Here is a 139,894-nt window from a genome sequence, read left to right as displayed (position 1 = left end):
GACCAAAGGACCATAGGCTCTCTGTGTGGGCCAGCATGCTGGTCCTGCTGGCAATAGGCCAGCCATGGTCTGCAGGCCATTAGCAGCTTTGACCCAGCCAGAAGCTTAATCTGGGAGGGGAAGAAGTGAGGGCAGCTGCCCTGAGCTAGCTGCAGGTGTGTCTCACACCATAAATCTCATGCTCAGGAGAAAGGGAGAGGTGTGGTGAGGACTGGGGCTTCTCCTGCTCTTGCCTTTCCCCATCACTGGAGGGGTTTGCACAGACCTCCTGCTCCTGAGGACTGCTCTCCTGCCGTGGCTGCTGCAGGCTCACCAGGCTGGGTATGGCTTTGCATGCTTTGTGTTGGCATTAGCCTCACTGGTGCTTCTGCTCTTTTATTCAGTCAGTTTTCATTTCAGCCCGAGGGTCTCCTCTCATTTTCCCCCTCTCAGCTGGGGGAGGGGTCACTGGGTGATGGAGCAACTGCTACAGTTTAGCCCCAAAGAGGTGGGGGACAGTCAGCTGTGCAGCATAAACCTGACTGTCTTGTTTGCCAAGCCCAGGACAGCCAGCCCAGGGGACACCAGGGCTGCTCTCTCCAATGCTGTCCTGAGCAGGCAGCACCCCAGGCACCCCCACACGGAGCCCTGGCTGCCCTCATGAGAGTCCCATGCAGGCTTGTGATGCAATCAGAGGGATCACCCTGACAATAGCTGTGTGGGTTGGCTTTTGCTGAAGCTGTGCACAACTGATTAAGCTGTGGCCCTGTTGTGATTCCTGGGCTTTGTGCTCTGTGCTGACTCTGGCTTCTGTGGGCCAAGCTCTGCCCACAGCCAAGCAGACATTGGAGCAGGGGAATCTGGGGCAAGAGGGTATCTGGACATTGTGAATTCCTGCTGCATTCAAGCAGCTCTTAACATCCACCCCTCAGACACTTACAGATGTTGATAAGATCCCCTCTCAGCCTTCTCTTCTCCAGAAGCCCCAGGTGTCCCAGATTTTCTTTATAGAGATGTTCATATCCCTTCATCACCCTTGTAGCTCTCCACTGGACTCTCTCCAGTCCCTCTTGAATGGAGGAGCCCCTAACTGGACACAGTATTCCAGGTGTGGTGTAGCTAGGGGAGAGCAGAGGGGAAGAAAAACCTCCCTAGACCTGCTGGACACACTTCTCTCAATGCACCCTAGGATAGCATTGGCTCTCTTGGCCACAAGGACACATTGCAGTCCCATGGAGAACTTGCTGGCCACTGGGACTCCAAGGCCTTTCTCCACAGGGATGGTCCTGCCCTGAGAATTTCAGACCACCTGGGAGCTATGGGGAAATCCAAACTGCTACAGCATCTCCCTGCAACCTGCTGGCCTGAACTGGTGAAGAGGAAACCTGAACCCATCTAGGCAGCACCCAGAAGTCTTTTGGGAGGTGCTCAGGAAAAGGCATGATGAACAGAAGGGCAATGGCAGGAAGGGCAGACTGAAGGCTCCTGCCTACACAGACCAGTGTCCTTTGTCCCTTCCAGGTGACCTGAGGCAAGTGACCAGAGCAGAAGGCACAGAGCAGATCCACTGCCCCCAGACCTTGCAGCATGCCCCATGTGTCCCACAGCCTCACTGGGGGAGCTCCTCACTCATCAGAACTGGCTCCCTACCTGCTCCCTGTTGCTGCCCCCAGATGCCAGTGCCTGCAGCAGCTGTGGGGTTGTGCTCAGCTCTCCAGGGCCCAGTAAATCAAACCTTAGTCCAAAAGGGGCTTGGGCTGTCTCTTGCAAACAGAGGCAGCACAAAAGCTGCCTTTCTCCCTCTCCTTTGACTTTGTTTTCCCTCCCTACCCATCTGCTTCTAGCCAAATGGTTGAATAGCTTCAGTATATACCACAGGAGGTGAAAGCCAAGGGCTGGAGCACCAGGGAAGGAGGCAGAACAGCAGTGCCCTGTGCCCACTGCCTTCCGGAGGGCTGGAAGCTGTTTGCTACCCTCCCTCTGTAACCCAGCCTCCATCACCTTGCTGAACCCTTGGAGAAAGCAGCTCAGAAAGAAAATATTTGTGCTCTGGCTAGCACACATGTGCACATTTCCTGCTCTTGAGGCCCTTAATTAAGCCTGCTTTTCTGTTGATTGATTTTGTGCCTTTCTGTTTGTGCTGCCACAGTCTGGGAGGGGGAGCCTGTCAGGTCCTCGTGTGTTTTGCTGCTTTGGAACTGTGGGATGCTGCCTGTGGTGGTCAGACAGGGAATCTGAGTGGATGCACAGGGCAGAGGGTAGCAGTGAGGGCCCCCAGCTCTGCTCTGGATGTCAGTGCAGCCAGCATCAGCACAGCTCGGTGCATCTCCCAGGACAGAGTGGCCTCAGCCCATCTGTGGACTCCCCACAAAGAAGGTTGGCTCTCTGTACACCTTACTGAAAAGATGCAAGATCAGCACATTTAGTTCAGATAGACCTCTCCAAGCTTTTCCCAGACAGTTTGGGAGCTCGAGCCCTTCCAAGGGACCACACAATCTGCCTGTTCCATCATGCTTGGCCTCCACTGCAGAGATGTGAGAGTACTCGGTGTCTGCACTCACAAGGATCACCCTAAGCCCAGTGCAACAGGTCCAGCTGCATGGCTCTAAACCAAATTGCAGCTGGTCAGGGCAATGTGGAGCCCAAAAGCACAGGGCTGTGATCCTGCCCACGAGAAAAGTACCACTCTTGGTGCTCATCCAGATCCCAGTTCAGCTACTGCAGTGCCTGAGCTGGGAGCAGGCAGACAAGCAAGCAAAGGTACAGACCCAAGGGGGATTGTTTCTCACAGCAAATGCTTAAAAGCAGAATAAGATTAGAAGGTCCAAAAGACAGGGATCTTCTGGTAATGGATCCCCTGGGTAACAATCTTTAACACTCAGACACCACAGCTGAGGGTTTCCTGAGACTGTTGCAGACTGAACCTTTCTTTCCCACCCTGAATTTTCACAGGAGTTTAGAATAGAATTAACCAGGTTGGAAGAGACCTTTGAGGTCATCAAGTCCAACCTATCACCCAGCACCATCTAACCAACTAAACCATAGCACCAAGTGCCTCATCCAGGCCCTTCCTAAACACCTCCAGTGATGGTGACTCCACCACCTCCCTGGGCAGCACATTCCAATGGCCAATCTCCCTTTCTGGGAAGAGCTTCTTCCTCACACCCAGCCTAAACCTCCCCTGGCACAGCTTGAGACTGTGTCCTCTTGTTCTGGTGCTGGTTGCCTGGGAGGAGAGACCAACCCCCACGTGGCTACAACCTCTCTTCAGGTAGTTGTAGACAGCAATAAGGTCTTCCCTGAGCCTCCTCTTCTGCAGGCTAAGCAACCCCAGCTCCCTCAGCCTCTCCTCACAGGGCTGTGCTCCAGACCCCTCCCCAGCTTTGTTGCCCTTCTCTGGACACCTTCCAGCAACTCAACATCTTTCCTAACCTGAGGGGCCCAGAACTGGAGTTTCCCTCTCCAAGCCATCAGGGATGACTGTTTGCAGTCACCAGGGAGGGTCTCCCATCCCTTGTCTGCTTCCTGCAGCCCTGTGGTGCTATTTTGGAAATCCTCTCCTTTGCTGGGTGGTTCAGCTGAGTGCCTTTGGCTGAAATCATTCCCTGCCTCTCCACTGCTAATTAGAAAGCACCAAAAAGCCAGTGGTGCTTAAGGCAGCTCTGGGCTATCCAAGGCAGCTTTTTCTTTTATGGCTGAAGGACTGGGCTCTGAAGGACTGGGCTCTGCAGGCTGTAGATTTATTTAGGCTTTTTATCTACTAAAATCAGATTTTGGTTAAAAAAAGCTGGGGAAGGTAAGACTGGGTGAAAAAAAAATGACCTCCCCAGAAACAGAGCAGCACTATAGGGGTGGCAGCACTGCAAACCCCTGCTGTTGGAAACAGCAGGGAGGGCAGGAAGCAAAGGTGATTTGGAGGCAGGGGAAACAAATGCATTTTTAAGGTCCATTCCTCTGGGTTTGCCCAGTTTACTGTGTCCAGGTCTGGGCCCCTCAGTTTAGGAAGGATGTTGAGCTGCTGGAACGAGTCCAGAGAAGGGCAGTGGGGCTGGTGGGGGGTTTGGAGCACAAGCCCTATGGGGGGAGGCTGGGGGAGCTGAGGTTGCTTAGTCTGGAGGGGAGAAGGCTCAGGGGAGACCTTATTGCTGGCTACAACTACCTGAAGGGAGGTTGTAGCCAGGTGGGGGTTGGTCTCTTCTCCTAGGCAACCAGCACCAGAACAAGAGGACACAGTCTCAAGCTGTGCCAGGGGAGGTTTAGGCTGGATGTTAGGAAGGAGTTCTTCATGGAAACAGAGATTGGCCATTGGAATGTGCTGCCCAGGGAGGTGGTGGAGTCACCATCACTGGAGGTGTTTAAGAGGAGCCTGGATGGGGTGCTTGGTGCCATGGCTTAGTTGATTAGGTGGTGTTGGAGGATAGGTTGGGCTTAATGATCTCGAAGCTCTTTTCCAAGCTGGTTAATTCTGTATTCAGTTCTTGTGGGTGCAGCAGTTGGAGACAATTCATGGACTGTCACTGTTCAGCTGGAGCTGGGCTGAGAACCTTGTGAAGAAAGCAGAAGCAAACTGCTGCTGCTGGCAGGACATCTTCATGGCCAGCAGTCGGCTGCTCTGCACCTCACCAGCTGCTCGTCCCGCGGCTGGCAGGGCTGACACGTTCCTCTTCCAGCGGGTCACTGGGCTGGCCTGCAGAGCCAGGGTGTCTGTGGTACAGGAAAGCTCCTTTTCCAAGGGCCACCCTTTCCTGTTTGCATTGCAAACTGAGCATTTCCTTGTCTGAAAGCAGCCTCACAGCCTCAGTGTCTGGCACATTGTTTCCTGTGGAAATTACTGTGACCATGTTACCTGTGTTGGGGTCCCTCTCCATGACATGCAGCCTGGGGGGCAGTTTCAGGCCAGTCTGATGAATGGAGGTTTTGAAGTTGGGCAGTGGTACAGCAAAGAGACTCTGCTTAGGCACTGGCTGTCTTACCCTTTTAGGCTCTCTGAAGGAGCTGGGTTTTCTCCAACAGCTTTTCCATAAGCCTCTTGGACAACCACCCTGCAGGTCTGCTCCTCTCTTCAGACTTGACCATCCTTCCTCAGCTTTCCTCGTGCAGCTGTGTCCAGCCCAAATGCAGCCCACATACCAAAGCTAGGACTGTCACAGGGTGTCATTACTGAGCTCTGGCTGCATGTTTGAGGGAGAGGTGGCCTTTTGGGAGGCACCCTGGGCTTCTGCAGAGTCACCACTTCAGGAGCGCTGGTGCAGAGCTTTGGGAGCAGAGCCTCCTGTGCTCCTTGTCCTGGAGGCAGGGCTAGCAGGTCATCCTTCCCAAACACCTTATCTTATCCAGAGCAAATGAAAGCAGGCAGAAAGAGAGTGTCCTGCAGATTGCCTGGCCTGGTTGAAACACTCTGTACTCCTGATAAGTCTGCAAGGTTGATGGGGGAGCAGAGACAATGGGGTCCTGATAGAGAAAACCAGGAGCAGCTTGGGCATCATCCAGCCCTGTTGTAGCAGGAGTTATCCTGGTTCTTTGGTGTTTTCCATGATGCTGGGCTTAGTGACCATCACAGCACTTCCCTCTTCTTGGCTGGAGAAGGAACCCTAGCAGCTCCCTTCCCTTCTCCTTCCCCATGGCTGGGGAAAGGAAGAGGGATGTGATGGGAGGGTCTGAGTACTGCAGCCACTGAATGAAGGCTGAAGCAGGGCTCACAGGAGCCCTTGGTGCTTTCCCAGCCACTCACTGCCATCAGCATCCTCAGGGTATGGCACAAGAGAGAGGTGGCCTGTGCAGACTGGTCACCCCTCTGCTCTGGAACAGTCACTGAGGAGTAGGGCATCAAATGCTACAGGCCATCAGCGTGCAAGCTCACAAGCCCTGCACACACACAGCCTCCATCACAAAGCAAGTGACAGGGACACATCAGGGAAGTGCCTGTGGGCAGCCCTTAACACAGCAGTAAATGGGGACCCCTGAAAAGGGTCTGCAAGTGACACTAATGGCCAGGGGGAGCAGAGCAGTGTAACAACTGCCTGCCCCAGGGGACAGTCAGAGCCATTTCTTAAAAGCCCAGGAGGTAAAGAGTCCCCAGCTCCAGGGGAAGGAGACAGGCTGGTGAAAGGTTGCTCCTCTCTCCCCTCTGGGCAGTGGTGCTGGTCTCTTCTCACAGGTAAGTAGTGATAGAACAAGAGGGAATGGCCTCAAGCTACTACTGGGAAGGGTTAGACTGGACACTAGGAAAAATTTTCCCAGCAAGAGTGGTCAGGCAGTGGAATGTGCTGCCCAGGGAAGGGGTTGAGTCCCCAACCCTGGATGTGTTTAAAGGTTGTTTGGATGTGGAGCTTGGAGGTATGGTTTAGGGTGAGCCTTGCAGAGTAGGGTCATAGGTTGGACTTGGTGATCCTGAGAGTCTTTTCCCACCTGAGTGTTTCAGTGATTCTGCATTCCCACCACACTCTGCAGCCAGCTTGGAGTGATCACAGCTGGTCAGTGCAGCTCATTTCCAGCCAAGGCTGTGTGGCATTTTTGCAGCAGGCAAACAATGCATTCCCTCCAGCCATGCTGAATGGTGCAGAGGAGGCTTGGGAGACTGCAGCCCTGCAGATGGGTGCTGAAACTTCAAGTAGCTGCAAGCACCTCCTTGCTGCCTGTGGGCAGATGTCTTCCCTTGTTTGGCTTGGAGATAAGCAAGCTTTAACCAAAATAGATGGTTCAGCAGACCAAGGAGAGGGGAGCAGGGCAGCTGGGGGAGTGTGGATAAGCATAAGCTGCAGCCCAGACATCAAGGCCGGGCAGCCTGGTCTACAGCAAGACATAGTGAGAGTTATCCTCAGCAGGCACAACAGTGCCAGTGTGGCAGACAGCAAGAGCCACAAGGATTGCTGGGTCCAAGGCTACCATGTGCCATCCAGCTCCATGCCAAACCAACAGCACACATCCTCCCCAAGCCAGCCCACTGCCACCAGAGCAGAGCCACCGGGCAGCCGCCTGTTGGCAGACACCCTGGCCAAGCCTGGGATGAAGCTGCAAGCAGTAAGTAGCAACTAACATAGGCAAACACTAGACCACAAGGGCCAGGGGGCTAGGGAAGGGATCAAATTCGCTCACACAGGACCCCCAGAGGTGTCTTTAGATCAGTGGTACAGAAGGACTTTGAAGTCCTAAACCTCAATAGGAAAGAGTAAATTGTAACTTGTGTCAAGAGTCACCTCGGTGTCCAGGTGTGGAAAGAGCACTTGAATCACCTGCTTCTTCAGGCCTTCATTGCTTTTCCTTCCTGTGGGACTGGTAGGCATGGGGGACATCCCCCAGATGAAACAGGAGCCAGCAGCCTGGGACAGGCACAGGACTGCTCTCCTGTTTGTTGTGACCGCTGCACATTCCCTAGGCTGAGCCTAACTTTGTGTATTTCTTTCATTTGCATTAGTACTGATATTAATTTTGCTGGGTTATCGAATCTGTTTTCATCTTAGCCCACAGGTCTCATTTTCCCAACCTCCCTTCTCAGCTGGGGAGGGGGTCACTGGGTGTTAGAACAATTGCTATAGTGTAGCCCCCCCCAGATATGGGCTACATTTAAGCATGCCCACTTCTGCCCCATGGCCTCATCTAGCTTAAAAGGTCACTTGGTTGCCCTTGATTTACAAGGGCTGCAAGAGTCCCTCCTTCCAGCACTTGCACCCCAAATGAAAAGTTTGTTCTGTGGCAGAAAGACATCTGCCAAGATACTGATTCCCTGAGCCTAAGTGACACTCAAGCTTTGTCCTCTTGAGGCATGCTCCTCAGCAGAGGCTGCAGTCTAAAGACAGCTGTAATTTCCTGGGAGACCTGTCTTGCACATAATGGGTAGTTTCCCACCCTGAAGAGCCATGTGTTCTACAGAAAGCAGTACAAAGACACACAAGACACACAGACATGCACTGGAAGATAGAAGCAGCACCTTGATTTACTGTGCAACTAGAAACAGCACATCACCACCTCCCCTAGACTTCTCTACTCGTGAAGCCCAAGCCACAGCTGCTGTCTCCTGCCCGCCCCTCTGCTTTCCGACATCTGGCAGGGCAGTAAGGGTCACATGAAAGAGCAAGTTGGAAGATATGTAAACAGTTAAGCCAGTTGTCTGTTTGTTTGTTTTTTTGCCGAAGTCCTGTTTTGGGTTCCTGCGAAATAAAGGAAGAGAGGAATGAATGGGGGAAGCGCCCAGGCGGCAGCGCTGTGCAAAGGCGCCCTCTGCTGGCCGCCGGCCGCACCAACGCAGCCGCCCCACCGCCCCAAGCGCTGCCAACTACCCTCCCGCCTTTCAGAGATAGAAGCCTAAACATATTCCCTAAGGATGGAAATGTGCTGTAAACCTTACATTTTGTGATTATTTTTTCCTTCCTCCTCTCCCATGACAGCTGAAGTGATCCAGCAGCAAGCTACTAGCCCTAGGAGGAGAGGCTGAGGGAGCTGGGGGTGCTTAGCCTAGAGGAGGCTCAGAGGAGGAGACCTTCTTGCTGTCTACAACTACCTGAAGGGAGGTCGTAGACAGGCAGGGGCTGGTCTCTTCTCTCAGGCAAGCAGCACCAGAACAAGAGGACACAGTCTCAAGCTGCACCAGGGGAGGTTTAGGCTGGATGTTAGGGAGAAGTTCTTCATAGAAAGAGAGATTGGCCATTGGAATGTGCTGGCCAGGGAGGTGGTAGAGTTGCCATCACTGGAGATTTTAGGAAGAGACTGGATGGGGTGCTTGGTGCCATGGTTTAGTTGATTAGATGGTGCTGGGTGATAGGTTGGACTCAATGATCTCAAAGGTCTTTTCCAGTCTGGTCTTGTCTATTCCATTCCACTCTACTTTTTTCTACTCTATTCCACTCTACTCTATTCCACTCTACTCTATTCCACTCTACTCTATTCCACTCTACTCTATTCCACTCTACTCTATTCCACTCTACTCTATTCCATTCTACTCCATTCTACTCTATTCCATTCTACTCTACTCTACTAGCTAGGGCAGTCCAGCTACCCCTCTTTTGTTTTGGATCCTGGAATTCCCAGGTAAGTTAAACAGCTTCAGTCAAAATACAACAGGAAAACAAAGAGGATGGAGAGAAATGCTCTGAACTGACTGCCCAGCTGCCCTGATGCGAGGGAAAGTGGTGAGAACACAGAGCCAGGGACATGTCCACAGGCCTCGAGATGAGCTTTGCTGTAATGGTTAACTTCTGCAGGGCATTTTGAGACATAGTCCACAAGCCCCTGCAGGTTGAAACCAGCTCCTGCAGTCAGTACTAGGAGGTGAAGAGCATTTGAGGCACAATCAATTCAGAGCATGTTTCTCCCTCTGTTTAAATAGCAATGCTACTTGATTAAGGCTGATTTGAAGCCATTTCTGAGTAGTACTGAGAGCTTGCTCAAAGGATACAAACTGCACATTTAAAAATCTCTTAAGTCAGTCTATTAAAATAAAAGCAGCTCTAGCACACACCTCAGCATCAGCTCAACTCTTTCTTGTATCTGTTTAATTCCTGCTGGTGTAAAGCTCTGATTTAATTTACTGACTGGGAATTAAATCAGCATGAACTGGTTTCAGTGCATCTGTGCTGGCTATTGGTGATGATGGAGCCAGGCAGTTGTAAAACAATGTCATTGGATTAGAAAGCACCACTGACAAGCTCTGAAGAGCTGCAGCACAGGAACAGAACATGCAGTGAGTGGGGAGCTTGATCCTTCCCCTTCATTCTTTTCCACTGAAACTGAACCCTGCCTACACAAAGATTTCAGTCAGGAAAGAGTTCTGCACACATCCTCATCGTGCTGGGATTCTAAAGAAAGCACCAGGCTGTCACAATCAGGTGCTCTGTGGGACAGATGTCCACCTGGCCAGGGGCTCTGTGTGCTGGGAGCTATTGTGAAACCCAGCACTTTCTGTCTGTGAGGGCAGCGGGGTGCTGCTCTTCTTGGATCCTCGAGTTTAGTGGAGAATTACCAGCAAGATAACAGAACCAGATGTTGGATGTTCTCAGGTAACACCCAACCCCCTGCCACCACGTACCCACAGGGGTCTTTGTGTCCCATCCCCCTCCCTGGTACTGCTGGGGGCCACCAGTCTCCTTGTGGTCAGCTGGCAAAGGTCTCTGTGATTTGTTCTCATGCATGATATGCTCTGGCAAGCTCTAGATTCACCTGGGAATGGCACAAAGGCTGTGCTCTACCTCTCCCCTACAACCATGGTTGGGATCACATGGGCTTTCCAGAGTAGCTGAGGGGTCCTATCCTGAAATGGTGCTGGCTGTAGGTGGTCCTGCTGCTCCTCTGACAGGAAGGGTTTGCTGAAGCTGGGCCTGCAGATCTTTTCCAACCTCCCAGAAAACAGCCTGCTTTACTGAGAGAATGGGGAAAAAAGCTCAGATCTCCTCATACACATGGCATACACCTGCTATATACCTAGCCTCCTCACACCAGCCAAGCCTACTGTGCAGACTTCTCCCCCAGGTAGGAAGCATTCTTTCCAGTCTTCTTTAGGGTTTCCAACAGGGTGTCAACGTTGTGCTCAGAGTCGATGCACACCTTCTTGTTGGGCAGGTCAATATCAAACTGGACACCTACAAGGAAATGAACAAGTTTTGCACAGCTGGAAGTAGCCAAAGGGTGTGAGCAAGGGAAGAGCTCACCCTCACACAACTGAGCTCCCAAATTCATGTTTACCTGTCCTAGGGTGAGCTAGGCAGCTATCCCACACCACTGCCACGAGTCAAAGGTATGTGTGCCTCCTGCCAGTAAACCCTGATGCCTCCACCAGCCAGCAAAACCAGACTGGTGTCCTGCCAGCAATGGTACACAGGAAGCCAGACCTCCTATAGATCTGCATCAGGCACCAGAGTTTCTCAGTTGCTTGAGTGTGCTCACCCCACCTTTGATAAACACAATCACTCATGCAATAATCAGAATGAGCCGAGTTTAAACCAACCACTATAATCTCCACCCAGCTCAGCCTGTGCTGTGGTTTAGCACAGACAGGAATAATGAAGGAGTTAGTGCAGGGTTAGGAGAGGGTCAGGACACAGGGTCAGTGGTGGTACCAGCTACCAGCAAGCCCTTCACATTGGTGCCTCACAGCTGCTCTCACTTGGGGAGGACAGGGGAGCAGGGTGACACATCCTCCCAATTGGCAAGCCTGGGTCAGATCCTCTTTCCTGGTACTTCCAGCACAAAGGAGGTATGGGTTATAATTTTCCAGATGGTATTAAAAACAGGCTGTGCAGGCAACCACCAAATGCTCTGCTCAGCAGCTCTGCACTGTGATGGCTCTGCATGTTGACGCTGATGACACACCTAGGGAAGCACCACAGATACCCCAAGCCTCCCCGGGAACAAAGCCTGGCAGGACATCCACCTCCCTTCCTTCTGGCAGCCTGAGCAAGGGTCTACCAGCGTGGTTCCCAGAAGGCTTGGGATGAAACCCTGGTGATTCAGGGCCACCTGCAGCCATGGCAGCTCCACCCTGCCTTGACAGCTCTTCAAGAGGTCACCCAAGTCCTGCGGACAATCAGCGACTCATCGCTGACTAAGCGGCAGGCCCAGGGCAGAGCAGGGAGCAGAGGTTTGCAACCAGCCACTTTCAGCTTTCACCCACAGCGCTGCCCTCGCAGGATGGAGGACCCCAGGGCACCGACATCCTGCCTCAGGGCTGGTGCTGCCCCGACGAGCTGGCTGCCCCTCACCCAGCGCTGACTTACCTCCCAGCCTGTGCAGGACGCGGGTGACTGCGTTGGAGCAGCCTTCGCAGGTCATGTCCACAAAGAACTCGTGTTTCTGAGAAGAGGCAGAGGAGGCATCAGGGAGGGTGCAGCTGGCAACACACCACAAGCACTCTTCCTCCACGCTTCACCTTTTTCCTTTGGGAGGTGGGTTCAACTCCTTCCCGACCAAAAGCTCCACATAGGTCACTAAGGGATCCTCAGCAGAACTGAGAGCTCTTGGTACTCCTCACAGTGTCACCCTGAGGTGCCTTTGGAGACTGTCTGGTCCCTGCACACAGCAGGGCCACCTTTAGGGCCAGCACAGGTTGCCATCACTGCAGGCTTCTGCTGGACCCACTCTACTTGCCCTGAGGAGCCCACGAGATTCAAGTTTCCCACCCTCAGCCACCCACTGTCCTGACTCGGTCTGCAAAGCTCTTGGTGCTTGCCCATCCTATTCTTCTGGTGCCTAACCAAGGCCTCTGGTCCCCAGCACAATAAACTCACAAAAATACCAACAAAACTAAAATTCAGGGAATGTCAGTGATGGTTTTCCATCCCTTCACTTCTTGTGAGAAACACTGGGTCACCATAAGCATGCTCCCCTGTAACACTAACCACCCTGCTCAAGCTTCGGTACCAGACAGATCCTGATTTCATTTTCTTGCATATTTCTTACTTTCCTTTGCAAAACCCAAACCCAACCCCAAACCCCAAATCCACCAACCAACAAACCTATTATTTGTTACCCACATGCATACTTCCTTCTATTCGAAACCCCTCTTTGCACCCCGACACCAAGAGATTAAAACCCGGGCGGGCACCATTCACCCGGGAAAGGAGATGGCGAGCAGGGGTTCCCACCAGGGTTTCCCGGCGTAAACAGCATCTGCTTGGTTTCCATTTCACAAACGCCCAGCCTGCTCCGGGCTGCTGGGCTGCAGGCAGAGAGGTCGGGATGGCGCAGAAGGGATCGGGACGGAGCAGCAGGGCTCCTGCCACAGGAGTGCCACCCCGGGCCGCTCTGTACGCCCAAGCCCCGGTTCCCGGGGGGGACTCCGCCGACTCCCCGTACCGGGCAGCGCCCCCCCCCCCCCCCACCGCCTCCGCTGGCGCCGGGCCCAGCCCCACCACGTCCCCCGGCCCCACGCAGGCCCCTCTCGGTCCCCAGCCTGCTCCGATGCCCTCCTCAGCGTTGCCCAGGCCCAGACCCACCGGCATGGCGGAGCGCGGCGGCAGCTCCCGGCTGTCGGCAGGGCGCGGAGGAAGGGGCGGGACGCGAACGGCTCCTGCGGGCCGAGGCCGGGCCCTGAGCGCCAGCCACGCACAGCGCCCCCGGGGCAGCAGGGAGCCGGCGGGGAGCCCCAGCCACGCACAGCGACCCCGGGGCAGCGGGGAGCCTGACCTGGGCAGCTGGCCCGGGGAGCCCCAGCCACGCACAGCGCCCCCGGGGCAGCGGGGAGCCGGTGGGGAGCCCCAGCCACGCACAGCGTCCCCGGGGCAGCGGGGAGCCTGACCTGGGCAGCTGGCCCGGGGAGCCCCAGCCACGCACAGCGCCCCCGGGGCAGTGGGGAGCCGGTGGGGAGCCCCAGCCACGCACAGCGCCCCCGGGGCAGTGGGGAGCCGGTGGGGAGCCCCAGCCACGCACAGCGCCCCCGGGGCAGCGGGGAGCCGGCGGGGAGCCCCAGCCACGCACAGCGCCCCCGGGGCAGCAGGGAGCCGGCGGGGAGCCCCAGCCACGCACAGCGCCCCCGGGGCAGCGGGGAGCCTGACCTGGGCAGCTGGCCCGGGGAGCCCCAGCCACGCACAGCGCCCCCGGGGCAGCGGGGAGCCTGACCTGGGCAGCTGGCCCGGGGAGCCCCAGCCACGCACAGCGCCCCCGGGGCAGCGGGGAGCCTGACCTGGGCAGCTGGCCCGGGGAGCCCCAGCCACGCACAGCGCCCCCGGGGTAGCGGGGAGCCGGCGGGGAGCCCCAGCCACGCACAGCGCCCCCGGGGCAGCGGGGAGCTCCAGCCACGCACAGCGCCCCCCGGGTAGCGGGGAGCCTGACCTGGGCAGCTGGCCCGGGGAGCCCCAGCCACGCACAGCGCCCCCGGGGCAGCGGGGAGCGTGACCTGGGCAGCTGGCCCGAGGAGCCCCAGCCACGCACAGCGCCCCCGGGGCAGTGGGGAAGACCCCGGCCCCTTGCTGACTAGAAGCATTGTGGCCACCTTCGTCTCTGACCCCACAGCCCCACCAAGGACGGAGTTTCAGAAGGGTCTCCAAAGCCACGCGTGGGCCCGGCCCCGGTGCCAGCTGCAGAAAAGCCCAGGGAGGGCAGGAGCTTGGGGCTGGTGGTTTTTCTCAGCGCTGACATGATCCGGGATGCAGGCATTCAGAGGCTTTATCCGTCCTGCTCCTCGTGCTGACCAAATGGCTTTTGGGAGCCCTTTGGGGACAGCGAATTTAATTCTCAGGAGTACTGGTTTCTGAAGCACAGCCCCACTTCTCACGGGTATGTTTCTCTTCCTGTTTTCCTGACAATAAAACGCTGCCCTTCATGAGTAGATGGAACCAGGGCTGTGGCTGGACCCATGCCACCTGGGTTAGGGTGAAGCCTGAGGGGGGAATAAGGCTGAGGCCATCGGGAAAGCAGGAGATGCCGAAAAGGGTTAATGAGAAAGTGGTGGAGAAAGTTGTGGTGTGGATCCCTAACAGCTGCCTGGTGCTCAGCCTGCTTTACAGGCTGAAGAGCGGCAGAGACACAGCAGCTCTGGGAAGTATCACAAAGATGGGGCAGGAGGGGTGAGGCTTGGCCAGGCTGCTTCAGAAAGCTTATTCCTCTCTGCCTTTTGAGGTTTTGGTATTTACTTGGCTTAGAAGAGCTCTGGTAGACTGGATTGTTGGACAAGGGAGGTTTGGGGGGCATCTCTACTTCAGAGTAAGTTGGGAGAAAGGATGCTGGTCCTTGTAAATGTTTGTGTGCCTGCTTTGGGGTGGTTTGCTGTTTCTCTTCCCCTGGCTGTTCTTTGAAGGAGAATGGGCCTTTTTCTGAAGAACTCAAGCCAAGGTGGAGGAGGCAGTGGTGGGGGCTGGGAGCAGCTCAGGGCTGTGGGTAACCAGAAAAGGAGACAGTGCGGTACGTCAGGGCTGAGAAGAGCTGCGTGGGGAGCGACACTTCCTGGCCACGTGGTGGGCTTCAGCATCTCGCTGTTAAGGAGCCCAGCCCGTAGCAGCAAAAATAACTGGGGTGTTTTTGGTTACTTGCTACCCCACCAGCTGGAGCTGCATCCTGGGATGTTGGCTGGCCCTGGCTAACCCTTCCCGTCACATTGAGTTGATATGGAACAGGCAAAGCCCCGGCCAGAAAGGCTGAGCTGGAGATGATGTGAATGCTTTTCCTAGCCGGCTGCTGGGGTGAGGGCGCTCGTTTTAACGTGCATTACCTGAACCTCTTTTGCTGTGGGGAGAGATGCCAGGGGGGCACCTCCTGGCAGGGTTTATTTTGGACGGCTGTTGTGCCGGGTCACTGGGCTCATGTTAAACTTTGCAAAAGGCCTTGCTACTGATTTATGAACTGGCAGTCTGCAAATGTGGCTTAGATTATAAATAGCTGGGCTGTGTGGGGGGATGGATATTAATGCTGAGCGTGGCCTCGTGCCAGTCCACTGACTGTATCTCTAGCTGCAAGGCGTAGCATGGAGGGATTTAGGCAAGCATTTAGGGATATGGGGATGGGGAGGAAATCACTTTTATAGAGTGAAATATATCTCTGACTGCTTCATGCCATAGCTATGTTTGGGATGAGATGTGAGACAAGCAAACTAAAAGGGATGGCCTTCTAGGAGCTGGCTTTTTGAGGCTGTTTCTCTTCCCTCTTGCTGTCCTTGGGATCCCTGAACCATCACTGCTGCTGTGAACTTGGGAGGCCTTTTTTCTCCTTTACAGGATTAATTGACCACAGAATCTCAGAATACATCCTTGCAAGGTGGGTTATAAAATGTCCTTCCTTGGCTTGTATTTCCTTTGGGGCACATCATCTGTTTGCTTTGCTCACTGTGAAGGAAAGGAGCTGCCCGAGTGTCCTAGCTTGGCCTGTGGCCTTCTAGGTGTGAGGAGGTGAAGGCAGTCTGTGTTGCTCCAGTAATGGTGATGGTGACCACTGCCTTCTGCCAGTGGCTGGGTCTCTTTCTGGTGGAGGTGGCCTCGGCTGCAGCTCAGCCCAAGTGCCTTTTCGTGTTAGAAGTTCCTTTTACCCACTGCCACTGCTACCTTCTCTCAGGTGTGTGGGTCGGTTGTGCCAAGTGAACATCAGGCTGTGGTGTGGATGAGGCTGTGGCAGCTGGAGGAGTCGCGGTCAGCAAGGAGGGAGCCCATGCCATGTTTACTGTTACGGGTCTGTGACTGTCTCCTGTGATGAGCCAGGGACTGGGCTCCCCTGTGCTGAGAAGGGCGGCAGCAGCGCCCATGCCCGCATCACATGCATAGCCCGCCAACCTCCCCCGCCGCCATGTTGGGCGCCGTCCTCTTCCCTCCAGCAGGGGGTGGTGCTGGGCGCGGAACGCTGCCCCTCGTGGCGGGCTCCTGTCCCTTTAAGAACGTCAGAGGTGGCCTGTCCGTCAGGGCCCGCTGCGCTCTCCCATTGGCCGCCGCGCTCCGTGCCGCACCGAGGGAGCCGCCCTGCTCTATAACGGGGTTTACCAGCACCTTCTCAAGGGCGCTGCTGTGCGGCTCAACCATACTACGGCATCAGGCCTGCCCCGCCTTCCGCGGCTCACCGCGCGGATACCGCCGTCCTATTGGTTCATGAGGAAATCTATCAGGCCTTGTTCCGCCTCAGCAGCGGGAGCGCCACTGCCCATTGGATTTACTAAGTGTCGGTCACTCTTACTGCTCCCGCGGAGCCGGGCTGCGTGGTTGGTAAACTGAAGTGCCTTTCAACTATGTGCCCACCACTTTTGGCGCTGTGGGCCAATTAGTATCCGAGTGAAGGCGACCGCCGTTCTTTGATTGGCTAAGGGGCCTCCAGTTGGGGTAGGCTGCGCGCCGGATATATCTAGCCGGCTGCAGAGCACGCCGTTGCGTGAGGTGCTTGTCGTCCGCCGGGCAGGCCTGTGGTGAAGCGACGCCTCCCGCTCCCGTCCCGCTCCGCCCGCAGGTGAGGGGGGAGGGTCAGCGGCCGTAGGGAGAGCGGCCCGCAGCCACCGGCAGGGCCGCGGTCTGTGGGGGAAACCTGGGGGCCTCACTACACGGTGCTTGGCCTGAGGCGCAGCTCCCCTCGCCCCCCCTTCCCCCCCCCCCTTCCCCCCCCTCCCTTCCCCCTCCCATTCCCGGTAGGCCGCGGTCCGTTGGTTGGGGGGGGAGGAGGGTGTACCCACTCGCGTCCCCGGCGCCGTGGTGGCTCCCGCTGTCCTGATCTCGGCGGCGCTTTGTGGCGAGCGCCCTCCCTCCTGACCCCGTTGTCGGGCTTTCGCAGCCCACTGTGGGACTCTGGAGCGGGGCCCTGAGGCGGGAGGAACCTCCTGGTTTCGCGGCGCCCTCTGAGGCTGCCGAGGCGGGAGCGGGACACTGTGGTGCGCTGCTGGGCCGGCAGTTACCTGGAAGAGAGCGTTATGTGCGGGGGGAGGAGATCGATGGGGGATGGGGATCGACGGGCCTTCATTGTGCGAGTAGAGATGCGGAGCTGCGAGCTTTGTTCTCGGCTTTACAGACTCCGATGTATTTCCATCCGCTGGCCTTGGTGGTTGTTTGTCGGTTGGGTGGTTTTTTTCTTTCCTTTTGTTTGGTTTTGGTGTTTGCTTGGTTTTTTTTTGAGAGGAGTGGAAGCTAGGTATGAGAGGGTCCAAAGCTTCGCGTGTAGCTGAGGTGGTTCCTTTACGTAGTTGTAGCTACAGATTAACGCAGTGATGTTGGGGTGCTCACCTAGCAAGTTCATGTGTACAGGTGTATCAGTTGGTAGGTGTCTTCCTTGCTCAAACTTTATAGCTGAAGAGACTCCCGATTCGACCAGGAAGAGAGCGTGTATCTTACTCTGACTTCCCGCATGACCTTGGTGGGATCCGAGATTAAGCCAAGATTGAAATGCGAAGTAGTGCTTGAATGAAGACTTTCCAGCCTTTTGTAAGGCCCTAGATATACTTGCTGGAGGAAAACCAGAGAGTAGGCTTCCATTATATCTTTGAGATCCATTTTACTCCTGCTCTTGGTGGCCTGATGGGTTAGTCATTCTCAGTGGCCTTACCTGGTGACCTTTTGTGTGGAGGGTTGCAGGCATCTGATAAGTACACCTTACAAAGAAAGGGATACTTTTTAATTCAGAATTGGTTGAAAGCAGCATTTGCAGCAAGCCGCCATCTTTCCAGTGTATGCTATTTTTGTCTAGCCTTGTGCTCTCACAGCCAGGAGTGACAGCTCTAGGAAATGTGGACCCTGCTACCAAGCTCTGAAAGCTAGTGCTTCCAGGTGTCATAAATCAAACGTGGTGTCTGTGTGTTGGATTGTTTTTATCTAACAAGACTTTTTAGGTTGGTGTCTTAAAGAAGTACCTAAGTTGACAGACAAAAAACTGCATTTCAAACCTTTTCTGATGTCTTAGGTCAAGTTTTCTCTTCTTTTATTCTCTCTCTCTCTGAAAAAGGTTACAGGTTGGACTTGATGATCTTTGAGGTCTTTTCCAACCTTACTGATTCTATGATTCTACTGTGTTGTCTGAAATAAGCCTAATAGTATTGTTAAATAGATACTTCCATGATACTGGTGGTAGTACCTCCACATCCTGTGAACTGAACTCGCCTTTTTCTGGGGTGTTTCACTCAAGATGCTTCTTGTGAAGTTGTGATTCTAGCCTTAAAAAACCCCAAACTGTACTGGACAGAATATACAGGTGCATTGAAGGCCAGCTCTAAGTATTTACATGCTTGAAGTCTTGTATCCTAATGCTCATGGAGCATCTATGTGATTAAGATCTCTCGACTTCTTTGATACAATCATGTTCTGGGAGCTAGTTTGCCTGAAAGGCAATGTTAAAACATGCTAGGAAGTGTAACTGCACAAAAGCTATCAGGAAAAGAACCAAATCAACACTGGAACCTTTATAAAAGTGTATCTTAGCTTTAAATATAAAATCTGCTATTTGAAAGGATCCTGTATGCATCAGACACTGAATAGTGGTCTCCACTTCTTGACTTGTATGAATTAGGCAGCTATGGTTTTTTGCTAGGTTGCATTCTTTCAAGTGTTAACTCCTTAAGTTGAAGGCTAGAAAACATAATTAAAGTTAAGGTAGAAGACTTGGTAGACAAGCTTTTCTTTGTCTCTGTGGGTCAGGTATAAACATCAGGATCTCCTGTGGAATCCTTTGCATTTGCAGTCTTAAACATCAAAACCATACCAAAAACCCCCTTGTTTGTACACTGATTGTAAGCCCACTGCTCTGCTGTGTGTTTTGCTGTTGGCACAAGAGCACCAATAGAGTTCAGCACAACTGATGATACTTTCCAAGTTTCAACATCCTAATTTTAAACATGAAATCTTCAGGTGCCTGGTGAAACAGCAAGTGCTTTATTGGTTCAGAAAGCTAGTGTTTGCATTTTAGCCTTGAAAATTGTAAGGTGAACATAATATAGAAGTGAAGATTGTTACTAATACATACATATGGATATTTCTTTTCATAACTACTGTCTATTGAGAGAGCACTCACAAGATTAACATAAATGGATTGTTTCTCGAGATGGAAAACATTTGAATCCATTATTGGAGTTGTTAATATTAGAACCTGGGCCTTTCTAAGTAATGTGATGGAGGAAGAATCAAAGAGGAAATCGAAGTAGAGCAGGGCTCTGGCAGGGTGGTGCTGGTGATTATGCTGAGTATAGTCTGTTGTGCTTGAACTAAATTGAAGGTTAAAATGGTAGTTTTGTCTAGAAAACTGGATACTTTTTAACAGGTACCTATATAAAGTCTCCAGAGCTGAAGTAATTGTTAACTTTTTGCTGAAACTGCCAATAGACTTGATTGATAATCTTTGGTACCTCATTGAGTGGTTAGAAAAATTACTACACTAATCTGAGGTCCAGATTTCACTGTATGAAGCCTGAACCTCTTCCAGAAAGACATAGCTGGTGGAGTACAGCTTTCAGAGCTATATTATTTTGAGCTCTCAGTTGTATACAAATAATCTCTAATGAACCTGAATCTCTGCTGAGGCAAACATGAAATTGTGTATTCTGGAATGCTGGTGGCCATCTTTCATTTTCCTCTGCACTGCTCTTTACTGTTTTCTCGTTTCACTCGGGAATATTAGGCTCACTTTCTTGTTTTGGAGTATCTAACCCAGTAACAATGCCATGATGGATCAGTCTTAAGTGTTAGTATCCAGTTCATACCTGAAATTCGCTAAGAGGGATAGAGGTGAGAGTTCACTCTTTACAGGTATCTGTTGCTTGGCATGCACAAAATATTTTGTGAAACTTTAATCCTGGTGACTTCAGCCCAAGTGGGAGTGAGCCTGAATTTCACTGTAATGTCTGTGTAGTTTGGGGTGTTCTGATCTTCCTCTTCTGCTTATGAGTAACTTTTGCTTTTGACTTAAAAAGCTGCAGTGGAGCCAAATGGAAAAATTGCAGACCTAAGAGAAGAGGACCAGACCTGCTGCCAACTTCATCGAGTTGTTGGAGCAGCTCTTGGATGTCAAAACAAAACCTGTTCTAATGGCAAAATCGTAGGGTCTGAGTAGCTACTTTTTTGTGAAGCAGTCTGGAGAGCCATATAGGCATAAAGCTGACTTAATTTTTCATTTTTAAAAAGTGAGTAAATAAACCATTCAGATTAGAACTATCCTACCACTCTTGAGGATGAAATAGGCGTGCTGAAAATGTAATTTTACAGAAAACTTACTTCAGATTGTAGGGTAAATGAAGTTGGAACAGGCCTAGTTAGAATTGAGAAAATCCTTCACCCAGGTTCAGGAGAAAGTTTGCTTAGGAGAATCTGAGGAGTGTTTTTAAAAAATTGTAGGAATGTCTCTGAATTCTCAAGGGTTTGAGAAAACTCAGTTAATTTTCTTTACGGACTTCTGTCAACTCACTTGCAAGGGCCAATTCTTTTTCTGTAATGCTAAATGCTGTGATGGTAGGAAGTGTTGCTAGTTAGGCTTAGTTAGCCTTAGCTTAATATTAGAGTAGTTCCTTTACAGCAGCCTTGCTTGACTTTCTGTTAGTGGTAAGATTATTTCCAGCTTTTCTCTATCAGGCTGAAGCAGGATATGAGCAGCTGCATGAACTGTTGCAGTACAAAAAGGAGAGGAGATGAGGCATATTCTGTTCATTTTGGAGCTGTTTGTCTGACATACCTAGTTACAGCTTCTCAACAGCTGATGAGTGGACTTCTGGAAATTGTTGAGTATGCAGACTTGAGGCTCTTTTGAGGGCAGGATGATCAAATTGTCTAAACCTGCTTTTATTGGCTGACCTACTGCAGGTGAAGTTCTCATGAAAAGTCCCCAAGTAGTGATTGAGCTTCAGGTTGTAATTCTAAGTGAAAGCCCGATTTTAATGGCAGAGTCCTGCCATGGGAGGAGTTTAGTAAAGTAGCTCTCATCCCATGGCTTGCTTTTTGCCTTTTTGGGCATCCAGAGGTACCAGAGATTGTCTAATTTGGTGCTTTGCCTTTTTGTTTGGTTTTAGGCAATGGGGATTAAGTAATAGGAGCTCTTATCTGTGTTTAGTTTAGAGCTTCCACCTCGTCTGCTTCATATTGTCGGTCATGACTAGGAAACTTCTAGTGGCTTGCTGAGAGATGCAAAGACTTACTGAGAAATCTAAGACAACATTTTCACTTCTCCTATCATAAATCTGTAGGGTACATCATTGAAACAAAGGCAATAAACTGCACGTGGAACTTGGTGTGCTGATCTGTGTGTAATGTCAGAAAGCTTTGGTATGTATGTATCTTCTAACCTTCAGTGTTTTTCTCCTGTGACACAGTGCAGCAGAACTTCGAAGAAATAATGCTAAATACCATAGCTGCAGTCGAAAGGGAAGCTCCAGGTAACTGGCTACTGAAAGGTGACACTTGCTGGGTTGTGGGCATAGGGCAGTTGTTACAAACAAACTTACAATAAAACCTGTTTCTTGCTGCTAATTCTCAGCAAGGATTCCAGTGCTCCTACTGCTTCTGCAGAAATGCTATCCTCCTCTTTGTATGGCTACTTTTTGTGTTGTTGAATAGAAGTGATGATCCTGTGGTACAAAGTAGAAACCTGGAAGCCAGTTGAGACAGCTTTAAAAAGGAAGAAAGGAAAAACCCCAAACATTAAAACTATTCCAATACTTGAGGCAGGTGAACTTGAGAGGAGAATGCAAAAAAACCAGCTCTGTGGGAAACTTATGATACCACTTACCTTTTAATGCCAAATTATGAAGATTATTCTTCTCTCCTTTTAAATATGACCTAATTTGCTTTGTGTCTGTGGACCTTTATGCTTCTAGCTACAGGAATATTACCTAGTATCTTTTTCCTTCCCCTGATAAATGTTCCTTACTGATCTCATCCACCTTAACATAGGTTTTAGGTATTCTTCTTTGTATTTTGTTTCTTTGCTTTTGAGCTTAAAGCTTGAGAAACCACATTTCTCTGAAATGATCACTGTTCTTTTAGAGTCTGAATGATAGTTCATCTCTCTTGCTTGGCAAAGCTGAACAATACAAGAAGCACTGAATTTTGTCTGCAAACTGGCAGACTCCGTCGTATCCATCAATTTATGGCTCACTTTTAGGTTTGTTAGCAAAAACACAGGCTGACTTCTAGAATGACAGCTCTTCTGCAGCAATTCATGGTTTGTTTATTTGTATTCTAGCAGTGTTTAAAGGGCTGTGCATTGCTCCTGAGTAAGGCTTCCCATCTGCCACTGGCAAGCAGAGGGTGTTTTCAGTACTAGCATGGGCACTGTTGAATCTAATTCTGAATTATTTTTTTTAATCCTGTAATGAAAATGTTTTTCTTGTGCTTAAGTTGGGATTGATTGCTTGGATACTTTGATTAGAAAATAGATAAGCTTCTAATTTGAATCTTCTCATCTGTATGTTGATGTAGTGTCTAGCTTTTCTATAGTGCCCTTTATCAGTGTATCTCAAAGAGCTTCAGCGTGGGGTTCAGGTGTTGCTCTGCCTTTCTGCAGCATCAGGATAATTAAGCACAGAGAAAGCTGTTTGCCCAAGGATACAGCCTGATTATTTTATTTAGGATCCAGCTCCTTGTAACACCTCAAGTACCCTTGAACTTGGACCCTGTCTTTGTAGACTGTGGCTGTCACACAATAGACACTAGTCACTGTAGCGGGTAGAGAAATGTCTGTTAAGTTTGAGGAGCCAGATCTGTGGCTCAATAGGTGTTGCTTTTGAAGACTGAAGGCTCTTGTGCCTGCATATGTCTAGCACTTCACACTGCTCTCATCTCAGCTGCTGCAGAGTGCCTGCTTCTGGATGTTCCTAGTAAATATGTATCTTACAGACCATCTTAATGTTTCCAGGAGATACTGGTGAGAGCTTCTTGCTGTGGTAACCTCAACTTGTTCCAGTCTTTCAAATATTTCATTATTCATTGGATAAGTTATCCCATCACTTACCTTTCAGGCTGTGGCTTCTAAATGTCTTGCCTCCTGTGGAAGGGTGCAACCTTTAGGATAACTTCTTTCAGACAGAGTACTTCTCCTCTGAACCTCTCAAGATACAGAAAGTTTAACTGGTTGTGAGCAGGCAACTTTCTGTAATGGCTTCTGTATAAAGCATGGGCTGCATGGCTGTGGCACTGTTGCCTGTGACATTGCCCACTTCTGCACCCAGTGGGAGGCAAGTAGAGATATATTTTTTTAAAGGAGGTTAGTGTTTTGAGACTAAGTTTGCCTACTTACTTGAAGTGCTTTTTCTATGCTTCATAATTTAGGCTCGAGGTCAGCAACTGAGCTTTCTTTTTTGTTGCCATTCAATAGTGAAAGTTGTATCATGCTGTGATGTGAGATACTCTTATCTGGTGCACTGTAGTGTATGTTACTCTTCCTACTTGAGCAAGCTGGTGTAAGAGCATTGATCCCCTGTTGAGATGGGCACTGGAATTTGCCTAGTGATGCATGTTTGTGTTTCGTTGTTGTCCGTATTTTCTACCTTAGTTCACACAGGTAGCAGCTTCTCTTTTTGCTTAGTCAGCAGCCCTAGCAAATGCTAGTTACTTGAATGGTGTGGAGAGTTGGAATTAACTGGGTTTGCTTTGCTTTTGTTGTTTAACTTTTAGTCTAGATCATGCCTGTTGGAGGAGTTTTGGGTTTTTTTTCTTTGTGATTTTATTTGTACTATTTGTCTTTTTATCTAATGCAGCATTAGTACCTGCTTCTAGTGCTGGTTACTCCATATAGATAAATGGTTTGTGCTTCGAATGTGCTCACCTGTTGCTAAGCAACCTGGAGAAATCCCAAATGACACTTAATTACACAATCCTATTAACTATTGACCAGACCTTTAATGTCCAATGAAATTGCTGGTTGCCAGCTTTGTAGTATGGTGTGCTTAAACACACACACCTCTTTTCCATGCAAGCTTTTCTGGGTGTTTTAAGTTTCCAAAAACCCCTTTTATGTTATGGAATTAATTGATACTAAAATGAGGGAGTAGTGTTGAATTAGAAGTTTGACATTCTGGCTTAAAGGGGAAATTTCTCTTCATCTCGATTATGCATCTGTGGCACCATCAGAGCTGCTCTTGTATCATTAAGAGGTACAGTTGTAGAAAGGAAAGATTTGAATTACATTTCAAAGAAGCTAAGGGGTGGTTGGAAAGCGTATCACAGCTCTCTGACAACATCTTGGTTGGTTAAACCTATAATTAAATGGACAGATGGACACATGGGGAGGGTGGGAGGGATGGGGGCAAGATGACTCTTCTGGTACCCTGTAAACTATAAATTTGTGGAGGTGGGTGGGGCTGTAGCATCAAACAAATCACCTGATAGCACACAAATAGCCCCTAGAGCAAGTGTGAACTGCTGTAGGCTCCTTCCCTTCATCTGCTGTGTAATGTTCCAGTCAAACAGGGCTGTAAAGCGGTGGTGTAATGTTGGATTTGAAACTTTCTTGTATTGAACTGCCAAGTCAAAAACACAAAAATGAAGATGTCAGAGAAAGGTGTAAGGACAATGTTAAAGACAAACCATGGTTCAGTGTTAGTTAACTTCTGTTACTACTGATGCTTTCCTTGACAGATGATGTTTAAAACTGCCACACGCTTTAGGAAGTGACTTATTTCAGCGGGGTCTTTTCCTCTGGCTTGTTGCATGAGGCTTAGTTCTGCATCCGCTGGTTGTCCTTAGAGCCTGAACATTGTGTAATGTACATTAGAGAGATATTTATTCTGTACCAAGTCTGTCAGAGGCAAGATCCAGACTAAACTCCTTGTCTGATAGTTTGTTTTTTTTCCTTTAATAATAAATAAAAATAAAATGGAGTTGAGACAGCAATGGTTTAGTTCACTGTAGCAATTGGATAGGAAAACACTAACGGATGCTAGCTGTTATGTATTCTTAGCCTGTGATTTTTCAGACTATTGAGATGCCATTGGGTTTTGTGGACCTAAATCTGAATTTATGTAAATGGCTCTAATTTACATAACTGTACTTTAGAAATTGAGTGCCTAGCATTGATTTTCTGCCAAGTAGGAGCATTATGACAGATGGCGGAATTTTCCACCAGCCAGGTGATAACCACTGCAAAGGAGATATTTGTCTTTCCGTAAATCTCTTGGCTTAAGGAAAGGGTTCAGTGATATTGCAGAACTGTTCCAGTGTATTTGTTGTAATTTGAGTTATCCAATTTGTTTTACATCCATGGAGTGATAGGAATGCATGTTTATGAATGAATCTTAAATCAGCTGATTTTCAGCGTTTCTTGTCAGTCCTCCCCCTTGCATCATTATCTCAATTGACATGGAAATGTGTGGGTAAGCTTCTATCAGGAGTAATGTAGTGACAGTTCAAGCCTTTGGTACTATTATGCTCTGGGCAGCACAAAAGGAGTATAAAATCTTTGCAGTTATTCTTAGGTCAAGGAATAGCAGAGTAAAATTGCTCGTGAGTAGTAGGGAGTAAGTATTCTCTCTGGAGATGCTTGGCTTCTATCATTCAGGTTGTGCTGGCTGGACAGCAGGAACAGATGGTAACTGGCAGCGTAGCAGCAGGTGCAGCAGGAGTGAAAACAGATTGTTGTCCTCTGATTAGGTCACGTAAAGGTTTTTCCCATTTCTTTTCAGATCTGCATAATGAGAACTGGGCACTCAGCTATTCCTCATTCCATGCTAAAGTTAGTTCTAATAGATTTTGCACCCCTAGCCGTAGGGAAGGTTTTTTGACTTGTTTTTTTTTAGCACACCAATATGACACACCTAATAAGCACAAGACACTTGACTGTCAGTGTCTTCAGTACAGCACTGGAACAGCTCAGAACAGCAGTGAAGTTGGTGTGCTAGTGGGTTAATGCAGGCAAGGACTCGCTGAATAGTAGCCTGAAAGCTTATGATGAATGAGCTGTTGAGGTTTGAGTGCTACAGGTAGCAGTTTACTGTTGTGTAGAAGTTAAGCTTTGTATATTCATACCCTGGAAGCAATAGAAAAGAATTCCCCAAACAGCCTGATTCAGCACTTAACAGAATTGAGTAGAAAACCTGCCTACTGACATCTGTAAAAATAAGATGATTTCCCTTGAATTCCAGGGGAAATTAGTCATTACAAAGACATAAAATGCAACCCCTGCACTTCCTCATCCTCACCTGAGACGGTGAACAAGCAACGTGTATGTTGTTCTGTGTAGGGCTCTTGTCCTGTTCCCACTGGTATCTTGGTGTGTATGGTAGGAGTGGCTTCTAACTGCAAACTCTCAGTGCAGAGGCAAGTTTTTTAACTGTTGTGGAGCAGTTCAGTCTTGCACTGTCAGTTAAGCTGAGTGGATCTAAAAGTGCAAATCTTGTCTGCCTGCCATTTTAATTCCCACTGCTTTAGGGTCATCCTGCCCTTTGTAATGACAGAATTTCACAAGTGCTTGACAGGAAACAAAGTTAAATGAGGAAATCAGTGGTACCCACAATTTATCCTTGCTTTACTTGTGGGTTTTATTTCCTTTACTGTCTGATGATACACCGTGGGGATCTAATTTAACATGCACTAGAAGGCAAACAAGTTGAGATCTCCGAGGTTTTTGTCCCTTCAGACTGCCTGGTCTCGGACATCTCTGTGTAACGTGACACTCGCAAGTCAAAGGCTTCTTCAAACCCACAGATACTTCCTAAAACGAAAGTAGTCTGCAGAATTTGAGCATTTCCTGCAGGCCAGTATCACTTTCTGCACAGTTAACTCTTGAAAGTAGCCTCAAAACAACCAAAAGCTTTGGGATGTATTGAAAAGCCTTGTTGAATTCTGGATCAGGTTTGGTCTTGTCCTTTCTGCATGTTGTCATGTAAGTAATACTTCCTCGTAAGGTGGTAATAATTCTAGTTATATCTTTTGGGTTGAATCTTAAACTGCACACCTGCCAGGGTAGGAATCTGTGTGCTGTATCTTCAGCTAAGCTGGATGCTATGCAGGTTGTCCATTATTGGGAGAGAAAGTCCTTTGAGCTGCATGTGGTCTTTTAATGCCCCTTTTGGTCAACAGCTGCTGGACTCACTGCAGAAAGCAGTTTTGCTAGCTCTTTTGTGTCCACAAGGCAGGGCCTGAAAGCAAACCATCATATACAGTCTGTGAAACATCAACAGCAAAACGATCTGTTAAGCACCCATCCTGCTGTCTGTTGGTATAATTGAATATGAAGCAGAAAACCTAGTATCAGTCTTTTTCCCCTTCCAGATTGAACCTGTTTTGTATGAGTATTTGAAAGCAAGGAAATACAGGAATGTGCTTTAGTTTTGACTGATCTGCACTGCCGGTACATGTGGTGTAATCTTCCTGCAAAGATTTCCCTTTTGTAACTTGCAGATCTGTGGAAATTAGGGAGAAGGTACCTAGATCCGTTTGTCCCCGCACCTGGATGGTGCTTTCCATTTGTCTGATCCCCTGGATTTAAGTAAGGTGACCTGCTGAGCTTTGTGGAATCAGGGGTAGAGCAAGATGGATTTGTTTCTAGCATAGTAATTTTAATATAATCTGATATTCCTCTACAGTATTTGTCACTTACAAGCAAGGACTGTGCTGCTAGATAAAAATAGATTGGACTTGTTCTGACCTTTTGAAAATGCCTCTAATACACTAGCACAGGCTTTGCCTTAGAACATCTGACTTTTAATTCTGATTGTGGAGTCAAGTGAGGTAAGTAGAACTGGGATCGACTGTAAATGACTGAGCTACTTAGTAAATCCTCTTGAAGAACCATACTTGCTTCCCACCTGCTTTTTACTGTAGGATGATTAAATGCTGGCATGTTATGAGGTAGTCTCCCTTACCCATGTGGCCTCTCCCACCCCTGGTTTGGTACCCAGCGGTCTTCTCCTCAGCACAAAAGACTAGTGACCGAAAATGCATTGGTGTTAAACTGCTTACTGTGGTAAAACAGCTGATGGGTTTTGGTGCTTGCTTTCCCCTGTGATGATGGGGTTTGTGCTATCAGTATGTGAACAGCAGCCTGAAACTCTTCTTTTATGGAGCTTTTTGAATTCTTTTTTCCATAGTTTTCAGTTGACCAAAGAAATGGTGATGGAGAAGCCAAGTCCCCTGCTGGTCGGGCGGGAATTTGTGAGGCAGTACTATACTCTGCTGAACCAAGCACCTGACTACTTGCACAGGTAACATTCCACTTGATCATCCCTCTTTCTGTGTGAATTTCTGAGTTTGTATGTTAAAATTGGTGCATAAGCTTATGTCTTGGCTAGCTGAATGTGGACACTTAAATCTGATTTACTCAAGGCAGACTCTAGGTGTAGTTTGCTTTAAGTTTTGCTCAGCTGTCTTGAAATGTGAATAATAAAACTTGGAGGCACTCTTTAAATCTGTATTCTGATTGTTACTGGAATGCTGCTGGATTTGCTCTAAGCAAGCAAAAACGAATAGTGTAAATCAGAAGTATGTTGTTTGCTGCTTCTATTTGTGATCAGTATAAATTAAAGTTGGAAAAATGTTACTTAGTTAAGCATTTTTGTAGTTTTGTGTTGACACAGTGCCCCCTAACCGGGGGAAAAACATTGAAAATGATTGTTTGCTTGTATATTGGTGTCTCAGTTGTACCAGCAGTGATTTGATAAAGTCAGAGGAATTTTGAATGTACAGAAAACTACAATCTGTTATCTAAACAAATTGGTTCTGTTTGATTTGACAAATATCCTGCATTGCTAGAACTAATCTCATTTCTGAAGACACACTATATTTTGCTGTGCTAGAAGTAGCTAGATAAATACTTGAAACCTTCCTTTTTCCAATCTTAGGAACACTGGACAGCTGACCTTGTCCACTGGGGAAGGAAAGTTTCCAGTGTCCTATGGAATTCAGTTTTAGTCCTTTTATCTTCTAGCAGAATGTGATCCCTTGATGTTCATGACTATTTAGCTTGTAATCCCTCAGTGAAAGTGGGAGCTATAGCTGCAGTGCTTCCCTATAGACAAAATAAAAAGTACCATTAGCTCCTTGCTCAAGCTTTTGAAGTAGAGCTTGAAGGGAAGCCTTCAGCAACCTGGGTATTGAAGGCACTGTGTTGCTTTAGGGACCTTGTACAGAAGGGGGAGGATGAACTGTCTGGCTCCTTTGAGACTCTGGGTGTCTGATATGCCTGAATGCTACAGTTTACACTGGAGAGCTTTGCATTCTCCTCTTTGATTAAAAGCCCTCAAGTCCCTGAGAGGTTAATAGAATTTGTTCTAATAATTCAGATAGAGTTTATTATTCTTAGTGCACTCTGATGTAGAAACTCAGTCTTCTTAGATAGTCATGCTCAGTGTTAAAAGTATTTCTTTCCAACAGGTTTTATGGAAAGAACTCTTCTTATGTCCATGGTGGCTTGGATTCTAATGGGAAACCAGCTGATGCAGTCTATGGGCAATCTGTAAGTGCTTAACAAGCCCTTTTTTTCTCACCTTTGTGGTTAAGAAACACATCCAGCTGTGGTTTATCCCCCTTTGTCCAAGTGCCTTCACTTAAAAAAAGGGGGAGACAAAGCTATGTAAACAGCAATAGTTAGACAAGTACTTCCTTTAAAGTTAATAATGCAAAATTGCTTATAAAGCAGACTTTGATGCTGATGAATTTTCTCTCTTGTTCCCTCACTCATGTTCTGAAACCACGTTTCATGGTTTTGCTTTCTTGGAAAGCCAGAATGTCTTCTGCAGTGCAACATCTGTACTGTTCTTCCACAGGATATCCACAAGAAGGTGCTGTCATTAAACTTCAAGGATTGCCACACAAAGATTCGCCACGTGGATGCCCATGCCACCCTCAACGATGGTGTTGTAGTCCAGGTGATGGGAGAGCTCTCCAACAACATGCAGCCCGTGCGCAGGTTCATGCAGACGTTCGTACTTGCACCTGAGGTATGCTGCAGTGAGGGCTGCTGTTGTACTGCTTGTAATGTGTCAGGGTGAGTGAGGCCTGTCTGATTCAGTGTTGGGATCTGAAGGGTTAGGCTGGAAAGTTTGCCACAAAATTCATCAGTGTTCTGCAGATTCTTAAGGAGATGGCACCACTTCTTTGTGGTGATATGTTCACCTTGGATAGCAGTTACAGTTGTAAATAGCCTGATATTGGCTACTAGGTATGTGCAATGTAATTTATCTTTTGTTCTTCAGCATTTTAAAGTTACCTTTGATTTGCCCCCCGCCCTGCAACTGATCCTCTTGCTGGGAAAAACTAGCAGAGGAACATGTTTCCTGTCATTTGGTGTGGCCAACAGGAGCAGGGAGGTTATTCTGCCCCTGTACTCAGCACTGGTTAGGCCACACCTTGAGTCCTGTGTCCACTTCTGGGCTCCTCAGTTTAGGAAAGATGTTGAGTTGCTGGAAGGTGTCCAGAGAAGGGCAACAAAGCTGGGGAGGGGTTTGGAGCACAGCCCTGTGAGGAGAGGCTGAGGGAGCTGGGGTTACTTAGCCTGGAGAAGAGGAGTCTTGGAAGAGACCTCCTTGCTGTCTACAACTCCCTGAAGGGAGGTTGTAGTCAGGTGGGAGTTGGTCTCTTCTCCCAGGCAACCAGCACCAAAACAAGAGGACACAGTCTCAAGCTGCGCCAGGGGCGGTTTAGACTGGATGTTAGGAAGAAATTCTTCCCAGAAAGAGATTGGCCATTGGAATGTGCTGCCCAGGGAGGTGGTGGAGTCACCATCAGTGGAGGTGTTCAGGAAGAGACTGGATGGGGCACTTGGTGCCATGGTTTAGTTGATTAGATGGCGTTGGATGATCGGTTGGACTCTATGATCTCGGAGATCTTTTCCAACCTGGTTAATTCTATTCTGTTCTATTTGAAGACAAAGTCAAGATGTTCTTGTATAAAGTGCTGACTTGGCATTTGAGGTAGCTTTTTGAATAGGCATCTTCTTTGAATAAACCAATTCCCATAACTGCAAAATTGCTAATAATTGATGGGATAAAAAAAGAAGACTATTACAAGATCACTTTATTTTCTTGTTTGGAGCTAAGGCTTGATACTTCAGACCCTAGAAAGTTCTTTTGTTTCCCAGTGTTACAAGCTATTAGAATTAAAAGCTCTAATAGGATTAACTTTTGTTCTCCTATTGTTCCCTGCATACTTGACCTGGTAGTATGATGCATATTTTGGGGGGTTCTTTGTTTGTGGTACTTGGTTTATTTTGTTTTCTTTTCTTGTTCCCCTGAATAACTTTGGTTTAATCTTACATGGGAAGGATGATTTGCTCAAGTGTTTTTTTTTTTCCCCCCCAGTTTTTACATGATGTAAGTTGAATCAGTTCCTCCCTTTGATTTGCTTCTAGGGTTCTGTTGCAAACAAGTTTTATGTCCACAATGATATCTTCCGCTACCAAGATGAGGTGTTTGGTGACTCTGACACTGAGCCTCCAGAGGGTAAGTAGCAGGAATTTTTGCATGGTTCCTCTGGTATTTGTTTTCAGTCTGTATCAACACTCCATTCCCAGACCAGAAGAAATCTTGCTGGAGAAAACACAGCAGCGTTAAGTTTCATGTTCTCCTAGGTTTTTTGCTTGCCTCTGGTTTCCTTGCACTCCAGTGAGCAGTTGTGACATGCAAATGATTATTTTTCTGGCATATTCTTTTCTATTAAAAGAACTGTGAGCCTTATTTTAGCAGTTGCAGTTAGATTTGTAGGCTATAAATCTGCTTCTCTGAAGTATTTGGAACATGTTTGACCTTGGTCAAAACTGAGTAAGCCAAGTAACAGCAGTATAAGTGAATGTTTGTTCCATCCTGTGTCTTGATAATGCTTCCCATGTGCAGAGACTTCACCTGTATGTTGTGGAAGATATCTTATGTTTGAACCATGTACTAAAGATGTGGGTGGTGTGTTTTTTCCTTTTCTGACTTGATGTAGAATCAGAGGAGGAAGGGGAGGAACCTGAGGAAAGACAGCAGACACCTGAGGCTGTTCCTGATGATACTGGTGCTTATTATGAGCAGACTGTCAGGTAATAACATCATATTGGGTGAAGTCAGATGTTGCATAATACAGACTGCTTGTAGGACAGGTCAAATGAGTGTGGTGCTGCTCATGACTTTTCCTTCCAGTCAAAAGATTTCTTTTTACTGGGCAGGTGAAACCTAAGTGCTGTCAGGCTAAGTGTAGAGACTGAATTTTCAGTAGATGTGATGCTTTTGCTGCCCTGTAATGTAAGTGAAATTCTCATCCCTGTGCAACGTGGCCTTTAAGGCAGATCAGCCTTGTTCTTCCTCTCAAAGGTGATATGTCTGACTTATGTCTTGCACAAGTAGCATTCCTTACCTCCCAATCATAGAATCACATCTAATAGCACCTTTTTTACTTTCTTTTTGTGGTGCTGTATAATAGCAATGACATTGAGGAACATCTGGAAGAGACAGCTGCAGAAGCAGAGCCTGAGCCAGAGCCAGAACCGGAACAAGAACCTGAACAGGAGGTGCAGGAGGAAAAATCTGAGCCTGTCTTAGAGGAGTCAGCTCCAGAAGAGACTGTGGAAAAGAGTCCTTCTCCAGCTCCTGCTGATCCAGCTCCTGCAGTGCAAGAGGACTCCAGGGTAATGATAGTGGATGGCTTTTCTTCCTAGACATGGTGGTTTCATCACTATGTTGGACTCTCCTGTTTTACAGAGTGTGGTCCTCTCTGGTAACAGATAAAATATTAGGAACTAAAAGTGTTTAAACACTAATTCCAGCCCTTCAAATTACTTTTGTGACCATTTGCCTCTTTCTCATTAGTTCTTGACAGCAACAGGTAGTCAGAATTCCACCTAGTAACTAGTGGGTTAAAATTCCAGGAGCTAAGGTGTATTTGGTAGGTACCCTGCATCTGTTAGCTGTACCAGAAATGTATTTTAGAAGGATGAAAGCATCTGAAACTGAGTTCCAAACTTTATTTTTTACTTCTCCTCTCAGACATTTTCCTGGGCATCAGTAACCAGTAAGAACCTCCCTCCCAGTGGAGCTGTTCCAGTTTCTGGAATACCACCTCATGTTGTGAAAGTACCGGTCTCACAGGTAGGAATTCAGCACCTAGAGAAGCTGTAAGTGCTAAACAGGCTGATGGTAGACTGAGGTGGGGAAAAGCAGTGTGAAATCTGCTTGTGCATGGTCTGAATGATCACATTCCAAAGACTTTGAAATCCTGTGTTTCCTGGTAGACTTCATTAATGTTATTCCTTGGCTTTTGGGTTGAGGAATTTTCTCATGGAGGGGGGGAAAAAAAAGGGAGTGCTCACATGAGAGGCTGAATGTACCTGCATCTAAAATGATTGCACCCTCCTGACAAGAGGCAGCTTTTCTTTTTCCATTGCCTGCTCATGAATGAGGTTTTGTGATGAGGGAGTTTGTGTAATAGTGACTGCCCCACTTGGGGCAGACACTTCACTGTGTATAACTGAGTGAGGTGATGTTGAAATTCTGACTTACTCAAGTGGCATTTTTGCTTTCAGCATATTGGCCAACATGAGCTAACAGGCATTTTAGTTATAAGTCAAAAAGAGCTTTACCTCCACTGTATTTTCCAGTTACTTTAGCAACAGCTTGATAGTGGACTCTCAAAAGCAGAACTCTGCTCTTATCTCTGATTCTTTCCTGTTATCTCTCTTTCTGAATCTCTACAGCCCCGCCCTGAGGCAAAGCCTGAATCTCAGACCCCACCTCAGAGACCTCAGAGGGATCAGCGAGTGAGGGAGCAGCGAACAAGCATCCCACCGCAGAGGGGTCCTAGACCAAGTAAGAGAAGCTACAAAGAACAAACTGTTCACTGCTATTTGATGGTTTGAGGGGAAGCAGTATGACAACTAAAGCTTTTAAAATCTGATTAGTTTTGTCAATAAATGAATTAGTTCTACTTTTTTAGCTATGATTGTTACAGATGATCTTGGTTTGAGTGTTTGTCAAGCTTCAGAGCTGAATTTTGCTAGCATACTGTTGAGGTCTGTAGGTTTCTACTCAGGTGTTTGGCTTCAGTCAGGTATTAAGCAAAGAGTTACAAACTGTTTGTAGAAAGCTTACCTTTTCTTATACAAATGGGTAAATAATAAGAATTCTGATTCTTTTATAAGGTGCTGATGTGGACCATGGCTTGATTGTTTAGTGTTTGTTGTGGGGATTGACTTTTCCTTAACCAAATCTTACTTCCTTGCTCAAGTTCGTGAGGGCGAACAAGGAGACGTGGAAACCCGTCGGATTGTGAGATACCCTGACAGTCATCAGCTGTTTGTTGGGAACCTCCCCCATGATGTGGATAAAACTGAACTTAAAGACTTCTTCCAAAGTAAGTTAATGCTTTGCTCAGCTTCTGGGGCTTGGGGGGTTGCAGCCATAGGTGTGGCCAACAGAGCATTCTAATGTATGACCCAAGAACTTGGCTTTTCTCTTGCAGGCTATGGCAATGTTGTTGAACTCCGCATCAACAGTGGTGGAAAGCTCCCCAATTTTGGGTTTGTGGTGTTTGATGATCCTGAGCCAGTTCAGAAGATCCTTAGCAGCAGGGTAAATAAATTTCTAGCCAGTGTGTTTTGGTCTGGTAATAACAGACAATGCTTTTTGCGATTACTCTGAGGAAAAAAATGTTTTACTTGGTCCCTTTGGCCTTTCTTGAGCATCTAAAAGGAGGTACGATGTTTTTTCCCCTCCTGTTGGTAGGACTTGTGCAGCACTTGTACAGATTGAGTCTTTTGTTATTGAAATAGCTTCTAACAAATTAGGAGAACATGAATTTATTCATTATAGAGCTTTTCACCCGATGGGGAGTTGCTGAGTTCCACACAGGAAGCAGGTAAATACCTTTCAGGAAGGCAAGGTAGAGTCTGACCCTACAGACAAGTAGAATCTTGTTTGTCAAACAGACTGAGAAGAGCTGGAAAGGGAGAAGCTGTACAAGTGTGCAGGTTGCGAAGGGTTTCTGCTGGCAAAGGCAGGGGGTACGTGCTCAGCTTGTCAGCAGCAGCTTGACTGCAGTGTGGTGGTAGGCAGTGAATCTGGATGCACCACAGATGCTTGACCTTGAAGAGTTACTGACGAGTCATTAATGAAAGGACCTTTTCTGCTCCTGTTTGCAGCCCATCATGTTCAGGGGAGACGTGCGCCTGAACGTGGAGGAGAAGAAAACGCGGGCCGCCAGGGAGGGCGACCGCAGGGATAACAGACCACGTGGACCCGGAGGCACTCGTGGGGGGCTGGGAGGTGGGATTCGAGGGCCTCCACGTGGAGGAATGTCCCAGAAGCCAGGCTTTGGAGCTGGAAGGGGGATCGGGCAACGCCAGTGAAGGCATCCCGGATGTTGACACGGTGGCGCAAACCCTCTCTTCCTGCCGATTTGTGAATTTCAGCCTTGGGTATCTTGGAATGTGGCCCTAGCCTGTTAGAGACTGCTACGTTTGATACTATTTTGGCCCTTTTTGGTTTTTTTGTTTGTGTTATGGTTTTGTGATTTTACTTTTTTTGTTTTGTTTTTTTCCCCCCCCCTCCCTCTAGTCCTTGTCCCAGATTCCAGCTTTGTGGAACAACGCTTTAGGAAAAGTGGATTTTCAAAAGAACTGAATCTTTTTGCTCTTGGTTCACCTCAAACTTAACGGACTGGATTCTCTTTTTGGTACCAGTGGTTGGTTGGTTTTGTTTTGGTTTTTTTTTTCCCTAAAGGAATGTGTCTTTAATTTTTCTTTACTTCTGGGTTTTTTTTTTTTCCTCCCTCTCCCCCCCCCCTCCGTTCTACTGAATTTGGGTGCATTTCAGTCAGCGGAATGCTATTTCACGTGCATGTGTTCAAGAAGCCTGTAGGAGAACATAGTACTTTGGCAAGTGTTTCAAGGGCAGGAAAGAACTCTTGGTGGTGATGCATTTTGGAGGCCATCCGAACATCCCTTCTGGGTCTGGAGACGTTGCCACTTGAAAGATTTGACCTTGACCTTTCTCTCTGTGGGCGCTGTAAAAGTGGAATAATGGCTATCTGTAGGATCTCTTCTTTTTGTCCTGTTGTTCTTTTGATACACGATCACGGAAAAGGAATTGGAACTGCTGTTTTACCACTTCAAAAGTTCTTGCTTTTATTTTGGGTTTGGATTGTGGGATAGGTTTTAAATGTCTAGAACTTGACTCTTTAAAAAACAAAAAAAAAAAAACAAACAACACTTTTCCTGAACTTGTGAAATTTATTCTTTTGTATTGAAATAGGGAGGTTTCGGTGGGTTTGGTTTTTGGTTTTGTTTTTCTTTTTGGGTTTTGTTTGATTGATTATTAATTTTTTTTTTGTTTTGGTTTTTTTTTTCCATGTTTAGTTTGTATTTGTATAAAAAAAAAAAAGAAAAAAAGAGGAAAAAAAAAAAGAAACAAACAAAAAAAAAAACAAAGCAAAATTGTTGTGCCTTCTATTTATCTCTCATTCCAGTCTTGGCAAATTGTTTTAAAAAAAAAAAAAAAAGAAATAAAACAAACAAACAAAAAAAAATTAAATAAAAAAAAAGGTCTAGATTTGCTTTATCAAGTCCAAGAGTATGTTGGGAGTTTTTTGCAAGGGGGAAAGGAGGTGCTTCCTTCAGTCACTAGGTTTATCAGGTTGGGGCTGAAGCTTTTTTTTTCAATGCCTTCTGTTCCCGAGTGCTGCGTCGAAACAATTGCAAACAGGTCCTTTGTGGAGGCAGAATTGAGTCACTTGGAGTTGAGGCTGGGCAGGCAAGCGTTCAACCAAAGTCTCTTAAGTACCTCGGCTGCATCCTTTACTGTGTGAAAGAAAAGTTACTTTTGCGGTTTAGGCGTGAATGTCGTCCCCTGCTTAGGCAGTAAGGTCATCCCCTGCTTCTGCCAGACCTGAAGGGGCAGCATGACTTTTGTTGCAAGTACAGAGGGCTGCCTTGCCTGTCCTGGTGTTGAACGCTCCCCACTGCCTCTGAATGAAGATGAAACTGAAAATAAAATACAAAACTGGGTGATTTCAGCCAAAGGTCTGGTGAGGCTGTGCAGCACAAAGCAGTGTTACTTCTGTGATATGTGATCTTAAGCATCTGGATGCAAAGGACAGTTCAGAGTCTACAACAGACCTTCGGATCGCTTGGTAATACAAAAGTGCTGCTCTTAGTGAGTTTGCTTGTCTGTGTCAGAGTCCATTGTTTCCATGTTTTGCTTGATTAAGTAATACTATCACTGTGCATATGCAGTTCCATGTTTTGCGTGATTAAGTAATACTATCACTGTGCATATGCAGTATGTCTCTCTTGAGCTTTGCTTGCTTTAAAGCTGGAGCAAAGCTGCCCTTGCCCAAAGGGCAGATGGGTATTGCCCGTTCAGAAGAGTAATTGTTTGCCTTCTACTTGCCAAACTCAGTAGCTGAACGTGGTTACACTAAATGGCAACAGAGTTTTGGTTTCAGTTTTGCTTCCTCTTCAGAGTTCTTGTGCTATGTCTCTCTTCATTCCATCCTTACAAATGTTTTCTCACATTGACTTGCTTAACAATCTGTTCCTGAAGACTTAAACATCTTGATGAATTGGAGGAGAGCAAAGTGTGCGAGAAGCAGTGGCTGTGGAATGCTCTCACAGCCATCCTACAGGGAATACAGACTGCTTCCTCTTGTGGTGGTTACTGGTACTTTTTTGTTCTTGTTTACAAGAAAAGCTTTCTGTATTTTTCATATGGGGGTGACTGTGAGGTGAAGGTATGCATGGAAATCTTCCACTGAGCTCTGTCCTTGTTGCTCATGATGTGGTTTTTATATTTGTTGAGGTTTTGATGTTCAATCAGACTGCAGTAACAGATTTCACTTCAGACTTATCAAAGTCCTATTAATAGAAGGTTTTCTAGCTCTCAGCCTAATCTGTAAGCACCTGTAAGCCTGAAACAGTTTTCTGCAGTGGGAGTTGGACAGCTCTGGCTCATTGTGTGGTTTGAAAGAGCTGAGGAATGCCAGTGAAGAATTCATAAGCCTGTAAGATGAAGTGTGTGCTTGTTTTTCATTTGATTCATACTCTGTGTTCACCCAGAAAGTGATGTTCTTGTCCAGGATGACAGGCAAAATAAAGTATTTACATAAAGTTTCGCTGGAATGTCTCGTAAAGAAATACCTTTCAAAAGCTGTTTGTGTTGACAGCATCTTGAACAAAATGTAGAGAGACTCAGTATTTGCATTTTGGTTGTTCTGTGACTAGGTAATACCAAAGTCTTCCTGAACAGCCCTGCTGTCAGGTGTCACGTTGACCATTTTGTTTAAACTGAAGGGTAACCTGCAGCCCTCCTGGTATCCCTTGCATGCATCAATGAAGGTGACTATGAAGTCGTGAGCTGGTTTAGCTCAGCTGATGTAGTGAGCTAGAATAGCTACAAGAAGGCTAACTTCTGATTGACTGAGGTAGTCTAAACTCCTGGAAAGAAAATGCTACAGGGAAGTCTTAAATAAGGCTCCTCCCTGGTGGTACCTCCTTCAGTTGAAACAATGAGGTGGTGGTTGCTGAAGTGCTTTTGATGGCCTAGTGCTCAGCAGGGAATAGGAGAAGGATTGGGCTAACCATAAGCTGCTTTTGTACCCACACAAGCCGTCTGGACAGCATCTGGAGCAAAATGAACCTTACAGCTTAGTGATCAGCCCTTCTAAGAGCACAGTGTTTCATGTATGAGCAGTCTGATCTGGCTATAAAGACAGGTAGAAGTCGGGCTGCTTCACTTCATACCACCTGAACCAGCATGGGAAGCCATGCTGGTACTTCCTCTGGTTCTTGGTGTACTGTTAAGGAGGCTTAGTTATCCCTTATGCAAGGAGAAGCTCCTCCTGGAGTGCTCTTCAGTACCAGCAGACTTGCATGGGGCTGTTGTTGTGAAGCTGAACTGAAGCTCTGTATTCTGGGCTGCAGGTGTTCGTTCTGCAGGTGAGGATTCAGGTAGGGATCACTTGTTCTGCAGGGCTGCCTTTACAGGTTCATTTTGGGGGTTTTTTGTTTGGTTTGGGTTTTTTTGGTCTGGCTTTCTTAAAAATTTGCTCAGAGGCAAAGCTCTGGTGGTCCTGGGTGCACACCAGCCACACACAGGCAAGTGTGGGGTGAGTGTACTACTGGAAGCAGGGCTTTGGAGAGAGGAGTTTCTCCTGGAGTAGGAGGCTGAACCTGTGTGGTGACAGCAAGCTCTGAATCTGAATGTGTAGCGTTCTTTACCAGTGGCTCATGGAGAGGATGTCCTTCAGACCTGGCAGTCTGCTTTCCTTGGTGAAAAGGAAGGGTGAGGGGTTTGGAGGGCAAGCACTATGAGGAGAGGCTGAGGGAGCTGGGGTTGCTTAGCCTGCAGAAGAGAAGGATCAGAGGAGACCACCTTGCTGTCTACAACTACCTGAAGGGAGGTTGTAGCCAGGTGGGCGCTGGTCTCTTCTCCCAGGCAACCAGCACCAGAACAAGAGGACACAGTCTCAAGCTGTGCCAGGGGAGGTTCAGGCTGGATGTTAGGAAGAAGTTCTTCACAGAGAGATTGCCCATTGGAATGTGTTGCCCAGGGAGGTGGTGGAGTCACCATCCCTGGAGGTGCTTAAGAAGAGACTGGATGAGGCACTTAGTGCCATGGTTTAATTGATCAGATGGTGTTGGGTGATAGGTTGGACTCGATGTTCTTCAAGGTCTTTTCCAACCTGGTTCATTCTATTCTAAAGTTTAAAATGAGAGTTGATCTCTGCATCTCTGAGAGTTGATCTCTGCATCTCTCAGAGAGCCATAATTGAGAACAAAACGTGGGTTGTGTTTTTAAATAGTTTCTCTTTCTTTACACCCTGCCTGGGGCCAGGAGCACATGACACAAAGCAGTTTCCCTAAGCCGTGCATGCCTTAGCAGGAAGTAATTACCTCGGTGATGATCTCATTTCCCAGCAGCGCTGCTCTTCCCCTGGCTGCTAACTTGAAAAAGTGCTCTCCAAAGATCTTGATAATCTGGTTGGGATGTTGTATGGTAGATGGGGCAAGGGAGTTTAACAGCTTATCTGGTTACCAGACATGAAACAATAGAGTAAAATGCTTTCCAAGTCTGCAATTCCTTGAAGATAGCAGACTTTAGAGCAAGGCTGAATTCTCAGAATGCATTTGAAGGGCAGGATGTTGCCCTTCTGGGGGAGTGTTTTTTGTTACCAAATGCCACTTGCCAAGCCAGGTGGGATCTGCTGTTCCACTGATGATATTTCAAACATGACAAAGCACCAGACTTTAGAAGGAAAAATACTTTTATCTTGTTGAGATTCAGCATGAGTAGCAGTCCTTTAACATTCTGAGATGTCATTTTGGGTGTCTGTACCAAGGTCACATCACCTACCAAAGAATTTGAGGGCTGTGTCCTAGCTTGCAAAATGCTACAATAAAACCTCCTCCTTTCCCCCTCCTCCCCCTTTATATGGACCCTAGACCCAAATGGTTAACTAAGCACCTTGCCAGACCTTGTTTCAACATGCATGAGAATTGAAGGCATAGTGTGGCTCTGTGGAGCAGTGCTTTTACTGCTGTGCATTTGTGTCTGACTTCAAAATCCAGGCTATTCTAAACCCAACACCAACAGACCTCTGAGTACCTGTCATTGCTATGTGAAAGACCCGAGCAGCTGAAGAGGTCTTTTATAGAGACTACAGAGAGGTGATAACATCCCTCCCGTGGAAAGCTTGCTTCTGCTGCCTGCGTTTTGATCTCGAGTCCTGGGAAAGGAAGGCTACCGGTGCGTTAGCAACTGCGTTAACCTCGCAGGAGTCTGAAACAAAAGAGCAGTGCAGGAGGCTGAACGCTGCGGCTGATCGGCTGCTGTTGGAGGAATTCCTTTGCGGGGTGGAGCTCAGGAGGTCACAGATGCGAGAGACTCGTTCTTCGGCATAAAAAGCTCAACGGTGAAACCCTTTGCGTTCCCGTGTTGCCATGAAGCGTTAGCTTGGCACTGAACACGCCTAGGAGCATGAGCTGCAGCGTGGAACCCCTGGCACTAAAACCAAACACATCCAGGGAGAGAGGCTCAGAAAAATCCTTTTATTTTTGTATTGGAATCAGCATGAATGTATGAGTCAATAAATAGATTTTATATACAGGTAACAGCAGAAACTTTACATTCCACCTTCAAACTGCCCAAATAGAATTTCTGGTTTAAAATGTCTTTTCTCTCTCTTTTTTTTTTCCTTTACAAGCCCCCCCCCCCAAAAAAAAAATAGTAATAATAATAATAACCTGCCACTGCTTTTCTGTGTGGGCATGCAAATCGTAGGAGTCACACTTTAATTCCATCGTGGTGGTAAAAATGCTGCTTGGAAGGAAAGCAGTTGCTTTGCACTCTGACCAATGGAGCAGAAATTATCCTTAAATGGAGTGTAAGGGCCATACCACCTTTATTGTTACATATGTGTGTGTGTGTGTGTAATGAAGTCATCTAGAAAAGACAGGGAGGCTCCTTGTTTTTCGGGTGGGTAAGGAGACATGAAGTGCTTCGTGATTGGACTGCTTTATTCTTCATGAAGAATTTAGTGGCCTCGATGTTTTAAGCACGGAAACGCTGTGTAGATTCTGTATTTCTCTAGTCCTTCCTCTGCTCTCGAGGAGAGGGAGAGAGCAGCATGAGAATTAACAAGCATTGCCGTTTTCCAGTTGCTTTTATTTCCAGATGTGTGTTAATGAGCCAGCAGGGGTACTCAGAGAGCACTTGAGTTGCCCACTTCTCTCTTCCCGCATACCTTAACTCCCGATGGTTAATTCTTGCTCTGTGAATACCTTTCTGATTATCTCCTGGGAGATACTGATATTTTAGCACCTACCTTGCGAGGAAGAATGTTTAAACGGCTGACTATGAACTGTTTTCGATGCCTGTGTTAAAGAAGCTCCTCTAGAGGTTAAAGGAAAGATGAGTTTTGTCCTCTTAGCAGCTGCCTCGCTTTCCTCTCCTTAAAAGAGTTGACTAAACTGGGGCAGTTTTAATGCCACTGCGTCCTCCTGAAGTCTCGGTTAAGACTGAAGAGTGACAATAAAAACTCCCAGGCTTTGCTGCCTGCCCTTTTCCTGCTTCTGAGCATGCTTGGGATAAATAACTGCATCCTGACTGCTTTAAGTTTTAACGAGCACACACACAAACCGCAGGAGTGGTTCACATTCGGGTTCAGTATTTACAAAGGAGCATCGACAAACGAGCTCAGGGATGGACGTGCAGAGTCCTCAGCGGTCTGTGCTGCCCCTTTGCAGGAGGGTCTGTGTTGGCAAGCCTCATGGCTTTTATGCTCTTGGCTCCACTGGAGAGTGGAGTGTGACTGGTATTGTCCTTTCTGGGGAGGGATGGGCAGCCAGAAACATCTTCCAGCCAAGCTTGCGTGTCAGAGCCCTTGGCTGTCCCTTGTGTCAACAGCATCAAGGCTCTGTTGTGTTGTGGAACAAATGAGCTTTAACTCGGGCTTTGGGAACAAACATTTGCCTCATAAATTGGCTTCCAGATGAGAGAGATAACAGAGCAGGGGATAAAACAATGCCACTAGATAGGCTTCTTTAAAAGGTTTTGGGAGGTATTCTTCCACAGATAACCAGATTTTTTCTTTATTAGGAGTTTTTTTTTGAGTTTGAACAGTGAGATGAATACTTGGGGGGGGGGGGGAACAGACAGGGTTTATCAAGGACACAAAGCAAACGCTCCAGGTGCTAAAGTGTTTCTGTTTCTATTCCCTTTGTGTGTTTCCAATCAAAGTGTTCCTGCTGTGTGTGTTTGTATCTCCTCTCCAAAGTAAACCTCAATGTGCAATGGTTGTCCTGAAGAAGCAAGAGCTTAAGTATCTTTTCTTTTTCCTCTGAAGAGAAGTTCATTTACAAAACAATGCAAAGGGGTGTGCGTTTAGAGGTGGCAGGGAGAACATCCAGGCTCTTCCCCTCCTGGTTTCCCCCCCCCCCCCCCTTTTAATACCGTTTAAGTCTTTCCTTACTTCTCAGCTTTAATATAAGCACGATATGTTGTACACCGTGGTGGAATGAGTAGGCAACACAGTCCCTAAGATGGCACTGCCCACAGTAATGTTCTGCCTGCTTATGGCTGTTGCTTGATCTTGGGTGGGTGGTTACAAACCAGCTGCTTGAGACAGGCACAGTTGTGCCTCTTCAGGAGCCAAAGCCTGCTTCCAGAGTGGCGATCACTGATGCTGCAGGGATGGTAAAGGCTGGTGAAATGCACTGTGACCTCTGCATGTCAGGCCATTTTTGGGTGAGTTCCTTGGTGTGTTGCTTCATCTTTACATCTCTCCATAGTTCTCTTAGTGCACTGAAGTTCTGCTGGATCACAGATGCTTGTGTGAATGTCTTTTAGCACAGCCACCTTCCGTTTCAGTTCTTTTGAAACCATCTCTTTCCTCCAGCTTGGGAAGTCCATGAAAGCAGAGGTGAGCTCTGGCCATGACTGATGTTGTCAGTATGTTATGGCCAGACTTGGGAACCACACCTACTCATTGTGTATGAATTCCATTTCATAGTAAGCTTGAGATGCTCCAGGCAGTACATTTTTTTCCTCAGGATAACTAAATCCAAGTGCCTGTGGTGAGTTAAGTCACTTGGCCTTTGTGCCTTCACTTCTGTCACCTTGTACACCTCTGGAGTTGGCCAGTGTCTCCTGACCTGCTGCACCAGTCACAGGGAGTGCAGCACTGCCTGTGCAGTGAGATGCTCTGACCTTGCAGTGAGCAGCAAGGTGGAGCTCACAGCCAGAGTTCAAGCACAACAGACTGCTCAGCCCCGTGAGGGGAAGGTGGATTCCAAACCTGTCCTCAGATGCTCACATAACATCACCTTAATGTGCATTCCCCAAAACTTCCAGTTTGGGCACTCCCAAAAGCTGGCAGATCCCCAGGTTAACCTGCTGTCTTGACCTGATTGAAGGAGGCATGGTTTTGAAACCCCCTGCCAAGTTTAGTAACCCTCCTTTGGTGCTGGAGGACTCTGAAGAAGACATCAGCCTGGGAGGGGAGGTGCTGTACTTAAGAGTTCTTCACTTTGAGTAGGTTAACTTAGGGGTTTGTCAGCTTGGTCTGTGCTGCTTCTGAGCTCATTTTCTCTGGTTATTTCTGATCTGACCCTGGAGTTGGAAGCATGCAAGTGCTCTGGACTGAAACAGCTTTGGGAAGAGGGGGCCAGGGAACAGTACAGATACAGTGCAGGCAAAGGCAGAGCAGAGTGTTTCAAAGCTTTTGTGCAGTTGTTTCCCCAGCTTAGGCAAGCATAAGGTAAAGGAACTTTGTGCTCCTTTCTGCTAAGATTGGGTTGGGCCAGCCTCTAGCTGATCATTTCTGAGCTCTACTGCTGTGACCAATAGCACTGACCACAGTTACTTAGAATGGGAAGGAGAGGATGTAACAATAGCCCAATTCATCTGTGGTGCAATTTTGTTGGTTAGTTTTAAGGGGTTTTTTTTATAGTAGTCTTGTTTGGTGGCAAGTTGAGGCATGCATTTGATCAAGGGCTTGCCAGACTTGTTTGCTGTACTCCTGCCTGTGAAGAATGTCCCAGGGTCCCCTACTTTAGCATGCAGTTGATCAGCAAGATGCCTTTCCAGCACTGTTCTTGTATGTTACAGAGGCTGCTCCTTCTCTGCTCCCTTTATTTGCTGGTTTCTTGTGCTTTGTTCTTAGAGATAACACTGCCCATGCTCTACCATGCATTCCTCTGCCTTCATGAGACAAGTCAAGCCTCATGAATTCTTTCCAACCTCTCAAAGAACAAACACAAGCTTCAACTCCCAGGATCACCATGTGGACTGGGATTACCATTCTGACTGCACTTACTGCAGTGAGAGGTACTACAAGCTCCTGTGTCCTACATGATGCTTCATCTGCTCATGTTCTGCTCCCTGCCCTCACTTGAGTAGTGAGCAGAAGTTTTAGGAGTCTTTCTTCTAACACTGCAGCCTTGGAGGAGCAGAGCTGGCTTAGAAGCTATGATCACAACATTTGTGTCCATCTGTGGCACATCACAAGCTGCCGAGCTGGCTCTGCTCCTTAGGGGTTCATGTGTTGGCTCTTTAGCACATCACAAGCAACTGTGAGGAGGGTACTTTAAACAACATGTAAGTGCATATCATCCAGGAGAGGTGGCTAAGGCACCACCTGTGGCACTGTATGTACAATATTGCATAGTTTTAGTTCAGTGAAGGTCAGTGTTTGGGGATTAGGTGCCAAGCAAGAAACACTGAAGTCCAAGCCCCAGCTCTGCTGTTGTTGGAAGCCATGGCCTGTTGATCTCTGCAGGGCCAGGATAGGGCAATGCTGATTTAAGCAACACTGCAATCAGGCCTCTGCTGTAGTTTTGACTGTGGGGTTGCCTTCCCATGAGATTGATTCAGGCTTGAACCTGGAGCTGTGGTTTAGTGCTCAAATTCTGTGGGGTGCTCAACCCAGGCCAGCTGGCTCAGCTGGTCTGCAGCCTAAAGCTTAATCCATGACTTTGTCACAGAAGTAACCCAGCAATGACCCACTCTCACCAGCAGGCCGAAGTAAGGCAGACACATCCTCCACAGACCCACTGGGGAAGGTGATTTCAGCTTGTTACAGGGTTAATAATCCTGGGACCAGCTTCCCAAAAGCTGCTTGTGAGCTCTGTGCCACTCAGACCTGGCAGCTCCAGGCCACTGCTACCTGTCCTTGCTTATGCTGAGCTCGACTCCTGTGCCATAGCAATGACATACTTGCAGCTCTAAGCCAGAGCATGTAGTTAATGATGGCACCTCATGACCCAACCAGGCTCAGCCAAGTTCCCTGGATAGTGAAGAGAGTGTCCTTGTTTGGCTTCAGCTACACTTCTGCAACTCAAATGGCAAATCTATAAACAAAAGATGATTTCAAACCACCCTGGTGGCTTGCTTATGGTGGTGTCATCCTGTGCCCAGGAAAAGATGGATGACTTTATACTGGAAGCACCAACACACTCGAACCTCAGGCTGGGAACAGGTAGTAGAGCTTAGTATCCTCTTTCCTTGTGAGGACTACTGCTGTTGGGAAGCTGCTGAGGTCCCTCTCCCTTGTGCTTTATTTTTTCTGGCTGGCTTCTTGCTGTTGGTTAAAGCAGTGGCTACGCCAAGCCCAGCATGCAAGCCCTAACAGTGATGCTTTGAGTGCCGATGGGATTAAGCCAAAAATGAAGCCATCCCTGCCTTGCCCCAAAGTGGCAACATCCCCTTGTGCTGAATCTGTTCCCAGTGCATGCACTGTCCCTGGGTCAAGCCCTGGTTAACCAGCCTCCATCACTGCTGGGAGCCAGACCCAGGAGCAGGAATGTCACTGACAGAGGACTCCCTTACAATTTCTACTCAGAAGCCTGGCAGTAGGGTGCATGAGGAGTGCACCTTAGGGTTGCTGGAGTTAACAGTCACCATTACATAATACAATCTCAATTCCTGCTGCCAGCTTTGACTCTTTGCATCCTCTCTGTTAGCAGCATCTGCCTTGAATGCCTGAAGACACCGAAGCGACATGCAAACAAACATCTCCTATTGCTTTCCCTTTGCTTTCCCCTTTCAGTCTGTGCCAGGGTCCTCATTTGGCAATTAACCAGCAATTGCCCCTGCTGGGTGCTGACACCACCCCTCTCTTCACAGACTGCCATGTGGTTTGTATCCTTTACTGTCTTACAGTACTTGGCCCTCTGCTGGCACCGTGATGCTTGGGGCAGCGTGACGGGGTGAGTGGAGGTGGAAATGAACCAGGCAAACTGCAGAGCCTGCAAATGAAAAAGTCAGGGCATCTGCTGCAGGGGAGATTAGAGCTTGGAATCCCTCAGCTACAGGCTCAGCCTGGGCTTCCCCTTACCAAACTGACTCCAGGATCTCCAGTGTGGACTCTGTACTTCAGTGTTACCTTGGTTTGGGGTCACTTGAGGGCATCATCCCCCAAGGGCTCTCTCTTCCCCCCCTCCCCCCCAACAATTCTCAGAGGAGATCAGTCACCTAGTACCAGTACCAGCATCTCCTCATCAGCTGTGGGCAGAGCCTGAAGCATCTCTAGGCAGATGCCCTGTGCAAACTGTGCAACATCTCCTTACGTGTTGCCTGGTTCACAACAGCTTATTTCCTCTCAACCTGTGCCAGGCCTTCTGCTACACACCACAGGAGGAGGAGACTTGGAATAGAAGAACCTGGTTTCCAATAAACAGCTGCTCTGCAACTGGATTGCTGCAAACCAGGGAGGGCTACAGAGGTAACAGCCAAAAATTCTGCCCTCTGAGCTAGGCTGCTTTGCTTTCACACACAGCACAATCAGAAAAGACCTTGCTGGCCACCCTTGCATTCCCCAGGAGTCCTCTCTGTGCATACTTTGCTGTGAGGCCAATCCCTTGGTAGCTCTGCTGGCCTGCCCACTTAGGAGGAATGGTTTTATTGCCATATTTTGTCCTTTATTTCCCAAGACACCTGTTGGTGCTAGGCCCTTCAAAGGCTGTAGGGCTGAGGAGATTTGCTCTGTAAGAAATGGAAGTTCAGGTGGTGAAAGGAGGGAGATGGACAGAGCAAGATGCAATGTACTTGAACAGAGTGAAGGAACTTGTGTGGGTTCATTTGAACAAGAGATGTGCAACTGTTCTTAAGAGATGCTAAGGAGAAGGAGATGAGGGGGTGGGAAGGCTTAAAGGACCTGAAGTAATTTTGCAGCTGCTAAAATTACTGAATATTAGCTTCTGCTCTGGTGCTTATCCTAGCACCCTGAAGAATAATCAAGTATCTCAGTTTTCTACTTTAAATAGTATACTGTCTCCATATGAAGGATGGCAATCTATTGAAGCAGCAGCAACAGAAGACACTCCTTGAATCTCCCTTTGAGAAGGCAGGGGAGTATCAAGCCCTTTCCAGCAGAGAAGGGAGCAGATATTTCACTGAACTGAGCTCTGTGGGATGCTCCAGCAGGGCAGGACCTGCTGCTTGCAGTTATGCAGACAGGAGATGCACAATATCTAGCTGGCAGGCAGAGCCCCCAGACCTGCAGCTGCACTGGTAGGATGGGTTTTGAGGGGCAAGGGGTCCGTGCTGCATTATCCACTGCTGCTGGTAGCAAGGTTTGGGAGTGAGAAATGAGCTGTTGAGAGAGGTTCTTTCTTTGGCACAGGGTTGAGAACTATGACTGATTAAGGAATGGTAGCACAGGGCAAAACCATCATTGTATAAAGCCTGTGAAAACTAAGGTGCCATTTAAGAGAGCCTTCTCTCCTCTTGTATGTGCCTTTCTCTTTATACATTAGAAATACTTTTAATTCATTCCCCCCCCAGCATTAAGAAATCAAGCAAGATCTTGAAATTACAGCCAGGGGAGTGTTACTTGAACTCTCTTGGGTTTGTTTGCCTCTAAATGAAACCTCTTCAGAGAAGGCAGAAGGAGGGAAACCTTCCAGACAAGCCTAGGGAAAGCAATCAGAACAGGTTTCTGTTCACAGGACATGAGACTACTCAGCATTTGAAATAGTTTGATGCTTCTGCAAGCAAAGCCCTTCAGCCCTGACCCACAAAGGCTTCCAGGACAGGAGGAATGAGGGCACTACCAGCCCCATGAAGTGAATGACCTTGCCTGTGTGTTTAAAGCCTTTGCCAGGGTCTAGGCTAAGCCTTGCAATCTGCAGCAGACCGTGTGCTTACTGCTCTGTTCTGGATGCTCTTCAGCACCTCTCTCAGATTTCCCTGGCACTGGGCTCCTAGATAGAAAGTCACTTTAATTAGGAATTGAAATGAGGAAAACCTCACCCACCTGACTGAAAAAAAATGTATTAGTGAATTTATCCTACTCCTTTTTTGCTCCAGCTGTATTTATGTATGTGGGAAAAGAATTCCTGCTCATGAAGGATACATTCCCAGCAACATCTGGAAATAATACTGTTTGGGATCAAGAAGCCAAGTGAATTAGGACCCTGTTTGCTCTTTGCTGCCAGAGCAGCTGCTGTCTCTCTTATTCTGAGGTTTTGCTTCTGAGCCCTGTTCTTAACAAGGCTGAGCAACGACTGAGTTAAATTCCATCAGCATGCCTGGAAGCCACCCTGCAATATCAAACCTTGTACATCCTGACTAATAAATATAATTGCTGGCACTCTGAAAGCAGCCTCCTTTGAAGATGAGATGGGCTATCAAAGCAAGCTCTGTTGCAACACAGGGACTGAACACAGCCTAGTACAGATGGAGAAAAATGTTTGGTTTTTGAACGCTGCACAGACTTGCCAGGGGCTCCCAGGACAGTCTAAAGTCTTGCTTACATGATGAAATGGGCTGGCAGGATGGCTGTGGGACAGCTAGCTCAGCACCGTCAGACCTTTGCCAAGACTCCAGCACGTCTCATGTTGGCATGGGAGGAGTGCTGCTCGTTGTCACTGTGCTGGCAAGCCTGGGAGTGGAAGATGGCCCAAGTGGAAACTGGCTGTTTAATGAAGAGAAAATAATGCTGCTTATGGTGAGCATCAACGTGCCTAGCAGTTGGCAGAGCCAAACTGGATGCAGAGACGGGTTGGTAAGCATGTCGTTCTTCTTTTAGACTCCAAAGTCCCGTGGTCTCCACTAGCTAAAGTCTTTCTGTGTAAGTAGGGAACACATCTTTCTGTTGATTTCTAGTCTTTAACTTGCCTTACTTGGTGCTAGGAAGTGGCACTGGGGCTCAAGTGAAGCAGTAACTGTGAGCTTCTCTAAGCAGTAGGATGAACACGGGATTCCCCTTTGATCTCAAGGCCCTTCTCTAAGCTGGAGAAGAGTGAAGTGAGCTGGGAATGTACTCCTCCTCCTTCCTCTAGTCTTTGCCCTTGGGATGCAGGATCAAAACCTCACTTGACTGGGGAGGGTGGTGCCCAGGATTTGTTAACAACCTACAGGCAACTCCTTTGAGCAGCTCCAGCTGGTAAGGAAACCCACAGCTGGCTGAGGGCCAGCAAAGCAACCCCAGGTAGCCTGGAGAGACCGAGAAGTTGTTTGAACCACAACCAAATTGCCTGACTGCGAAGTGCAAGGTCTGGGCATCGAGGCAGGACATTTTTCCCTCCCCCCGCTTTTGCCCAGACGACAGCGATTTGCAGTTGCTCCCCTGCGTGAGCAAGGCGCTGCGGCGTGCGGGCTGCCAAGCTCCGCCGCCGGGCAGGGAGGGGAATTCCCTGGATTTGCTCTTTCATCTCCGACGAGGACGCGCCGCTTAGAGCAATTGCACAACCCGCAGCTGGCACCGCCGGCCCCCGTGCGTGCGGGGAGGGTTCAATAATTCAGCAAGCAAAAACAGAGCCAGCAGCAGGCTTGGGCTCCAGCCAAGGCTCGGGAAGTTGTCCTAGCATCGAAAAACCAACCACAAAACCAAACCTGCCTCTGCTCCACAGCTTGAAAGCTGCCTGTTTGGGAAAGCACTGTCTGCCCGGAGAGGGAGGAAGCCTCAGCCCCCAGGTTTTCTGCTGCTCCGACGGAAGGAAGGGGAACGGGGGCTGATGCACTGCTTCACGCTGGCGCTGCATGACTGCGCCTTGCCTCAGCAGCGCCCAAGGGCTCCAAGCTAGGTGGCCTCTGCCAAAACATTAGGAAATATTGCTGTTTGCCCTAGTCCTCCCAGTGACCATCATGGCTTTTTTTGTCTTTTTCTCCCTTTCCCTTTTTGTTCTTCCCCTTGCTTTTTCCTTCTTTACTTTCCTTTTTTCTATTATTTTTCCTTCTCTATTGTGATTTCTTTTGTCTCCCTTTCCCTTTTTGTTCTTCTCCTTGCTTTTTCTTTACTTTCTTTTTTTCTTTCCTTTATTTTTTTTTTAAATTTCCCTGTATTGTGATTTTTTTTCCCTTTTCCTTTTTGTTCTTCTTGCTTTTTTTTTTAACTTTCCCTTTTTCTTTTTTTTTCTTATTTTTTTTCTCTATTGTGATTTCTTTCTCCCTTTTCCTCTTTGTTCTTCCCCTTGCTTTTTCTTTCTTTACTTTCCTTTTTTTCTTTCCTTTTTTCTACTATTTTTCCTTCTCTATTGTGATTTCTTTTTTCTCCCTTTTCCTCTTTGTTCTTCTCCTTGCTTTTTCTTTACTTTCCTTTTTTCTTTCCTTTATTTTTTTTAATTTCCCTGTATTGTGATTTTTTTTCCTCCCTTTTCCTTTTTGTTCTTCTTGCTTTTTCTTTTTTTACTTTCCCTTTTTTTTTCTTTTTTTTTCTCTATTGTGATTTTTTTTCTCCCTTTTCCTCTTTGTTCTTCCCCTTGCTTTTTCCTTCTTTACTTTCCTTTTTTTTCTTTCCTTTTTTTCTATTATTTTTCCTTCTCTATTGTGATTTCTTTTTTTCTCCCTTTCCCTTTTTGTTCTTCTCCTTGCTTTTTCTTTACTTTTCTTTTTTCTTTAACTTTTAAATTTCCCTCTATTGTGTTTTCTCCCTTTTCCTTTTTATTGTTCTTGCTTTTTCTTTTTTCTTTCCTTTTTTCCTGTATTTATTTTTGTCTATTGTGATTTCTTTTTCTCCCTTTCCCTTTTTGTTCTTCTCCTTGCTTTGCCTTTTTTACTTTCCTTTTTTTATTTCCTTTTTTCCTATTTTTTAAAAATTTCTCTCTGTTGTGATTTCCTTTTCTCCCTTTTCCTTCATGTTCTTATCCTTGCTTCTTTTTTCTTTCCTTTTTAATTTTTTTTTAATTATATTTTTTTCCCTTTCTTGTGAGTTGGTAGTGGTTTGGGTTTTTTCCCCCCCCCCCCCCCTATTTTTCTTTTTTCCTCTAAATAAAGTGTATTTAGTGCTGGTGAAAGGGGCTGAATAGCAGCCTTGGAGATGGTGTCCATCTACTTAGTCCTGGAGAGCCCTGATGTTTTCTCTGGGCTTTCTCCTCTTGGCACCAACCCTGTGCTGGGATAGCTCCCAGCTCTCTTTGCTCCTCCCAGAACTGTACTAGCTGGGGCACCCATGGCTCACCCTAGACTTCCACCTCCTGTCCCAGGCTTGAATGCTGCTGCACTGGACCCGATAGTGCTGGAGGTCATATTACTCTGAGCTGGGTCAGCTGCTGTAGAGGATGCAGCTTCTGCAAGCAGGAACCTGTCTGCTCCCAGAACAAGCATGTAATCTGCAGCCCAGGTCAGCTGTGGTTTGGTCTTGAGCAGGAAATGGGGAAGAAAAAGGGAAGTGGAAGCACCTCCTAGGTGCCACTTGTCTCTCTGCCTTCGTTTAGTGCCTAACCCAGACCAAACCCCAAGTGCTTCAGTGCAGGCTGATTGTCTCTTCCTTCATACTCCCTTTTACCCACCTTGCTAAAGTGCAAAATGAACATGACTAAATCACCAGGGTGCTGCAGCCTGCTTTGTGCCCAGAGTCCCAGAGAGGCAAGTTAGGTATCAAACCCTTGACTTGCCTGTACCAGGCTTTCAAACAACACCCTAGAGGTGTTTGGTGCATCCCTCCCCTCCCCTAACACCAACACCAACCTGTGCTATCTCTTGGCCAAAGGGAAACCCTTTTATTCACCCATTACCACGTCCCTCCCACCCTTCCCCACCATCCTCACCAAACTGTGCCAGCCTCCCCGAGGACTCTGCTGGGCAGCAGGGAGAGGCAAAGCAGCCCGTCCCATCTTCCTACCCATGTTAAAGCTAAATGCAGCACCAAAATAGATACAAAAATAGAGCTTTGGGCCCCTTGGCCCAGCTTCACTCTTACTATTACTGCTATGAAATGTCTGAAAATAGAAATGTCTGAAAATAAAAGCTGCTCTCTTTATACACACACCTTCCCCCCACCCCCTCCCCACCCCTCACCGACAATATTGCCACTTGCCCGGTCCTGTCGCAACGAGGCATCGACTCTGCCTCTCCTCTCTACATTCTAAAGAGAATCTCTGCCCTAACTCATCCAACTCTTCCATCTCCTCATTGTAAGCAAACAGAGGAGACAGGGGTTTGGGAAAGCAAACCAACCAACCCCCAAACCCTCTTACAAATCTTTCATCATTTCCAGTGTTCCGAACAGCTCTTCTGACTCCTGGAACTCGAATCCTGCCAGGTAATTTGGAAGGACAGAAGGTACCCGTGATTTCTGCTGAAGGCCCCTGCTGTCCTTCTTGGCTGCTCTCTGATGGGGATGAGAGAAGGGAATGTATTTGCTTTCCTCTCTCCAAAAGTCACAAAGCCTTTGATTGGCAAAGCCATGACTAAAAAAAGTAAATATATATATATATATGTGTATACAAAATAAGCAACACTCTCTAGCCTCTTTCTTCAGCTTCCCTGCCTACCCATTTTCAAAGTGCAAAAACCTAGAGAAGCATAGAATGATTTTTCTTGCCTTTTTGTTTGTGGTTTTTTTTTACCTTTTCTTAGGGCTTTTTCCCCCTTCCCCCTCCCCCCACCCCACGTGCTTGACTGGTATGGCCTTTCTCTAGCAAAAGTCAGATAAAAGCATAATTGCAGTCATTTCTGCACATGGAATCCATGAATCATTCCAGCGAGTTGAGAATCTAAGCTGCTTAATAAGCTTTAAAAAAAAAAGGATTTTTTTTGGGGGGGAGGGGGTTGGGGGTGATTCTTTTTGTTTGTTTGTTTTGTTGATTGCTTTCTTTTTGCATTATAATTAAGCATGACTAGCTATTAATATATTACACTGCTTGGATTGCAGCTGGGACAATCCAAACCTTCCTATGCTGTAAAACTACCCCCCCACCCCACCCCTCCACCCCTTGCTCTCCCCACCTCAAGAGCTGGTTGGGTTTTGGTTGGTGTTTTCTCCTCCCTGTGCCTCTTCCCCTCGGTTCACACAATTAAAAGTCCCTCCCAGCCCTCCCTCTCCCCCGTCCCACCCCCCCCTTTAGTTTGTTTGTTTTGTTTTTTTAGTAGGTATTGCCACATTCTTAAACTCATGCATAGCTGCATTGCTATTGCACATAGATAAAGGGCTGCTCCGCTCCCTCCCGGCTTGCTCCCCTCTTTTTTTTCCCCTCACTGGTTGTGCACGTCCTCTCTGCGGACGATCTTGTAGATGATCCAGTAGAAAATGTTGAAGATGAGGAAAGCCATGGGGAAGCCGATGCGGGAGATCTTGTCGATCTTCTTGGCCCGCTGGATGAAGAGCTTCCGCATCTCCTCGGGGGAGCGGGAGGGCGGGGGGACCGGGTTGGCCGTGTTGTTGTTGTTGGCTCCCTTGACGGAGAGGCCGTCCTTGGCTTGCAGGCAGGCCGGCCCCATCCCGTAGGCGGTGAAGTTGAACCTGCCTTCGCCGGCGTCGTCCTCCTGGAACAGATTCAGCATGGGGCTCTACTTAAAATGAGCTATGGACCGTGCACCCTCGCTATAAGGCTCTCCGCGGACAGCTGCCTGCTCTGCGAGGGGAGGACGCCTCCCTTGTGCCCCAGCCTCGGTGTCTGCCTGGGAACAATCTCTCTGCTCTGGGGAGAACAGCCTTATAGAAGGGTGCCAGCTGCGTGATGCACAGAGGCAAATCAGGGGATCAAGGCACCCCACGGAGAACAGGACTGGCTTCCATCCCCTCGGGGTCTTTGGCACACTCGAAGGGTTCATGGTACTGCCTCCTTTTTTTTCCCCCCCCCATTTGCATCCCCTGTTTTGCTTCTGCCTTCCCCTCCCCACCCCCTCCTGTCAGCACCTTCTTTGCTTTGCCTGTGCTGTGCCAGCTTGCCCAGAAGGAGTGGGCTCCATGTAACTCCCGCAGGCGAAGCTGCTGTGTGAGGCTTCCTGCGGAGTTCCATGGCTGAGCAGGCGCCGAGACCTGTCCAGGAAAAGACCTCTGCAGCAGTGTGCAACAAGCCCTCTGCTCACCTGCCCATGGGAGCCCCTGAGCCCCGCAGCTCTTCCCCACAAGCTGTCTTCCTGGTGAGGAGCAGAAGTGCCCTTCCACGAGTCAGTGGTAAGAGCTGACTGCTTGCACTGATTCTCGTTATTGAGGGAAACATCATTTGTTTTCCCATCTAAAGGCAGCTGCTCTGGCTGTGTTGGTGGAGGCTTTGCAGGGTTCTCTGATTAAATGACAGGATCAGAGATTGGTTTGGGGTGGAAGAAACCTTTGAACCTTTGGAAGTCATCCTGCATCCTGCACCCTGCAGCGAGCAGGAACATCTCCAACCACATCAGGCTGTTCAGAGCCCTGTCCAACCTGACCTGGGATGTTTCTAGAGATGGGGCTTCTGCCACCTCTCTGGACAGCCAGGGTCTCACCACCCTTAGTGTAAAAAAGTCTCTCTCTTCTATCCAGTCTTCCCCTTTTAGTTTAAAGCCATCACCCCTTGTCCTGTCACGACAGGCCCTGCTGAAAAGCCTGTGCCCATCTTTCTTATAGGCCCCTTTAAGAACTGAAAGACCACAATAAGGTCTCCCTGGAGCCTTCTCTTCTCCAATGTGCTATTGAGCATGGGGTGTAACCCCATGGAAGAGCAAGTCTGGCCAAAATAATACAACCAGTTGCAGAGGCAGGGTCAGAGCCCCAGGTCTCTTGATTAAAGGTTGCTGAGACCAATGGCACTGATTATCATAGAATCAATCAGGTTGGAAGAGACCTCAATGATCATCAAGTCCAACCTGTCACCAAATACCTCATGACTACTAAACCGTGGCTCCAAGTCCCCTCTTGAACACCTCCAGGGATGGGGACTCCACCACCTCCCTGGGCAGCACATTCCAACGGCTAACAACTCTTTCTGGGAAGAACTTTCTCCTCACCTCCAGCCTAAACCTCCCCTGGCACAGCTTGAGACTGTGTCCTCTTGTTCTGGTGCTGGGTGCCTGGGAGAAGAGACCAACCCCCACCTGCCTCCAACCTCCCTTCAGGTAGTTGTGGAGAGCAAGGAGGTCTCCCCTGAGCCTCCTTTTCTCCAGGCTAAGCAACCCCAGCTCCCTCAGCCTCTCCTCACAGGGCTGTGCTCCTGACCTCTCCCCAGCCTCATTGCCCTTCTCTGGACACGTTCAAGGGTCTCAAGGTCCTTCTTGAATTGAGGGGCCCAGAACTGGACACAATACTCAAGGTGTGTCCTAACCAGCATTGAGTACAGGGCAGAATGACTTCCCTGCTCCTGCTGGCCACACTATTCTCGATGCAGCCCAGGATGCCATTGGCTGCCTTGGCCACCTGGGCACACTGCTGGCTCACGTTCAGCATGCTATCAGCCAGTACCCCCAGGTTCCTTGTCATGGAGGCTCATCCATGTTGTGTCCCCCAACATGGACCTCCCAGCCCTCTCCCTTGTAACCTTCCTGCCTAACCTGCCCCTGCTGCCCCTTCCTCTCTCTTTTGCAGAGTGTCTTTTCTGGATGGCCCTGTGTTGAGCAGGTAGCTGCATGGGATGGAAGGTCTGTGCTGGGAAGCTGAGCTGGAGCAGCAGAAGGAAGAGCACGCTCTGAGCAAAGCAAAACAACCCAAATAAAACCAAACCCTCTTTGTTTTGGGGAGGGTGGCAAGCTGGTGAGTTGTGTGACCTGCCAGAAGCTTTATTCAGTTCTGGCTGAGACAATTTTGTAGGCTTTTGGATAATTCTTCCTTGCTCTGGTTGTGCCCCCTTTGGTGTATCTCTGGTCCTTGGTGTCTGACACCAGACGATCCTTAAATGTTTTTGGGCCCTAACTGCACCTCTGTGAGGGGGCAGTGAACTGGCTGAGGAAACTGAGGCCCTAGGATTTTTCTAGTCCAATCCTCTCCTTTCTTCCAGAGGGAAGGAAGTAAGAGATGGCTCAGAAATGGGAAGGGCCAATTGAAACCTAGCAACAGATGTGTATTGGTTTTATCTTTATTCCTTAAAGAGGAAGGCAGACTCTTAGTGATGAGCATGAACTCACACTTTGCATCTAGCTCTGAGGAAAGTAAGGAACAGCTTTGTCTGGATGCATTTCATGCCAGAGCATGGCACACTGCCTGGCACATTGAGCTGTAAAGAACAACTACTTGGTTTTGACAGGGACAGACCTAACAAACACGAGCATGAGCTAATCCTCTCCCCAGCTGCCTCCACCACTGCAACATCTCACTGGATTTTAGCCTAGCATGTCATACCTAAACCAGGCAGAGCTACCCAGACAAGTCAGGCCATTGGAATGGAGCAATTAGGCTCTTTGGCAGCTGCACTAATCCATTTGCATATTTGCAGTCAGCTCCTCGGGTTTCTGATGAGCCTGCAAACCTTGTTCATTTTGCTTTTGCAAGTGTTTTTGTTTATGCTTTGTTCCAATTAAACCCCTGTGAGATTGGGCAGGGATTGCAACAGCAGCCTGGTGTTCAGTGGAAGAGCTCTGGCAAAACCCTTTGGAACTCAGCTGTGTATTAGTTGCTTTTTTAATCCCTATTGTTTCGTGACACGGTGATCTGCCTGGGTCCGGAGATCGGATGCCTGAAACCAGATGATGAGCTAAAAGTGCTATGAGGCACTCATGTTGGGTGGTTTTAGCTTCACCTGCATCTTCTGGACCAAAACTGATTGGCTGAGTTGATTTTGGAGCTGGGAAGGTCTTGCTCTGGCCAGACAGAGTCGATGGGTGCTGGTGCTCTCATCTGTTGCTGCTTTTCCCTTGTATTTGTTCAGCACTTTTCATCTCAGTTATGAACAAATACCTGCTTTGCACACAGGACAACTGAAGCAGGGAGAGGCAAACCTACTAACAGACAGGGATTCCTGCTCCTTTTTTCCCCCACTGCCTCACAGAATTTCAAGGGCTGGAAGGGACCTCGAAAGCTCCTCCAGTCCAATCCCCCTGCCAGAGCAGGATCACCTACACCAGATCACACAGGAAGGCATCCAGGTGAGTTTTGAATAGCTCCAGAGAGGGAGACTCCACAACTCCCCTGGGCAGCCTGTTCCAGTGCTCTGTCACCCTCACAGGGAAAAAATTTTTGCCTCCTGGAATGGTGGCAGTTCTCCAGGCACATGCTGTGAACTGCTGTGGGACAGGTTAGACCCTGGGAAAGACTTACTGGCTGGGACAGTGAAGCAGTGGAATGGGAGGTCTATGGACAAGATAGATCATGGAGAGCTCTTTAAACTAGAGGACAGACAAATCCCTATGAGTAATATTTTAGAGAGGCCTTGGTCATCTCCTCTTTTGAGGTTCCTATCAGCAAAATTTCCCTTTTGTTTTTTTTTTCCTTAGGAGATTTATATTGGTTTGGTTTTTCTTTTCCTGCTGGCTGGAGAGTAGCCTCTCAGGCTTGGTGCTGAAGATTTGGTATCACCTACCTGACTCTACTTGTTTATTAAAGGCAATATTAAAGTGCCTTTGGTTTTGTGATCACAATCACCTTTAGGTTTCTTTCTAGTGCATCTTGTGAGGTGAAATTTTTGCTGTGATCTCAGGCTAGAAGCTGCTAGAGTCCAGGCTGCAGGAGATGCATGTCTGCGATGCATGCGTGCCCAGACTGGCAGCAGTGATGGCAAGTAAGCATGGAGTGAGGCTAAGGCTGAGCACGTTGCTCTTTCCTTCCAAGAGGAATTTGCAGCTGGTCTGAGAAGCAGATGCTTTTGAACAGGGAGATGACAGAGACAAAAGACTTGTCACTTACCTCCAGGCTAGTGAAGGCTGTCTTATTTGGGGGATGCTGTTCTCTGGGAGAAATCCCTCGCATCTCCCTGCCTGTCTTCCCCCCAGCCCTCACTGTGTCCTCTAAAGAGTGAGAACTCCAACCAGACAACTGCTGTGTGCAAATTGTTCTGTTGAGTACAACTCTTTTGGCCTAGACTGCTTGGTTAGCTAACAGACCCCAGCTTGCTAGACTCCTGGGGTCAGCAGACCGTTACAAGAGACACAATTCATCGAGGCAGCTCTGCTTTGTGATGTGTGACCCTGCTTAACATCTGACCGGCTACTGAGGACTTCCCTGGCTCGCTTCAGTTGCCAGTGTAGAGATGCTGTGCTGGGACGGGTTCCAGCTGTGTCCTTCATGCTTTATGTATTACCTTATGGTGCCTCCTCTTCCTTCTGAACCTGAGCAGCTCTTTGTGCTGCCGAGACACGAAGTTGACGGCAGCATACTCTAGAAGCGCAGAGAACACAAACAGCAAGCACACAGCCATCCAGATGTCTATGGCCTTCACATAGGACACCTAGGAGTCAGAGAGAGAGAGGCTTAGGTGGGGTGGCTCCTTCAGCTAAATGTCTTTTCACTAGTTCATGTGCAACTCCCAAGACCTTTGGAAGGAGTTGATTGAGTCATGACGTGGTTGATGCCTGCTCTTGGGTACTGAAATCTCTCATTTCACAGGAATGTATTATCAGGCCACTGAAACTGTTTCTAGGCTCTTCACTAGCAGCAATTTCACAGGTTCTAATTTTCCCAGGTCTTGATTGTGATGGTTTCTATACAAGGAAGGTAGTAATCCAGTCTGATGGTATTGGAAGCCCTTCCTAACAGGGAAATTTGGTACTGTTATAAAAGTATCAGGGTCAAGTGAGCAAAAATGTAGACCATACTGACCTGCAGGATCTTTGTAGGCTTAACACCCTTCATTTACTTTTCTCCTTTAAAACCCATGCATTTACTTTCTCCCTGTATGGCTGTTGCAGGAGGTTGCAAGGCACAGAGCTCCTGGCATCTGTGGTGGATCTTGAGGTGAGAGCTGAATCTTAGGGGAAGTTTTGCTACTAGTCACAGAAACGCTGCTAAAAGTCTTGCAGGAGGAAACCGAAGCTTGTTCTGTTTGCCCTTAAACTGGAGTAGGTTCATTGCAGCAGAGCACCCCTTGTGCAGAGCAGAAGTCTGTGTGATGACTTACCTGTGTGCTGTCCCCAGCCCATGCACATTTTGCCTCTGTGAGAAGATGTGCTCCCTACCTTGGGCAGCGATGCTCGGGAGCCAGAGCTCTGCGTGGTCATAGTGAGCACTGTGGTGATCCCCAGGCCAACGCGAGCAGGTGCAGCATCCATGTTGATCCAGAAGGAGATCCAGGACAGAATGACAATAAGGAGGCTGGGGATGTACATTTGGATCAAGTAATAGCCCATCTGCCTCTCCAGGTGGAAACGAGCTTCTATGCAGGTGAACTTGCCTGAGAGGGAGATATGTGGAAGATTATTGATAAGAGACAGTGAGCACCCTGCCTTCAGCTGTTGTCTGGGGACTTCCCTTGCATTGCTCAGAACCAAGTCTTGTCAGAGGATGAAGATGGCAACTGTTGCCCAGGTGTGAGATATGAATGTAAGAGAAGAAAGCTCTCAGCACTATGTCCTTTGTCACTTGAATTCCACCTGCTCCCTTGCATCAACGATAAAGTATGTTGGGAGAGAAGGTCTGGGCTAAACACCCTTGAACTTATGCAGGTGTTACAGGAGACAAGAGGGTGCCACACATTTGTGTCTATTAGCTTTTTTATTGGCTATATAATGTGTATATTTATTATTAACATATTCATGTGCATCTGTATCTAAGGTGTCCCTAGGCATGGAGGGCAAAGATTGTATCACCAGAGAGCCACCTGACATAACAGGAGCCACACTGCACAACCCTGAATTCCTCTTCAATCAACCCAGCAGCCAAAGGTAAGCAGCACTGACCTGTGTTGTAGTGTTTTGTGCAGTATCTCAGGTCTTTTTCTTCTTTGAGGATAAACTGAGGCAGTGTCAGCCCATCAGCAACTTGCACAGCTCCTTTCTCTTGCCACTCAAAGATGAGGTCATTCATTGTGTAGCCAACTGTGAGGAGAGGACAAATACCTCTGTTTAATAGAACATGTTAAAGGCTGACCTAGAAAGGGACAAATTTGGGGAAGAGAGCCGTGCTTGGAGGGAGGGATTTATCCTGGCCTTCCTTGGCAATGCTGTAATGAAGGGGATTTGGGTTGAGGCAGAACTGCCTGTGCATGTGGGGGAAGGGTAATGACCTGCTCTGGAGCTCTGATAGAGTGCAATGAGTTATCTGCAATAAATCACTTCCCCTCCTCCCCTCTTTGAGTTTGGCTTGTTGAGCTGCTTGCTATTTTCTCAAACATGACCTCTTGCTCTGAATCAAGTTGTTCATCATCTCTCCCTCCTTTGGGGTAAGCCACATGTACAAGGGGCAAATGTTCATCTGAAGAGGGAAAAAAACCCTATTTGCTGCTGAGAACACTTTCACCTTTCTCTGTCAGAGTGAAAGGCCAATGTAAATGCAAGCAAGCCAGAGCTCCTCTCATGGCATCTTTTAAGGTTTGGCTCCTGTAGGAAGTGTTCCATGTGCTCAATGAGTGGAAAACCCTGAGGAAGAGATTCTTGAGTGAGCCTCCATTGAAAGCTGAAGTGGAAGTGGGCTGCATTCAGGGAAGGAGATGACAGGGGAAGGGGGAAACGTGTAGCCTCCTCTCCAGAATGGAGATGGACACAGGACTCACAGCTTTCTAACTGCATGATGCACGTCTGTACATCCATGGGGAAGTTCTTCAGGTCCATGGGACAAGCCAGAGTCAGCGTGATCCTGAGGAGAGAAGACAGCACAGGGTAGTGCCAAGCAGTCTCAGTCATGCCAAGGTGGCAAACGGGCTGGTGCCCTGCCTGAGGCACACTGGTGTGCTGGGAGGAGTGACTGATCATTCCAGTCTTCCCTGCCTGGAAAGCATCAGAAGTGCTGAGCATTTGGGTCTGTGATAAACCTCCTGTCAGAGCTGCCTGCTGCAGATGGCATTTCATTGCAGTGCTGGTTTGGACTGTACAGAACAGAGAGTTCCCACACCAAACTGTTTTGCCGCTTCAGTCTTCGTTCCTTGCCTCAGGTTCACAACAGCCTGCGTGAGCAGCAAGCCCAAACTCATTCTCTGGAAGCCCCAGATGCATTTTTAGAGACTGGGACTGCTTGGAAATCTTTGAGCAGAACATTGCTGTGTCACAACAGAAAAATAGAGCTTGGTCAGGGTGGCATGGGAGGTAAAAAAAAGGCTCTGGGAGGATTTCCTGCAGGGAAAATGCCCTGTGATTAGTCACTGTGAACCTCTGTCTCTTCCTGAATTCCTGCTGTGCCTCTTGAAACCTCTGCTTTTGTCTCCTAAACTCTATTTTCCACTGGATGCAGGCTGCATTCTCTGTGATATATTGCTGTGCTGCCCTGGACCATGATCTACACTTAAAATGTGTGGCTGGTTCAAGAAGCTCACCTGAAATCATTTGATTGACAGGTAGGCTCGTGTTACTTGCTTTGATAATGCTGCTCCCTCAGGTGCTCAGGTTTTTCAGCTTTTTGCCTTGATGTAGAAGTAGTGGAATTTCCTGGGAGACAGGAATTCAATTCTTCTATCATCAGGAAACTTAGCAAGAGAGAGAGGCTGGAGAGAGGTCTGGAGCACAAGCCCCAGGAGGAGAGGCTGAGGGAGCTGGGGTTGTTTAGCCTGGAGAAGAGGAGGCTCAGGGGAGACCTTCTTGCTGTCTACAGCTACCTGAGGGGAGGTTGTAGCCAGGTGGGGGTTGGTCTCTTCTCCCAGGCAACCAGCACCAGAACAAGAGGACACAGTCTCAAGCTGCACCAGGGGAAGTTTAGGCTGGAGGTGAGGAGAAAGTTCTTCCCAGAAAGAGTTATTGGCCATTGGAATGTGCTGCCCAGGGAGGTGGTGGAGTCCCCATCCCTGGAGGTATTCAAGAGGGGATTGGATGTGGCACTTGGTGCCATGGTTTAGTTAGTCATGAGGTATTTGGTGACAGGTTGGACTTGATGATTTTTGAGGTCTTTTCCAACCTTATTGATTCTATGACTGAAACCCTTATGTGGGAAGAAATGATCTGCCTGAGTTTAGAGGCACAGTGGGAGAGAACATGTGGCAGTAGAGTGCTCTTTTTCATGAAAACACAACTGCATTTTTGGTGTTTAAACAAACACCTTAGGAGGAAAGAGTCACAAGTAGCCTTTTCCCACTTTGCTCATCACATCCCTGGCAGGGGACTCCAGCTCTGATCAACTGAGAGAAAAGCCTTCACTTACATCAGCAGACAAACCCCTGGAGAAGAATTCACTGTAAATGTCTGCCAGCTGTGAAACAGGGATGACTGTGGCTAGGTCATGAAATGCTGAACATATGCTAGATACTGAGACAGGATCAGAGTGAAACCCTCAAGGATTTTCATAGAGTCATAGTATGGTCCAGGCTGGAAGGGACCTCCAAAGGTCATCCAGTCCGACCCCCCTGCAGTCAGCAGGGACACCCCCAACTAGAGCAGGCTGCCCAGGGCCTCATTGAGCCTCAATCACCTCCTTGGGCAATCTGTTCCAGTGTTCCTCTACCCTCATAGTGAAGAACTTCTTCCTGATTTCCAATCTAAATCTGCTCTCCTCTAGTTTGAAGCCATTGCCCCTTGTCCTGTCACTGCAGGCCCTTGTAAACAGTCTCTTTCCATCCTTCAGGTATTGGAAGGTTGCTATCAGGTCTCCCCAGAGCCTCCTCTTCTCCAAGCTGAACAACCCCAGCTCCCTCAGCCTGTCCTTGTAGCAGAGCTCCTCCAGCCCCCTTATAATTTTCCTCTGGACCCTCTCCATCAGGTCCATGTCCTGCCTATATTGAGGGCTCCAGACCTGTACACAGTACTCCAGGTGAGGTCTCACCAGAGCAAAGTGGCAGAATCAGCTCTCTGGCTCTGCTGGCAGCCCATCTTTTGATGCAGCCCAGGAGGTGATTTGCCTTCTGGGCTGCAAGCTCATGCTGCCTGCTCACATCCAGCTTCTCATCCATCAGCACCCCCAAATCTTTTTCCACAGGGCTGCTTTGTATCACCTCATCCCTCAATGCTGAAGGTGCTGAGTCTTGGTTCTAGGGTACAGTCCACCTTCTTGTAAGTGCTTTGAACAGAGTTTGACTATTGGAAATAGCAGTAGAAAAGAAAGAGAATGGCAGAGCACTCCAGATGGAAAGCTTTTTAAGAGAGAGAGAGCTGATTTCTGCTTTGGGGAGTTCTTTGCCTTTACACTGTGCTCTTCCATCATGGATATCCTCTTTCTTTTTGGCTTTCTCAGGAGAAGGTACTTCAAATGAAAATACAGGTTTCTTTTTGAGATGAAAGAGAGGGGGAAAAAAAAGTTCTTTCCTTAAAACAAGAACTGAAGTGCTTTCAAGTTTTCAACCTGCAATCAGTGCTCAGCTCAGCTGCATCGCTCCATGGCCCCTGCTGAGTCATTGCTCTGTTTTGCAGAGCAACCCCAGGGCTGGGGTGACTCAGTATTCTCTCTCTGTGCTCCTGCAAACCCACCTGGAACAGGGCTCTGTGTCATGCTGGCTGCCAAGTTGCTGGTGGCAGTTTAAGTTCTGCCTGTCTTTAGAAATGAAGAGCACCATTGAGGTTTTTATGGAGTCCTGTGTCCAGTTCTGGGCCCCTCAGTTTAGGAAAGATGTTGAGTTGCTGGAAGGTGTCCAGAGAAGGGCAACAGAGCTGGGGAGGGGTTTGGAGCACAGCCCTGTGAGGAGAGGCTGAGGGAGCTGGGGTTGCTTAGCCTGGAGAAGAGGAGGCTCAGGGGAGACCTTCTTGCTGTCTACAACTACCTGAAGAGAGGTTGTAGCCAGCTGGGGGTTGGTCTCTTCTCCCAGGCAACCAGCACCAGCACAAGAGGACGCAGTCTCAAGCTGTGCCAGGGGAGGTTTAGACTGGATGTTAGGAAGAAATTCTTCATAGAGAGAGGATTTAGAATGATTCTTGTAGAGGTTGCTTGTTTGCTGAGGCTGGTGTGCTGCTATTTGACTTTTTATTATTCTTGAAGGATACTGGACTAGCTCCTGGGGCTAAGAACAGCTGAGAGAGTCTCATCACAGCTCTGCAGAAATGTTTGGGGTTTGTTTGGGGTTTTTTTCCCCTACATTAGCAAGTAGTGTAGAAAAAGTGTAGGAGGAGCCCAGGAGGAGCCCAGCTGTAGTCAGACAGCTATCGCTGAGGACTGGCTGTTCACACCCTGCAAGTTTCACAAGGCTTTACTTCAGACCAGCGTCAGTCTAGCTGTATGGTCTGTGAGCCAGCTGCAGCAGACCATCAACAGCAACCTGGATTTGAGCTAGAATGCTCATTTAGCCACACTAACTGTGGAATGGAGACAAGGCAAACATGAGTGGGTAGTTGTCGCCACGTGCTGTGACCAAAGGATTATTCATGGTTCAGTCTACAGCATTTACATACATAGAATAAACCAGGTTGGAAGAGACCTTCAAGATCATCGTGTCCAACCCATCAACCAATCCAACACCACCTAAACAACTAACCCATGGCACCAAGCACCCCATCAAGTCTTCTCCTGAAAAACCTCCAATGATGGTGACTCCACCACCTCCCCAGGCAGCCCATTCCAATGGGCAATCACTCTCTCTGTATAGAACTTCTTCCTAACATCTAGCCTGAACCTCCCCTGGTGCAGCCTGAGACTCTGTCCTCTTGTCCTGAGTGATTGTCCATTGGAATGTGCTGCTCAAGGAGGTGGTGGAATCACCATCACTGGAGGTGTTCAGGAGGAAACTTGATGGGGGGCTTGGTGCCATGGTTTAGTTGATTAGATGGTGTTGGATGATAGGTTGGCTGTGATGATCTTGAAGGTCTCTTCCAACCTGTTCTGTTCTGTTCTATTCTATTCTTCCCCCATGGCTGCCACTGGGAGCTGCAGTGTGACACAAGGTCTGTGCACCTTAGGCAAAGTTGCTTTTTATACAGGAGGTGAAAAAAGTCTTCAGGATGGAGTTAAACTTTCCCTTTTGAAATCCATGAAGCTTGATCTTCCTTTCAATTAGTTTAAAATAGAGAGTGGATTGGGTTGTCAGTGAAGTGAAGGTGGGGGATTGGATTGATATCCTTTGGGAAATTCAGTGCAATGAGTTCAGCTTCGCTGATGGCTTCTCAGATCAAGCAATAAAAGGATAGATGGGGGAAGGGTGATGCTGGGACAAAGCCATGGGGCTCTACCTAGCAGGAGAAATAAACACTGGCACAGACTGCCCACAGAAACACACCTCTGTTTCAGTGTGAGTAAACAAAGCCACAGCTGACCTGATCAGTTGTTGTCAATCCTCAGGAGGAGGCTGGATGGGAGACCTGCAGAGGTCCCTTCCCACCACATTGCTGTGACACTAACTGTATGACCTTCCCCTTAAAACCAACCCAACACCTGATTTTCTTCCCACTGGAAGAAATGAGAGCTCTTCCCACCGAGCCTCCTCACCTGATGCTGTAGAGGACATTGCCATTTCTGGAGATCCTCAGGAGCTTGTTGTCTGTGGTAATCTCATGGAAATGGGCCCCCTTCTCATTAGCAAAGAACAAGTCAGGCTTCCAGATGGAGTCCAGCATAGAGGGGTCCAGGTCCAAGGAGTCATCAGGGTACTCGTTGTAGGCCAGCCGTGGGTCATTCCACTGCTGTCTCAGGAAGATGTTCACCCTGTAGTCCTGCACAGGGAGAGCAGGGGGCAGGGGAATGCAGTTAGTGATCAAAGCAGGCTGCAAGTGCTGAGAGCTGGGGAGCAAGTATTAAAATCCTTCTCCAAAGCAAACCGTGTCTAAATGGCTACATAGGCCACATTCCCAAGCTACAGAGAGCCTCCTTGGTATTATTCCTCCAGGAGCTGCTGTTATTTTTAGCTCTGTAGCTCCCAGCTATCTCCTAGCATGAGCAGCTGTCTATCCTTTCATCCCTCCATCACTGCGATCCTCAGCGGCGTGTGAAGAGTCAAGACCTCCAGACTGCACCCCGGGGCTGGAGGAGAGATGTTCAGTTGCAGGAATCATGAGGGCTGGTGTCAGCCAGCTGACTGTTGCAAAGGATTTAAAGGGGAAAGGAGACTGAAGACAGCATCCTCTCAGTGCTGAACACATTGTGACTAGCTGTGGTCCTTCTAGGCTTGGGAAAAGACTCAGTGACACAGACCACGGAAGGGATCTTCTCTGTGCCCACAAATGTGAAGGTGAGTCAGACAAACTGATGGGACCAAATACCCTTGGTGAGAGCATGTGGGCATGGGAGGGATGTGTATGAAGTCTGCTCTCCTAACCCTAGGTGAACATCCTGGGTTCCCCTCCCTAATGTCAAAATGCCCTAAATGCTGCTATAGGATGGACATCACCTTTAACTCAGGCTGGTCCTTCAGCCTTATGCAGAGTGGTGTCTGCCTTGCAGCTCTGTGTCTTACAACTCCTCTGAGTTTCCCAGGCCAAGGCTGACTGCTGAGGTCAAGCTCAGACCCTCTCCTGGACAAACAAAGGCAGTTTCTGCACTGCATCTGTTACCAATAGCTTCCCAGGGTGACCTGTGCATCCCTTTTCTGCTGACTTTCACATAAGAAAGTGAGCCAGCAAGTTGAAATGTGGAGAGGATGTGCCAGCTGTTAGGAGAGGGATAAAAGCTCCATGTCCCTACATTAATTGATATTTTCCAATCACAGAGGCAGACTGTGTCTGAAGAGCAGTGTAGAGTAAACCAGTTTTGCTGCCCTGGCCCAAACTGGTGGCTCCTACCATGATTAAAGGTTTCTTTGGTGCCTTTCTAACACTAGTGTGCTTTGAAGACTTCTATTAAGAGACAGTTAATGAAGGGTGGCTGGCATGCTTGTCAGTATCTGATAGCTGCTGCAGACACAAGGATCTTTCTTTCAGTGAGACTATTTGAAGTTCTTCCCAGCAAGAGAGATTGGCCATTGGAATGTGCTGCCCAGGGAGGTGGTGGAGTCCCCATCACTGGAGGTGTTTAGGAAGAGACTGGATGGGCTGCTTGGTGCCATGGTTTAGTTGATTAGATGGTGTTGGGTGATAGGTTGGACTTGATGATCTCAAAGGTCTCTTCCACCCTGGTTAGTTCTGTTCTGTTCTATTCTGTTCTATTTGGCACCTTTGAGGGAATCTCCCTGGTTCTGCCATCAGGTCTGTCCTTTCCATTTGGAGAACTCTGAGCTCTGGAGTTGGAGAGTACACGTGAAGGAATCCTCCTTGTGTTGCTGCCTCAAGAGCTGACTTCATTATGAACAGACAAGCTCTGGGCCAGGAGGATATGACCCCTGTGAGGTCCAGTCACCCTGAGGAGTTGGGAGAGGACTGTGTCTTGGGTGCCTCATGTTTTGGATGGGGCAGTTCACAGCCAAGCCCATCTGTTTCGAGCCACTTAGTGCCATCTGCATCCTTGGAGCAGAGAAGCTGCTAATGACATAGTGATTACGACAACAGCAAACGGACCAAGGACTTGATGCTAAAAGAAGCAGACTTCTGAACATGAAAGAGAGTTACAACACTCTCTCCTTCTGTTGATATGCTGAATGTCACCTTCACAAGTCCTAGTGCATCCCTCTGACTTAATTACTCATCTCTGTTGGGCCTGGATAATGTGGCCTGAGAAAATGTGAATAGCTGCAGAGAGGGGGAGGCAGGGTCTTAGCTCAGGCCTGGCTCATCACACAAACCTGAGAAAGGAAAGCAGCCCTGGATCTGGGGTTGGAGTGGCTGGAGAGCAGCCAGACAGAAAGGGACCTGGGGGTACTGATTGACAGCTGGCTGAACATGAGCCAGCAGTGTGCCCAGGTGGCCAAGAAGGCCAATGGCATCCTGGGCTGCATCAAGAATAGTGTGGCCAGCAGGAGCAGGGAAGCCAGCACTGTAATCAGCACTGGTTAGGCCACACCTTGAGTATGGTGTGCAGTTCTGGGGTCCTCTATTTAAGAAGGACATTGAGACTCTTGAACGTGTCCAGAGAAGGGCAACGAGGCTGGGGAGAGGCCATGAGCACAGCCCTGTGAGGAGAGGCTGAGGGAGCTGGGGTTGCTTAGCCTGGAGAAGAGGAGGCTCAGGGGAGACCTTCTTGCTCTCTACAACTCCCTGAAGGGAGATTGTAGCCAGGTGGGGGTTGGTCTCTTCTCCCAGGCAGCCAGCACCAGAACAAGAGGACACAGTCTCATGCTGTGCCAGGGGAGGTTTAGGCTGGAGAAAGTGAGGAGAAAGTTCTTCCCAGAGAGAGTTATTTGCCATTGGAAAGTGCTGCCCAGGGAGGTGGTGGAGTCCCCATCCCTGGAGGTGTTCAAGAGGAGATGTGGCACTTGATGCCATGGTTTAGTTAATCATGAGGTGTTGGGTGACAGGTTGGACTTGATGACTTTTGAGGTCTTTTCCAACCTTATTGATTCTGTGATTCCTCTTGCCCTGGCATGCAGCAGCTCCCTGAACACCTTGTACGCTTTCAGCTCTCCCTTTTCTGTGTGCAAAGACCTGCAGCCATTGCAGTCAGGGGAAATCAATGTCACTGACCTAAAAGGGTAGAAAGCAAAAGGTTGTTTTGCTTATTCAGCTACAAATACACTGGATGCTAGCAGGTCAGCTCCAGTTAGGGGCTTATGTCATGTACAACACAAATTAAACTCATGTTTGGAGGAAACTTCAGTGGTAGCTGCTCAGAAGTGTTCTCAGCCTGCTGGAGTGTTGGAAGAGGGGGGAACTAGAGGCAATCTCTCTCCACAAGCCTGTGTTGCTGTGGATAAGCTTTCTTGCTGGAGTAAATTCACTGCCTCAGCCCTAAAACTTGCTAAAAAGAAAGGAAAGGCTGAGAAGAGAGGTTCAGTGTGGATTATTTTGCCACCACAGCAGGCATAAGAGGCCATAGGCAGAATGACTGCCATAGTCTTCATCACCATGATGGAGAATCTTAATCACATGCTTGTGGAACAAAGGAAAATGAATCTCTCAGGGTAGGTGGGTGTGAGAAGGCTCCTCCTAACCAACTCCAGAGGCCAAGCATCCTGTAGTCATGCCCTGTCTTAGGGGCATGTCATGGTTTTGTGGTATGAGAGGCTGTGTTCTATGAGATCTTAATCAGCATCCCCAAGAAGTCCATGGTTATTCCTAAGTGATGGACAGAATGGATTAATTTCTGATGTGGACTTCCAAGCAAAAGAGGGGGGAAAAAAGAGGCTTAACTGCTGCTGCAAACTCAGCAACAACAAAAATCTCTTTCTCCATAGCCTTATCACTTGAGCTCCTCATTTGTGTGCCATTCACATCCAGGCATTGATTATCTTGTGCAGGCTGCTCCTCTGTCTGGCTTGGGAGTGGAGAGCAGCAACTCTGTGTCGTGAAGGCATTGAGGAGCTTTGCAATTTGGCACAAAGGCCTTCTGCTCCCAAGGGGGAGATGGCACAGGGCAGGAATGAAATAACTGAGGTGATCAAAGCAGTTCAGTTTGATAATGCTGAAGTGAAATTCTGCTTAGTGACCTTGCAAGGAGACAAGGAAACAAAGATCACTTGAGGCTTTTCCTTCCCAGGATACCACAGGCTTGGCATCTGATGCTCAGTGAGCTGATGGAAGCTGTGGCAGAATGGGAGTTGGACTTGATGATCTCTGAGGTCTTTTCCAACCTTTTCTGTGATTCAATGATAGGATGGAGGCAGTGCTGGGGAGAAGGGATGGAGGCTGTCAGGGAACTCAGTGGGTTACAGCTCCTTACTCAGGGGTTCTGCACTGAACAGTTTTGGTCAGAGACCTTTGATTAATTTATGTTTTGCTGATGGCAGAGACAGAGTAGAGGTTGAACTGCCAGAGGAGGGGATGGTGTTACCCAACTTGGAGAGCAGAGCACAGGGTGCTGTGTTAGCACGGAGTTCATTCTCTAGAAAAGGATAAACAAAGGTTTTTGAGGCTATGTTTGCCCTGCAAAGGAGAACTACAGCTGACTGATGGCCAAAAAAACCCACCCAACCCAAAAACCTGCTTCCTTTTTGCCTTGTGTGATTTGTTCTGTGCTTGTCATCTCTGTGGGGACTGATGGTAGCTCTTAAGAATGAGCTCAATTTTTCTGCAGTCAGTCAAACCCTAGCTTTTACTCCAGGCTTTGTGTGCTGATACTTAGGTGTTCTGCTGACCTCAGGGGTGAAGAGGGCCTGGTGTTCAGTGTGTGCCCCATGTATTTTTGCCTGTCATATTTGCTGTCTGCTGCACTCTGGCTTGTGAGGTTGGAGTGAATTGCTTAGTCTGTTTTGCAGGGTGGTTTGTTATCTCACTGGAAATCTCATCTACAGATGGCTCCTAAACAAGTTCTTCTTCTCCCAGGCAAGCAGCACCAGAACAAGAGGGCACAGTCTCGAGCTGCACCAGGGGAGGTTTAGGCTGGATGTTAGGAAGAAGCTCTTCATAGAAAGAGAGATTGGCCATTGGAATGTGCTGCCCAGGGAGGTGATGGAGTCACCATCACTGGAGGTGTTTAGGAAGAGACTGGATGAGGCACTTGGTGCCTTGGTTTAGTTGATGGTGTTGGATGGTAGGTTGGACTCGATGATCTCAAAGGTCTCTCCCAACCTGGTTAACTCTCTTCTGTTGTATTCTGTTCTATACATTTGGACAGTTGCAGCCTCCAGCTCCTCCTGTCCTTAGGAGAAGGAATATTGCATCCAGCTCTGGGCTCCCCAGTTGAAGAGGGACAGGGATCTGCTGGAGAGTCCAATGGAGGGATGATTAAGGGACTGGAGCACTGCCTTATGAGGAGAGGCTAAGAGCCCTGGGGCTTTTTAGTCTGGAGAAGAGAAGACTGAGAGGTGGTTTAATAAATGTTTATAATTATCTGAGGGCTGGGGGTCAAGAGGGAGGGGACAGGCTGTGCTCACTTGCACCCTATAACAGGACAAGGGGTGATGGATATAAACTACAGCATAGGAGGGTCCACCTCAACATGGGGAGGAACTTCTTCACTGTGAGGGTCACAGAGCACTGGAATAGGCTGCCCAGAGGGGTTGTGGAGTCTCCTTCTCTGGAGCCTTTCAAGAGCCATCTGGATGTGTTCCTGTGTGACCTGTGGTCCTGCTCTGGCAGGGAGGTTGGACTTACAGAATAGAATACAGAATTAACCAGGTTGGAAAAGACCTTTGAGATCATCAAGTCCAAACCTACCACCCAACACCATCTGATCAACTAAACCATGGCACCAAGTGCCTCCTCCAGTCTCTTTTGAAACACTTGATGGTCTTCAGAGGTCTCTTCCAACCCCTAACATCCTGTGACCTGCTTGAACAGTGAGGAGAGGCTGGCTTCACTGCAGGGTAAAATCCCAAAGACTTCTTGAACTTGCTGGGCTCTCATTTCCAGATGCCTCAGTACCTGTGTTGCTTGTGTTCTCGGCAGCGTTTGCAAGCAGCAGCAGCACACTAGACTGACTTGTGTGCAGTGCTGTGTCAGCCTGACATCTGGACTAGCTTGTCAGAGCTGGCTTTGGGCATTTCTAGACAAAGCAACATGCCCACAGGGTATTCTTGGCTTCCCATGGGAATTCTTTTTTTCCCCTATGGAAGACAGACGATGAAACAAGTGGCATCTGGAGAGGATAGCAAGTCCCTGCAGCATGTCTTGGAGGGGATTGGCATCTCTCTCTCTCTCATGTTAGTCTCTGCTGATTTTATGGAGCATCCCAGTTACAGGGATCCTATGGTGTATCTGTTTGCTCCAATGCTTCTTGCAAGGTAGGGCAGAGATGCTGAGAAGCATCTCATTGCAATGTGCCCTGTGCATTGCACAGGGGTTGCTTAGCCTAGAGAAGAGGAGGCTCAGGGGAGTTCTTATTGCTCTCAACAACTACCTGAAGGGAGGTTGTAGCCACATGGGGGCTGTTCCCTTCTCCCAGGCAACCAGAACAAGAGGACACAGTCTCAAGCTGTGCCAGGGGAAGTTTAGGCTGGATGTTAGGAAGAAATTCTGCATAGAGAGAGTGATTGCCCATTGGATGTGCTGCCCAGGGAGGTGGTGGAGTCACCATCACTGGAGGTGTTCAGGGGGAGACTTGATGAAGCACTTGGTGGCATGGTTTATTTGATTAGATGGTGTTGGATGACAGGTTGGACATGATCTTGAAGGTCTCTTCCAACCTGGTCTGATCTATTCTATTCTTGGTAGGGCTGTCCCTCTCCCTTGCACTCTGCAGCATCTCTGCTAGATTGTGTCTGAACTGAGTATTTGCTGCCTGTAACACTGAAGGAGGTATCTAATAGAACAGTTAATTCAGAACAGATGTGTGCTCTAGTTCTTTTGCTTTATGCACACATGAACCCAGGAATATACTTCTCACCTACGAAATCTGACAAATTCAGCAGTCCAACTATCCAGCACTTTCTGTGCTGGAACAGAGAAAGAGTTTTGTCGTGGTGTTTGTTTTTTCCCTGCTGCCAGAACCAACCTGATCTCCTCCTATGCCCAGGTGACTGCCTGGTGGATGTGAGGCAGGCTGTGGATGTTGTCTACCTGGACTTCAGCAAGGTCTTTGACACTGTCCCCCACAGCAAACTCCTGGCCAAGCTGTCAGCCCCTGGCTTGGACAGCAGCACTCTGAGCTGGGTTAGGAACTGGCTGGAGGCTGAGCCCAGAGAGTGGTGGTGAATGGTGCCACAGCCAGCTGGCAGCCAGGCACCAGTGGTGTGCCCCAGGGATCAGTGCTGGGCCCCAGCCTGTTCAATATCTTTATTGATGATTTGAGCAAGGGTATTGAATCCATCATCAGTAAGTTTGCAGATGACACCAAGCTGGGGGCAGGAGTTGATCTGTTAGAGGGCAGGAGAGCTCTGCAGAGGGACCTTGACAGGCTGGATGGGTGGGCAGAGTCCAAGGGCATGAGATTAAACACATCCAAGTGCCAGGTTCTACGCATTGGCCACAACAACCCCATGCAGCACTACAGGCTGGGGGCAGAGTGGCTGGAAAGCAGACAGGCAGAAAGGGACCTGGGGGTATTGGTCAATAGCAGGCTGAACATGAGCCAGCAGTGTGCCTAGGTGGCCAAGAAGGCCAATGGCATCGTGGCCTGGATCAGGAATAGTGTGGCCAGCAGGAGCAGAGAGGTCATTGTGCCCTGTGCTCAGCACTGGTTAGGCCACACCTTGAGTCCTGTGTCCAGTTCTGGGCTCCTCAGTTCAGGAAAGATGTTGAGCTGCTGGAAGGTGTCCAGAGAAGGGCAGTGAGGCTGGGGAGGGGTCTGGAGCACAGCCCTGTGAGGAGAGGCTGAGGGAGCTGGGGTTGCTTAGTCTGGAGAAGAGGAGGCTCAGGGGAGACCACCTTGATGTCCACAACTACCTGAAGGGAGGTTGCAGCCAGGTGGGGGTTGGTCTCTCTTCCCAGGCAACCAGCACCAGAACAAGAGGACTCAGTCTCAAGCTGTGCCAGGGGAGGTTTAGGCTGGATGTTAGGAAGAAGTTCTTCATAGAAAGAGATTGGCCATTGGAATGTGCTGCCCAGGGAGGTGTTTACTGGAGGTGTTTAAGAGGAGGCTGGATGGGTGCTTGGTGCCATGGCTTAGTTGATAAGATGATGTTGGATAATAGGTTGGACTAGATTTCAGAGGTCTCTTCCAACCTGGTTTATTCTGTTCTGTTCACTTCCAGCTCCAAACATTCCCAGAAGAATGGTATAGGGGCCAGAAGGGATTTCTAACCCCAGATTTTTAGATCTCTCTCTATCTGTTGGTTTCTACCAGTGCTGTGCATGACAAGCAACTTGTTCAAGTCCAGGAGTATGATCTGTATGTAAAGCCTGTAACTGCAAAGCCTGTTCCTGCCTGACTGCACAGAACACCTGAAACTGGAGTCTTGCACTCCTCATTCAACACCCTGCTAGAGAAAGAACTACCAGGGAGAGAAAGAATTACCAGGGAGTAATTAAACACCACCTTTCTGGATTATCTTTAATTAGCACAGAGGTAAGGCTCTGTACCTCCAGAGTGTTCCTTTGCTGCTCACTGGTTATGTCCCAACCAATCTTCAGCAGTTTTCAGGTGGAGCAATTATCTCCTGTTCTCGAGATCCTCTGCTCCTGGTGTCTTGCCAGCTAGACACAGCCTGTAGCCATGCTCAGGAATTCTGGCTGCTGAGTCTTAACTTGCAAATATTGGCTGTGATGATTTTTGCTTAAAAACTAAGAAGAGCAGTGTCTAGCAGAAGTCTGTCCCCAGGAAAATAACCACCTAGGGATTCTCTTCAGCTTTGTGCATCTGAGATGCTGTGCGAGCTGAATTTTGGGGGGGCTGTTCTTTTCCCTTCACTAAACCCTTGATTCAAACTCCTGGGTTTCTATGCACTCAAAGCATTTGCAGCTGTCTCTGAGCTTGGAGCCCAAGGCAGGAACTCACAAAAGAAGATTTGCTTCCTTCTCTGCCCCTTCTGTTTAGCCTGGGCAGTGGTTCTGTAGGGATGCAGATAGAGGCTGGGTGAGCTTTGACTGCGCACCGCGTGAGCCTTGCGTGGTGACCACCGGTTTGCTCCTCTCTTAAGTGAACTTGGGAACGTGGGGACAATATTTCCCTCTGCTCACATTAAAGAGGAGAATGATGCTGCAATTTTTGGGGGGGGGGAATTGAGGGGGGAGTGCAATGAGGCTGAGCAGCTGTGCTGTGATTTTTACTTACCATAGTCGTTTCTGCAATCGAACCAAAGCTGTTGATGAAAATGTTGCAGCTGACATTCACTGGTGGGCCTGCATGACAAATACAGATGGGAACAGCAGTTCACTGTGTGCTTGTCAGACAAAGTATTACCACTCTATCCTGTTGAAACCTGGTGTGGGAGCAGGCTGACTGAGAGGCGAGCATGGGGATGGTGTCTGGGTGACCTGGCTTAGTGCAGTCTTGGTTCTAGCGCCAGTTTGATGTCAGACAGTGCTCTTACTTTGTCTTTGTTCCCCTGTTTGGGAGGGAAGCTGTTCTGTGAACTATGTTGATGAAGAGGACTAGCTCACAGCCAGGCAAGACAGCTTTCTAGATCTCTCAGGATTCCAGTATGAGTGGCAATGTATCCCAGAGAAGAGCTGAGAGACTATTGACAGTCCCTCCTTGTTTAGAGCTCTGTGCTTTGAAAATCCTTGTTTAAATCATCTCAGTGTTTCTGAATTGCAGAGCCAGGGCAGCAGAATGCTCTGTAGGGATCAGGCTGGGTAAAGGAGCAGGTACCCCATGGGGTAATGATGGTGTCTGCCAAGGCTCACAGCTGGGGAGGAGACTTTGAGGTCTCTGTCAGCAGAAATCCTTTGCCTGTTTTGGGAGAGGCTGCTCCCAGACTCTGGGCCATGCCTTCCCTGAGTTTTGTTTCCTTTCAGACTGAAGCTTTGCTTAGCTTGCTTGTGGTAGAAAAGTTAAAGTGCCACCAAAGGAGAGCTCTGAGGAATAAGGATGTGAGAAGATTGGTTAGAGTGCATGGGGGGCAGTCTGTTACTGCTGCCTTTGGGGACCAGTGCCATGCTATGACTGGAAGTGGGTTGCAAAACTGCATGGCAAATCTGAGGTGGAAATGTTGCATTTGCACCCCGAGAAATCCCAAGAGCTGCAGTTCAGCACAAGGCAACAAAACAGAGAGCATTTTGCAACCAGAGCCATATCTGGGGCCTGGCAAAACATACAACAAGAGGATTTCTGCAGAGCCTTAACAAAAGGTGGAGAGAAGCAAAGAGGATCTCTGCTTTAGGGGGTCCCAAAGCTCCCACTGCTGCCCAGTGCGTGGAGGGGAAAATCAGCCCAGACGGAACAGAGGACACTGCCCCAGGAGCCAAGGTCCTCCTTCAACGCTGGGGGAATTAATCTGCTCTCAGTGACAGATACTTGTGGGAAGATAAGATCTGTGGCACTGGCAAGTGGGGATTTTTAGTGGGTTTTTAAATGTTTTGTTGTTAATGGAGCCAAGGATGGTGTCTGCATTTCAATCACTGCCTGATGGCTCAGCCTTGCTGGGGGAGGGACGCTTGCCTGCTAAGGCCACATCTGCAGTCTGGCAGTTGCTGCAGGATGAAATACTGGGAGGGAGGAATGGCTTTAACAAGAGGCTTGTGCCTCTAATCAGTGCAAACTTCCTCCTGTGTGGAAATTAATGGAATTTCCTGATTACTAAGTAATATTTGGAGCTTGGTTTGCTCCTCTTCATTTCCCTTTATTTCTCTCCTGCTTTGGCCACTTCTGAAGCTTTGTGCCTGTGCTCTGCAGGAGCAGGATTGCAGCCATGGAACAGCAATGCTCCGTGGCTGGGATTTTCTTGGTGAGTGCCAGACAACCTGAACTGTGGCTCTGAGCAACCTGATCTAGTGTGAGGTGTCCTTGCCCAGGGCAGGGAGGTTGGAACTAGATGATCCTTGAGGGCCCTTCCAACCTCGACAATTCTGTGATTCTAATCTGAGCAGACTTCTGTCTGACCCACCTCACAGCCAGCCATTTGGGGTTGGTGTCTTCTCCCTAGTATCAAGCGATAGAATGAAAGGAAATGGTCTCAGGTTGCAAGCAGGGGAGGTTTAGTTTGGATATCAGGAAAAAAAATCCTTACTGAGAGAGTGGTGAAAAAATGTATAGGCATGGCACTTTGGGAACAAGGTTTAGTGGCCATGGTGGCCATGGCTGGACTTCATGATCTTAGAGAGCTTTTCCAACCAAAGTGGTTCTATGATTCCATGACTCTATAGCACAGTTTAGAAGAGAGGTTGCTTGTCCCATACTTGCCAGGCTCAGCTCTGTCCTTGCATGAGTCACTGGCTTCCCCTTCCCGCTCCTGCCCCAGCCCAGTCACTCACTGGCTTCCCCTTCCCGCTCCTGCCCCAGCCCAGTCACTGGCTTCCCCTTCCCGCTCCTGCCCCAGCCCAGTCACTCACTGGCTTCCCCTTCCCGCTCCTGCCCCAGCCCAGTCACTGGCTTCCCCTTCCCGCTCCTGCCCGAGCCCAAATGCTTCTTTCTTGCTCCCAGAATGTGAACCCCCAGTCAGACCCAGACTTCACAGCATTGATGGGAAAGCTGCAATCTTCATTTTTGCTAATCTTCCCCCTCCCCCAAAATCAATCAGATAGGGATCTTTAGGTATTATTTTCCTTTAGACCTAAGCCATTAAAATGCCCTCATGAGTTACTGCAGTTAATTTAACTGACATGCTCCGAGAGCTACAACCCCGAGCTCTGTAAAACACCTCCTATGCCTCCCCTATAAATTGGAGCCTGATTTATGTGTGGGAGGCTAAGCCAGCAAAACTGCCCTGTGGGGAAGGTGTAGTTCATTGAACTAAGGCTGAAATTAAATTATCTCCCATAAAAATGCAAGGCAGCTGCCTGCAGCAGGCAGATAATGTGTACATTTCATTAAATATTAAAGTTTAATTTCTTTTGTGCATGTGCATAATTTAGTGGGAGGCAGGTTTGCAAGGGGGGGGAAGGGGGGTGTTGCTTTTTGACTCTTTGTGGGGTTGGTTTGGTTTCTCTTTTTAACTCTCTGTGGTGTGGATAAATCCAGGAGTGTTATAGAATAGAATAGAATGGACCAGGTTGGAAGAGACCTTCAAGATCATCGTGTCCAACCCATCAACCAATCCAACTCAACTAATCCATGGCACCAAGCACCCCATCAAGTCTCCTCCTGAACACCTCCAATGATGGTGACTTCACCACCTCCCCAGGCAGCCCATTCCAATGGGCAATCACTCTCTCTGTAGAGAACTTCCTCCTAACATCCAGCCTCCATCCTGTTCTCTCTTGCCCAGCTGGTTACTAGGGCAGGAGCTTCCCACCTCTCTTTGGTTTAAAAGCCCAGTGTGGAGCTGATTCTTTGAAGCTGATGGCAGGTGCTGTCACCATGATTAATGGCACTGGGAGTCTTCTGTTGGCATTGCCTGCTGCTCTTGGGGAGGAGGAGGCCAAGAAGGCCAATGGCATCCTGGCTTGCATTAGGAATAGTGTGGCCAGCAGGAGCAGGGAGGTCATTGTGCCCCTGTACTCTGCATTGGTTAGGACACACCTTGAGTACTGTGTCCAGTTCTGGGCCCCTCAGTTTAAGAAGGACCTTGAGACTCTTGAACATGTCCAGAGAAGGGCAACGAGGCTGGGGAGGGGTCTGGAGCACAGCCCTGTGAGGAGAGGCTGAGGGAGCTGGGGTTGCTTAGCCTGGAGAAGAGGAGGCTCAGGGGAGACCTTCTTGCTCTCTACAACTACCTGAAAGGTGGTTGTATCCTGGAAGGGGTTGGTCTCTTCTCCCAGGCAACCAACACCAGAACAAGAGGACACAGTCTCAAGCTGTGCCAGGGGAAGTTTAGGCTGGAAGTGAGGAGAAAGTTCTTCACCAAGAGAGTAATTCGTCATTGGAATGGGCTGCCCAGGGAGGTGGTGGAGTCACCAAGAGGTCTTCAAGAGGAGATTGGACGTGGCACTTGGTGCCATGGTCTAGTTTTGGGTTTGTGGTGACAGGTTGGACTCGGTGATCCTCGAGGTCTCTTCCAACCTTGGTGATACTGTGAGACTGTGAATTGGGAGTAGGAAACAAAAGAAGTGAATAAAATGAGCGTTGAAGTGGACAGTGGCTGAGAGGGGGCAGGTTCTGTGTTGTCTCTGGGTGTGAATCAGGGGCACATAGCTCTTGGAAAGTGAGATCAGTTCACATGAAAAGATAATTGGAAAACAAAATCAGAGAGTCACAGAGTAAAAGAATCAGAGAGTCACAGAATGGGTTGGGTTGGAAGGGACCTTAAAGGTCACCTAGTTCTAATCTCCCTGCTGTGGGCTGGGACACCTTCCACCAGACCAAGTGGGAAAGCCACCAGAAAAACCTGACAAAACAACCCCAAAAAGCCCCCAAACCAAACCTCAGCCTTGTTAGAAGAGGCCTTCAGAGGAATAAAGAGCTTCTGCTGACTCTCCCAGGAGCACTGCTGCTTGGTGGCCAGCGAGTATTGGGGCGACTGGGGCAAATGAGGTCTGGAATGCAGCTTTGTGCTAGAGTTGTGCTGGGCACTGGCTTCAGAACCCCTTGGCTATGGGGACAGTGACAGGTCAGAGCTGTTTCTGGCATCTTGCTGAATTCCTCTTGAGCTGATGGGAGAGACTCTTCTTGGTATCAGTGGGTGTGAGAGGAGCACCAGAAGATGCTGTGGACACTGACTTGAGGGGAAAGGAAAGTTGAAGCTTTTCTTCTCTGTGTAAGATGTTCAGCTCCCTGCCAGTCACTGCTTGGTCTGGCAGGATCCCCAATCCCTCTATTGAAGTTTTTCCTGCATGTAAAGTTCTTGCAAGGCCATTTCCATTCTGAGTGGAAGTTGGATGCCTTTCCAGACATCTCCAAGTGATCCCTGTGCCAAACCTCTCATTGTCAGGCGTAGTTTGTATAAACATGAGGATTGCTCAGTTTGCCTCTACAGTCAGAGAGACATTCATGAGGACTGTGTGCAGCTTTCAGTCCCCACATCAAAGCAAGCCACAAAGCAAGGGGGGGGGGTTACCTTTAAAATTTGGTCTGATCCTGGCATCATATCCTGAAGTTCTCCCCATCAGCTTGTCCAAGAAATCAGAAGGAGACATTGGTTTGGGTGCAGACCGTGCAGCTGCTTCGGCTTCTTTGGAGGCTGCCAGGCTGTGTGGGGAGAAAGAAAGAGGAGGCTTTAGAGTACATCCCATACTGGGGAGGGTTTGGGTCCAGGAACAGAGCAGCCAGCCTCTCATTCCTGCTGTGAGGCAGGATGGCTACCTGTGTGAATTCCTGATGAGGTTGGTCTCTGCTAATTTGTTTGCCCAGCCCAAACATCTCTGAAGACAGAATCCCAGCTGCCACCGGAGTAAAAGAGAGATGCTGAGTGGAGAAAATCCTTTTGTGAGTTTAGGTAGAGCTCCTTGGCATGCCACTAAATTACAAATGTGAACTCTGGCACTGAGCTCCACAGGTAAAATACACTCTGAGATTAGCCTGGGGCAGCAATTATTGCTTAATTACATGGCAAATAGCAAGGAGCATATCTGGTACTCTGTCAGTCTGGCTTTGCAAAAGGCAGGTGGAACCAGCAATCTGCAATTCAAGGCTGAAATGAGTGCCATGTGATTGTAGAGCCCCTGCAGAGCCTTTGGGACTGTAGGGGATAGATGCCCTTTTTTTTGCTCCTCATTTGATGGCCAGTTGAGCATTTGCTACTGGTGCCTGCAATGAAGGGGCCTGAGTTCAATACAGCAACACAGGCTCTGGGTTGGAAGATGCCCGGAGTGTGACCCTGAAATGGTGCTTGAGTTGGGCATGAAAGGAAATGAAATCTTTTGAGGACTTCTATGGCCTGTGGGGCAGAAAGAGTGAAATTCCTGATTTCTCTGTAGAAGATGAAAATCTAAGGCTGGCAAAGTGCTTTCTGACCCTTTGGGAGTCTGCAAGGACTGCTGCAGGTTAATGGTTTGGACTCAGGAAGACTCTGCTGTTGCTATCTGCACAGGATCCCTGGTACTAGGTGCTCCTTCTCAGCTTTGCAGTGAGGTTTGGTGTCCAACACAGGAACAGACATTAGTTGAGTCCTTCTTTATGGCTGTGTGGCTTCTCTTCAAATCAGATCAGTTTCTAGTCAGAAAATGGGGCTAGATGAGCAAAAAAAACCCCTCAAACCCCACAAACCTGAAACCAACAAACCTCCCCAAAGCAACCCCAAATCCCAAAGGCATAGGTGACCTGGAATGAGCTTACGGAGAGGGCTGTCTCTGCCTGTGGGTTCAGATGCCTGAGGATAGTCAGAGCCCACAGGCTCTATGGCTCAGTGCAAATGTGTGATAACCCAAAGAAAGCTGCTCAGCAGGAAGTGAGGCTGCTTCTTTCACCTTTTGCAAAACTCCTGCATTTCATGACCTCCTAAGGGGTGTGGGAGCTGAAAGAAGCCACTGTAGCAGAGCAGCAGAGAGGTCCAGGTATGGTTATGACAGGCACAGGATATTCAGCTGCATGCCCTCACAAAATGATACCACAGAGTCGTCTTAGAGCAGGAGGATCTTGTCTTGGGAAGTTTTGCATCTCTTGTCTTGAGCCTCTGCAGTGGTCACAGCTGCTGTCTTTCAGAAGAGTGGTGCTAGGTGCTCTCATAAGATCTAGGACAAGGGGCACTGGCTGTGAGCTGCAGAGTAGAAAGTTCCAAGGGAACATAACCAAAAACCTTTTCACTGTGAGGCTGACAAAACACTGGAGCAGGCTGCCCAGAGAGGTGGTGGAGTCTCCTCCTCTGGTGACACTCAAAACCTCCCTGGATGTGTTCCTGTGTGACCTACTCTAGGTGATCCTGCCCTGGCAGGGGGAGTTGGACTGGATGAGCTTTCAAGGTCCCTTCCAACTCCTAATGTTCTGTGGCTCTGTGATCTGTCAAGAAGAATCTGGGGATGGTTACTATGTATGGCATTAATGTGACCCTGCTCTCAAAGGCCTGCTCATAAAACATGAGTCTGAGCTGAGACTCCAAAGACACAAACATCATCTACACAAAGCCTTGACAAGAGCATTTTGAGCTGAGCTCCCTGGGACATTAAAAATGGATGGGATTCAAAAGGGCTTAGCATGCTGTAATTCCAAGATCAGGAGCCTGCATTGTGTTGACTCTCCACTTGTGTGAGCAGTGATGGCTTGCCAAGCCTTGGTTTTCAGTCCTCCAACCTCGTAATTGCAGTCTGGCTTCTTTCTCAAGCTGCAGCTGTCTTGGGGTTCTCTGATGGCAAGACTTTTAACTGTTCAGAATTGTTTCAGTTCTACAATGAAGAGGGGAGGTAAAGTCTAAATCTCTTCCAGTGGGAGTCTGAAACTGGGGTTTCATTCATGCTTTATATACTCACAACCCACTCCCACGCTTCCCTGGGCTGCCTGGTGCATGCTAATGCTTGGAGGTGATCTCCCCAGGGGTGAATCCACCTTTCACTCCAGTCACATGCCATTTCTTGTCTCATCCCCATCTCTGCTCTAAGAAATTATGCCAAGCCAACATGTTTTGGGTTCAGAATACAGAACACAGACTCAGCCAGGTTGGAAAAGACCTTTGAGATCATCGAGTCCAACCTCAAACAGGTTGTTCCCAACAGAAAGGGACCTGGGGGTACTGGTTGACAGCCAGCTGAACATGAGCCAGCTGTGTGTCCAGGTGGCCAAGAAGGCCAATGGCATCCTGGCCTGGATCAGGAATAGTGTGGCCAGCAGGAGCAGGGAAGTCATTGTGTCCCTGTACTCAGCACTGGTTAAGCCACACCTTGAGTCCTGTGTCCAGTTCTGGGCTCCTCAGTTTAGGAAAGATGTTGAGTTGCTGGAAGGTGTCCAGAGAAGGGCAACAAAGCTGGGGAGGGGTTTGGAGCACAGCCCTGTGAGGAGAGGCTGAGGGAGCTGGGGTTGCTTAGCCTGGAGAAGAGGAGGCTCAGAGGAGACCTTATTGCTCTCCACAACTACCTGAAGGGAGGTTGTAGCCAGGAGGGGACTGGTCTCTTCTCCCAGCAACCAGAACAAGAAGACACAGTCTCAAGCTGCAGCAGGGGAGGTTTAGGCTGGATGTTAGGAAGAAATTCTTAACAGAGAGAGTGAGTGCCCATTGGGATGTGCTGCTTGGGGAGATGGTGGAGTCACCATCATTGGAGGTGTTTAGGAGGAGACTGGATGGGGTGCTTGGTTGCATGGTTTAGTTGATTAGATGGTGTTGAATGACAGGTTGGACTCGATCAAAGTATCACAGAATCACCAAGGTTGGAAGAGACCTCAAAGATCATCAAGTCCAACCTGTCACCACAGACCCCATGACTAAACCATGGCATGGTAAATGATGATCTTGAAGGTCTCTTCCAACCTGGTCTGGTCTGGTCTGGTCTATTCTATTCTATTCTATTCTACACAGCCCTGGAACATTCACTCTGATTGTGACAACCGAGCTTTGCCATGGCAATTTAGCTCACACAGTAACCCAAACCCACTATCACCTTCTGCTCTCTGCCAGGTCTGTCTTGACCGGTGCTGCCTTGGGAGCTTTCTGGGGTTTCCTCCACTCCTCAGATCTTACAGAAGCACCCTTGGAAGTCCCATAGAACTGTCAACCTCCTGGCTCAGCAGAGCCAGGGAGAGGGAATTTGCCAAGTGACTTGAGACTTGAGAGTGATGCTAGAAGAGAACTGGAAATTCAGGGTGGGTTTTTGTGGTGGTCAGAGATAAAAATCTATTCTCTGGATAAACAAAAAGGAGGTAGAAGATGTTAGAAAACCATGGTGGATGTAGTCTGCATTGGTGCAAGAGCACTGGCTGAGCAGAGAGCTGCTTGGTGCATTTTAATAGCAGCCAGACAGCAGCTTATCTTATTTACACTGGTGTAATCCCCAGTGAATCTGGCTGAGAAAGTGCCATCAGGCAATCATCACAGCAACAACAACAGAGAGGATCCCTTCAGAGGGTCGATGAACTAGCATAATCTTCTGTGATATTATTGCTGGTGTGTAAGCAGACACCAGCAAGCCCTTGGGAGCTCCAGCCCACTAGCAGGCACGTGAAGGTGAAAGCTGGTGGAGATGTTCAGCCCAGTTGCTCAGGATGGGGCAGTCAGGACACCTGTCACTGATTTCTCCCAGCCAACATGGGCTCTGTTTGCTGTCCCTGAATTATTTTGCTCACCTACACATATGCCCAGGTGGCCAAGAAGGCCAATGGCATCCTGGCCTGCATCAGGAATAGTGTGGCCAGCAGGACAAGGGAGGTTATTCTTCCCCTGTACTCAGCACTGGTCAGGCCACACCTTGAGCACTGTGTCCAGTTCTGGACCCCTTGATTCAAAAGAGATGTTGAGGTACTGGGATGTGTCCAGAGAAGGGCAATGAAACTGGTGAGGGGTCTGGAGCACAGCCCTGTGAGGAGATGCTGAGGGAGCTGGGGTTGCTTAGCCTGGAGAAGAGGAGGCTCAAGGGGGACCTCATTGCTGTCTACAACTACCTGAAGGGAGGTTGTAGCCAGGTGGGGGTTGATCTCTTCTCCCAGGCAGCCAGCACCAGAACAAAAGGACACAGTCTCAAGCTGTGCCAGGGGAAGTTCAGGCTGGAAGAAGTTCTTCCCAGAGAGAGAGACTGGCCCTTGGCATGTGCTGCCCAGGGAGGAGTTGCAGTCCCTGCAGATCTTCAAGAAAAGCCTGGATGAGGCACTTAGTGCCATGGCCTGGTTGATTGGATAGTGCTGGGTGATAGGTTGGACTGGGTGATCTTGGAGGTGTCTTCCAACCTGGTTGATTGGATAGTGCTGGGTGATAGGTTGGACTGGGTGATCTTGGAGGTCTCTTCCAACCTGGTTGATTGGATAGTGCTGGGTGATAGGTTGGACTGGATAACCTTGAAGGTCTCTTCCAACCTGGTGGATTCTGTGTTTCTATGATGATTCTGTGATACATTCTTCTAAAAAACCAGCTGCTTTGGGAAGCAGCTCTTCTGCAGCCTGCCTGTATCAGTTTGCCCCATTCCCAGCCCCCCAGCTGGCCATTTTCTCCTCCCCTTGGCCACTGTCACCTCCTCCCCACATTTGCATGGTCCTTGTGCAGTGTTTTCGTGCTTCATTCTCTTTTTCTTTTGCCTGTGCCCGTGGTTCTCCATTTAATTAAGTCCCACATCCCAGACTGCCCTCCCTGCTCTGGTCAAATGCTGAGCCTGAGAAATAGCCATTTAATTTTTCTTTTTCTTTTTCTTTGCAAAGAAGAGAGATGAAGGAATTTAATTAGCATGGGACCTCTATTCCCTTGTCAAACCATTTAATTGTTAATCATTAATTCTGAGAGGAAAAAAAAAAACCCACCCCAAACAAATAAATAGTGGCTGGCAGCAGAAACACAAACTGCTGCAAAACAAGTGTTTTGCAGAGGAAAACTCTCTCTGCAAAGTGTGGAAGGCTCAGCTCCCTCTCAAGATGAACTGGTGCAACCTCAGTGGCTCAAGAGAACAGCCCTGGGTCTGTTCCTCTGGCTGGGCTCCCTACAGGCTGGGGAAACAGAAGGTACCTGAACATTTCCCCTGGCTCAGTGCTGCTCAGCAAAGGGTTCTGAAGTGGTTGGTTTAGTTTAGAAACAATACAAGCCAGGAAGCTCTCTGCAACCACCTGCAAGGAGGTTGTAGCCAGGTGGGGGTTGGTCTCTTCTCCCAGGCACCCAGCACCAGAACAAGAGGACACAGTCTCAAGCTGCACCAGGGGAGGTTTAGGCTGGAGGTGAGGAGAAAGTTCTTCCCAGAAAGAGTAATTGGCCACTGGAATGTGCTGCCCAGGGAGGTAGTAGAGTCCCTGTCCCTGGAGGTGTTCAAAAAGGGATTGGATGTGACACTTGGAGCCGTGGTTCAGTTGTTATGAGGTGTTAGGTATTAGGTAATAGGTTGGACTTGATGATCTCTGAGGTCTTTTCCAAACTTATTGATTCCATGATGTGTTGGGAGCAGTGTTCAGGTGACATTTGTCCTTCAGTGTGATGTGTTCTGTAAGCAGGTATCCCAGGGGGGAGGAGTATCCATCAGGCCTCTGAGGTGACCACTATAACTGTTTTCCCTGTTACCTTTCAAAGCCAGTCTAGAGCAGTGTGGGGTCCTGGGGACACAGGACAATTCATCAGGTTAGTTTATGGATTCCAGCAGGCTGGAGGAGTCGTAGTCACAGAGACTGGTTGGGCACAGAAAGGCACTGTGCTGTCCATGGTTAACCAGTGTTGCCCAGGGTAACTCTCCCTCTGCTCTTCCTGAACCATCTCCTATGGTCTCTGAGTCGATGCTTTTGGGCACGGGGGCCCCTGAACAGAGACTAGAGCTCAGCAAAGCCCAGCCTGTATTCAGACTCTGCTGATGCTGGGGCTGCCTGGCTCCACGTTGTTGTCAGCAGCTGGGGAGAGGGAGGAAAGACCAAGGAAAAGGGGCAGCCCTAAACTCTGTACCCAGTCTGTGATTTCTGACTGCACATCAGCACGTTATCTGGAGGGAAATGCTGCCAGATGCTAGCCTGGGGAGGCTTGGCAGAGGATGCAAGCAGGCTTTTTTTTTTTGAATGATTAGATTTGCTATCAAAATGAATAGCACAATCAATATTGATATGCAATTCAATTAAGAAGGATGAAACTCATTGTCTACATGTTTTTCTTTGTCAAATGTCTGAATTCCTGGCCTGCAGCAGTAGAGGTGGACAGGATAAAAGCAGAAGGGGGATATGTGTGGGGAGAAGAGGTCCCCAACACTGTATGTTTGGCCTGGCATGGTGCAGGGGAAAAGGAGCTCTGGGATGTGCTGGTTGCACAGCACTGATTGCAATCCATGTGGTCACGCTCAGCTGCTGGCAATTGCAGTTCCTGCAGCGTGGATGTGGGGTGTGCTACAGGGGGGAATTTGCAAAGCTGGATGCTCAGAGGTGGGAAGGAAATTGGGAGCTGGCTGTTTTCCTTCACTCAGCTGCGAGCTTCTGCAGCAGAGACATGGAGCAGAGCTGGGTGTTGGGGTGGGACTGGAAACCAGGCATGTACAGCGAGAGGTGAAACAGGGAATTGGAGAACCTGGGAGAAGGAGACTTGACTGAGAAAGAAATGGGCAAGGAGCTGCCCTTCATGGCAGGAGGAGGGGGACAGGAAAGAAAAAGTAGGCTTGTTGAATGTTGCTGTCTGTCCTGGAGGCTTGTGCTCTGCTGCTGTGAGTTGTGTAAACCAGTTCTACCTTTTGCACCAGAAGCAGCTGCATTGCAGTAGTCACAGGATGTAATCAGTTAAAGTTTAAACCCAAAGGATCACAAACCGCTCTCAAAGGCCCCGCACAGCACAGCTTCCTCCTACTTCCTGTGGCTGTACAGGAGGAGAGGATCTGGGAGGCACTTTTCCACGGGCCTCAGAGAATTAACCCTCTGTTGTTATTCCCATCCAGGGAAAGCTGCAACTTTACTGGAGTGAGAAAAGCCTTCAGACTGCAGTATCCTGATGTCTCTGTGTTCCACTACCACGTTCCTGCAGCCCGTGGCTCCTACGCCATATGGCGAAACACCCTGTCCAGAGCTATAAAACATCCCAATTACACTGATTAACTCTATGGAAAGACACCAGCACTTGGAAAAATTGCTGACACGGCCTGGACAGAGCAATAAGGAAATAATAAATGGCTGGATCTTGAGCTGGGGAAGAAGGAGAGTTCTGCACACTGTGGGAAGAGCACAGGTAGAGCAACAAATTGCAGGGGACTAGTGCCCAGCTGCATGGAAGGTCCCTGCTCTTACAAGGACTGCTGTTCAAACCCTCCTGTGTCCTGTGGTCACTCCTGCTTGCTGCATATTAACAGAAAAATAATGGCTTCAACTCAGCTTTGAGCCACAGACGTTCTCCAGTGACAGTCTCCACTAGTGCCTCTTCCAGAAGCATCTGCAGCTCCTGGAGCACAAATCGTGGCTTCCTGGAGATGTTCTGATGCTAAGCCGCTGAGACAGGTTTGGAAACGTAACTCAAACAGCAGAGAAGCACAAGTCAACGATCAGGTTTTAATCACTTGTGAAAAGAACCCCCCCCCAGCAAACCCCAGCGCTGACTCTTGCAGCTGCAGATACCGAAGTTTGTTCTCTTTAAAAAGAAAAGCTATCATTGCTATCATTGTGTGTGGGGGGGGTTGTTGTTGTTGTTGAAAAACCAAACAAAGGGGAAGAAAAGAAACCCCTGCAAAGACAAAAGCTTCAGACACACTGAATATTCCCTTTAAAGTCAGGGGGGTTGCCAGTCAGGTGTTTAAAGTTAGGCATGAACGCAGTAAATAAAGGGGTAAAACATCTTTACAAGACAAAGGCTTTGCAGCGATCTCTTCACTGATGTGCTTCTGCCTTAGCGTTTGGACAGCGAGAGCTGTTGGTGGGAACCTCAATTGACGTCAGAAGGGGTTTTTAGATCACAGCCCAGACGAGTGTCAGAGCGTTACGAGCAATCACCGGCGCTCTGCTATCTATAGCTCTGCAGTCGCTCGCTCGGGCGCGGCGGCGGCAGCGGTTCAAATAGCTTCCCAGGGCAGCTTTCGGGGGGGGGGGGGGGGGGGGGGCGCAAATTAGCCTTAGTTTAAGGATTTATGCTGCTCATTAAGGTTGGCTAAGAAAATTCTAACTGCTTGCTTCTTTCTCCCTTCTTTATTTTAATTTCCCTCTTTATTTTTTCAGAGGTGGTATGAAGAGAGAGATCAAAAGAGATAAAACACCCAGGGGTGCAGAGCGGTGGAGGGGTTGTAGCTTCTGAAATGGTTTGCTTCTGATCCTTTGGGGGGGGGGGAGGGGGGGAGGGGAAAAAGCCTTCCTGAGCTAACAGCCATAACCTGCCCCCCAAAAATTGTGGGGCTCATATGGGGTTGCTTAGCCTGGAGAAGAGGAGGCGCAGAGGAGATCTTATTGCTCTCTACAACTACCAGAAGGGATTTTGTTGCCAGGTGGCAGTTGGTCTCTTCTCTCAGGCAAGCAGCACCAGAACAAGAGGACACAGACTCAAGCTGTGCCAGGGGAGGTTTGGGCTGGATGTTAGGAAGAAATTCTTCCCAGAAAGAGAGATTGGCCATTGGAATGTGCTGCTCAGGGAGGTGGTGGAGTCACCATCCCTGGAGGTGTTTAGGAAGAGACTGGATGGGGTGCTTGGTGCCATGGTTTAGTTGAGCAGATGGTGCTGGATGGTAGGTTGGGCTCAATAATCTGGAAGGTCTATTCTGTTCTGTTCTATTCTATTCTACACCTGGGGCTTGCTGACCTGAGTGTTTTCACAGAGTCACAGAATTTCAGAGGCTGGAAGGGACCTTGAAATTTCATCCAGTCCAACCCCACTGTCAGAGCAGGAACACCTACACCAGGTCACACAGGAACTCATCCAGGTGGGTTTTGAGTATCTCCAGTGAGGAAGACTCCACAGCCTCCCTGGGCAGCCTGTTCCAGTGCTCTGTCACCCTCACAGGGTAAAAATTTTTCCTCTTATTTAGGTGAAACTTCCTATGGCTCAACTTCCACCACTGCCCCTTGTGCTGCCACTGGGCACCACCGAGCAGAGCCTGGCTCCAGCCTCTCGGGACTCACCCTGCACATATGTCTGAACATTGATGAGGTCACCTCTCAGTCTCCTCCTCTCCAAGCTAAAGAGCCCTCAGCTCCCTCAGTCTCTCCTTGTATGGAAGATGTTCCATTCCCTTAATCATCCTTGTGGCTCTGTGCTGGACTCTTTCAAGTAGCTCACTGTCTTTCTTCAACTGAGGGCCCCAGAACTGGACAGTTCTGTGCTGTGTGAAATGAGTTCTGTGGCAAGAGAGCTCATTTTGATTTTTTTCTGGGCTAATTAGCTGTTGGCATTGCAACACAAATACCCTGCTGGAGATGAATGTCCCCTCTGTGCTGTCTGTGATTCCTGGTGTGATTTAGCAATTTATTCACCAACTCTAATGAAACAAATGGCTAAGCTCTGGGTCCCCTGCCCAGGCAAGCTCTTTGCCTCCCCACCCTGGCTGCCCTCTGAGTTTGGTTTCTTCAGCTCCCTGAAAAAGAAAACCCCAACAGCAACCCATCCTTTCAACCCTGGCAGTGCTGTGTTGGTGCAGGAGAACAGGTTGTGTTTGATGAGGCTTGTACTTTGTCAACTATGCTGCTGGGAGATGATTTCCAAGCCATAGCTCTGTGTCAGAGTGTGATGGATGGGGCTGGAAGATGCTTGCAGTTCTCAGGCACATGGCATGGCAGGAGGGGTGGGATGCAAAGGGCTTGCTTTGTAAGTCAGATTTTTGAGGGCTGTGGTGCAGGGAAAAAAAATTTGTCTGTGTGTGTGGATGTGCCAGGAACTATTGCCCTGCTTAGCAGCGCTCCCAGAGCACTGGGAGTGAACAAGAAGCAAGACTATAAAGCTACCCCATGAAAAGTCACTTGTTGTTGTTGTTGTTTGGTTTGGTTTTTTGGTCCATGGCCTGTCTTTGCAGCTCTTACAAGCTAAGAGAAGGCTGCCTCACCCAGGAGTTCATCTCCCTTCCCTGCTCCCATTTGTCATCTATGTAGTGCATATATGCTGTAAGTACAGCTCAACCCATCTTGCACAGGGGCTCTTGGCACCAGCAAGGACAGCTGGACCTAAGGATTTCTTTCTAAATGGTGCTGAGAAGAGCAGCCCCTTGTGTGCTTCAGGTTTTATGCCTCCTCCATAAGAGAGAGGAGGAGGGACCTTTGCTTGAGTCTTTATACAAAGCATCTACTTGCACCAGCTGAAATCATAGGCTCACAGGATGTTAGGGGTTGGAAGGAGCCTCCAAAGATCATCAAGTCCAACCCCCCTGCCAGAGCAGGACCATAGGATCCAGCATAGGTCTCACAGGAACACATCCAGGTGGGTCTTGAAAGTCTCCAGAGAAGGAGACTCCACAAGCCCTCTGGGGAGCCTGTTGCAGTGCTCTGTAAGCCTCACAGTGAAGAAGTTCCTCCTCCTGCTAAGGTGGAACCTCCTGTGCTGTAGTTTCCATCCATTGCCCCTTGTCCTGTCACAGGGTGCAAGTGAGCAGCGGCTGTCCCCTCCCTCTTGACCCCCCAGCCCTCAGCTATTGAGAAACACTTCAAACGAAAGAAAAGAAACGGCACAGCTGAGAAGCCATGAATTGAGTTGGGATTTTTTCCTGTATGATTCCTGGCTCAGCTGAACTTTGCTGCCGAGCCAGGCACACGATAGCAGGCTGCCCCACCATTGAGCCTAGCTCTGCTGCTATTGATTGATTGATCGCTGTGTCTGCAGGGGCTGGGGGGGGACAGGATCTGCGTTCTGGGCGAGTGGCTGTGGGGGCCGGGCATGGCTGGCGGGGCAGGCTCTTGGGGGGAGCTGCTGTCAGCAGCTTTCGTCTGCAGGCGGCGTGTGGGATGATTGATTGCACTGCAAGCTCTGCTGCTCCATGCATGCGACACTCCTGCTCTTGCCAACCTCTGGGCAGCTTTTTCCCCTCTTCACTCACCCGCTCTGTAAAGAGACACTGATGAAAACAAGAGAATTCCCTAGATGGCTGCTAAGGCAAAGGTTTTGCCTTCAGTTTTATTCACACCCCCCCCTCCCCCCATTTTTCCTCCTGGTGGGCTGTGAGCCACGAAGGAAGGATGGAGAGGGAGGAATCAAAAGGAAACCAGGTGCAAAAGTGTGTGTCTCAAAAACCCACACTTCATGGGGCTTGGTAAATGAAGATTTCTCTTGCTTTTCTTAGCTGGCACTTAGATCCAGCAGAGATGTATTTACAGGATGCCAACTGTGTCTATGTACCAGCCAGATGTGGTGCAGTCCCCAAATCAGCAGCTTACCATGGTGCATTATGTGGATGAAATAATTGTCTGCATAATGGGGAGTGCTCAGTGTGTGTCAGCGATGAGTGCATCTGTCTCTATCTATTTCTGTTCTCTGCAGGCCCCCTCTGTACTTTGGCCCTGCCAAGGGAGGACAAAAACTACAGCTCTGTTTTTCTCGGCTTCTGTGCATCAGCCTCTTGAAGTCTCGGGAGAGCTTTAGGAGCAGCTTGGAGGTGTGTTAGCTGATTTATGGCACCAGTGGGATCAAAGCCTGCAGCCCTCCAGGACCAGATCATCTAGAGCAAATCAGCAGTTTCCCAAGAGCTTAAGGGAACGACACCATTTCACACTAACCAATCATCTTGGCTAACAAATACCAATGCAAGCCACCTCCCTCCCCTCCAGGGAAATTCTTTCTGATCTCTGGTTTTGTAAACATAAATGTAAGCTGTTTGGATACTTTGGGGGAAGGGTGAGAGTGACAAGAGATTCATATGTTTGGTAATTATTGAGGGGACACACACACAATATTTTTTTGCCTCTCTAAGGGAAACTGACCTGCTGAATTAGCAGTATTTCATTATGCTGTGTGGGATGCAGAAGTTGCTCTTTTCTGGGCTGTGCAAAAGGGTCTAGAAGTCAGCAGCCACACAACTTAGTGTTGAGTTGTCTGGTCGTGGCTGCTAATGATCCTCCCAGTATCTTGCACTGGAGTATCAGGAGGAATTGCTTCTCTTTCTGTTTTCCCCTCCCTCTGTGTCTCTCTTCCACCTGCCTCCTTCCCTCCCTGCCTCCTTCCCTCCCTGCCTCCTTCCCTCCCTGCCTCCTTCCCTCCCTCCCTGCCTCCCTCCCTGCCTTCTGTCCTCCCTGCCTTCCTCCCTGCCTTCCTTCCCCATCATTTATCCCAAAGTTGTTGGTGGTTGGTTTTTTATTGACTCAAACCACGGCAGATTTAGATTGGCTATGAAAAGGAAAATACTTCCCCGTGAGGATGGTGAGACACTGGAGCAGGCTTCCCAAAGAGCTTGTGGGTGCTCCATCCCTGGAATTGTTCAAGCCAGGCTGAATAGAACCTTGAGCAACCTGGTCTAGTGGAAGATGTCCCTGCCCATGGTGATGGGGAATGGAACTAGATGATCTCTAAGGTCCTTTCCAACCTAAACTGTTCTATGAGGGTATGCTGGAATTAAAGTTTTAGCATGGGAAGGAATATGGTGAGCCTTTTTTTCTTGAAGGATCTGAGGTGCACATGTGTGCCTATGCTTCAGCAGACTAGAAATTGTTGTGCTCTTGCTGATGGGTAAAGGTCACTAGAAAGTATGCAAGGTAATGATAGCAAAAGGGTAATTTACTGGAAATAGTGAAAGCCTGATTTAATGTGCCACAACAGCAAGAGCTGATACAGGCAAATAACCCAGAGAGAAGTCAAAATGCATCATCAGCCTGTCTGCTGTCTTGATACCAGTCATTTTGGGATTCCCAGAGAAGCTCCAGGTTGTAGGAAAGGAGCAAGTGAAACACAGAGAATAGAATAGAATAGAATAGAATAGAATAGAATAGAATAGAATAGAATAGAATAGAATAGAATAGAATAGAATTAACCAGGTTGGAAAAGATCTTTGAGATCATCAAGTCCAACCTACCACCCAACACCATCTAATCAACTAAACCATGGCACCAAGAGCCCCATCCAGTCTCTTCCTAAACACCTCCAGTGATGGGGACTCCACCACCTCCCTGGGCAGCACATTCCCAATGGCCAATCTCTCCTTCTATGAAGAGCTTGTTCCTAGCATCCAGCCTAAACCAGATCATTGGAATGATCTGACACATTTAAATGCTGTGGGTTTGATTTGGATGCTGTGATTTTAAAGCACAATTTACTATTTCCTTTTTACCCCTCCCCTTGTCTTTCTTTGGTGCCTAAATAGGAATCATATTCACTAGGTGGTCTGACCACCTCTTCTTCTCAGTCCTGAAGTTTGGAGGAGCCCTTTTAACCTGCATGCTGGGATGAAATGAGAACAGATTTCTCTGCTGTGATGAATGATCACTGGCTGGGGCTGGGATAATAAGGTAATTTAATTTTGGACATTGATTAACACCTTAATTCAGATGTTGGGATCTTTTTCTCTCCAGGTCAGCTCCTGAGGATTGGGTGAAATTAAATTCACCAGCCAACAAAGAAAGGGTTTGCCTGAGACCAGGGGAACTGCTGTTGCTTACAAGCTATTTCCTTTTTGTTTTTGACTTGAATCACTTGATCAACAGCAGAATGAACTTCTTGGCCTTTAGTCTGGGCAATTAAATCTGAGACACTGGGAGTCAGAGGGCCCTTTGCTGCTGACTTACTTCATACATAGGGGAGGAGAGGAATAGGGGGTAGGAACAAATTAACATCCCTGAGCTCTTGTCCTTGAATTTTATGGGAGAAGAGGAATATGGGGGGGTAGGAGCAAATTAAGATGCCTAAATCCTTGTTCTTGAAGAAAGTCTCTGGAGGCAACTCATGTGATGTAACACAGCTGTGTAGAGAGGAAGGTTAAGAATAGACTGTGTTAGAAAATGTTTAGTGTACTTTATGTTGATTTGTCTTAATTGCCTAAAATGCAAGGGAATTGTCATGGATGGATGGATGGATGGAAGTGTGCTTCTACTGAGGTGACACCAGATTTAATCTCTCTCTGCTGAATGTTTATAAGGGTTTCTAGGGAGGATTGTCTACCTCACCACATATTTTTGAATACATAACCCCTTCAGCAGGGTCTCTAAAGGCATTATTACAGGTTGCAGGCTAAGAGTGTCCTTACAGCCCCCTAGTCCAAGCCTTTGCTAAATCATTTGTATTTCGTGGAGGAGCAGACAGACCCAGCTGAGACACAACAGGTCATAAGGCACAACTTCCAGTAGATTTTGGTTAGCATGAGGAAAATAACTGCTGAGAATAATCTGCCACGTTGCTTAGCTTGTGGCTCTGGAAGTGTCTGGTTGACAGTTTGCTCACAGGTACTGCTGTAATGCTGTCTAGCACCGCAGAGCTATAGCAGAAGGTTTGGAGATAACATGCACATTATTTTCCTTTTCCCTCCCCTGCCTTTTTCCCTTGTTCTATTTCCAAGGGGGCTGAAATCAGCAGCTCTCCAATCACTGGCTTGTCAAGGCTGTTTTGGGAAAGAGGTGTCTGTCTTTCCACAAAGTGAAGAGGCCTCATAGTCACATTGGCATCTTCTTATTGTTTCCAAAAAACTGGAATGGAAGAGCTCTGCTATTGACAGGAGTGACAATAAAAATGCCAGAGCAATCCAATAGGGTCTGAGGCTGGCAGCAGCATTAAGTCTGTGAATCACTTGGAGCAGCAGCCTTGACTCACTCCTGCTAGCTGACAGATTGCTGTTCAGGAGGGGCCAACTCTGATCTTGATTCAGTGAAGGTCATGCTGTTGATTCCTGACTTCTAGAAGTGCAGTGAGGACAAAAAGCAGGCCCAAACAATTCCAAAGCCTCACAGGACGGTGTCCAGTTGGGTGAGTGAGTCACCACTTTATTTCCCAACTTGCACCCCCAGGCTTCTGCAGTGGTGTTTCTGGACCACTACAGTTATTAAAATGTGGAGGTACCACAGAAAGTCCTGGCAAGATCATCACAGGGCACAGGTAGCATTTTGTTCTGCATGAAGTAATTCTCAGCTGAAGGAGAGCAGGAACACACAGTGTGCAGGGTTAGACTTTGGGACAGTGTTTGCATGTGTCCCCACAGATGGAAGCAGGATGTCTGGAAGTCCCTGTGCAAATATTGTCCAGTCTGGTTTTATTTTCAGGAAACAGCACTTTTGCCTTACAAAGTGCTGTGTAAGTCAAGGCTGGTCAAGCAGACTGTCAGAAGACTCTTCCTCTCCCACTCCAAGCCAGTCTCCATCCCTGCCTCTGTCCAGGTTCTCAGCAAATGTCTTAGTCACAGCCAAGTGACTGCAGTCTGAGAAGGCAGGTAGCAAAATGGGAAGTGCTCTCCCACAAAGGAGGGCATGTCAGAATGAGCTGCTTTTTGCACATTCCTTCTAAAACACCCCAACTGTAACAGCAACAAAGATCACATTGGCAGTACCGTGTTTGCATTCACACACCAGCTGCTCCTCCCTCCCACAGGGTCTTGTTTTTTAAAAGGCTGGTGAAGGACATTTTTGTCAGACAAGAGGTCTACTCTGCTCTTATTTCCTAGGTTGGCTGGATCTAGTTTTCCTTTGGAGCTTTCCATTCCTTTGGTTTCATGGATTCTCTTTGCAGAACATTTTCAACAGGCTGGTGGTAAAGCGTCGTACCCCCTGGAACACAAAGCAATGCCTACTCCTGTGGTGGGTTGTTGGCTTATCAACTTGTGGGTGTTCTAAACACTGTGTGCAGGAGCAAGTGGCATACTACAGTTGTGAATGACTCTTAATGAATAAACTTCACTTACTGAAGCTGAAATAGCAAAGCTATTCCTGGCTCAGAAAGGCTGGTAGATTTTTTTTTGGCCTGTAATAAATTGAACACAACATAATGTGGGAAGGGAGGAAAAGAACCCAAACTAAACCAAATAATCCAAGCCCAAAACATTGCTTAGAGTCAATTCTGAGCAGGAGTTACTGATGGTTTTTATTCTTCTTTGGGAAAGGACTGCAGTGTATAAACCAATTTGGTTTCAGGGTTGATCTCTCTGTATTTGGATTAAGGCATCTTCAAGTGTTCACAAATGGTAATTTCAGGCAAACCAGACTTCCAGAAATATCTTTTTGCATGCAGTCTGGCTTCATCATACACAGCACACATGCAGGTACGTGTAGAGGATTTCTAACAGCATAAACATTCACTTTAGAACCTGAAGGGATCAGTTTGCCAAGGTTTGAATGTCCAGGACCTTAACTGGTGTGCTGAGAATCTCTAAGTGCTCGCATACGGAGTGTGGTGCAAAGTGTGCATCAGAGGAGCAGCAAGACAAACATTCATCAGTTTCACTTGCAGCTGAAGGGAGAGCTGGCTAGGGGCTTTATTGCCAGGGCTGTAGGAAGCTCTACCCTGGAAATGTTCTTTAAATTATTTCCCTTTTTTTTTGGCTTTCTAGGTGATTTATGGCCATCATTCCAGAGCATTTGTGGCATTTAATCTTGGAATGTTTTATCTCTGTGCTTCAGTATTGTTTATCTGAAGAGTTTGGTGCACGTACATACGCTTCCTGTCAGTCCACCCCTCTGTTTTGTGCAGTGCTGCCATATACTTGTGACTAAAGCAGATGGGAAAGGCTGGCTCTGAAGTATTGGGTGGTCAGCGTTGCTCTGGAGTATGGGGGATTTGAATTATTTCTAGAGCTTCTTTCTTGATTTACCTAACAGAGAAATGTCAAATGCTTTGAGTTCATGTTACAAATCCTGCTGTCTTTGATTTTTCTGTAGAATGACAGAAAAAAAGAGGGGGATATCCCAATTTTTATGCCTGGAAAGACTCCAATGTATAAAAGGGAAGAGACCACTAGCTAGGAAAGTCTGGCTAGCATCGCTAGGTCTGCTGCTGTGATTTGAAAATGGTAAGTATTATACCAGTGATGTGGAGGTAATTAATGTCTGTCCTTTCACAGTAAACTCCAGGATGAGACTTCAGTAATAACAGAGAAATACTTCTGCATGAGCCATGCAACCAAAGCAAGTTCAGATCGTGAAAGGAGCTTTGCTGGGGTTTGTATTTCATCTATTCCTTGCTACAGCAGGCTGCATTGTTCATGCAAATACAGAAGAGCTGCTGCTGCCAATATTTATTGGTTTGTTGTTCTTGTCCATCTAGTAAAAGCACTGCAAAGAGACACCAACCAGAAACAATTCTTCAAGTCCTGAAACTGTTCCTTCGCCTAGCTCAGCCTTAATGAGAAACTGAACCTAGCTGAAGCAGAGTCCAAACACAGCTACGTGGCAATGGATATAACTGAAAAAAAGCTCCTCCCATCCCCTTTGGCTTTCACTCAGATTCTGCAAGGAAAGAATGTTGAAAACGACATGAAAGGCAAAGAAGTTGGAGAGGAAGGAGGTTGTTGCTTTGCTTTCACTCGCTTTAGACATAGCAAGCTGAGGAGTCAGGGTTGGGCCTCCCTGAAAAGCAGTCCCAGAGTTTCTTGAGATAACATGGCTAAGCAGTGAAAGCATCCTGTGGAACTCGCCTTAATCTGCAATCTGAGGACGGGGAGGGGGCGAGGTGGGATTATTTACCCGGGCAAATTCAAGTGCAGCGTTCCCAGCCGCCACTAGTTGTCACTTTGCAACCAGCCGGGGTCGGTGTTTTCAGCACTGCGGTTAGCGAGATTGCGGTGCTAATTAAACGGAGTAACTCCCAAAGCCGCGGAAAGTCCCGAGCCGGAGGCTGTGCGATCGCCAGCCTCGGGGAACCGAGAGGAGGCGAAAAGGCAGCTCGAGTAAGGCGGAAGGTCGCCGTCCTAAGGCTGAGGCTGTGCCTAGAGGCTGTGCCCCAAGCTCGGGGCGGGCAGGGCTGGCCAGCCCGGCAGCGCCCGCGGTTCGCACACTCCTCCCGTAAAGCCGAACCTTACCTGAAGAAAACGATCGTCTCCCACACGTAGACTCCGAGTGCGTTGACGTTGCACATTTTTCCAGCTCTCGCTGTTGTTGCTTTGGGTTGTTGTTTGGGTTTGGTGTTGGTTGTTTTTTTGTACTCCGTGAGGGGTGGGCCGGTGGGGTTGGCCAATAAAGTAATCCGGCACTTGGGGAGATTTGGTAGGGGAAGCGAGTTGCCCCTCCCGAGGCAGGCTGGGCAGGGAAGCGGCTGGCGGCGCTCCGCGGTCAGCACCCTGGACAGCGGCAGTGCGCGGTCAGTACCCTGGACAGCGGCGGCGCTCGGCGCTCCGCGGGCGCCTGCGGAGCGACCGGCGGCTCCGGTCCGGCGCTGCCTTGGCTCGTCCCTCCGCTCCGCTTCTCTCTTCTTCTGTCCTCTCTTCTCTTCGCCTGTGCCCCCGCCACCCGCCACTGCAGTGGTGCTCGGGGCCAGAGGACCACGGCTTCCCGCACTGAAATCTCCTTTCAGCGGGATCTCGCTCCGGACATCAGGCTGGCGAGAAGGGGAGACGCAGGGGTTGTACGTTTGCCATCGGGGTGGTGGGGGTAAGATGGGAGCCGGGGGACGACCCTCAACCACACAGGGCTTTAGCCTCCGCTGCTAGCCGGGGTGTCTTCCTAATTACATCCAGAGGAATTTGTCAGTGTGGAGCCGTGCTGCAGTCCCGGTTGTGTCGCTTTCCTGCCCGCCGTTTGGCTGATGTTGGTTCCCGCTTCCTGGGCTATTTTCCTCCCGAATAAGTTATTGCTCCTGTAGGGAAGGTGTCCCATTGCTCAGGGCTAGAGCGGAGGGGAGCAAAGGGGAAGTTTCTTGGGAAGCACTCCCATTGTGCTCAGAAAGAAAGTGGCTCAGTGTCCTCCTAATGCATCTCATTTCCCCTCTGCCCTCTCTCCCCTGCTAGGACTCGCCAGATCTTGGGAGTTTCTTGCTGCATTAATTTACTAAACTAAAAAAAAAAAAAAAAGAGAGAGAGAAGGGAAAAAAAAAAGAAAAGGAAAATAGGAGAGGGAGGTGGAGAAGAGGGAAGGCAGAGGGGAGGGGGCAACTCAGCCTCTCCACCATCCCAAGGCCCTCCTCTTAGCTGTGCTCATTGGTCTCGGGGCTGAAAAAACTACTCTAGGATGTGGTTGGATAAAGGCATGTTGTTCAGCGAGAGGATGTTAACCTTTAAAGCGCTGAGACGTTTTGGGTTATTTCAGTTTTTTTACCTCGAATCGCTGTCTTTTTAAGAAGTCTCTGAAACCGTCTGCCCTGACAGGGCAAGCGTAACGTGCCTTTAGTCTCCATCTCGTGGAAGATCTGCTTGGCTAACAGCTGCTATGTGTTGCTGTTGGCTTTTAAGGAACGTCTCTCTGTTGTGTTTCGGTGGTTTGGTTTTCTGATTATTTTTTTCCCCCCTTTTATCTTTATTTTAGTCGGTTATTGTTTATTTTTTTTCCCCCTTTCTTCTTCCCTTTTGCGTTCGGTTTTTTTGCAAAGAGATTTGGCAAACACCAGAGCCACCAAGGGCAGGGCAGGTAAGGAGCATTTAGCAGTTTCTTATCGCAGTTCCAGCTGTGCTCACAGGGTGCTGAGCGTGGTGGTCGGGGCAGGGAGGAATGGGCTCCTTAGTCACTTTGTCAGCATGCTCACTCTGCTCGGCTTCTCAGCAACTTCTGAGAACCGAAATGGATACTGAGCTCTTCTAAATAATCGAGGGTTTCTTTCTTCTCTCCCGTCCCGCTGTAATGTGATTTTTCTTCTTTCACTTCCCTTTTTGTTTGCTTGTAGTGTGCCTTGTAAAAATCCCCATGGCAAAGACAGAGTTGCTTTTAACCCCTTCTTAGCCGTTTTTAATCGGTCCAAAGGCTGCTCCTATCCCACACTGGGAGGGTGGAGGTGAAATGTGCTGCTCGCTCCACCACTCCTGTAGCCTCCCCAGGCAGGGAAATAACCAGATTATTTTTCCCCCCTCACTTTGGGTGGTATCTCAAAGGACTTGACTGCCATACTAAAATTCACCCGATTTTAGGTTTTTTTGATCTCCTGGTTTTATTTGATTTAAAGCAGTGTATTTACTTGGCTAAGCAGACAGAAATATCCTTTGGGTTATCATTGAAAAGGGAAGAAAGACCTGCTTGGCTTTCAGCCATTGATACAGAAGGAGTTTAATGTGATTTAGTCCAGCTAGTGGGTCTCAGTGTCTAGCTAGATTAATAACAGTCTCTGATTACAACTCATGGAGATTCCCAGGGTCGTGATTCCATGCGGCGTTTCCTGCCTGCTGCTTGCTGGCTCCTCCCTGGACTTCTCCCCTGATATTTATCCCCACATGAATGAGCTTCTGTCACTGTGATTTCCCAGCCCCCAGTGTGCTGACAGACCCAAGAAGGAGCTGCAAGTGTTAGTGCTAGCAGGACACATACAGCAGGAGAGAAATGCTATTTCCCTGCATTTTTACTGGGAAGCAGGACAAAGAGCAGGAGGCAGAATAATCTCTTGGCATCTGTGAGTTAAATGTAGAGGCTTGTCAGCCTTCTGAGTCCCTTAGAAATGGGCTCTGTGAGGGATATGACTGTCTTGTGTGACTTCTCCCTTGGTTATAAGTTTGATCTTCTTTACACCCAAGAAAGATGGATTTGCTTCCTTTTGTCCCCACTTGTGCTCCTTGCATTACATTGGCTTAGGGAAGCAGAGAGGCTGTGTCTAAGATCAAGAGTGTAGATGAATCTGTGCACATAGCACAAAGAAGCTTCACAGCTGAGCCTGTTGAAGGGTCTCAAACCTGCTTTTTTCCAGGGAAAGCATTTCTCCTCTTCTCTATCATCTACCCTGGTGGTGATGGGGACAAAGTGATTTGTATGGACCCAGGGGGTCTCTTCCAAGGGCAGTCAAAAATATCTACTTATTGGGAGAAAAAGAGGAGCATTATTTGCTCTGCATTTTGGGGAAAAGAGGCAAAACAAGCTTGCAACAGATGCTTGGAGCAGGTCTAGGCATCAAGATGATTTAGACCAGAAAGTAAAATCAGGATAAATGGGAGTTTAAGAACTGTGAGTTTTGCATAGCTTATCTGGGTGACCCCAAAGGCACCTGCACCCTCTGCATTAGGGGTTTTTGCTTTGATCAGAACTGAAATGTGTCCTGGGTAAAACTTTCCTTGCCTATTCTTTTTGTTGTTGTTGGCTTTATGTGGAGATATTTTTTCCCTCTGTACTGTATGCTATTTTGTCTCCTCCTGGTGCCAAGGCAGTTGTTTCTTGCTTGCCTCAGTACAGTGCTACTTGCATGTGTCAGATCTTGGTCAGGGTGGCTCCAGATCCCTGGAGTTTCCATCCTCTGATCTTGCCTACCAGTCCCCACTGAAAACCATCCATAAGGATATCTGTGGTGAAGTTACCCACCTTGGTTCTGTGCAATTCCTCTTTTAAGCTGCCTTTTGCTCTCTAAGGGCAGATGAACTGGAAATTAGGTCCAGAGATCTAATAATTGCTGGCAGTCATTTTGATTACCTTTGCTACGTGTCATCCTTGTCATCAGGTACTGATTGGCAGGTCTCCTCTCCCTGCATCTGTCCTGGCTTGCTCTTAGATTGGATTTTAGCTCTTAGACTGGGTTTTAGCTCTTGGCCTGGCTTTGCTTCAGTGTTTGGTGCTATTTTGTGAGGGTTTTCGTGCCAGTGCTCCTTATTTTTCAAGCCGAGTTCCAATGGTTTTGAAAGACATTTGTCTTTATCTGGTGGCACTTGTACAAATGACAGAGCTTAAGATCACTTATCATGATGTCAAATGAGGCTCTTAAAATTAGAATTACCTGCTGTTTGTTCTCTTTTTTCTTGGTGGTTTTTTTTTTTTACTAGTTTTGTTTCAAAACAGATGAGTCTGGTACTTGCTGTGGGTGAAGTTGTTTGGGATGATTTTATGTTGTCTTTCTGGGCTGTGAGGGTGAAAGACACCACCAAGAATGATGGTGGGAGTTGTTGGAGGAATGTAAGAGGTCAGTATTTACACCTGGAGCAGATCAGGACTTGAAAAGTTGTGGCTGGCAGTGGAATGTGGCTGGCAGTGGAATGTCTCTGGCACAACAACCAACAGAAGGGGTTGGATTCTTTGCAGCTCTAGGCTTACCTTGTTGGGAAGGAAGTTGCTGGGGCTGCAGGATTTGTCCTGAAGAAATTTGCTCTGTGATAGAGAGCTAAATCTTGACTCTGTTTTATCATCATGATCTCAGTACTGTCCTCACTGCAGGTGAATTTGATGTTTATCCTTCCTTATCCTTCTGATGGATGAGGACTCTCTAATGACTCAGTCCAGCCAGTGTAGCTGATGGGTTTTCTGTTACTATCCACTTGCTCTTTCATGCTTTAGATAGATAGACAACTAATTCCCTTTTTTTCCCCCTCTCTTTTCCCCTTTAATTTCCAGGCATCGCTGCTTTCTGATATTTTCTATATGAGATCTCAATCTTCAGTGATCTCATGGCTGGCTATTCTGCAAATGCTGATTACCAGAAACAGGCTATGACTGTAATCAGGAATAGGCCATTAGGTGGCTGGGAGGATGAGATGTAGCTGTGGAGGGAGATAAACACAGGGGTAAGACAAAGACTGTGAAATAACACTTTTGCCTTGGGCTTTCTGAGCATGACTAATGAAGTTAGAAGTGAGTTTTGCCAAGACAGTGAAGATTATGACCTTGAAGGGTACCTGGAAGCTGTGACTGCTCAAGAAGAAGAAGCTGCTACTCCATGTTGCTGGGCAGATATTTTACTGTCACAACGGCCACAGCATCCCTGAAAGCCAAAGACATATGGTCTGAACAAAGGGATGAGTTGAAGTCACAGTTAATTGCATAAAGCAATTGCCTTAAGATATTATCTCCTGGCTTCTCTCTCTCTCTCTCTCAAAGGCTCAGTCATTGCATCTGAAGTTTCCAAATATTAGTCCTCACCAAGTGGCAGGTAATAAACAGCAGAGAATAATTGAGTGATTGTTTCTTAATTACCAGTCAAAGGCTGGATTTGATCCACAACTGAGTCACTGACTTATAGCTATGTTTCAATGTCTTCTCTTGATTCCTTGCACGGTAGAAGCAGATGATGCTTTTTGGTAGGAAGGATCAGGTCAGACTACTCAGGGACTGCAGCAGGAGCCATGGGTAGCACTTAATAAAGTCATAATGGTTTTAATTTCTCTTTAGTGCTCACCTGAAATGTGGGACACCTGCAGAAAAGGGTCTGCATGCCTTCTAACTATGCCCTTTTCTTTCTTCTTTCTTTTCCTAGCTGTGTGAGTCAGGGACTGTCTGCTCCTCAGTCTGCCTTCATGCCTTTGAACAGTGCAAGTGCATTTCTCCTCTTCTCTCTGAAGAAAATGAATCTTTTCAGTGTTCCTGGTAGTCTGTGAGTTCATTTTGGTTTTGATAGTTGATAGAATCTCTTGAAGACAAGAGGAAGACAGAAAGTCTTGGAAATAGCTCTGGGACATATACACTAGGCTGAGAATTAACCTGAAGCCTCATTCATGACAGCAAGTTGCTTTCATTCTTGATTTGTAGACAAATTCTGAGTTTCTTTTGCTTGCCTTTTAAAAATGAAAAGTCTGATAACAAATTCATACATGGGAGTAAACTTCTTCAGTAGTCCTTGAGTACTGTGTCCTGTTGTGGGCCCCTCAATTTAAGAAGGATATTGAGACACTTGAATGTGTCCAGAGAAGGGCAACGAGGCTGGGGAGAGGTCTGGAGCACAGCCCTGTGAGGAGAGGCTGAGGGAGCTGGGGTTGCTTAGCCTGGAGAAGAGGAAGCTCAGGGGAGACCTTATTGCTGTCTACAACTACCTGAGAGGAGGTTGTAGCCAGGAGGGGGGTGGTCTCTTCTCCCAGGCAGCCAGCACCAGAACAAGAGGACACAGTCTCAAGCTGCACCAGGGGAAGTTTAGGCTGGAGGTGAGGAGAAAGTTCTTCACAGAGAGATTGGCCATTGGAATGTGCTGCCCAGGGAGGTGGTGGAGTCACCCTCCCTGGAGGTGCTCAAGACGGGACTGGATGTGGCACTTGGAGCCATGGTTTAGTTAGTCTTGAGGTGCTGGGTGATAGGCTGGACTTGATGATCTCTGAGGTCTTTTCCAGCCTTGTTGATTCTGTGATTCTGTGCTTCAAACTGGACATGGAGAGACACTGCCTTCCCCCCCCCCCCCTAATAAATGACAGCCTTTTCTGTGGAGAAGTGGCTAGCATAGCAGTGAAGTACACTCAGCATACCTTGGGAATACTAAATCCATTATTGTCAGTTTGTTCTTTGGAGAATGGCTAATGAGAAAACAGTGCCCCCAGAACTTGGCCCGTGCTTCACAAGCCAGGGATTCAAATTGCTACAGCAGCACTACTTGCCTTCTTGACACTGAGCAAATGGAAAACAAATCTTAAATTAAAATTAAGTCCAGGGAATTGTACAAAGGAGTCTGGAAAGCAGAGGCCTCCTCGGTTATTTTCCGTGCGCAGTAAGCAGTTTCTGTGCAAGATGCCTCAGTGAAATACAATGTTCCCAGGAACCTGAGAAACTGGGACGCTTGGTAGTGAGGACTGGCAAAATAACATCATCAAAAGTCCCTGCAGTCTTTTGTAAAGTTAAGTGTTTAGTCAGTTGTTTTGGTTTCCTTTGCTCTCCCCTTCTTCCTCTCCTCTCCCCTTCTTCCTCTCCTCTCCCCTTCTTCCTCTCCTCTCCCCTTCTTCCTCTCCTCTCCCCTTCTTCCTCTCCTCTCCCCTTCTTCCTCTCCTCTCCCCTTCTTCCTCTCCTCTCCCCTTCTTCCTCTCCTCTCCCCTTCTTCCTCTCCTCTCCCCTTCTTCCTCTCCTCTCCCCTTCTTCCTCTCCTCTCCCCTTCTTCCTCTCCTCTCCCCTTCTTCCTCTCCTCTCCCCTTCTTCCTCTCCTCTCCCCTTCTTCCTCTCCTCTCCCCTTCTTCCTCTCCTCTCCCCTTCTTCCTCTCCTCTCCCCTTCTTCCTCTCCTCTCCCCTTCTTCCTCTCCTCTCCCCTTCTTCCTCTCCTCTCCCCTTCTTCCTCTCCTCTCCCCTTCTTCCTCTCCTCTCCCCTTCTTCCTCTCCTCTCCCCTTCTTCCTCTCCTCTCCCCTTCTTCCTCTCCTCTCCCCTTCTTCCTCTCCTCTCCCCTTCTTCCTCTCCTCTCCCCTTCTTCCTCTCCTCTCCCCTTCTTCCTCTCCTCTCCCCTTCTTCCTCTCCTCTCCCCTTCTTCCTCTCCTCTCCCCTTCTTCCTCTCCTCTCCCCTTCTTCCTCTCCTCTCCCCTTCTTCCTCTCCTCTCCCCTTCTTCCTCTCCTCTCCCCTTCTTCCTCTCCTCTCCCCTTCTTCCTCTCCTCTCCCCTTCTTCCTCTCCTCTCCCCTTCTTCCTCTCCTCTCCCCTTCTTCCTCTCCTCTCTCCTTCTTCCTCTCCTCTCCCCTTCTTCCTCTCCTCTCCCCTTCTTCCTCTCCTCTCCCCTTCTTCCTCTCCTCTCCCCTTCTTCCTCTCCTCTCCCCTTCTTCCTCTCCTCTCCCCTTCCCTTTTTACTGAGAAGATATGCACATGAAAGAGAATTCACTGGAACTGATGCAAAGATTCATCTTATTCACATTTCCAAGAACTCTGGTGACAAGTTTGATGAATTCTGGTTTGATATGCAGTGGATCTCTGCAAAACAACCACTGGAGAGTTTTGCAGAGGAAATTCTGCAGCCCTTGCTGGCTAAGGTTCCAAGGCCACTAGGAACAGAGCTGAAGCTTTTGTGGTGTGGATGATTGATAATTTGGGGTGACATTCAGACCAAATGTAACTGTTGACAGTCTTTTACCCCAGTACCCCCAGGTCCCTTTCTTCCTGGCTGCTGTCCAGCCATTCTGACCCCAGCCTGTAGCACTGCTTGGGGTTGTTGTGGCCAATGTGTGGAAGGTTCCTCCCTTACATCATTCACTACAAAAAGTGCAGTTACATAAATTGTCCTTAACCTTCACACTCTTGGCCAATACATTTCTTGACAAGTAGATCAGGGGCTGTATTGATTTCTTATCACTGGCAACACAGCCCCTGTGGGTCTAGTGATATCTAATCTGTGACCACACACTCTTTAGAAGTGGTGTGAGGCTCCAGTGCCAGGATGACTTCCTGGCAGACTATATGTTTGCAGAAGGCCAAGTGAAGTGCTTCCTGTGGTGGGCTGAATTTCCCCCCACCACACATCAACTTTGCCAGACCAACTCAGCTGGAAGCAAATGGAGCTGTATTTACAAGCAACACCTACACTCTACAATGGAATGCAAGGAATATGTACAAAATACACAGGATTTACAATATGTACAGATATTTACCATTAATAAACAGCACAAGGACCCCCCTGGCCAAGGACCAGGCTTCTCCCTCCCTGCCTCTCCCCTTAGCCCCCTGTACAGAAGGGACAAGAGAAAGGAGCAGAGAAGTTAGACACAGCCAAAGCCAGCCAAAGCACGCGGATTATCTCTCCCAAGTGAAGCAAACCAGCCAGAGATCAGAAGAGAAAAAGGGAAGAATTGTTGTGGTACAGCTCCTCTTATTCTAGATATTTAGGAAAGATGTTGAGTTGCTGGAAGGTGTCCAGAGAAGGGCAACAAAGCTGGGGAGGGGTTTGGAGCACAGCCCTGTGAGGAGAGGCTGAGGGAGTTGGGGTTGCTTAGCCTGGGGAAGAGGAGGCTCAGGGGAGACCTTCTTGCTCTCTACAACTCCCTGAAGGGAAGTTGTAGCCAGCTGGGGGTTGGTCTCTTCTCCCAGGCAGCCAGCACCAGAACAAGAGGACACAGTCTCAAGCTGTGCCAGGGGAGGTTTAGGCTGGATGTTAGGAAGAAATTCTTCATGGTAAGAGAGATTGGCCATTGGAATGGGCTGCCCAGGGAGGTGGTGGAGTCCCCATCCCTGGAGGTGTTCAAAAAGGGATTGGATGTGGCACTTGAAGCCATGGTTCAGTTAGTCAGGAGGTGCTGGGTGATAGGTTGGAGTTGACGATCTCTGAGGCCTTTTCCAGCCTTATTGATTCTATGATGATTCTAATACCAGCCCAAGTCTTGCCAGAACTTCTCAGATGCTGAGCACCCTGCAGTTGTTGGAAATACTACCTTAGCTTTTCATTTTGTGAAGCCCATTGCTCCTGCCTTAGCAGCCCTACAGCGCTGCAGAAAATAGAACTTTCCTCCTCTGTGCCTGCCCAGTAAATGAAAGAAACCATCTGTTTGTTTTGAGGTGAGCAGGCAGCAGGCTGTGAGAGATGCCTGCATGGAGGCAGAGCTATTCACATCACCCTCTTTGCTGTTGTCATGGACTTGAGGAGAAATAAAACCCCAAACCCCGCCAAACCAAAATCAAACAAACAAAAGGAAACCAACCAGCCAAAAACCAAACCATAAGAGAAAGGGGGAAATAATGGGGTTGCATGCTTCCATTGCTTCATTTGTCTTGTGGATTCAATAGAGAGTGTGTGTGTGAGACACCAAGAAGAGGAACTCTCGAGATGAAAATGTTGACTGTGAGCAGCAGACTTAGTGAATCAGGAGCTGATAGCCAGTGAAGCTGAAGTGGCTCCTCAGTGTCCAAGTGTTGAGAGACTGAAGCACTTTCTTATGTGCCCCAATTCACTCACAGGGCCAATTAGCATCATTTAGCTTCTGGAGTGAAAGAATTTGCTGCCTTTTTTCCCCCCCCTCTTTTTCCTTGGCAATGGAAATATTAAGCTGTCAGACATCTAAAGGACAAAAAAGCCCTTTAGGATCCCTCTTCTTTTAATCAATAAAAAAAAGAGTCTCTCCCCCCCCATCCACCTTAATGAAGCTCTAAACAGAGGGGTATGCAACTGTTCCTGTTAATGATGTCAGTTGGCCAGGTGGCCAAGAAGGCCAAGGCATCCTGACCTGCGTCAGGAAGAGTGTGGCCAGCAGGAGTGGGGAAGTCATTCTGCCCCATACTCAGCACTGGTTAGGCCACACCTTGAATCCTGTGTCCAGTTCTGGGCCCTTCAATTTAAGAAGGATATTGAGACTCTTGAACATGTCCAGAGAAGGGCAAGGAGGATAGAGAGAGGTCTTGAGCACAGCCCTGTGAGGAGAGGCTGAGGGAGCTGGGGTTGCTTAGCCTGGAGAAGAGGAAGATCAGGGGAGACCTTCTTGCTGTCTACAACTACCTGAAGGGAGGCTGTAGCCAGGTGGGGGTTGGTCTCTTCTTCCAGGCACTCAGCACCAGAACAAGAGGACACAGTCTCAAGCTGTGCCAGGGAAAATTTAGGCTGGAGGTGAGGAGAAAGTTCTTCCCAGAAAGAGTAATTGGCCATTGGAATGTGCTGCCCAGGGAGGTGGTGGAGTCACCATCCCTGGAGGTGTTCAAAAAAGGATTGGATGTGGCATGGTTTAGTTGGTCATGAGGTGTTGGATGACAGGTTGGACTTGATGACCTCTGAGGTCTTTTCCAGCCTTATTGATTCTGTGATTCTATGATTGCACCAGAAGTGCTGACAGTGGGGCAGGTTTTCATGTTGCTTCAGCAGAAGGAAGGGCTTCTCACCCAGCTGAGATGCCTTCACCTTTATAAGCACTGCTGAGAGATAATGTGTCACTGCAGGCATCCCTCTGGAAGAGTGTGTTTCTTGCTTCAGTAGCACAGTCCTCTTGAATTGGCCAATTTAGTGGGTGCACTTTCAGGTTGTTTCACTCTTGAGCAGCAGCTCTGGCTTCTCGCTGCCATCCAAAGCAGACATTCCCCAGTAAGGCATCTGGAAAGATCTTTAGGCAAAAGACATTACTCAGCCATACTGTATTTCATTGTTTGAAACTGGGGCTCTGTGGACTTGCAGAAACTTACTTGAGCATCACTGACTTGAGCTGCTTGTTTGGCCTTTACTGAAACAGCCAGCTCTTACTCCTCTGCTTCAGGTAGAGCTAACAAAGGGCTGGGTTACCAGAGGCTTCCTGGCAACTCTGTCTGGAAATCCTAGTGGAGGTGAAAGGTGCCACCTGAAAAAATTCAGCTGGATAGTGCTGAGATGCTTACCTCACCCGAAATCCTTGCCTCAGGTGCAGTATCTCATGCCTCAAGTAAGAGACAGAGAAGAGAGATTTTAACACGTTTGCTAAGTAGCTTGTTATTGCCTTGGGCTACGTATTTGCAGCTTGCTGAGTTAAACCCTGTGACAGCTACAAGCCTCCTTTCATGACGTCTCTCAGTGTATTGTTTGCCTGGGGCTTGGGCAAAGCTTCCCCCACAGAGGAAACGGGAAGTTTGCTCAGTGTGCTCCATTTTCCACGTGTGATAGTCCTGATTGGGAAGCTGGGGAAGTGTATTAGTGTAAACTACTCACTGGGTTCAGCAAAGGGAATCTTTAATTGCTCCTTGTCCTGGTTTTGGCTTGGAGAGAGTTAATTTTCTTCCTAGTAGCTGTTTCAGTGCTGTGCTTTGGCTTCAGTGTGAGAACAAAGCTGATAACACAGGGATGCTTTAGCTGTTGCCAAGTAGTGCTCAGCCCAAGTGCAGGGTTTTAGTTTCCCAGGCCCTGCCAGTGAGCAGGTGCACAAGGAGCTGGGAGGGAGCACGGCCAGCACAGCTGACCCTAAGTAGCCAAAGGGATAAACTGGGGGGGAAGCTGTCTGGGAGGGGCCAGTCACTGCTCAGGAACTGGCTGGGCATTGGCTGTTAAACCACACCACTTGTCCTCTGCAAAACCTGAACGGAGGGAATGCTCCTCCTCGATGAAAACTTGTACCTGCTCTACTTGATCATAGCTCTTGATAAGACCCCGTCTCTAAATGATTGCTGCCATTAATCCATGGAACCTCTTGATTTTCCTGAGATGTTTAGCACCTTCCTCTTACACAGTGAGTATTCCTAAAGGTGTGTGATGGAGCAGGACTCTGAGTTTCCTCAATCACTATGCTTTTGTAGCCTAACCACAGGGTCATGTTTTTCTACCAGAAGCAAAATTCTCTTCAAACCATTTGAGTGATGGTGGGGGCTGACGACCCTCAAGGCTTTTGTGTCTGCAGTTCAGCCAAGGCAGCGCTAAAGGGCTACTGGTCACAGGTTTTGCAGTGGTGTTCTGGGGCTGCCTTTGCTCCCTGCGTGCCTGGCAAAGACAAAAGCTGCCAAAGCCCTTTGAAAATCTCTGCTGAGCATCGGTGGCCTGTGTGTATTAAAAGGAGGGGAAGCATAAAGCTCAGGAGGTAAACAGAAGGGTGGTTTTTTTTTTTTCCCTTTAGTAAAAAAACCTAGCTCTGATTTTTCTCACTGGCACAATTCCTTGTGGCAAAACAAAAGCACACTCAGAGTGTTATCATGCATTTCTCTGTGGGCAAGCTAGAGGAAAGCAATTGCAGCCCGTTCCTGATGTTGCTCCGTGTCGGCATTTTCCTTTTGTATGGCTTTCCCTCCCCATGAAAATAGTTCTCTGCCGAGGCAATTGGACTGGACAAGAGTGATTTATGTAGGCTGTGCAGAGAGAAAAGGCTTTGTTAGGTTTCAGGGTAGATGTGGAGCGCTGAGGGTGAGAAACAGCTTGGCTGAGACGCGGGGAATCGCAGTCCTCTCATTAAAGCGCTGTGCCCATGACCAGCCGTGGCCTCGCTTTGCGTTTGCTGCCTGATTACCGGGGCTGTGAAGCTGCGGTCTGCAAACAAAAGGCAGTAAATCAAATCAATGGGCATCTTTCAATGAGGAGCTTGTGATGTTGTGTTCTCCTTTGGCTCGTTATCTGCATGTGGCAGATGCTAAAACCTGTCCGGGGACGTTTCTGCTCGCACAGGGAAGTGCAAATACGACTCAACTTTTTAACCCTTTGTGTTAGGTGTCGTGATCTGGGAGACATTTGTGGTTCATGAGAACAAATCTCTCCTCCCAGATGGGCAGTCCATGGGAAAATCAACCCCTTCCACTGGTGGAGAGTTTTATTTGAGAGCATTAGGGGAGGCTGAGAGCCCTGGGGCTTTTTGGTCTGCTGAAGAGAAGCCTGAGAGGGGATTTAATAAATGTTTATAAATATCGGAGGGCTGGGGGTCAAGAGGCAGGGGGCAGGCTCCTGTCCTGTGAGAGGACAAAGGGCAATGGATGTAAACTACAGCACAGGAGGTTCCACCTCAACAGGAGGAGAAACTTCTTTACTGTAAGGGTCACAGAGCACTGGAACAGGCTCCCCAGAGGGGTTGTGGAGTCTCCTCTGGAGACTTTCAAGACCCATCTGGATGCAATCCTGTCCTATCTGTGCTAGATTCTGTGGTCCTGCCCTGGCAGGGGGGGGTGTGTGTGTGCACTCAGTGATCTCTGGAGGTTCTTTCCAACCCCTAACATCCTGTGCTCCTTGTTTATTTTGCCCTTAAACCCTCTTGGGCTGCAATAGGGCTACTAAAGCAGGGAGCAGTGCTGGTTTGAAGCAGTCCAATTCCACATGAGGGAGAAACAGAACTGTCTTGTCTGTCACCTGACTTCTGTGTGGACAAAACCATTGGAGAGGTTTCTGATGATGCACCTTTGGTATTCATATCATTTAAACTGGAAGAACTCTGTCAAAAGGCCAGAGCTTGGTTACTGAGTTAAATTCTTGAGGGCTTTATTGCATTGACTCTTGCTATTCTAGTGTATTTTTCTCTTGGGTTTTGGGAGCTGGCTGAACTGTATGTGAAAGAATGAGCAAATATTATAACACATACACACACACAGAAATAATATGACATCCTATTGTTGAGTGTGTCTGTATGGATATATGCAATAATTAATCACATCTGCATGGGCTTTCTGGATAGGAAATACAACCTGAAATTAGAACACTTTTTGCCCTTCTGATATGATTGACAGCTGGCTGAACATGAGCCAGCAGTGTGCCCAGGTGGCCAAGAAGGCCAATGGCAGCATGGCCAGCAGGAGCAGGGAAGTCATTCTGCCTCTGTACTCAGCACTGCTTAGGCCACACCTTGAGTCCTCTGTCCAGTTCTGGGCTCCTCAGTTTAAGAAGGACATTGAGACACTTGAATGTGTCCAGAGAAGGGCCTGGAGCACAGCCCTGTGAGGAGAGGCTGAGGGAGCTGGGGTTGCTTAGCCTGGAGAAAAGGAGGCTCAGGGGAGTCCTTATTGGTCTTTACAACTCCCTGAAGGGAGGTTGTAGCCAGGAGGGGGTTGGTCTCTTCTCCTGGGTGACCAGCATCAGAACAAGAGGACACAGTCTCAAGCTGTGCCAGGGGAAGTTTAGGCTGGAGGTGAGGAGAAAGTTTTTCACAGAGAGAGTTGTTAGGCATTGGAATGTGCTGCCCAGGGAGGTGATGGATTCACCATCCCTGGAGGTGTTCAAGAGGCGATTGGATGTGGCGCTTGGTGCCATGGTTTAGTAGTCATGAGGTCTGTGGTGACAGGTTGGACTTCATGATCTTTGGGGTCACTTCCAACCTTATTGATTCTATGGTATATGGGATGTGGAAACCCAGTATAACACTATAGCTCCCAAACCCTTGCAGCGTGGTATGTAAATCCATATGCAGCATCACACTCTTCTCTATGTGATGTGTAACTCAGGAAGCTTTTCTGCAGGTAGAAACATTCCTGCAGATTTAGCAGAACATTTCTTCCTTTCCAGGAAGGTGTTTTCTTGTGCCTCCAAGTCATCCACTGGAGTCTCTCCAAGGGAAAGTGCTTGCAAATTTGGGCTGTGCTCTCTGTCCCCACCTCGAAGATGTGCGTGTCAATTCCCAGCACTATCTAAGAACTTCTGAAACCTCTTTGCTTTTGCCATCCATCTCTTCAGAAGTCACTTCTGGACTCTTCAAGGCTCCTGTTCTAAAATGTGTGGCCACTAGATTGCAATTTTCCTACTTGTTGAATTCCTCTTTGGACTTACTGGGTTAAAGAGTTGACGTGGAGATTTCATCCACTTCATGGATTCCACAGGGGAGCTGTCACACTATCTCCATCCCCCATGCAAATAGTCTTCAGATGCTGGAGAGGGCCTGCTTCTCATCTAACTGGTGCTCCTGGAAAGTCCAAGTAATCCTAACAAAACTCTCTTGCCAGTCTCAGCAGTCCAGGGAGCCCCAAAACGCTTGGATGCAGGACCTTGAAAACAGTGCAGGAAGGAGCACACCTGGGTGTCTTTGTTGTAAGAATGTGCCCAAGCAGCTGTTTAATCCAAAAGAAGTAGGAATCTATGAGAACTTCCATGAGCTTGTGGGAACTGAGGACTTCCAAGGACTTGGCTGAAGTTAGCTGGGAAGTGTGAAGAGCCACATCTCCCAGCCCTCTTGAATCTTCACTAGGAAACACTGGGAACAGGTTAATGCCCATAGAAATCATACAGAGGGATGCTTTCTATTCTTTTTAGCCTTTGGTAAAGAAAGATATTTTCCTCAGGAAATCTGCACTGTTTTGGTGTGAAGCCAAGGAAAAATCCAGTGTGGAAATCGCTGCAGCAGCAGAAGGTGGACAAAGCAATTAAACAAATGGTGTTAGAATGGACTTCAGGCATCCTGAGGTGCAGGCTCTGCTCCTGGCGCTGGCTAATGCGATGCATTGTCTTGTAAATTCCTGTTAAGGTTACATCAGCTATCTGCAGGGGGTGTGTCTGTGCTCCTATATAAAGCCTGAGACCTTGGGGACCTTGTCTGTTAAACACTTTGTTGGCCCAATAAAAAGGCTCACGTGGCTACGCTGCACGGTAGAAATCAATACCGCTGCACTTCCCTGGTCCTAGCAGAAGGAGGGAAAGCTCCAGGGACTGATTAAGTTCTCTTTGCTGAAAAGAGCTGCTGCATTCTGAAGCGTTTTAAAATAACTGCTGTGTCTCTACAGGTAGTTCTGCATTTAATCTGGGGGGTTGGGAGAGGCTTCCTGTACACTACATAAGAGCATTCAGGTTATAAATGGCTTATTCATGGCAAGCATACATCTTATATCATGCAGTTGTAATCTCATGATCTAATATATATATATATTTAATTAGCATGAGGAGCTGTCAAGAGTGAATTGGCACTGGCCAGATATCTCTGGTGATGTTGTGAGTGTCTAAATTCAGTTATCCACTTACCATCATGGTGCCAGAAAGAGTCATTTGCTAGGGAAGGTTTTAATAGTGCAGATAATGTACCTGCTGCTCCTCACTTGGCTTTGCAGGATCAAAAGTGTTTCACTCGCTGCCCAAAGCCCTCACTGACATCATCTGATCAGTCTCTCTCCTGGGGCTTTTTAAGAAGGAGAATCATAGAATCAGTAAGGTTGGAAGAGACCTCCAAGATCATCAAGTCCAACCTGTCACCCCACACCTCATGACTAACTAAACCATGGCACCAAGTGCCGCATCCAATCTCCTCTTGAACACCTCCAGGGATGGTGACTCCACCACCTCCCTGGGCAGCACATTCCAAGGGCTAACAACTCTCTCTCTCTGGGAAGAACTTTCTCCTCAACTCCAGCATAAACCTCCCCTGGCACAGCTTGAGACTGTGTCCCCTTGTTCTGGTGCTGGCTGCCTGGGAGAAGAGACCAACCCCCACCTGGCTACAACCTCCCTTCAGGTAGTTGTAGAGAGCAAGAAGGTCTCCCCTGAGCCTTCTCTTCTCCAGGCTAAACAACCCCAGCTTACTCAACCTCTCCTTGTAGGGCTTGTGCTTGAGGCCTCTCACCAGCCTTACTGCCCTTCTCAATCTCAGCTGTCTCCCAGGTGTCTCTGGGAAAGCACAAGAGGATGTGGAGGATATTAGAGGACACAGTCTCAAGCTGCACCAGGGGAGGTTTAGGCTGGATGTTAGGAAGAAGTTCTTCCCAGAAAGAGAGATTTGCCATTGGAATGTGCTGCCCAGGGAGGTGGTGGAGTCCCCATCCCTGGAGGTGTTCAAGAGGGGATTAGATGTGGCACTTGGTGCCATGGTTTAGTCATGAGGTCTGTGGTGACAGCTTGGACTTGATGATCTCTGTGGTCTCTTCCAACCTTGGTGATTCTGTGATTCTTTAAGTACCCCTTAAGAACTCAGAGCTAGAATTTCCTGAAGGACCTAGCTGGGAATGCAAGTGGAGCTCTCTCAGGGCCAATGTGTGTTTCTTTCCTGCTCCAAGAACCAAAGAGGAAGAGTCATGCAAATGGGAATGAACATGCACCCCCACACTTACATCTCTAAGTCCTCTAGGATTTTCTGTGCATGTGTTTCTCACTGAGCAGCTTCATCCTCCCATCCCAAGAAATGGAGAGGAAGAAAGTCTGCTGATTTTGTGCTGCCCAGGAAATTACTGCAGTGCAACTTGATTCATGTGATTCCCCAATTACCACTCCCACGGGAGAGGCAGACAGAGGCAGAAAAGGGGAACCTGCCTTGTTGGTAAGGTGGGAGTTAATAATTGGTTTAATTCACAATCTGTAGCTCTTCAAAGGGATTGCTAATAAGTGTTTGTCTTTTCTTTCCCTCCCACTCCTTTCCCCCAGGAGCTAATGAGAGACACAGACAACACTGATCACAGAAACTAAATTGTAAAGGAGAGAAGAAATCCCCAGTGGAAAGTCTTTAATCTGCCTCTGGAAAGGGCAATTTGTGTTAATAGGACAAAACTGTAACGTTTAATATTAATTATAGGGATTTGGGGAGGAGCATGTGAAGCATGGAGGGAGAGAACAGACTGGAGGGAAGGGGACATGAGACTGCAAGTGTCTTTTGCTGCAGCAGGGAACAGCAACCAGATGAGCCCTGCCTCTTAGGGGAAGTTTAGCTGGACCTCATAGCAGTTGAATTCTGGTTGCAGAGAAGCTTCATGTGATGCAGACAAGCCCAGTTTCTCTGTAGTCCTCATGGGGCTGTTGAAGAATGTTGTTCAGGCAGGGTGCATACAGGATGAAGGAAAGTATGTGGGTTGGATTTCATGGCATGGAAGTCCCTGTTCCCATGGGCTCTGGAATGCCTCAGCATGCATGACTGTAGAACATTGGGAAGACTGCAGTAAACCCAGCTTTAGCTTAGGCTTCTCTCTCAATCTGCAGTGGGCAGTAGTGTCCTCCCTGCTCCAGTCATGAGGTCTGTGGTGACAGGTTGGAGTCGATCTTTGAGGTCTCTTCCAACCTTAGTAATACTGAATACAGGTGCCAATAATGGACACTGTGACAGGGGAGTATGAAGAGGGTAAGCAGTTCAAGGCATTGCCTGAAATCTCCTGCAGGATTTCCTGGAGAAGCCTGTGATCAGCCAAAGCTTGTAAGGCAGAAACCCCAGTGATCCCAGTGCTCAAAGGGATGCCTGCTGTAGTCCCTTGGCCCCTTCTGTTATGCTGGTTCCCACTGCTTACTTCTGCTTTTCATTTACATCAGGAAGCTCTGGCTTGGGAGGCATCAATTTGCAGCTCCTCCTGCTCCTCTGGTCATGTTGATTCTTTGTCCAAATGCTTTGTGTGCTTGAGTGCCTCCCAAACCCCTAATTGTACATAGGCTCAGTTCCCACACAAACACATTCTGGTGGATTTGATTGCTATCAGCCATGGAAGCCTTTGCATGACACTTGAGGATTATCTCAGGTTATGGCCAACAGGTGACATTCAATTGCTATGCCCTGGGGCAGGATGAACACACAACACCTCTAGATGAGCAAAGAAAAGGTGGAAGGAAGTGGGTCAGCCGGCTTGTCCAGAGCACTAAACACCCAGGGAACCTGACAATGCACACTGGCTGCCTCTAGATGCTCAAATGCTGGAGGACAAAACCATGTGCATGTGAAGGTTAGTCCTTCAGAGTGGAGGTTGTAGCCAGGTGGGGGTTGGTCTCTTCTCCCAGGCAACCAGCACAATAGGACACAGTCTCAAGCTGCACCAGGGGAGGTTTAGGCTGGATGTTAGGAAGATCTTCCCAAAAGAGAGATTGGCCATTGGAATGTGCTGCCCAGGGAGGTGGTGGAGTCACCATCACTGGAGGTGTTCAGGAAGAAACTGCAGGAGGCACTTGGTGCCATGGTTTAGTTGATGGTGTTGGGTGATAGGTTGGACTCGATGGTCTTGAAGGTCTTTTCCAACCTGGTCTGGTCTATTCTGTTCTGTTCTTCTATTCCTACCTCTCAGTGTCTGTGAGCTATTTGGTGGCCTTAGCTGAACGCCCTGGAAGTGCCTACCTGCCAACAGTGATGCCTTTCAAGTTCTGATCTGAGAATGGGACACTGAGATGGGGAAAATGCTCTGATCCAACATATCCAATACCAATCTTCAGTTCAATTCTCCTTTGAGTTTGGATCCCTCAGTGGGATCAGCTCATGCCTGCTATGAAAAGCTTGTTTCTGATGCAGTGCAAACGTGCTCTTTGATATAGCTTATCTCATGGGGCAAAGGGAGAAGAACTTCCTCTGCATTTAGTAACCTAACACAAAATAGATGTAAGAGAGACCTCATATTTGATTCCAAGGCCAATCTGTGTTGCTTGTGGGCCGAATGTGAAGAAAATGGAAGATGTGGGCAGCTGAAGTGTGCTGGCCAAGACCAGGCCAGGCAACCAGCACCAGAACAAGGGGACACAGTCTCAAGCTGTGCCAGGGGAGGTTTAGACTCGAGGTGAGGAAAAAGTTCTTCACCGAGTGAGTCGTTCATCATTGGAATGTGCTGCCCAGGGAGGTGGTGGAGTCGCCGTCCCTGGAGGTGTTCAAGGGGAGATTGGATGTGGCACTTGGTGCCATGGTCTAGTTGTGAGTTCTGTTGGAACAGGTTGGACTTGATGATCCTTGGGGTCTCTTCCAACCTTAGTTACTGTGATACTGTGATCATGGGCACAGAGCAAAGGGGGAGAGGAATATGTTTGAGTGTAGCAGTAACTTGTGTCGCCCTTCTCTTGCATGCTGGAATCAATGCAGCTCTATCAGTTTCAGCCTTTGCTCATCTGAATGCTGCCTTTGGTTATCCACACCCCACCTCTCCACTGCTCACTCCACCATGCCTTTTTTTTTTCCTTCCCCTCTAAAGTATGATAAAAAGATGATAGGAGGTTTAATTTCCAGCAAGGGACACTCGGGCAGGCAGAAGGATGCCAGATGTTGAGTAGATTAATGTGTGAAGGCTTCCTATCAGCCATACAGAGCCTCTGTTACAGATAAGAAGGTTTTTTTTTTCCCTATTAAAAACCAACCCCAAACATATAAATGCTCCTTTGCCAGTGAAGCATCTTGATGATGTTCCACTGTAAGCGTGATGAACGTGAGTCGGATTTCACCTGACCTTTAAATTACCTTCATTTTATCAGCAGCTCTGTAGAGAAGGAGCCTCCCCTTGGGATTAATAGATTTCTTCATTACAGGAATCTGACACGGGCCTGTGAATAGCCCAGCTATTTTTTTTCCCCCAGAGCAGATCACATCTGGAGCAGAGGAATACAATGACACCTAGGAAGGGTGCTCAGGACGCTTGGGTTTGCCCATGTTCCCTGCAGAAGAAAGCTCATCACAGGCAAGCAGTGACAGTGGCATCAAATCCTGATTCTTTCTTCATAGAATCAACCAGGTTGGAAAAAGACCTCAGAGATCATCAAGTCTAACCTATTACCTAATACCTAACACCTCCTGACAACTAAACCATGGCTCCAAGTGCCATGTCCTATCCCCTCTTGATCACCTCCAGGGATGGTGACTCCACCACCTCCCTGGGCAGCACATTCCAATAGCCAATTGCTCTTTCTGTGAAGAATTTCTTCCTAACATCCATAGCATTATAGAATCAACCAGGCTGGAAAAGACCACAGAGATCATCAAGCCCAACCTATCACCCAGCACCTCCTGACTAACTAAACCATGGCTTCAAGTGCCACATCCAATCTTTTTGTGAACACCTTGGGTGCCAGGTTGGACTTGATGATCTTTGAGGTCTTTTCCAACCTTATTGATTCTATGACAGTGACTCCACCACCTCCCTGGGCAGCTCATTCCAATGGCCAATTACTCTTTCTGTGAAGAGCTTTCTCCTCACCTTGGGCCTAAACTTCCCCTGGTGCAGCTTGAGGCTGTGTCCTCTTGTTCTGCTGCTGGTTGCCCTGCTGTCCTGCAGACCCATGGGGGCAGGAGATGGATTATCTCCTTAACATCCAAGAATGAAAGAAAATAGCTTCCTAAATTCTGGAGACAGAAATCAAGTAGCTAGACCAGTGAAGAGGCTGGATCTGAGGACTGGTAGGGAATGATACTGAAGATTTTTGTTGCCTGTGGTGCCAAGTGCTGCCTGGCTTCTGTTACACCCCAGCCAGGCTGAATTTCAGTACAGGTGGTTGGATATGGGAGGAAAGGCAAGCAGCCAAGTGTGGTCCTTGCAGGGAAGTGGTTTCCTGCAGAGGAGCATGAGCTGTGCTGGAGCTCTCTTCTCAAGCTTTGATCTAAATCTTGTTGACACCATTTCTGGGGTGTAAACAGGCCCCAGCAGTCATTGTGGCTTTGCCACTGCCCTAATACAGCAGACCAAATCCAATCCATCATGGCAAATGCAATGCTAATTTCAGAGAGGTTGTGTCCAGGGGCTGACACGAGGCAGGGGAGCTCACAAGGATCAAACCTGCTTGCCTGGCCACAGTGGAGCTGAGGATACATTCTGTGCTTGTGCAGATATTGGCTTTCAGTGATCTGATAAGGGACAGCTCGTGGGACCTGTGTGTTAAAAGAGGGATATGAGGAGAGGCTGGCGTGGCTCTCCAGCAGAAACTTTCTTCATGTTTAGTGGAAATGCTTTTCCTATGCTGCTTTCTGTTGAGTGATTAATCAGTGGTGAGTGCATGGAGAGATGGCTTTTGTTATCTAGACTGTTTTGTCATTTCAGCTCCTGGCAGCCTCATCCATGTCCAAGTTAAACTGTGTTTGTTGTTGTCCTATTAGGAAAGCCCTGGGTGCCTTGTGGTCACGATGCCAGGTGTTTTCTTTCACAGTCACTTTCAGCTTGATCTCTTGCATTTACACAGCAGAATCTCACCTCTGCTTGTCCCCTCCCAACTTGCATCACCTTAGGGCTGCTTTAAGCAATGCTGCTCCTGCATTTGGTGAGAATGGTAGAGTTTTGTATACAGAAAAACTATCCTGTTGATAGTAGTTAATCTCCTTGTTTAAAAGAAAAGAGACCTATTTCATCTTCTAATTTAATGACAAATTGCAGTGATTCATCAGGGAAGGAGGGTTTATTAATAGAGAGGATAATAAATGAGCTGCAGAGAGATAGGAGAAAATAGTTTTGTCAAGTAAGGGGCTTAGGGGAAAAAATGCCAAGCATGAAGGCAGAGCTGAAATCCTCAGAATCGTTGTTATCTCTCTTTACTTCACACAAGGACCTTCTCTCCTTGCCTCAGACTTGCTGCTTTAGGTTAGATTTGTACTTTAAATGGGCCAAGAAGAGCCTAGAGAAGAGGAAGCTCAGGGGAGACCTTATTGCTGTCTACAGCTACCTGAAGGGAGGTTGTAGCCAGGTGGGGGCTGGTCTCTTCTCCCTAGGGAGCCAGGGGAGGTTTAGGCTGGATGTTAGGAAGAAGCTCCTCATAGAAAGAGAGATTGGCCATTGGAATGTGCTACCCAGGGAGGTGGTGGAGTCACCATCACTGGAGGTGTTTAGGAAGAGACTGGATGGGGTGCTTGGTGCCATGGTTGATTAGATGGTATTGCATGGCAGGTTGGATGCAATGATCTCTGAGGTCTTTTCCAACTTCTCTTCTATCCTCCTCTAGCCTCCTATTCTATCCTATTCCCTAGAGCAATACCTGTGTGCTCTTCAGGTCAGTGGACCTCTGTCTGGCTCCAGAACAAGAACAACAATGTCCTAAGTGAGGGAGAACTGAAATCATCTGTGACTTTGGGCTGTGTATATGGAAAACCTCTAAGCTGAAAAATGCAAAATACTTTTTTTCATATGGAAAATGGGATTCCAGGATCTGGTGCTCACTTTGCAGAGACAATGCAGGCAAAGCCACCCATGCAGTGATTTCCCTCCAGTGCCTTAAGACTGAGGCTGATGGCAACTCGTCAAGCAGAACATGCTGCTTAAATTTGATGGGGACAAGAGCTGAGGAAGAGATTTCTCACAAAATCATCATTGTTAGGAAAGTTTTCTTAGGAGCAAAGATGCCTCCAAATTGGGGGGGGGGGGAAGAACCTATATTTCGCACCCCCCACCTCTTTTTTTGGGCAGGGTTTGTGTTGAATGAGGGATAGGCAGAAGCTGTTCATCCTTTGAGAACATCTACCCCTTCCAGGCCTTTGCTGAGGCTGAGGTGGAAGATTTTCCCCCATCTGCCACTTGAAATCTTCCCTTTGTCAGATAAATGAGATGCTTTTGTTTTGGTGAGCACACAAAGCTAAGTTTTAAGGAAGGTTTCTATGTCGTCTTTTTGTTCCCTGTTGGGGCCATCAGCTAAATTGGTTGCCCAGCATCAACTGCTTCCCAAGCCACAGTGCTGGGTAGTAGCCCAGCATTTCTGCCTGACACACACTTGTGACCTGAGGAGTGATCCTCCCGGTGCTAGTTAACAAACAGTTATTAATCACGCTTGCTTTCCATCTCCTCTGACAGAAGGGAAAGGTCGGGAGGTGCTGCACTCTGCATCTCTTTCCCTTGGAGGAAGGGAGAAGTTGGGTCAGGGAGAGGCATCAGCTGCTGGGGCCTGGGAGAGCCACCGACGTGTGTGATGCTATTTAAGGCCACGGATTAGAAGAGGGGAGGGAGAGGGAAAATCCCTCTATTAACAAAGTCATTAGTGCTGGCAAAAGTCAACCCAAATTGCTCTTCAGAAAAGCATTGTCTAGCCGAATTTATTATTGCCTGTAATTAGGGCCAAAGAGGATGGAGCATTGTACAAGCGGGGGCTGAGAGGGGAAAAAGTGGTCTATTCAAAGCCTAATTACTCAAGTTGAGAAGTGACATTTGCGCTGAAGAGGGAATAAGATCACAGTGCCATTACCTCACCTAAAGAGCCCGTGCTTTGCTTGCAGGCTGTCTGTAGCTCAGAAGCTAGTGGGAGGGAGAAGGTTTAAAGGGATTTGAGTATGATAGATGAGAAGTAGGATGCCTGGACACATTTATATGCTGACAATAAGATTATATCTGGACCTACACTGGCGAGGTGCATATACATCTTCATTGAGTCACATGGACCTAGCAGCAACACTAACTCTGGGAACAATTTACAGCCTGGCAGAGGTCAAAGCTGGACATGCTCAGTGGAAAAAAAAGAACCTCCTGTGGAAGTGATCCCAAGCCTCAGCTGCAGCTACTGTTGGACATTGTGTTGCTTTCCAAGGAGGATCTTCCCTGTTGAACTTCAGTTGAGTGCCCCTTGGTACTTGGCCTGGTACAGAGCAGCAAGGAGTTGGCCTCAGGTTGCACCAAGGGAAGTGTAGGTTGGCTGTTTGGAAGACTGTCTTCACTGAAAGGGTTATCAGGCATTGGAAGAGCTGGGCTAGGGAGGTGGTGGAATCCCCATCCCTGGATGTACTTAAGAGTCGTGTAGACATAGTGCTTGGGAGTATGGTTTAGTCAAGGACTTGTCAGTGCTAAGCTAATGGTTGGAGTCGTCTGGATCCCTCAGTTTAAGGACATTGAGACTCTTGAACATGTCCAGAGAGGGTCAAGGAGGCTGGGGAGAGGCCTTGAGCACAGCCCTGTGAGGAGAGGCTCAGGGAGCTGGGGCTGTTTAGCCTGGAGGAGACTCAGGGGAGACCCTATTGCTGTCTACAACTCCCTGAAGGGAGGTTGTAACCAGGTGAGGGTTGGTCTCTTCTCCCAGGCAACCAGCACCAGAACAAGAGGACACAGTCTCAAGCTGCACCAGGGGAAGTTTAGGCTGGAGGTGGGGAGAAAGTTCTTCACTGGGAGAGCTGTTAGCCATTGGAATGTGCTGCCCAGGGAGGTGGTGGAGTCCCCTTCCCTGGAGGTGTTCAAGAGGGGATTGGATGTGGCACTTGGTGCCATGGTTTAGTCATGAGGTCTGTGGCGACAGGTTGGACTTGATGATCTTTGAGGTCTCTTCCAACCTTGGTGATTCTGTCACCTTAAAGGTCTTTTCCAATCTAGGCAATTCTGTGACTCAATGAGAAGGGCAGAGTCTGCCGTAGCAGGGAACATGCGTTTGGGCTTGGTCTGCCCAGGCTGAGCATCCCTTGGCTGATCTGCCGACACAGTTGTCCTTTGCAGAAGGGAGGGGGGGAAAAAACCCCCAAACCCGGGTTCCCCGGGGAAATCTGCCATTTAATCGAGTGCCCAGGAGAGTCTCTGAAGACTGTGCTAGTTGCAAAGGCTTTTGTCTCTGCCTCTTCAAACACAACCGCCCGCAGGGTTTCCTTTGTCAGAGGCTTTTGGTGCGTCTTTTTCAAGTGGCAGGAGTTGTGTGTTTGAGCCGCAGGTGGCCAGCTTGGAGTCTGAGCGGAGCCTGTTCGGAAGGGCTGGGTAATTTGAATCTCCCTGCGTGGAGAGAGAGAGAGGAAACATCCGGGACGATTAAGGTTTCTCTGTGCCAGGCTGTGGCCCCAGCTCCGAAAGCGCAGTGCAAATTCAAAGTGATTGGGTCGAAGAAGTATCATATTCGCCGTGCAGATTCGCAGCTGGCTTCCAAAGTGATCTTCAGAAAATCAGCTGAGTTTAAGTCTTCTTGAGCTTACCAGTGTCTGTTGAATATTTATTTAAAGCAAATAAGGTAATAAAAGCTTGAGCTGGTATCAGCCCTTTTCTCCTATGCCTCCCATCAGCGTGCCGTTTTACCTTTCATCGTGAAAATCCGGCTCATGCTGTCCTGGGGAAAGCTCTAGCCATCTCTCACACGTTTATTTTGGACACATCTGCTCCTTTGCAGAGCCTCAGCCCAATGGCTAGCCACAGGCATGGCAGTTTGCAAGCTCTCCCTGGCCTGTTTGAGCACCAACAACTGTCCTGAGACTATTTAGAATAGAATTAACCAGGTTAGAAAAGACCTTTGAGATCATTGAGTCCAACTTATCACCCAACACCATCTAATCAACTAAACCATGGCACCAAGCACCCCATGCAGTCTCTTCCTAAACACCTCCAGTGATGGTGACTCCACCACCTCCCTGGGCAGCACATTCCAATGGCCAATCTCTCTTTCTGGGAAGAACTTCTTCCTAACATCCAGCCTAAACCTCCCCTGGTGCAGCTTGAGACTGTGTCCTCTTGTTCTGATGCTGGTTGCCTGGGAGAAGAGACCAACCCCCACCTGGCTACAACCTCCCTGCCGGTAGGTGTAGAAACAAGAAGAATTGGAAGAGGAAGGCAAGGGTTTCCAGCAGTTTGCAGCTGAGCAGCTGCTTAGGGCAGATCAGAACCCTGGCAGACAGCTGGCATCCTGAATGTCCTGTGGCAAGCAGTTTCATAGCTTAACAACATTCAGTGTGGGGTTTCCCCTCTGGTCTGCTCTGAGCCTGCCATTTCCTAGTCCATATGATGGCACTTTGTTCACCATCCCTCAGTGTACAATTTCCTTTACACTGCTCAGTATTACAGCTGTCATATTTTCTTCTCTTCTGAGGACAGAGAGAACATAAGCAGGGCTGCATGGGCTGAGTGGGAGATTTCCTCTCTTATGTTTCCTTCTCCTTTTGGGCCACCTCACCAGGAGGCAGCTGGTCTCTAAGCTGCAGAGAACCTGTGTGGCCCTGGTGGAGTAGTCAGAAGGAATAGGGATAACTCCTATCCAAATGTCACATTGATCTGCATGGAGGGAAGGGAAGGGAATGTCTCTGTTCAGCAGGATGAACAGAGCTCTCTCTCCCAGCCCATTAAAGCTCAGTGTCCCATGAAGTGCCAGACACATGCACTCACTCATTCAATCACTCATGCCTGGAAAGGACCAAAGCCTTCACGCTGCTCTCCCTGGCGCTGTGACCTGATTTGACCCCAGCTCTGAGGTGTGTGGGGCTTTATGGATATGTGGATAACATAAATATCCACAAGGCTTCTCAGTGAGCTGCGTGCCTTCCACTTGCACAGCTCCTCTGGCTGTCACAGCTGAATGCCTTCCATAGAGCCTCCTAGCAGCCTCTGACACAGCCCTCTGCATTACTCACATCCTTCAGAGGAGCTCTATAGGGACCTGGAGCCTGTGGCTGAGAGAGTGCCAGGTGGTGGTGGAGGTGCAGCAGAGTTTGGTTGAAGTTCTCTTTTTTCACACCATAGTTTTCTGCCAGAGGTGGGCAGTATGCTTGTGGCACAGACATGCTGTCTTCTACCTCACCTCTTCAGGAGCAACAAGCCTCCCAGAGCCCAGCCTGGTAATTGAAGAATGCCTTTGACAGCTCCACATGATGAAGGTGCTCCTCGTGCTGGTAAAGGAGGATTACAGTGGCAGGTATCAATTTCAGCAGAGAGATTGCAGTGCAGCTGGGGTCCCTCAGTGCTACTCAAACACCAGATTTTCTCAGCAGAAAAATGCTAGAATCTGTGCAAAAGAATCTGCTGAAGAGAGCAGCACAAGCTTGCAAGTGATTGACACCCCCCCTGCTCTAACCAGGCAGTTTGTGTAACAGGGAAATAAGGGGTTTGTAAACCTTGCTGCTCCTTCTGGTGGAGCTGGCTTCCTGGTCTGCTATCCGCTGAGCCTGGGTCTATGAAGCACCACATCCAGCTCAGTGCTTATTCTATCACCTGTGTGCTTGGAGACACTGACCTAGGTGCATGGAAGTGGATTTGGATGAAGTTACTCTGTCAGATGGAGCTCAAATGTGAATTGAAAGTGCTGGGGATGTGGCCTCTAAGTGGGACTGGTGAGAAGTGAGGGGTTTACAGAAGTTTTTTCTTGTCTACCTCATTGCAGCCACCTTCTGAGCTCATGGCTCTGAGGTGCTCTAGAGAGGAGTAGGGATGTGTATATGGAAGACAGGCAGCCCTGCTCAGCTCCCCTGTTTGAAGGCATCATGATGAAGAGTGCAATCATGCCATCTGAGTACCTAGATGCATCTGTAGAGGACTTGTGGTGCTGTTTGGTCTTCATCATCCTGCCCCTACACTGTTTGATTTCACAAGCAATGGAGTCTTGGCAAATGAGCTGAGAAGGCTCTTGTTTGGGTGTTACCCTGTTGCACACCTCTTCCCCATCTGGCTCAGGGGTGCACAGTGTCCCTCCAAACTCTAAACCAGAGATGTAAGGTGCTGGCTGGTGTTCTCTCATTGGCATGGTCCTTTTTTTGACCACTACAAGTGAGCCTTCACCACAGACGTGGTGCTGCTTCTGGCACTGCCAGCACTGTTGCTGTTGTCTGCCTCATTCCCCTGTCCCAGCTGTGCATTTAAAATCCTGGCTTGGTTGCAGATGCTTCCTCTTGCTCCTTCCTCCTTCATTTGGATGGAAAAGAGAGGTTACATTTGAACCAGATCCATTTGGTAGGCCAGAAGGGCTCTGGAGAAGATGCTGTTAACCTGTAACCTGCAGATGAATCGGCGCCATGCAGTGCCACACTTCGCCCTTGCTGTCAGTTGTTTACTGAGAGTGTGAATTGTGCACTTGAGGGTCAGCCCTGCGCTGCAAGGGGACAGCTGCTTCACTCTGTGCTGTCCTGGGTGGTGTCAGTGCTGCATGCATTACCCTGTGCTGCTGCTTCTCTGGGTGTCTGTGCTGCAGCATAGACAGCTTTAAGGTCACCTGCTTGGATCTGGGTGGCTGTCAGACATGTTGCAGCAGTGTGGTGCTGCATTAGCAGAGCTGCTGGGTGCCAGCCCATGCTCTGGTGTCTTTTGGAGTGCTCTTGCCCTGTGGCAGGCGGTGGGACTGCAGCACAGGCTCACTGACTGCCAGAGCATGAGCCTTGTGGGAGGATAGAGTGTGTAACAAAGCTGTGCAGAGGTTACCTGAGCTCTTGTGGGTCTCTGTAGCTAGCAGAGGTAGTAGTAGCAATGAAAACCTCTCAAGCAACGTGACTGTGTGTACCAGGGGCTTTTCAGAGTTCTGTTGCACATGTTTGAAACTGTCCTCTTGCACTCATACAGGTTTAACCCTCTGGTGTGTAGACTACAAAAGGTTCTCCCTGCAGCCTGGCAGTTGCCAGTGAAGAAGTGTGCCATACTCAGGGGGACTTTTGTGGAACAATCTCTCTGTGCTGGGATGGAGAAAGTCTTTTGCTTTGTACCTCCAGGCCTGAGAGATGGGAACCCTTCCCCAGCACATGGTAGTGATAGTCCAGCACTTTAAGCTTGCAGGGCAGTCCTTTTCTTTCTCAGGGTGTCTTGTAGCTCAGTGAAAGTATAAGCAAGGAAAAGCTTTGTCTCAGCTACTGCATAACAAGAGGACTTGGTGAGATCTGGCTGGCATGCTGATGGATGCATCTTTCTCTTTGGAGACACATCTGTGCCACAGGCTGCTGCTGGGCAGGAGGCTGGGCAGGGTGGATCACTGCATTGTGGAACTCACCTGGTGCTTTGCAGAGGCACTGCTGCAGGGGATGGGTGCAGCACTAGCTCAGCTGTCCCCTTGTGTGGTCCCAGGGGACCTCCAGCCTCTCCCTGTCCCTCCTCTCTCCATCCTTGATTTAACACCCAACTGCTTCTGCTTCTAATCAATTTGCTCTCTGAAGTCATGTCTCTCTGCAGCACTAAGCTGTTTCCAGAGATGCTGGCAGAGTACAGTGAGAGGGAAGGGAGAGCAGGTCTTTTATTGATAATAGCTATCTTTAACTCTACAAATATCCCAGCCTCTGGGGATGTGCTTGAGCTGATGGAAGGATGGTTTGTATTGGTCCAGTTCCTATGCAGTGCTTGAGAATTGGCAGGAGAGTAATGCAGAAAATGGCTTTCTTCTCTGGGAAAGCAGAGCATGACTCTGGGCTTTCTTATATTTCCTTCAGGGGAAGATGGGTTTAAGAACTGATCTATATAAAAAAGGAAAGAAAGGAAGAGGAAGACAGAAAAGGACCAATGCAATACAAACAAGGCTGAAGTCCTCACATTAGGAGATGGCCACAGGAATTAGTGGGGCAGAGGGCAAAAGAAATGGGGTGCTGAACTCCTGCAGAGCTGAAATTCTATCAGGCAGCTGCAATTTTTGCTCTTGCACTGCCTGAGCCAAGCCTCCAAAGAGGACATTTCACAGTAATCAGGGGGCTCATTCACCTTCTGGAAAGCAGAGGTTTTGCAGCTCAGAATGGCAAACCAGAAATGAAAGAGAATGAACCAACAACTGGAGCTTTGCAGCAGCACAAATGCTGCTGCCATGCAGCTACCATGCAGGGGAATCCCAAGGGACAGAGAGGGACAGCAGGAAATTTATAGCAATGATATGATGCTGCAGAGGAGGAGAAAGGTGGTTGAGTTCTGAATGTTTTGGCTTTCTGTGTTATTAGATATCAGCCTGGAGAAGAGGAGGCTCAGGGGAGACCTTCTTGCTCTCTACAACTACCTGAAGGGAGGTTGTAGCCAGGAGAGGGTTGGTCTCTTCTCCCAGGCAACCAGCGCCAGAACAAGAGGACACAGTCTCAAGCTGTGCCAGGGGAAGTTTAGACTCAAGGTGAGGAGAAAGTTCTTCACAGAAAGAGTAATTGGCCATTGGAATGTGCTGCCCAGGGAGGTGCTGTCTCTGGAGGTGTTCAAGAGGGGATTGGATGTGGCACTTGGAGCCATGGTTTAGCAGTCATGAGGTCTTGGGTGACAGGTTGGGCTTGATGATCTTTGAGGTCTTTTCCAACCTCTCTGATTCTATGATCTGCTTTAGCTGCCTGAGACAGGACCCTGAGTTTGAAACTTCTGTCAGACCTTGTGTGACAGTTGCTATTTTTCTAATCAAGTTCCTTCTGCAGCTCATCAGAGGCTAACAAACACAGATTCTCTTCAGCTTCCCTTCACATATGAGACATTACCTTGCACTGATGGGGCTTCAACACCTAGATGAGTGCTTTTTGGGACACACACTTCTATATGGAATAAAAGTAGCATTAAATCATGACAACCTAAAAATGAATGTTGCTCTTTAAAATGTGTAGAGGTAGCACATTTGTAATTGACTTTTTCTTTTTAAACTCTACTGAATGTACAAAGTTGTTACAGCAGGCCTGTAAATTTGACACAGATTCAGATTCTGGGCTGGAAGGAATTCAGAGGAGAGGCTGAGGGACCTGGGCTTTTTAATCTGGAAAAGAGAAGACTTAGAGGGGATTTAATGAATATTTATAAATATCTGAGGGCTGGGGGTCAGGAGGGAGGGGACAGGCTCTGTTCAGTTGCACACTGTGATAGATCAAGGAGTGATGGATGTAAGCTGCAGCCCAGGAGGTTCCACCTCAACACAAGGGGGAACTTCTTTACTGTAAGGGTCACAGAGCACTGGAACAGGCTCCCCAGAGAGGTTGTGGAGTTTCCTTCTCTGGAGACTTTCAAGGCCCATCTGGATTAGTTCCTCTGTGACCTGAGCTAGATTGTATGGTCCTGCTCTGGATGGGGGTTGGACTTGATGATCTCTTAGGGTCCCTTCCAACCCCTGACATCCTGTGATCTTGTGAACTGGACTGAAAGGAATCATAGAATCAATGAGGTTGGAAAACACCTCAGACATCACCAAGTCCAACCTGTCACCCAACACCTCATGCCTACTAAACCATGGCTCCAAGTGCCATGTCCAATCCTTTTTTGAACACCTCCAGGGATGGGGACTCCACCACCTCCCTGGGCAGCACATTCCAATGGCCAATTACTCTTTCTGGGAAGAACTTTCTCCTCACCTGGAGCCTAAACTTCCCCTGGCGCAGCTTGAGACTGTGTCCTCTTGTTGTGGTGCTGGTTGCCTGGGAGAAGAGAGCGTTTCAGATGCCTTCATGTTAACTATCTTTCTGTTTGTGCATTTGTGAGCTCTTTGTCTGCTGCTCCAAGCAGGGGGGAAAAAAGAAAGGCATTTCTGTGTGTGCTTGTGGATGCTGTTCAACAGCACAATATATTTAGATGAGTTTCTGATCTTATTCTTGTTTGGGAATGTTTATTTTCTTTTTTTTTTTTCCTTTTCATTTTTTTCCCTTCTCTTCTACCTTGAACCTTGAATTCCAGACACATGCTCAAAGCTCCTTCTCTGCTGCCCTTGCAGTGCAAACAAATCCTTAATGGACTCATTGATAATCTCCAGCCGGACACTACTTAGGGAGAGCTGTGTGCTCCGAGTGCACATGTCTGGGGCTACCTCTGCCAAGTGGACATCTATTATTTTCTCACCTCAGCCAGGGAAATGGCTCCCCTGACAGAGGCACTTTGCTAACACCACAATACCCAGGGACTGCTGAATGTTCATCATATCCGACCGCCGAAAGCGCTTGGCCAGCATGTGGGGCTGGAGCCAAGATGGTTTATTGCCTCTTGCCTTTTGCTTTCCTCAGAGAATGTGGTGTGGCTTATATCATCAGTTCAGTTAACATTCTCATCTGAGCTCCTTCACTTGTGCTTTGCTTTGAGAAGGAGAACGGAAGGGAAAAAACCCTGAGTGTGTTTAGCGCTTTGGTCCCATGAAAGGGAAATGTGCAGCCCTGTTAGTCTGCTGGGAGATTGATTAAAGAAGACAGGCTTTTGAACGTTCTTTCAAATAAGAGGTGGTTGTAATGACTGTAATCTTCTGCTTTGTATTTCCCCGTGGGAGGGAGGGAACTCCATTTACCTTTCTGTCACAGTGAAAGGGAGTGATGTAGGTGGCCAGCATTCAAACAGCCGAAGCCACAGGTCCTCTTCTTACCTCTCGAAACCTTAAGTGACCACTTTGTGTTGCTTACCGAGACTTAAAACCAGCCCACGTTGCTTTGTGGACTTCTAGCCTGGTGCTGCATGAGCAGCAGAAGTGACCCTCCAACTTCCGTGCAGGGTTATGGTCTACAAACTCCATCTTTCAGCTGGAGTGAGTAGCAATTCCCTGGTATTTCCCAAGCCATTGTGTTTGTTGCTGATGTAAGAACATCAAACCAGTTACAAAGAGACAGCCTGCAGGTCTGTCCATGCAAGGGGGGTTTCTGTGGTCAGTAGTGAATAATAGACAAAAGAAACAGCATATGAAACTGGATATGTGTGCATATATATGTATAGAGAGAGAGCTTTCTTCTGTTCTGTAGAAGCAAATGTCAAATTCTTGTGGCCAAAGAGCTGTGTACTCTCACAGGCTTATGCAGAGATTCACAGAATTCCACTTTGGACAAAATCCTCTTCAAATCCTTTCATTTACTCTCACTGTGACCAACAAAAAAACACAATTAAAAATTGAAGTAGATCTTTGACAGTTCCCTCTCTCCTAGTGAATTTATCTTCATGGTTGTAGAAGATCACTTTAAAAAGCGGTTTTTCCTTAACAGCCTCCCTGCCTGTGGTTTGAGAGACTTAAGTTCAACCCTTTCCTCTGGCTGGATGTGTTCAAACCTGCTTTAATTGTTTCCTGGAAGGCTTCCCCAAGCAACGAGGTTGTAGGCAGGGGTTTTGTGTGCATGAATGAAGGCAAGATCTGCTGCTTCAGAAGTTGTGCTTCGCACCCAATCCTTAATTATTCAGCATAGGCAAGAGCATGTCCCTGCTCTGGGTAGGATAGTGCTTTGCATTCTGAGCAGCCCAGATACCACATTTGGCGAGCAAGAGCCCTGGGGAGTCTGTGGCTTGTTTGGTGGTTCTTGAGAAACGTGAATTCAAAGACCATTAGGTAGAAGAGGAAACTGAATCCCAGCCCTTTGACTGCAACCCAAGACATGAAAGAAACCGACGTTGTTAGCTCGTTGTGTGATGTATGGAGCCTCAATGCCTGCATAAAACATTGAGTCGCTGCTAACCTGTCATGCTGTGTCCGCTGCTGCGTTGATTCTTGCCTTTTACGAATCCTTTTTAAATTCAAGGGTGTGCCAAGTAAATTTGCTCTTTGCACTTGCTGGGATGCTGAGAAATATTTACCTGCACGCAGCTGTTAAGGCTCCATTGCAGTGATTGAGGCATTTCTCACTGATTGCATAACGAGCCTTGACTTTCTGCTTTTCCTTGCTCTGCAATTGCTACTTTCCCTCCTCAAAAGGAATTTAGCTTAACAATAAACATGGGAGTGGAATGACAATTGTCTTGTTCCTTGAATACTCTGCAGAGATCCCTTCATGTAAGATTTCAGGGCCAGGCAATACAGGCAGCAAGATGAACACGGCAAATAGTAGCTCCACATAGCTACCACCACTGACACTCTCTTTGAGGCTCTCTAGTCAAACTGAAGTTAATTCAGAATAATGCTGCTGTGTTTGTACCCTCTGTAGGCTTTAGAGTCAAACTTCTTGGAGCACAGCCCTGTGAGGAGAGGCTGAGGGAGCTGGGGTTGCTTAGCCTGAAGAAGAGGAGGCTCAGGGGGGAGACCTTCTTGCTCTCCACAACTACCTGAAGGGAGGTTGTAGCCAGGTGGGGGTTGGTCTCTTCTCCCAGGCAAGCAGCACCAGAACAAGAGGACACGGTCTCAAGCTGCACCAGGGGATGCTTAGGCTGGATGTTAGGAAGACATTCTTCCAGAAAGAGAGATTGGCCATTGGAATGTGCTGCCCAGGGAGGTGGTGGAGTCACCATCCCTGGAGGTGTTTAGGAAGAGACTGGATGAGGTGCTTGGTGCCATGGTTTAGTTGATTAGATTGTGTTGAGTGATAGGTTGGACTGGATGATCTCTGAGGTTTTCCAACCTGGTTAATTCTATTCTATTCTTATTCTATTCTATTCTTCTTCCATGGATGAAGCCAGTCATGTCCCCTAGGTCTCAGCTCAGTAGATATGCCTTCAGAGTAGGAAATGAAATTACCTGGGGTTTGAAAATACATTTTCCCTACACTTTAAACCTGCCTAGCAGGTGGCTTATGGAAAATCTGTTCCAGCTGTAGAAGCAAACCACAATGAGTGGTGTGTCTGGCTACAGGCACCGGAAAATAGAGCTAACCCCCTGGATTTTCTAGTTGCTTATTCAATGTTTGTTTTTGCCACATTCAGCTGCACTTTGCAAAACAATAGGTTCAGATGCTCTCTCTCTGCCAGCAATATTAATATTTCAACATTCCAGAGCTCAAATAGACTGTTTTATTTGTTGCACTGTTCATTCTTTGCATGCAAGTAAATTCTGCCCTTAGCTTTGCGGTGCTCCGGGGTTTGGATTTCATCTTGGCAGAGGGGATTCGTGGTTTTGCTTTTCAGTCTCAGGGACATCACAAAGGCTGGATGTCAGGAAGAAGTTCTTCCCAGAAAGAGAGATTGGCCATTGGAGTGGGCTGCCCAGGGAGGTGGTGGAGTCCCCATCACTGGAGGTGTTTAGGAAGAGACTGGAAGACGCACTTGGTGCCATGGTTTAGTTGATGAGATGGTGTTGGGTGATAGGTTGGACTCAATGATCTGAAAGGTCTTTTCCAACCTGGTTAATCCTATCCTATTCCAAACAAACACACCTTCAGTTACAAGCAAACCACACACTTGTCAAAGGGACAATATGTTTCTCTCTACACAACTACCTGAAGGGAGGTTGGAGTGAGGAGGGGGACAGCCTCTTTTCCTTGGTGGCAAGCAACCGGACTAGCAGAGATGGTTTCAAGCTGTACCAGGGGAGTTTCAGGCTGGCTGCTAGGAAATACCTCTTCACAGAGAGAGTTATCAAACATTGGAATGGTCTGCCCAGGGCAGTTCCTGGTGCTTAGGGTCATGGTTTACTGTTGACCCTTAAGTACTGGGCCTAAGGTTGGACTGGATGATCTTTGAGGTCTCTTCCAACCAGAGGGATTCTGTGGCTGGGATTCTGTGGTTCCACAAAGATGGTTTGTCTCCCCTGCCCCAAGTATTTCTATTTTCTTATTATTCTTTTATTTCAGGCATGGGAAATTGAAAGAACTGAAGGTAGCTTTTGTACATGCTAAATCCAACAGATATGCACAAAGTGGGGCTGTGAAAGGGCTACGCCAGGGCATCATCTCCAAGATAATTGCTCTTCCCCTGACTCCTGTGAAACATCAGCTGTATCACTCTGCTTGCTTTACCTTTAATTACTGTGTTGCCAGCCACTGAGCTGCTGTGTCTAAATTTTCTCGCCTTTGTGGTGCCCCCTTTCCCTCTCAATTAAATCAGCCTGACCTAATGCTTTTGAAGCCTTTTCCATGCTAGGTTTCTGTGCCATTCAGATGTGTTGAATCCAGACTCTGTAGTGCAGATTTGTGAGACTGGAGGCTCAAAGTGGTGCAGCAGCCCTGAACAGCAGGAGAGCTCAGGAAATTTAGGAGCCCTGCTTTAATCAAACTTAGGAGCAAGATTAAATTAGACCTAGTGTATTCAAATGAAACTCTGCCTACTCTACCCATGCCTACCAGTCATTAGTGGTGGCATGGAAGGTAGAGCCTACAGAACAGCCAGAGGCACTTGCAAATCAGCAGGTAGTTGATTTCTCTCGAACATCAGAGGATGGATGCTGAAGATCTGCATTTGCTGCCTCCTTCCCCAATGGATTCAGATGATTTATTTTCCTTTTCCTTCTGCAATGATGCAGGAAGCTACCATTGAAACGTTCCCTGTGTATTAGAAAGTTATTTCTGTTTCCCTGAGCCTCCTGCCCGCGTTCAGTGCACATCACCAGCATCACTTCATGGATCTCTTAAATGGAGCAAGCTGCAGGGAACGGGAGCAATGTTGGATGAAGGTAGAAACATGTCCCTCATTAGTGGACTAGACTGAACATGGAAATGAGAATGCCTGATAAAAGCAGATAAGCCATGCTGTCAGAAAGAAAAACTGTCTGGGCTGCCTGGGGTCAGGTGCTGGAAAATTCAGTCATATTTCAGCTTTCCTTGGAGAGAATTCTGTTCTAGCTCAAACCAGGACACCACTTCAGACACTGTCTAGTGCTGGGAATTTGCTGTCAATCTTTGACTCCTCAATTCCAAACATAATTTAGAAGTGCCCTTGGTATCAAGATGATGGTATTAGTGGGTTTAATCTCTTTTTGTGTGTGGGTTTGTTGTTGTTTTTCCTCCCTGGGACAACAATAGTTAATTGCTGAAGGAGAAATGCCAGGCTTGCACCTTGTATCGGTTAGTGCATTTTTAGCCAAATCACAACAGCTCAGCTTTCCTTTTGGCCTTCTCCCTCCTCACCCCCCATGCCAAATACAGGATTTTGCCTTTAAAAAGCAGTTTTGAATAAAAGCTTATTTAGATTAGAATAGACCAGGTTGGAAGAGACCCTCAAGATCATCGCGTCCAACCCATCAACCAATCCAACACCACCTAATCAACTAAACCATGGCACCAAGCACCCTAACAAGTCTTCTCAACACCTCCAATGATGGTGACTCCACCACCTCCCTGGGCAGCACATTCCAATGGCTAACAACTCTTGCTGGCCAGAACTTTCTCCTCACCTTGAGCCTAAACTTCCCCTGGCACAGCTTGAGACTGTGTCCTCTTGTTCTGGTGCTGGTTGCCTGGGAGAAGAGACCAACCCCCACCTGGCTACAACTTCCTTTCAGGTAGTTGTAGAGAGCAGAGAGAGTTGCACAATAATTTTCTTTCTGTACTTCTGTATTCCTCATCCTGGAGGCTCTTCCTATCCCCAGCTCTCAAGTTGCAGGCACTATGGTTTCATGTCAGATGAAATAGTCAGTGATGCCACAGACTGCTGCTAAACCCGATCCACTCTCCTCTGGAGTGATCGTTCAGACTCTATTCTGACAGTGATCTGGAGGAGAGGACTTTCAGATGCCATCAAATGTCTAAGTGGCACTAAGCAAAAGAGGGGCAAGAGTTTTTGTGATGAACTTTGAACTTAGGAGTCATTTTCTGAGTTCCATTCTGCTGGGGGGGTGGGGGGAAAAACCCTAATCTGCAAAACAAATGCTGCTTTAATGGCTTCTGTGTTCAGAAATAAACTCTGTCAAACACAGCATGATGATGCTAATTCACATCTAGGGCTCTCAAGCACAAGTGCACAGAGATCCCCATGAAAAGAAACCCCAGGAAAGTACAAAGTGGGGGCAGCTTCCCAGAGGCAAATTGTCACCTTTGAAACAAAACCAAAATGCTTTACCTATTGTGTTGTGTACACTTAGGTTTATCAGTCAGAAATTAGTTAGGCTTTTATTGCACTCCATATTCTAATGATCAATTGACATTTAACTACCTTGTGATTACTAATGCATTTAATTAAGCTGTTCTGTGCCTGCCTTGAACAAAGGGATCCCAGACACAATGACAAAGCCGTTTAATCTCCTCGGGGCAGGCCTGAGTCTGCCCCTGCTCTCTGCTGAAAATCAAGTTTATTCAATGCTCCTGAGTGAAATGAAATGCAGAATAAATGTTTACCAGGTTTGCAGGGAGTTAGAAACTTCTGCTTCCACGAGCACCCAGCAGGGCTGAGTTCTGTCTCTTACTGACTTCATGCCGCTGGTTTCAGAGGAGTTGTGCCTGTGTTTGGCCACACAAGAGGAAAATGGAGTTGTGCTTGCTTGTGCTGGAGGAGACATCTTTAGGTCTAGCTAATTATGCTCCTTGCTTGATTCCAGTCTGACTGAGGTCATTGAGGTGATGAAAGACACACTCCTAACTCGTGGGTGCAGGAGCACCACTTCCCCAGGGTGCTCCGGGTGCGCTTGGCTCTGGAGCTGTTTGGTGCTGCTGGCTGGAGATGCACAATCACCCAATGCTCTAACAGCTAATGGAGAGGTTTGCTACCTCCACAAGGGCCTTCTTAGCTCTGGTACACAGGTAGTGAGACCAGCAGTGATCCCAGGCTTCAGAGACACCTAAGAAGGAGAAGGACCTTCAAGCTTGCAGAGCCACATGCATATGGAAATGCAAGCCTGGGCTCCTGCACTGCAGTCTAACTTCCAGGCCCTCCCTCTGGCAGTGTGACTGACACGTAGCTAATAGAGGATTATAACTTCAAGCTCAAGCTAAGCAGATGAGTGTTTAAATAACAAAGAGTTTATTTTTATGCAAATGTCTCAAGCAATAAAGAACAAAGAAGGGATCTCATCCCTCTCCTCTCCTGCCCTCTGGAAGTCTGAGAAGTGTAAGCAAATTGCTTCTACCTTGAAAGGGAGAATTTTGTTCTCTTTCCTAGCAGCCGTTGTGTGTTCTGCAAGAAAAGCAGAAGGGGTGTGGTGGACACAAACCTTTCCTGGGGAGAGAGGAAAAGCAAAGTAGGAGGCAAGGCTGGGGTGGGCAATCTAGTTCCCGAGTAACTGCATGTGCTAGGTTCAGTTCTCAAGAAGCTTCCAAAACTGGAAGCAATAACAAAAGAAGAGGAAACACAAATTGGGTTAAAAGGCATCTTTCAGTATGGGAGAGCTCTTTCCCTCACCTTTAAATTAGAAATGGTCATTGTGGAAATGAGGGTGAAAGCATATGGGTGTCAGAACACAGCACAAAACTCCATCAGCCTTCACAGGCTCTCCTGAGCAGTGTGACTGGCTTGTGCCTGTGCTGAGGCCACAGGGTTAATTACACTTGACTTGTGTCCAGCTCATCGCAGAGTGGGAGGGTCTGTGAGGGAACAGCAAGGAAAGCTGCCTGCAGGGAAGTTGATTTATAAGCCTGGAGTCCTCTCATTCTCTTAAGGCATCCTCTTTGCTTTTAGGACTGACAGGAAATGTCTCTGAAGTAGCTAAAGCCTTGGATATTGCTAAAGGTTTGAGTCAGGATCCAGGTATAGGGACAGCAAAACATCTGCTACAGCTGGAAATGTGCTGCTGGCCCCCTTCTGCCTCTCAGCATCCCTTGCTTTAGCTCTGCAGGTGGAATTTTCTTCCAGACTCTTCTCTGGCTATACCCACTGGGTGTGGGGAAGGGGGGGGCTAAAGGGTCACAAGGCAAAAGCAAAACTTTCTTCACCTGACCTCAGCATTACTGGTTTGGCAGTGTTATTTCTCAAGGAAACGTTGATTCTAGCTGTGAGTGAGAGAGTTATGAGCCATCGGAATGGGCTGCCCAGGGAGGAGGTGGAGTCACCATCCCTGGAGGTGTTCAAGAGGATGTGGCACTTGGTGCCATGGTTTAGCCATGAGGTCTGTTGTGAAGGGTTGGACTTGATGATCTTTGAGGTCTCTTCCAACCTTGGTGATTCTGAGAGTCACTGCCCCTGCCATGCTGATGCTCTTCCTTGGAAAACTTTCTTGTGATAGAAAATCTTTATCTCGCCTGATAGAAAATCTTATCTGGCTTGACAACAGCTGATATATTTAGCTGCTGGAAACCCAACACCACTGACTCTGTTGATGGGGGAGGAGAAGATACTGCACTGGGAAAGGTAATGATCTAGAAAGGTGTTTGGGTTTTTTTTTCTGCATAGAAAAAAAATATGATTGAGATCTGATTTCTGGAAAGGAGCAGGAAGAAGTTACTTTTGTAGCTACAGAGGAAGGTCTGGTGAACAGGCTGTTGGAGTTTACATGCCATGGTTTAGTAGTCAGGAGGTGTTGGGTGACGGGTTGGACTTGATGATCTTTGAGGTCTCTTGTAACCTTGGTGGTTCTGTGAATCACAGATCTCACCACAGACCTCATGACTAAACCATGGCTCCAAGCGCCATGTCCAATCCCCTCTTCATCACCTCCAGGGATGGGGACTCCACCACCTCCCTGGGCAGCACATTCCAATGGCTAACAACTCTTGCTGGGAAGAACTTTCTCCTCACCTCAAGCCTAAACTTCCCCTGGCACAGCTTGAGACTGTGTCCTCTTGTTCTGGTGCTGGTTGCCTGGGAGAAGAGACCAATCCTCTCCTGGCTACAACCTCCCTTCAGGTAGTTGTAGAGAGCAAGGTCTCCCCTGAGCCTCCTCTTCTCCAGGCTAAGCAACCCCAGCTCCCTCAGCCTCTCCTCATAGGGCTGTGCTCAAGGCCTCTCCCCAGCCTTGTTGCCCTTCTCTGGACACATTCAAGAATCTCAATGTCCTTCTTAAACTGAGGGGCCCAGAACTGGACACAGCACTCAAGGTGTGGCCTAACCAGTGCAGAGTCCAGGGGCACAATGACTTCCCTGCTCCTCCTGGCCACACTATTGATGCATGCCAGGATGCCATTGGCTTTCTTGGCCACCTAGGCACTCTGCTGGCTCATGTTCAGCCTACTGTCGACCAGCACTCCCAGGTCCCTTTGGGAGCTTTCCAGCCACACTGACCCCAGCCTGTAGCTCTCCCTGGGGTTGTTGTGACCAAAGTGCAGCACCTGGCACTTGGATTTGTTGAATGCCATCCTGTTGGACTCTGCCCATCTGTCCAGTCGGTCAAGGTCCCTCTGCAGAGCCCTTCTGCCCTCTAACAGATCAACTCCTGCCCCCAGCTTGGTGTCATCTGCAAATTTGCTGATGACTGATTCAATCCCCTCATC

At 48.2% G+C, this 139,894-nt stretch overlaps 3 protein-coding genes across 5 annotated transcripts; 1 reads left to right on the top strand and 2 right to left on the bottom strand.

The window, feature by feature from the left end:
- Nucleotides 1–10,346: 10,346 nt before the first annotated feature.
- ATOX1 (antioxidant 1 copper chaperone) lies at nt 10,347–13,016 on the bottom strand. The gene is made up of 3 exons (XM_054168405.1): nt 12,903–13,016; nt 11,685–11,760; nt 10,347–10,550 (listed from the first exon to the last, which is right to left on the bottom strand). The coding sequence occupies exons 1-3, from the start codon at nt 12,906–12,908 to the stop codon at nt 10,417–10,419; spliced, it is 216 nt and encodes a 71-aa protein (XP_054024380.1). The 5' UTR covers nt 12,909–13,016; the 3' UTR covers nt 10,347–10,416.
- Nucleotides 13,017–16,587: 3,571 nt separating this feature from the next.
- G3BP1 (G3BP stress granule assembly factor 1) lies at nt 16,588–35,773 on the top strand. 2 transcript variants are annotated; one of them, XM_054168534.1, is made up of 12 exons: nt 16,588–16,824; nt 28,364–28,477; nt 29,646–29,727; nt 30,038–30,211; nt 31,621–31,711; nt 32,196–32,289; nt 32,670–32,874; nt 33,233–33,334; nt 33,940–34,051; nt 34,470–34,595; nt 34,683–34,813; nt 35,383–35,773. In XM_054168534.1, exons 2-12 carry the CDS (start codon nt 28,383–28,385, stop codon nt 35,587–35,589), a joined length of 1,419 nt encoding a protein of 472 aa, XP_054024509.1. In that variant the 5' UTR covers nt 16,588–16,824; nt 28,364–28,382; the 3' UTR covers nt 35,590–35,773. The 2 variants fall into 2 exon arrangements, with proteins under 2 accessions (XP_054024509.1, XP_054024508.1); XM_054168533.1 differs by lacking the exon at nt 16,588–16,824 and adding an exon at nt 28,104–28,124.
- An 18,326-nt stretch (nt 35,774–54,099) lies between these two features.
- Nucleotides 54,100–99,579, bottom strand: GLRA1 (glycine receptor alpha 1). 2 transcript variants are annotated; one of them, XM_009910693.2, is made up of 9 exons: nt 98,636–99,579; nt 80,296–80,426; nt 75,474–75,541; nt 66,288–66,511; nt 61,510–61,592; nt 60,698–60,835; nt 59,978–60,192; nt 59,104–59,250; nt 54,100–54,466 (listed from the first exon to the last, which is right to left on the bottom strand). In XM_009910693.2, exons 1-9 carry the CDS (start codon nt 98,689–98,691, stop codon nt 54,152–54,154), a joined length of 1,377 nt encoding a protein of 458 aa, XP_009908995.2. In that variant the 5' UTR covers nt 98,692–99,579; the 3' UTR covers nt 54,100–54,151. The 2 variants fall into 2 exon arrangements, with proteins under 2 accessions (XP_009908995.2, XP_009908987.2); XM_009910685.2 differs by lacking the exon at nt 98,636–99,579 and having other exon boundaries at nt 54,100–54,442; nt 80,296–80,423.
- Nucleotides 99,580–139,894: the final 40,315 nt, after the last annotated feature.

The sequence above is a fragment of the Dryobates pubescens genome, chromosome 16, assembly GCF_014839835.1.
Source record: "Dryobates pubescens isolate bDryPub1 chromosome 16, bDryPub1.pri, whole genome shotgun sequence".
NCBI classification, from domain to species: Eukaryota; Metazoa; Chordata; class Aves; order Piciformes; family Picidae; genus Dryobates; species Dryobates pubescens.
The sequence above is the reverse complement of the archived record's forward strand: the minus strand, read 5'-3'. Positions and strand labels throughout refer to the sequence as shown.

What these genes read in the sequence shown, in the direction of transcription:
- GLRA1 (XM_009910693.2), bottom strand. Translation starts at nt 98,691, where the DNA reads ATGTGCAACGTCAACGCACTCGGAGTCTACGTGTGGGAGACGATCGTT. An exon ending in GAGACGATCGTTTTCTTCAG is followed by an intron (nt 80,427 to 98,635) that starts GTAAGGTTCGGC and finishes CTCCCCACACAG; the next exon opens with CCTGGCAGCCTCCAAAGAAG. An exon ending in CATCATGCAGTTAGAAAGCT is followed by an intron (nt 60,836 to 61,509) that starts GTGAGTCCTGTG and finishes CTCTCCTCACAG; the next exon opens with TTGGCTACACAATGAATGAC.
- G3BP1 (XM_054168533.1), top strand. An exon ending in CAGTGCAAGAGGACTCCAGG is followed by an intron (nt 32,875 to 33,232) that starts GTAATGATAGTG and finishes TTCTCCTCTCAG; the next exon opens with ACATTTTCCTGGGCATCAGT. An exon ending in ACTTAAAGACTTCTTCCAAA is followed by an intron (nt 34,596 to 34,682) that starts GTAAGTTAATGC and finishes GTATGACCCAAG; the next exon opens with AACTTGGCTTTTCTCTTGCA.
- ATOX1 (XM_054168405.1), bottom strand. An exon ending in CGTCCTGCACAGGCTGGGAG is followed by an intron (nt 10,551 to 11,684) that starts GTAAGTCAGCGC and finishes ATTTCCTTGTAG; the next exon opens with GTGTCCAGTTTGATATTGAC.